This window comes from Oreochromis aureus, linkage group 15 (assembly GCF_013358895.1).
Source record: "Oreochromis aureus strain Israel breed Guangdong linkage group 15, ZZ_aureus, whole genome shotgun sequence".
NCBI classification, from domain to species: Eukaryota; Metazoa; Chordata; class Actinopteri; order Cichliformes; family Cichlidae; genus Oreochromis; species Oreochromis aureus.
This window is the reverse complement of record NC_052956.1, coordinates 33,031,590-33,174,599: the sequence shown is the minus strand read 5'-3', so window position 1 is coordinate 33,174,599 and position 143,010 is coordinate 33,031,590. Positions and strand designations below refer to the sequence as shown.

General features: G+C 39.9%; 8 protein-coding genes, 3 long non-coding RNA genes and 1 other non-coding gene across 16 annotated transcripts in view; 6 read left to right on the top strand and 6 right to left on the bottom strand.

The window, feature by feature from the left end:
• The window catches only part of LOC120432986, a 2,144-nt gene extending 1,868 nt beyond the window's left edge, over positions 1-276 (top strand). Inside the window, exon 4 of the long non-coding RNA XR_005608244.1 lies at positions 1-276. This exon is cut by the window's left edge and continues 355 nt beyond it. This is a non-coding gene — a long non-coding RNA (uncharacterized LOC120432986).
• A 3,493-nt stretch (positions 277-3,769) lies between these two features.
• Positions 3,770-5,489, bottom strand: LOC120432987. Its single transcript, XR_005608245.1, has 2 exons — positions 5,171-5,489; positions 3,770-4,734 (listed from the first exon to the last, which is right to left on the bottom strand). It is a non-coding gene; the product is annotated as an uncharacterized LOC120432987 (long non-coding RNA).
• A 20,519-nt stretch (positions 5,490-26,008) lies between these two features.
• On the bottom strand, positions 26,009-27,252 carry LOC120433185. Its single transcript, XR_005608393.1, has 2 exons — positions 27,148-27,252; positions 26,009-26,308 (listed from the first exon to the last, which is right to left on the bottom strand). It is a non-coding gene; the product is annotated as an uncharacterized LOC120433185 (long non-coding RNA).
• On the top strand, positions 27,198-32,460 carry slc25a3a (solute carrier family 25 member 3a). 2 transcript variants are annotated; one of them, XM_039599053.1, is made up of 8 exons: positions 27,198-27,313; positions 27,750-27,912; positions 28,661-28,785; positions 30,154-30,333; positions 30,623-30,804; positions 31,300-31,472; positions 31,642-31,752; positions 32,009-32,460. In XM_039599053.1, exons 2-8 carry the CDS (start codon positions 27,771-27,773, stop codon positions 32,167-32,169), a joined length of 1,074 nt encoding a protein of 357 aa, XP_039454987.1. In that variant the 5' UTR covers positions 27,198-27,313; positions 27,750-27,770; the 3' UTR covers positions 32,170-32,460. The 2 variants fall into 2 exon arrangements, with proteins under 2 accessions (XP_039454987.1, XP_039454986.1); XM_039599052.1 differs by lacking the exon at positions 28,661-28,785 and adding an exon at positions 29,649-29,773 and having other exon boundaries at positions 27,201-27,313.
• LOC116321761 lies at positions 30,874-31,073 on the top strand. The gene has a single exon (XR_004199568.1). It is a non-coding gene; the product is annotated as a small nucleolar RNA SNORA53 (small nucleolar RNA).
• Positions 32,461-41,282: 8,822 nt separating the features above from the next.
• Positions 41,283-49,153, top strand: ldhba (lactate dehydrogenase Ba). The gene is made up of 8 exons (XM_031741624.2): positions 41,283-41,438; positions 45,329-45,465; positions 46,318-46,435; positions 46,532-46,705; positions 46,823-46,996; positions 47,085-47,202; positions 48,105-48,228; positions 48,532-49,153. The coding sequence occupies exons 2-8, from the start codon at positions 45,337-45,339 to the stop codon at positions 48,697-48,699; spliced, it is 1,005 nt and encodes a 334-aa protein (XP_031597484.1). The 5' UTR covers positions 41,283-41,438; positions 45,329-45,336; the 3' UTR covers positions 48,700-49,153.
• Positions 49,154-51,944: 2,791 nt separating this feature from the next.
• On the bottom strand, positions 51,945-53,905 carry kiss2 (kisspeptin 2). Its single transcript, XM_039599109.1, has 2 exons — positions 53,609-53,905; positions 51,945-52,383 (listed from the first exon to the last, which is right to left on the bottom strand). Exons 1-2 carry the CDS (start codon positions 53,718-53,720, stop codon positions 52,121-52,123), a joined length of 375 nt encoding a protein of 124 aa, XP_039455043.1. The 5' UTR covers positions 53,721-53,905; the 3' UTR covers positions 51,945-52,120.
• Positions 53,906-55,579: 1,674 nt separating this feature from the next.
• gys2 (glycogen synthase 2) lies at positions 55,580-69,737 on the top strand. 2 transcript variants are annotated; one of them, XR_004199566.2, is made up of 17 exons: positions 55,580-56,359; positions 59,154-59,335; positions 60,091-60,282; positions 60,409-60,594; positions 62,224-62,368; positions 62,863-62,980; positions 63,078-63,198; positions 63,282-63,388; positions 64,279-64,338; positions 64,434-64,512; positions 65,786-65,899; positions 66,129-66,255; positions 66,733-66,828; positions 66,916-67,079; positions 67,677-67,757; positions 68,552-68,649; positions 69,188-69,328. XR_004199566.2 is itself a non-coding variant. In XM_031741646.2 (16 exons), exons 1-16 carry the CDS (start codon positions 56,236-56,238, stop codon positions 69,404-69,406), a joined length of 2,115 nt encoding a protein of 704 aa, XP_031597506.1. In that variant the 5' UTR covers positions 55,581-56,235; the 3' UTR covers positions 69,407-69,737. The 2 variants fall into 2 exon arrangements, 1 of the variants encoding a protein (XP_031597506.1); XM_031741646.2 differs by lacking the exon at positions 68,552-68,649 and having other exon boundaries at positions 55,581-56,359; positions 69,188-69,737.
• Positions 69,738-71,385: 1,648 nt separating this feature from the next.
• On the bottom strand, positions 71,386-73,411 carry spx (spexin hormone). The gene is made up of 6 exons (XM_031741674.1): positions 73,406-73,411; positions 72,831-72,914; positions 72,644-72,701; positions 72,455-72,517; positions 72,024-72,110; positions 71,386-71,450 (listed from the first exon to the last, which is right to left on the bottom strand). The coding sequence occupies exons 1-6, from the start codon at positions 73,409-73,411 to the stop codon at positions 71,386-71,388; spliced, it is 363 nt and encodes a 120-aa protein (XP_031597534.1).
• Positions 73,412-81,402: 7,991 nt separating this feature from the next.
• golt1ba (golgi transport 1Ba) lies at positions 81,403-90,514 on the bottom strand. The gene is made up of 5 exons (XM_031741642.2): positions 90,347-90,514; positions 89,718-89,809; positions 85,475-85,653; positions 84,077-84,158; positions 81,403-82,046 (listed from the first exon to the last, which is right to left on the bottom strand). Exons 1-5 carry the CDS (start codon positions 90,369-90,371, stop codon positions 82,008-82,010), a joined length of 417 nt encoding a protein of 138 aa, XP_031597502.1. The 5' UTR covers positions 90,372-90,514; the 3' UTR covers positions 81,403-82,007.
• Positions 90,515-90,935: 421 nt separating this feature from the next.
• Positions 90,936-108,234, top strand: recql (RecQ helicase-like). Of its 3 annotated transcripts, XM_031741659.2 has the most exons (16): positions 90,956-91,105; positions 91,949-92,000; positions 95,453-95,680; positions 95,769-95,948; positions 96,053-96,159; positions 97,053-97,251; positions 97,342-97,508; positions 99,085-99,166; positions 99,800-99,948; positions 102,208-102,325; positions 102,425-102,563; positions 102,642-102,733; positions 102,826-103,042; positions 104,238-104,367; positions 105,807-105,946; positions 107,498-108,234. In XM_031741659.2, the coding sequence occupies exons 2-15, from the start codon at positions 91,991-91,993 to the stop codon at positions 105,909-105,911; spliced, it is 1,923 nt and encodes a 640-aa protein (XP_031597519.1). In that variant the 5' UTR covers positions 90,956-91,105; positions 91,949-91,990; the 3' UTR covers positions 105,912-105,946; positions 107,498-108,234. The 3 variants fall into 3 exon arrangements, with proteins under 3 accessions (XP_031597517.1, XP_031597516.1, XP_031597519.1); XM_031741657.2 differs by having other exon boundaries at positions 90,936-91,017; positions 97,053-97,508; XM_031741656.2 differs by having other exon boundaries at positions 90,954-91,105; positions 97,053-97,508.
• A 12,634-nt stretch (positions 108,235-120,868) lies between these two features.
• Positions 120,869-142,750, bottom strand: LOC116321754 (gamma-aminobutyric acid receptor subunit rho-2-like). Its single transcript, XM_039599277.1, has 10 exons — positions 142,548-142,750; positions 140,388-140,456; positions 139,184-139,290; positions 132,596-132,663; positions 127,434-127,657; positions 127,267-127,349; positions 124,395-124,535; positions 122,062-122,214; positions 121,679-121,887; positions 120,869-121,593 (listed from the first exon to the last, which is right to left on the bottom strand). Exons 1-10 carry the CDS (start codon positions 142,667-142,669, stop codon positions 121,279-121,281), a joined length of 1,491 nt encoding a protein of 496 aa, XP_039455211.1. The 5' UTR covers positions 142,670-142,750; the 3' UTR covers positions 120,869-121,278.
• Between the last annotated feature and the right edge of the window lie 260 nt (positions 142,751-143,010).

Here is a 143,010-nt window from a genome sequence, read left to right as displayed (position 1 = left end):
TTTGTATCATCAAGTGTTTGTCAAATGAAAATGATATGTTTTTCTACACTTAGGATAATTTTCTATGTTGCAGTGCAGTAAAGTGCATGTTTCTTCTGTGTTCAATCATACATGTTCTAATTGTTATAAACAGAAAAAATCTTTTCTTACTTAACTGCTTGATTCTTAACTTGTTTAACTGAAACATGATGAAATGTCATAGTATTATTTTTTTTAAATGTCCTTGGCAGTGCATGTGTCCGCATTGTAACTTACTAATAAAAAGTCCTGTGTGTACTTTGGTGTGTGTTTTATGTTATTTTATTGCAAATAAATAATAGTCATTTGATTTTACAGTTACACACAATCTTATATCTCTGGCATGGCATGGCAAGGCAATATCGGGTACATGCAATTTGAAACCTGACATTCCAGAGCAAAGCATGAAGCACACAGCACGTGGTCAACGTGACTCATATGGAGACTGACAACATTACAAGGAATAAAGGAAAATTGAGGACTTAGCCACAGAAAAGACTTTTTTCCTTTTTTTGTTACAATAACTCGAAAAGGTCAACTATGATTTTTAAATTAATATCATAGGTGTGAGTTTAGAGTTCAGATTTTTTCTGCACATTCTTTCTTTTTGTATTTAATTATGATGGTAAATACATTTTGCAACATATCTGCCTGCACTTGCACTTGCACTTGCTCTTAAAGTAGGAACAGTTCACCTTTCCAGCTGTATTTTTAATACTGATGAGTTTACTTTAATTGTTAGCCTATTGGTCAAAATGTATTGTTCTTCTGATTCATGTGTAATGCTTTTCTCAAATAATACATCCACATTTCAGCACGTAAGCAGCTGTTTGTCTCAGTATTACCTGATAACATACTGAGGCCTGCTGATCACGAAGTATGTGGGAAATAAAAGCATGTTAGGAAGAGACTAGGGCCATTTTCAGTTCGCGCCTGCTTTCTCTCCAACGCCTTGGCTCAAAGAATGTGCTGATGCTGAAGTTGACCTCGACCTTGTGAGCCAATTTTTGTTTCATGTCCCACTTCACATGCTGCAGATGCTCCTGCAGCTCAGTCTTCTCATTGTTTGCAGGGATAACCATTTCATTTGAGGAAGAGGAGCAGGAATGTAGTCCAAAGACAAATGGATGTGGAGAGGAACACTGGGACTTTCTCTCTTTCTGTTTTTTTCAGTTGCTAGTTTCCCCTCAAGAGGAATGAGCTCATGTTTGTGGGCTCTGTTGCCACGTGTTGTGGTTCACTTTCTAGAATAAGGATGAGTTAGTTTCTGGTCAGACCACAGAGAAGCAGCCAGAAAGAAAACGTGCTTCCCTGTCAAGAACAAACACAAAACATTTGCATGACTTAGTGTAATTACTTGAGTACAGAGATTAGACTTAAAGTAGGATCATAATAATTTGTGATTTTTAAAAAAAAATTATTGTCAAAGGGAACTTATTATGCTCATTTCCCTTTTTTAAAACAATTCCTGCATTTTACCAGAGCGGTTTTGCATGATTCACAGTTTTAAAAAAAATCCTTAGCTTTTTGGCTGAGATGAGCATTTAGAGACATTCCATTCACCTGAAGTAATTTGCAGCCAATAGTATAGCAAAACTGCCTGAACGAGGCATGACGGAGACACACTTTCGTGTTTTTTATGCAAAATTCTGACCCTACCTCTGAATGTTGCTCATATTGGGACCTGATGTAGTCTTCTGCTGTTATAGACCATCTGCTACAGGATTCAATGTGTTATTCAGAGATGTCTTTCTACACACCTTGGTTGATATGAGTAGTTATTTGAGTTATTTCTGCTTTCCTATTATCTTGAAGCAGTCTCGCCATTCTCCTCTGACCTCTGACATCAACAAGGCATTTTTACTCAAAGGACTGCTGCTCACTGCATATGTTCTCTCTTTTAATCCCCAGAGATGGTTGTGTGGGAAAATCCTAGCAGATCAACAGTTTCTGAAATACTCAGACCAGCCTGTCTTACACCAACAAATATGCAAAGTTTAAAGTTACCTAACTCACTTTTCTTCCCCAAAAAAGTATGTGGATCCTTTAATATAACTGGAAGAATTTCTATCCTGCTTGTTCAGAATCATTATTGCTTAGGAAAAGAAATGCACAGAGAATACTTTTGCTAAATGTAGTCTTTTCGGTGAGGTTAGGATAGCACTTCAAGTGCAGCATCATCCTGGATTTAGGTGTCAAGACTGATATGCATCTTTCTCTCCTGTGGCTTTTTACATCTGGAATCAAACAGAATTGCAACTCATGAAAGAATTGTTTCCATACAAACATGCAGACTGCCTTCCAGTTTAACTCCACTCCTCAGCTTGTATAAAACCCTTTATAGTTCACTCTGTCTCCCTGCCCCAAAAAGCCACAGTACAACCAGAGATTATATATGCCAAGTAATGAGATGAAGAATAGGGACGATGGCATGTGGAGTTGATGCTGAGGAGAATTTACAACATCTGCCTTCTTTGTTGTGGCAAATGCATGCATGAGTTGGACCAATGTTTTGGTTAATTTCATGTCTGAACCAGACATGAAGAACCCTCGGTTTCTTGTTATGAAACTGAGTGCTCTTATGGGATGAACAAGAAAATAATCTCATATATTGTAATTCAGAAAAAAATGAGAAAAATATATATATAAAAAAAAAAAAAAAGCCAAAAGAAAACACCGGTCATATCTTTAGAAAGCAACATTATGCCACAGACTGTCACTGTTGTGAGTCCATCCATTAGTTTGCAAAAACTTGTTATGAAGCCTCAAGCTGTGCACTTTTGCCGTGACAGTCTAGACATGTTGAATCTGGGATGTGACAAGTGAGTGTGGATTTCACTGTTTAATTGAGGCACACGCTCAAAGGCTTGCAAGTCGTCAGTTACACAAAGGAGAACATAATTTATACAATGAAAGTCACATTGTATTAAATAAGACTTGAAACTAGTGACTCTGGCCACGAATTCATCAGGAAAGTGTTTCCTGAGGTTGTGGATCAAAGTCTTTGTTTTCCAGACTTCCATAGAAGAAGAATTATTTTCGAAACCAAATGAGTTCCCTCCTCACGGCCATCAGGAATACTGAAAGCTGAATTACTGGCTTCACTTTCCAAACGCCAAAGCTACATTCATGTTTTATATGCAGTCTATGGTTCTGGCATTTATTGTTACTGTGACTGTGAAGTGTCCCTTGTGTTAACGGCACAAACTGCTGACAACAATCCATGAACGCTCCAACCTCCTGAAAGAATTCACCGTCAAAGTCTTGTGTTCATCTATGGTAGGTCAGCTACACAGTATTACACAGGTGGTTCTAATGTTAAAATCTTTCTCCTGAGATACAAAGTTTTGAATTATCATGTGCCATGATAACTTACAGATCTCACTGTGCCATATTATCCCAGTAGAGCACTTTGATCAACGACTACAGGCTTGCTTGTCGTTCCTAGAGCCTCTAAAAGTAGAATGCGAGGCAGAGCCTTCAAGTCTCAGGTTCCTTTGTAGAACCATTTACACTTTGGATTCAGGAGACAGACGTCCCCTGTGTTTTTAAGGTTAGCCTTAAAGTGTTCCTTTTGAAACATCACTTAGTTATGCATCTTACATCAGTCTGTTGGAGGCCTTCCCATGATGGACACAGCATTTCTTCTCCACGTGTCTATGTGCCACTGCTGAACGTCATTAACAATGCCCCTCTCTCCTGTAGTCTGTGTTTTGTTGATTGTTCTTCCTCTCTTTATGTTTTTCTTTAACCTAAGAGCTTGGTTCTGCTGAATGGTTCTTCCTATTAAATGGGAGTGATTTTTGGACTTCTCTCTGGTATTGTATGGCCTAGCTGATGATATAAAGCACTTTGAGGTGGGTGGTGTTATGCATTGGCTCTGTAACTGAACTAGCTAATTATTCTGTATGTAAAAAATAAAAAAAAATATAAGAGAACCAATTATTTATCTTGTATTTTTAAAGGTTTTTTTTTTCAGAATCATTTACAAAATGACTGCATCCATACTCAATAGTTTTTCGGGTACAAAATGTTAGTTTTCATCCTTTGATTAAACTCATTGGCACAATGGGGGTGTGATATCACACCAGAGAGAAATGTGAACAGGCAAAGGTCTCCCCATGATTTTCCAGCCTATTCCATGGACTAAAATTGACTAAAATTATTATTTTAGTTTCATCAGATCTCTCCATTGTGAACTAAAATGGCTCAAAAATGATCAATATATTAAAAACATTTGCTGTCTCTGGAAAAAAACCCTCACTCACTATCAGAAAACATCTGATCTTGTGGTTAGAGACAAAAAAAATATACTTGAAACATCAGTACAATAGTCTACATGTGTGTAAAAGTAGTCCCTCTTGCATACCTTCACGCTTTGATGTATCAAATAAAAAGTTAAAGTCTTACTTTCCTGCAGGATAACTGAAACCATGTTGACACGACTTCACAGCCTTTATTCAGACTGCCGGCCACGGGGGGGATTTTTCATCCAATCATTTTTACATCCGTTTCACATGTGGAAACAATCATACACGTGATTACAGCTAGAAGCTGTCAGTCAAAACACCTATGTGCTGTACACCTCCACATGCCTCAGCTGTGTGATCTCTGTGACACACACACACACACACGTCCAACTTAACTTCCTCCCTCTCTTTTCTTTTCACCTGCTGACGTGCAGCGATTTCCTGCTTCCAATTCCCCTCCACAAATCTGCAGAAATAATTATTGATATTATTTTAGGATGAGCAGGGATGTTTTTCAGTTTTTGTGAGACATTAAAAGGGAGAAGAGCTGTTAGAAAGTCTTTTCAGAGTGATTGGATCAATCTTTTCAACCTGCAAAATCAAACTTTTCTGATTTGTTGTTTAGAGATGCTAATTCCCCACTGGTGTATTTTTTGATCACATGAATGCTACTCCCGCTAACAACTGACTGTGACCGTGGAGTGCTGGAGGGAGGAACTATCCCAGTATAATTTCCAGAAGCAAAGATGCCACCAAAGACGATTGTGTTAACCCTTTAAAGCCGGTCGGAGCGGGCACGCTCTGTTGTGCGTAACTGTTTTTAAATCCTGGTAGCACTGCAACCATGTAAGCTAGCGCAATATTTTTTTTTTTGCATATGAAACCGGAGGAGTTGTACTTACATTTTATGCCATCAGCTTGTCCTAGGTCACGGTTTCCTTCCACATATAGCTTTGCAAAAACTGCATAAAAAGCGCTTGCAGCAACAAAAACAAAATATTCCAGAAACACGCTTTGCCGATCCGATCAGCTGTTTGTAACACTTCCTACTCCATCAGCGTAACTATCGCATGTCCACCGTGATCTGCCCGAAACCGGACGTGACGTCATTTTGCGGAAATGTAGTTTCTTTTACCATCAGGGGCTTATGAGCCTATACTTGTGTTTTTAAAAGTTATGTTTGACTTTATGACTTTCTGTGTCGTTTCTGGGATGCTTAGGACTCATATTGCACTGCTGGAAATAGTTTATTTTGATGCATATGCTGTTTTTTCGCAAATTTGCATTATAATATTTATTTTCGATTTTCCTGCAGTATATGAAAATTGGTGTATTTCAAAAATAAAACTATGAAGACACTTAAAATAAATTTCCTGTGGTGGGAAACTAGTTTGTGCAACTTTTTTGTATTTACAGTTTTGAGGGATAAGCCTCTTAAATTTCTCTAACTAGAAATATATGTTAAAAAAAAAAACAAAAACGATTTTCAATTTTTTGTAGTTTATTGCACTTTTTTGCAATTTATGTACTTACTATGCACTTAATGCATACATATTATTAAAATTTGGGTTATAATGCTTGTATTGATGTATATCAACTTGAAATGCTCCCAAAAATGGCACTACAGCATGTAAAAATATAATATAAGCTCTGGCGGACTTGGTTCTATGGTAGGTCTTAAAGGTAATCCAGGTATCCAGGTAAGGAAATCCTATAACGTTTGTTCTCTTAAATTCAAGCCACAGAGATGTGGTGTTTAGAAACAATGCATCTCAAATGTTCTGATACTCCTGATGCATACGGGATCCCTACAGGCTTTCGAGAAGGCAGCTGTCCTTCTCTCCTGGATCGGCTGGAGCTTTCTTTAGGTGCCTTCCCAGCTTTGACAAAAGTCCAGCTGGAGTAACCACATTTACTCAGGGCATTCTTGATGTGATGTTCTTCTGCTTCTTTGGCCGCTGTGACTGTGGGGATGGTGTTCGCTCTCTGTTGTAGCGTCCTGATGACAACCAGTTTATGCTCCATTGGATGATGAGAGTCAAACCTTAAATACTGATCCGTATGCGTAGGTTTACGGTACACATCAGCTTTTAGATGTCCCCCATTACTGATGGAAATGTCACAATCTAAGAAGGCTAACCTGCTACTTCAGACAGTCTATCACCCTCTTCCTGTAACCATTTCCTGGGTCCTAGGGGCTCATAAGTATTTTCGTCACTGAGCAGTGACGAAATGTTCTCATGATAGTCTGGCTGGTTTAGCAAAACTGTGCACCTACCAGCCAGGGTTTCGGGTGAGCTCATTGTGAAACCTGGCCCCATCTTGTCATGTGAATTCCTGAGGTCAGATGGCCCAGGATGTGAGTGGGCGTTAAGGCGTCTGGGAGGAACTCAAAACTGGATTATAGATGGCAGACAGTTGGTGTCGTAAACCACCGCCTCTGTTCAAAGATGGTCGCTCACAGTGGACATAGATGGCCTCTTTCACTCCTCTTTCAAACCATCTGTCCTCTCTGTCCAAAATGTGAACATTGGCATCCTCGAAAGAGTGACCTTTATCCTTAAGATGCAGATGGACTGCTGAGTCTTGTCCTGTGGAGGTGGCTCTTCTATGTTGTGCCATGCGCTTGTGAAGTGGCTGTTTAGCGGGATTGATGCCCGCATCCTCCAAAAGACTTTTCTTTTAGGCATCGTCACAAAAACATACAAGTTTGCACAGTGAAATCCCTCTCATCACCTACCCAAACAGACATTGTCTTTTTTACTGTACATGTTCAAGCATACAATGGTAGCCCAACATCACAGAACTCTCAAATGACATTAAACAGTGGCTGTCAACTGAGCGGACAATCATAATGAAGCAGTTCATTTTATTTTGTAGAGTCAAGCGGCTCGTGATATTATTGGCCACCAGATGGCACCAAAAACGACGGTGCTAAAAAGCTTTCAGTAATGAACCCTTTTTCTATACAAGCTTCAGTGTTTCAGAAAACTTAATTTGGCCATCACGAGTAACCAACTACCTCATACACATAAAACTTAGAGTGTATTCAAAGTAAATAAAGTTTATTTATTTATTATACAAACTTTAAAGAGCTAATCCCCTGTGTCTCCTGCGGTAGCAAGATCACAATGCAATGACGTGTGCCACTGAAAATATATGAAGACATATGAGTTATTATTTGTCAGACTATATCAATTGCCCATTGATGATGGCTAAAGATTACATTGCTGTTTTCTGTGAAGGATATATTCCTGAGTCTCGTGACGTACTAATGAAAGCCCAGTAACAGTAAGGTCTGGTAGGGGTAGCTAGTCACAGGGATTTAAGGGATTTGTTCACTCTGCAAATTAAATGTTTTCATGATGAGGTTTAAAGTGAAACACCCGTTTGGAGGATGCGGGCGTCGATCCCGCTACCTCTCTCGCATGCAAAGCGAGCGCTCTACCATTTGAGCTAATCCCCCTGTGGTTGCAATGTATACATGTCACATGATCTGTGGTGTTTCAGAGCTGCACATATGCAGTCCTGGGTACAGACACACCAGGGCTTTGCTTATGAACCTAGAACTGGGATTGCTCCTCTTTCCAAAAGTAGTTTAATGACATTTAGCTTCTAGTAGGGGTACCTGGTCACATGAACGTTTCAAATATTGTAAAGGCCATGCCCAGAATATCAAGTCAACACAGCACTTGAAATGATCTGTTACTTAGAAAAATGAATAAACTGCAATTGAAAAGTCTGGCTCATTGTCTTGAAAGGCAGAGTGCTCGTTTTGAATGGACAACTGTTCCTTGTTGCCCAAACTGCCACACTGCAAATTGGTTTTTGTATATTTTTTCTTATCCAGGTAAGGAAATCCTGAAACATTTGTTCTCTTAAATTCTCTATAAGTAATTCTCTATATGATTACTTTGATTTCAGTTATCCAAAACTCCCTATACAGAATATCCAGTGAATGCAGCATTTGAAACGAACTTATACTTAGAAATCCCAAAAGTTGATTCTGTTCATCTGGACGTAACGTTTTCAGTGGGAGAATGTTTCGTCACTCATCCGAGTGACTTCTTCAGTCTCAGCTGACTGCAGGTTCCCCAATCTTATAAACAGCACATTTGCATAATGAATGAAACTAGCACCACTGAACGAACAATGAGCTGGGAGGTCATTTCCTTAAACATGAGTATGCAGATCCTCATGACCACTGATCAATGACCATGAGTACATTCACAGAGAGTGCTGCAATCACAGCATGGTAAGATGGCGAAAGATGTACCCTTAGGCCCCCTCCTCGATTCAGAGATGATCTTTTCCTTTTCACGTAAGTGGCCTCCTTGATTCCTCGCTCAAACCAGCGTTCCTCCCTGTCCAGGATGTGTACATCCTCATCATTAAAAGAGTGTCCACTGGCCTGTAGGTGTAAATAGACTGCGGAGTCCTGGCCTGACGAGGCAGCTCTTCTGTGTTGTGCCATCCGCCGCCAGAGGTTGTTTGGTTTCCCGATGTATAGATCCGGCAATCCTCATGGCACTTAACAGCGTGCAATATATTACTCTGTTTGTGTTGGGGCCCCGGTCCTTGGGGTGGACCAATTTTTTGGCGCAGTGTGATTTGGGGTTTAAAAGCCACAGAGATGCTATGTTTATAAAAATACGTCTCAAATGTTCTGATACTTCTGATGCATACGGGATCACTACAGGTTTTCAAGAAGACAGCTGTCCTTCTCTCCTGGATCAGCTGGAGCTTTCTTTAGGTGCCTTCCAGCTTTGACAAAAGTCCAGCTGGAGTAACCACATTTACTCAGAGCCTTCTTGATGTGATGTTCTTCTGCTTCTCTGTTGGGACAGCGGTCTGTTGGGATGGTGTTCGCTCTCTGTTGTAGCGTCCTGATGACAACCAGTTTACGCTCCTTTGGATGATGATAGTCAAACCGTAAATACTGATCCGTATGCGTAGGTTTACGGTACACATCAGCTTTTAGATGTCCCCCATTACTGATGGAAATGTCACAATCTAAGAAGGCTAACCTGCTACTTCAGACAGTCTATCACCCTCTTCCTGTAACCATTTCCTGGGTCCTAGGGGCTCATAAGTATTTTCGTCACTGAGCAGTGTCAAAGTGTTCTCATGATGGTCTTGCTGGTTTAGCAAAACTGTGCACCTACCTTTGTCTGCCTGAAGGACGATAATGTTGTTGTCATTACTAAGTGATGTGAGTGCCTTCCTCTCCTCCATGCTGATGTTGGATGCTGGGGGCTTTGCTTTGCTGAGACCGGCCGAAACGTCCGTCCGTAGTTGCTCTGCTTCCACGTCTGCAATGTTGTTCTTTCAAATTGCTCTTTCTGTGGCTGTGATCAGTTCCACTAGCGGGATTTGTCTTGGCGTCACAGCAAAATTCAAACCTTTAGCAAGGATGTTTTTCTCTGTTTGGGTGAGCTGTCTGTTAGACAAATTCTCCACCCACTTGTCCACATCCTCGGTATGGCATCCTTCTCTCTTCTGGCCGCTGAGGACACTCTTTGTATTTTGCTGTGGTTTCCGACGTACAACAAGTAATTCAAACTTCCTTTGTTGCCGGTTTTTAGACTTCTCGTGCTGTGCTAGACGAGCCTTCTCGGTGAATTCAAACACCTTTTTAAGAGTATTGTCATCTAGAAGCATTGTAAGTCTCTGTCGGATCACTCCTCTTCAGATTTTAACACATCGATGGTAAAACTTGTTTGCCTCACCCGTTCATTAAGCAGCTTTTAGCAGACTTTTAGGAGTAATCCTGTCTTGTCGGCATCTGAGGCTGAATCTCAGGTGGTTCCTGTAATCAGCCATCTTGCATGCTGTTTGATCATACTGACGTACTGATCTACTTACCTGGATGATTGAGCATGCATCAAGATGTTATACTTAGAAAGTGTTAGTACATTTGTGAACGCTACTCTTCAGTAGCGCTGGATGCTAAAAAAGAAGCAGTTGCCATCTTTCTGATGGTAAATGGCCTGCATTTGTATAGCGCTTTACTCAGTCCCTAAGGACCCCAAAGCGCTTTACACTACATTCAGTCATTCACCCATTCACACACTGGCAATGGCAAGCTACATTGTAGCCACAGCTGCCCTGGGGCGCACTGACAGAGGCGAGGCTGCGGACACTGGCGCCACCGGGCCCTCTGACCACCACCAGTGAAGGTGAACCACATTGAAGTTCACCTGTTTAAACAAATCTACATTTTATTATTTCAGCAGTACATGTGCAGCATTTTAGTGGCACATATAAACAGTACACAAAGTAAAAAGCTCTGTGAGTTTTCAGGTGAAATCCTTTTTTAGTTCCTAAGCTCTTCTGTTATGAGCTGCACAGTGTTATAAAAGATACACAGAACACAGCCAAGACACAACATACCTAAATCTGTGATTTTCTAGCTTTTTGAACCAAAGAAAAGCAATGCATAACAGAACAATCAGATCCTTTCACTATATGGGGTTAAGTGTTTTTAAATTTATTTTGTCACCAATCTGCAGCTCTTTTATTTAGAAATGTCCAAAGAAATTAAGTCTGCTGAAAAATACAGAGAATATGATCTGTAAAATCAACATGCTTTTTTTTTTTCAGTTCAGTCTTACATTCACTGACTTTAAAAAATTGCAATTTTGTCCCTTTATTTCTTGTTTGTTAAGTTGAAATGAAATGGCACAAAATCCAGTTTGAATTTGAGCTGGAAAGAAAAGCTGAAGAAACTGCCACTTGGATGCTATGAAGATATACTGTAACTTTAATTAAAAACATGTTAAAATTACAAATAAAAAACATGTATAAATACTGTAGTATACTACAAACTGCCCTTTATTTTCTAAAAACTAATGCCAGTACAAAATGATTTACTTAAAAAAAATTCAACCTTCTTTTGCTTGTTTTTATGGTTAACTTAACATATCGGTTTTTTAAAAGGAGATGACAAACAAACAGAGAGAAAAAATATGGAAGGAGTCAAGGGTGTTATCTTTGGCTGTTGTTTTATAAAGAAAGTAATAACTCTGGAGCCAAAGTGCTGAATCTGACGCCTCTAGAAGATAAATGAGAGACATCAGGCCCAAGCTCAGAGGCCTGGCCGCCACACAGTCGCATGAAAAGCTACAGATGTTGCTGTGCACAAAAAAGTGCGCAGCTGTGTATTTACTTTCATTTATGGACCTGTGAATGGGATGGAAATTATACAACTAAAATTCTGATTGGTTCCATTAATCTGTGGATAAATATATAACTAGAAATGTAACCATTTTGCATTTCAAATTTCTAACACTCTAAATCGGTTTATTAACTTTACTATGTCAAATTTGATTGGATCCTGTTTTAACTGCAAATTATTGTTGCTATAGGCATTTCCCCACTTTGGCAACTTTCTTTAGCAAATTTAATTTAATATATTTGTGAAATGTGAAGGATTACATAAGGTGGAGTCAGAAAAACAGCTCAGCGAGGCCATTTTTCATGCGTGATGAGGGTGTTGAGGAGGTTCAGTGTCATGGTGAGCTGCAGCATTTCACATTTCATTTGCTTTATCGCTTCCTGTGCTCGAAAAGAATTTCCACATATCCTTCTGCCTGATGTCTAAGAAGAATTTGAATGAGAATGAAATAATCTGCTGTAAAATTCAGCCAGGAGTTTACTCTTCAACGCACAACTATTTATGGAGATTTCTACAATAAAAACATATCTCCATTATATGATATCGATGCAGGCAGTGTTTGTGTGGGAGTGGCTTAGGGCTGCAATCACAGACTGGATTCAGTGACATAGCCTGAAAAAGTGAAACAGTCTCAAACCTGCATTCTTTTTAATGGCCAGCAGGGGTGAAAATATAAGTCTACAAGCCTATTTGCAGATCTTTAACCTCAGTGAACACTTTTACCAGATTCACGGCTTCAGAGTATTTTTTTAATATAATACAATCTTTATTTTCTAAATTGTAGTTTCATTGAGGATAAAATAGTAAAGCAGGGCCTGCCTTTGGATGTGGTTTCTTTCTTCAGCATTGAGTTTCTCAGACAGATCCTCCCATGCTTTTCATGACTAGTTTCAAAACACAAAAACAGTAATGCCACTGGCCACAATGCTCACTTTTATATACAATCCAATGGTCTACTTTCCAGATTAAATTTATACAAATTTAGATTTTATGCAGAGTAAATAGAAAGTCAAAGATGCAAAGTGATGCAAATACAATATTTCAAATATTTTAAGAACAGGTAAAAAACAAAAAACAAAACCCATCATGCTTGGCAGTAAAAGCCTGTGTGCAGTACAAACTTACTGCTGCTTGTACAGACCTGCAGCTGAAAGATTTACCTTTGCTTTAATGTAGAAAACAACAACAAAAGAAGATGTCAGTTATTGGTTGTAACTGTATTTGTGAAAGATACAAAAGGCAAAACTTTGGTCTGAACACTGTATTGTTGAAACATTTATTGGCATTAGTGATTTATCTAATGATTATTTGTTGTTGTTTCTTCTATAAAATATTAAAAATACAAAATCCAGTCACACAGAAAGTTTAAGAAGATAATGTGAAGAGTTTTTGTTAATGTACTGATTAGCTGACAAACTATTTGACCTCTAATGTGTTATATATCATTAAATAGAATGAGCAACAATACAGATGTTTAATCGTTGTTGCATATATTAAAGTGATTATGAAAAAAGCCCAGCAGCCCAGAGTTTTCATTGCCTTTCACTATTATGCAGACACGATGGAGGTATGTAATGTAATGCAGATGTCACATGTGATGATTTAATGTGATCAGCTAGCCAAAGAACACTGATACTGTATGCAGATGTAATCGATGACAGAAGGTATTATGTGGTGCATTCACAAGATTATGAGAAAACTTGACCTCTGACCTTGATCTTGAAGTCAAAGTAACTGTGATTTGAATTTGTGGAAAAATTTTAGTAGACACACCCACAGCATCAAGTTCGACACCATACATCAACTCATTCACAAGTTATCACATTCACAATCTCGGCACTCAAGTTTGTGAATGTGATAACTTGTGAATGTGAATGATACACACAGCATCAGTTTGAAAATTAAAGTAACTTTAAAAGTGGCTGCATGACAAAGGATGACGTGTGCCGTTCCTTTTCTGGTACAATGACAGGTTTTGAGTGGCAGGAAGGATGAAGACTCCCAGTTTGTAATTTGCCTTGTTTCCACCCACTCATTGCCAAATCTTTATTTTCTCCTGCTTTCATCCATGTCATTAAAATTTGTCATCTTTAATTTTCTTGGTGTTTAAATGTTGTTTTATCTCATTTGTTCACCTTTTTTTCTTATTTTCTGCCTTGTCCAATCCCTGTGTTCTCATGTTATTCTCTTTGTTAATTTGTTTTCATTTGGGTCTTTTTAAATGTTGCTTTTGTTTTGTTATAATTTTTTCCACATGCATCTAGTTCTTGTTTCCTCTTCGTATTTCTCATGTTTTTGAGATTTTCTTGTTGTATTTTTTTTTGTTTCATGCTGTTCTTTTGTGCATTTTTTCCTCATTGTGTTTCCCTCACAGAACCAAAACTGATTTCTAAAGAAATACAATTTAAGTATCAGCTTGAACACGAGCCTTTCATCATTTTAAGAAAACTTAACCTGTTAGATTGACCTTGAGGTCCTTTGAGATTACTGAAATTTAAAATCACCTGAGATTGTTAATAGATAAACACGGTATCAGTTCCTACATCACCTCATTCACAAACTTGTTTGTCTATGCCACCATTATAAGCCTTTTAGGACTGAGGGGTAAAAACTTGTTGGTTCTATTAAATTTAGTATGAGCAGCTTTCATATTTAACATTTCATAAGTTGAGTTTGTATTATCATCACAATAATGAGTAGGGCATAAATGTTTTATAAACAATGTGTCCTGTTTCATTTACATTTCACTCTGTTTGCCACTTTATATGGATTAACATGGAATAACCAAATGGAAAAGGTATATTGTTTTATTTCATGTTTATTTATTTTAAAATGAAAGCAAAGATAACATGCAGAGGTCTTCCTCCAGCGAGCTCTAACTCAAGGCGAAAAAGTTAAGTCCACTGGTGATGAAAGCGTCATGAAATCTGGAGGGAACCTCCAGGTTTCCACGCCGGCTGTGATGGATACTTACAAGCGGGTGAGATGGATATCAGAGTGCAGGAGCCCAGGAGCAGATCCAAGACCTGAAACACAAGGAGAGTGGAAAGAAAGCGTTGTGAAATCTGGAGGGAACCTCCAGCTTTCCACGCCAGCTGTGATGGATGCTTACAAGTGGGTGAGATGGATATCAGTGTGCAGGAGCCCAGGAACAGGTCCAAGACCTGAAACACAAGGAGATTGGAAAGAAAGCGTTGTGAAACCCGATGTCAAATAGCAATGCCAAAATAGATTCCCTGATGTGATGTCACATATCAATACCAGACTCACCTCTCTGCTGTGATGTCAAATATCAATGCCAGACTCGCGTCTCTACTGTGATGTCAAATATCAATGCCAGAGTAGATTCCCGGCTGTGATGAGAAATATCAATACCAAACCCGTCTCTCTGCTGTGATGTCAAATATCAATGTCAGATTCGCCTCGCTGCTGTGATGTCAAATATCAATACCAGACTCGCGTCTCTGCTGTGATGTCAAATATCAATACCAGACTTGTCTCTCTACTGTGATGTCAAATATCAATGCCAGATTCGCCTCTCTGCTGTGATGTCAAATATCAATGCCAGATTCGCCTCTCTGCTGTGATGTCAAATATCAAAACCAGAATCATGATTCTGCTGTGATGTCAAATATCAATACCAGACTCATCTCTCTGCTGTGATGTCAAATATCAATACCAGACTCGCGTCTCTGCTGTGATGTCAAATATCAATACCAGAATCATGATTCTGCTGTGATGTCAAATAGCAATTCTAGACTCGTCTCTCTGCTGTGATGTCAACAATTAATTCCAGATTCGCGTCTCTGCTGTGATGTCACATATCAATACCAGACTTCTCTCTCTCCTGTGATGTCAAATAGCAATGCAAGAGAAGATTCCCTGCTGTGATGTCACACATCAATTCCAGGTTCGTTTCTCTACTGTGATGTCAAATATCAACACCAGACTTGTCTCTCTGCTGTTATGTCAAATATCGATGCCAGAGTCGATTCTCTGCTGTGATTTCAAATAGCAATTCTAGACTCGTCTCTCTGCTGTGATGTCAACAATTAATTCCAGACTCGACTCTCTGCTGTGATGTCAAATATCAATGCCAGAGTAGATTCTCTGCTTTGATATCAAATATCAATACCAGACTTGTCTCTCTGCTGTTATGTCAAATATCGATGCCAGAGTCGATTCTCTGCTGTGATTTCAAATAGCAATTCTAGACTTGTCTTTCTGCTGTGACGTCAACAATTAATTCCAGACTCGCGTCTCTGCTGTGATGTCACATATCAATACCAGACTTGTCTCTCTGCTGTGATGTCAAATATCAATGCCAGATTCGACTCTCTGCTGTGATGTCAAATATAAAAACCAGACTCGCGTCTCTGCTGTGATGTCAAATATCAATACCAGACTTGTCTCTCTGCTGTGATGTCAACAATTAATTCCAGACTCGACTCTCTGCTGTGATGTCAAATATCAACACCAGATTCGACTCTCTTCTGTGATGTCAAATATAAAAACCAGACTCGCGTCTCTACTGTGAGGTCAAATATCAATGCCAGATTCGCCTCTACTGCCATTTCAAATATCAATACCATATTGCTCTCACTGCTGTGATATCACATATCAATATCAAACTCGCGTCTCTGCTGTGATTTCAAAAATCAATTCCAGACTCGTCTCTCTCCTGAGATGTCAAATAGCAATACCAAAATAGATTCCCTGCTGTGATGTCACATATCAATACCAGACTCGTCACTCTGCTGTGATGTCAAAAATCAATTCCAGACTCGTCTCTGTCCTGTGATGTCAAATAGCAATGCCAAAATAGATTCCATGCTGTGATGTCACATATCAATACCAGACTCACCTCTCTGCTGTGATGTCAAATATCAATGCCAGATTCGCCTCTCTGCTGTGATGTCAAATATCAATACCAGACTCGTGTTTCTACTGTTATTTCAAATAGCAATTCTAGACTCGTCTCTCTGCTGTGATGTCAACAATTAATTCCAGACTTGACTCTCTACTGTGATGTCAAATATCAATGCCAGACTTGCGTCTCTACTGTGATGTCAAATATCAATGCCAGACTCGCATCTCTATTGTGGTGTCACATATCAATGCCAGAGTAGATTCCCGGCTGTGATGTCAAATATCAATACCAAACCCGTCTCTCTGCTGTGATGTCAAATAGCTCACACGAGGTGTGTCTGACGTGAAGTATGAGTGATCGCCGATCACAGGGCGTGTCTCTGACGTGACTTATCAGCAATCGCCACTCGCAGGCCGTGCTTGTTATGTGACGTATGAGCAATCGCCAGTAGTTGGGCGTGTCTGTGACAAAACTTATCAGCAATCGCTGCTCACACGGTGTGTGTCCGACGTGAAGTATGAGTGATCGCCGATCACAGGGCGTGTCTCTGTCGTGACTTATCAGTAATCGCCGCTCGCCGGGCGTGTCTGTGACGTGACGTATTAGCAATTGCCAATAATTGGGCGTGTCTGTGACATAACTTATCAGCAATCGCCGCTCGCCGGGCGTGTCTGTGACGTGACGTATTAGCGATCGCCAGTGTCAGGGCGTGACTGTTTTGTGACTTATCAGCAATCGCAGCTCGCCCGGCGTGTCTATGACGTGACGTATTAGCGATCGCCAGTGTCAGGGCGTGACTGTTTTGTGACTTATCAGCAATCGCCACTCGCAGGCCGTGCTTGTTATGTGACGTATGAGCAATCGCCAATAGTTGGGCGTGTCTGTGACATAACTTATCAGCAATCGCCACTCACACGGGGTGTGTCTGACGTGAAGTATGAGTGATCGCCGATCACAGGGCGTGTCTTTGACGTGACTTATCAGCAATCGCCGCTCGCCAGGCGTGTCTGTGACGCGACTTATTAGAGATCGCCAATGTCAGGGCGTGACTGTGATGTGACTTATCAGTAATCGCCGCTCGCAGGCCGTGTTTGTTATGTGACGTATGAGCAATCGCCCATAGTTGGGCGTGTCTGTGACATAACTTATCAGCAATCCCCGCTCGCCGGGCGTGTCTGTGACGTGACGTATTAGCGATTGCCAATGTCAGGGCGTGACTGTTTTGTGACTTATCAGCAATCGCGGCTCGCCCGGCGTGTCTATGACGTGACGTATTAGCGATCGCCAATGTCAGGGCGTGACTGTTTTTTGACTTAGCAATCGGCGCTCACCGGGCGTGTCTGTGACGTGACGTATGAGCGATCGCCAATGTCAGGGCGTGACTGTTTTGTGACTTATCAGCAATCGCCACTCACACGGGGTGTGTCTGACGTGAAGTATGAGCTATCGCCGAGCACAGGGCGTGTCTCTGACGTGATGTCAAATATCAATACAAGACTTGACTCTCTGCTTTGATGTCAAATATCAATACCAGATTCGCCTCGCTGCTGTGATGTCAAATATCAATGCCAGATTCGCCTCGCTGCTGTGATGTCAAATATCAATACCAGACTCGTGTTTCTACTGTTATTTCAAATGTCAATACCAGACTTGACTCTCTGCTGTGATGTCAAATATCAATGCCAGACTCGCGTCTCTGCTGTGATGTCACATATCAATGCCACACGTGACTTATTAGAGATCGCCAATGTTACGGCGTGACTGTGATGTGACTTATCAGTAATCGCCACTCGCAGGCCGTGTTTGTTATGTGACGTATGAGCAATCGCCCATAGTTGGGCGTGTCTGTGACATAACTTATCAGCAATCGCCGCTCGCCGGGCGTGTCTCTAACGTGACGTATTAACGATCGCCAATGTCAAGGCGTGGCTGTTTTGTGACTTATCAGCAAGCGCCACTCGCAGGCCGTGCTTGTTATGTGACGTACGAGCAATCGCCAGTAGTTGGGCGTGTCTGTGACATAACTTATCAGCAATCGCCACTCACACGGGGTGTGTCTGACGTGAAGTATGAGTGATCGCCGATCACAGGGCGTGTCTCTGACGTGACTTATCAGCAATCGCCGCTCGCCGGGCGTGTCTGTGACGTGACTTATTAGAGATCGCCAATGTCAGGGCGTGACAGTGATGTGATTTATCCGTAATCGCCACTCGCAGGCCGTGTTTGTTATGTGACGTATGAGCAATCGCCAATATTTGGGCGTGTCTGTGACATAACTTATCAGCAATCGCCACTCACACGGGGTGTGTCTGATGTGAAGCATGAGCTATCGCCGAGCACAGGGTGTGTCTCTGACGTGATGTCAAATATCAATACCAGACTCGTCACTCTGCTGTGATGTCATACCAGACTCACCTCTCTGCTGTGATGTTAAATATCAATACCAGACTTGACTCTCTGCTGTGATGTGAAATAGCAATTCTAGACTCGCGTCTCCGCTGTGATGTCACATATCAATACCAGACTTGTCAGTAGAGGCAAATCTGGCATTGATATTTGACCTCACAGTAGAGACGTGAGTCTGGTTTTTATATTTGACATCACAGCAGAGAGTCGAGTCTGGAATTGCTATTTGAAATCACAGCAGAATCATGATTCTGGTTTTGATATTTGACATCACAGCAGAGATGCGAGTCTGGCATTGATATTTGACATCACAGCAGAGAGGTGAGTCTGGTATTGATATTTGACATCACAGCAGAGAATCTACTCTGGCATTGATATGTGACATCACAGCAGAGACGCGAGTCTAGAATTGCTATTTGAAATCACAGCAGAATCATGATTCTGGTTTTGATATTTGACATCACAGCAGAGACGCGAGTCTGGTATTGATATTTGACATCACAGCAGAGAGACAAGTCTGGTATTGATATTTGACATCACAGCAGAGACGCGAGTCTGGTATTGATATTTGACATCAAAGCAGAGACGCGAGTCTTGTATTGACATTTGACATCACGTCAGAGACACGCCCTGTGCTCGGCGATAGCTCATACTTCACGTCAGACACACCCCGTGTGAGTGGCGATTGCTGATAAATTATGTCACAGACACGCCCAAATATTGCCGATTGCTCATACGTCACATAACAAGCACGGCCTGCGAGTGGCGATTGCTGATAAGTCACAAAACAGTCACGCCCTGACATTGGCGATCGTTAATACGTCACGTCACAGACACGCCCGGCGAGCGGCGATTGCTGATAAGTCACGTCAGAGACACACCCTGTGATCGGCGATCACTCATACTTCACATCAGACACACCCCGTGTGAGCTATTTGACATCACATCAGAGAGACGGGTTTGGTATTGATATTTGACATCACAGCCGGGAATCTACTCTGGCATTGATATGCTTTAGTGATATTAGATCAGGGGTCGGCAACCTGCGGCTCTTTAGTCCTTATACTGCGGCTCCGCGTGGTTTGGGCAAATAAATTAGAAGTATTTAGCTGAAGTGTATTTTATTTATGTTAGTTCTTTTTAACTCGTAGTTCTAAATTGGAAGATTATTGTGATATTGAAATATAAAAATAAAATTATATTCTATTATTTTTTCATCACTCAAAATAAGAGTCACACTCGCGGAAGCCGTGTACCCCTTGAAACGCCGTGCATTTATCGAGACTTTCAACCCCAGGTACGCCAATTATGGATCTTCGGATCCACATTATGTCAGCAGCTGTTCTCCACCGTGAACTATGTTAAAGACAAACACCGCTCACGCCTGACAGATGACAGCTTACAGTCCTGCGTAAACTGACTTCGTATAGCCCCTATTTGCGGACTCTGTGCGCAGAGGTTCAGGAGCAGAAGTCCTATTGTAAACAAATCACGGCAGACCCGACGATGTTTCCATGAGCATGCTTTTGAGAATCTCTTTATTGAGCACTTTTCACACACGGTTGCTGTACGCATACAGCCGGCTAGCTTTTCAGCTCACAGCCCGACATACACCACCAACAACACAACAGAACAGATAGCGCAGACGTTGAGGCGTGATTGCGGGTGTCGCTCAGGTGCGTCCGAGGGGAGGCTGCAAACCACGCCCCGCCGCACGCATTAACCAGGTAAAATACATATTTAGGCAGAATTTTGCAAATATCTATTTTTCATTTTTCAGCAGCATAGAGCTTTTTTCCAATTATTTTTTAAGAGTCAGGTCAAGGCTCCAACAGCCCAAAGGCGATATAAGGGTGGCGGCTCACAACAGTTTTTGTTTGCTACATGGATCATTTTAGTTCAGGTTGGTGTCTTTCCTTTTGTTATATTTCTTTAAGAGTTCAAAATGTGTTGATTACATAAACATAATTTAATTTTCTCTGTAGCACTTCATGGATTTCATAAGCAGCACACCTTAGTTGTTCACACAAAGCATAAAGATAAAAAACAATATATACAGTGTTATCTTCATTTTAGATGTCAAAAAGTATTTGCGGCTCCCAGTGTTTTCTTTTGCGTGGAAACCGGGTCCAAATGGCTCTTTGGGTGTAAAAGGTTGCAGACCCCTGTACTAGAGGCTTGTGTCGAGTAAAAAGGGCGTGTCCAAATGAACCTGTGTTGAGGCCTGTACCTGCTTCAGAATATCACATGACTAGATCCCCCATTTCTCTGAAATGACCTCTCTGCTTTGTTATGTGATTCAAGCTGTTGAAAAGCTGCAGGAACTAGATTTTTTGCGTGAACTGGATCTGAGGTGATTCTGAGGATTGTCATCAGTTTACTCTATATCTATAGATATATTTACATTATACAGGTGACAGGGGATTTCTTTAAATCACCCTGCCGTTCTTTCTTTAGCCAAGACTCCTGAGTTTAGAAAACAAAAACACTGCAGTTCTTTCGCTCGCGAGGGCAGCCATGAACACAGGATCTGTGTCTATTGACTGTCCGCGTCCTTTATTTATACAAGATGTTCCTGTGTGTGTGTGTGTGTGTGTGTGTGTGTGTGTGTGTGTGTGTGTGTGTGTGTGTGTATACAAAGGTAACAACGTCATTCAGAGCAGCGGGTTTTTCCCCTTCTCTACATTTGCATGTTCTCGTAAAAGAGCTGAGCTTGGTCTTCTCTACATCTAAATGTTCAGAACGACAGGATGCGGTTAGTATCTGCATAAGTTCATCACACAAGTCACTAGGTGAAAAGTCATGTAGAAATATGCTTAATCACAAATAATGAAAGGATACATTTCATGTAGCTGATCACATATATACAATTTTCTCTTGACATTCCGCCCTGTTTATCAGAGAAATGAAATGTACAATAAGTAACTACTTGTCTTTCACATTCTCAGTTACTACATCATAAGTTACACTTCATCTTCATGAAACAAACAGGAAAAGAATTCTTCATGATCTTCATAGATTTCAGTACATCTGCGTATGCTGTGAATGATAAACTTATCATCTGTGAAATTACAGCTTTAAACAAGTAATAACTCAAATAAAGAAAACAAAATAAAATCAGGAAAAGTCCAACGACGATCAACAGTCTCTTTAAAACTTGAAGTCATGTCTGAAGGATCAAGTGCAGTGCTACACGATGTTGCATTACAGCAATTCTGAGAGCGTCTATTTCTTTGTTTTGTCCCTCGTTGACCTCGCAGGATGCTTTGAGAAACAATCCGAATCTATAGTCCATTATCTCACTTCTGAGAGCATGCTTTCCAACTCCTGCCTACAGGAGGAGTGAGTTGAGTACCTTTTGTCCAATTGTCCAAAGTTTGAATTCTTCAGGTACGTTGGTTTCCCAGGTTGAGTCATGTAGTCTGACTGTTGAAGTTGAGCGTTTCTTCCTGGATTAGGATGACGATGTTGTTGTTGTTGTTCACTTTGCAAAAGTCACTCTCAAGGTGGTCAGAGATCAGAATTAGTGCACCTGTCCCAGGGTGTTTCCCATATATGGTTGTGTTAATATGCTCGGCATGTGCGAGCAGACGTAACAGTCTTTCTCTGTGGTCTTGCTAAACACATCTCTGTATCAGGCATTTTTCATCCAAGAATGGATGTGATCTTGTGTCATGTCCATTAGGTGTAAGTTGTCATACGTCCATCTTCTCTGTCTGCCTCGTGGCTCAGCTGCTGTAGGCATCGGCTGGGGTCCTGTAAGGGTGAGCTTTGTAGTCAAGGTAACCATCAGGGTCCCCCTTCACACCTACACCTGGCTGCCTAAAGTTGATCGGATAGAGATTGGAGTGCGGGCTTACCCTACGGGGGCCCCAAGAACGCACTTACCACCCTCACCCCCGAAACAACCAAGCGTAGGCGCTTCCTCCTCGATGTCGGGGCTTCCCGGGACCTCAACCTTTTTGCAGTGGCTCTGATGTGTCCAAGATGGTCTCTCTGCAATTTTACAGGCTGTGGGTGTTGTCAATAACACTTGGTTTCAACCTGCAAGAGACTGGAGAGTCTTACGGCAGTTTATTGTTCAAAACAATATCCTTATTTTCTAGTAGTTTTACCATCCATTCTGCCAGAGTTGTTTCTCTGACGGATTTTTCTAAGAGTTCACTTGTCACTGGGAGTGGAAAAGGTCTCCCATGAACAACCTCAAATGATGTCAGTTTTTGAGAGCCTTGTATTAATTTCATCCACATTTTTACTAGGCCTATGCACTCAGGCCATTCATGCCAGAATGACTGCATAAACATTTTGCAACTGAAATTGCATCTGCTTTTTTCACTGGATAAATATCTGGCCATTTTGAGAATACATCTATAATCACTAGAGTATAAAAGTGTGTATTAAGGACCTGGACTACCCCCCCCTGAGGACACATGTGTCACTAATGCTGCTGTTCTGCACAGGGACTTGGGGAGTATCGGTTTACCTTCACAAGTCATCAAATCATATATAGTTGTGCTCCACACTTTAACCATTTCTCCTGTTCTGTGGTTGGCGCTGCTCTTTGTTCATATTTGCATAATGGATGCAGACATTAATGTGTCTACAGTTTGTTGTTCGGCTAACGTTGCTGCTTGATCTGCAAGGTTATTGCCTTTAATTATTTCCGATTTATCTTTCTGATGTGCAGCACATTTACACAATGCTAGCTGTTTTGGCAATATAATTACTTCTAATAGTGTCTTTAGAAGATCTCAAAGTGTTGCACAGCTGAAAAAACATACTGTCTGTCAGTGTATATATTTATATCTTGGCCTGCGTGTGTGAGGATGTCAACGGTTTCGCTTCTACAACTCTGTCTGCTTCCTTTTATGGGCATGTAGTTCCTGTTACACTCACAATTTTCTGTCCCAGACACACACATTTCCTGCTTCTGCAGACTAATCGAACTCTTTGTCGAACTTTCCATATAGCGACAATAAGTGTCCAGCATTTGAGAGTTGTCTCACATGTGTGAGAGAAGACAAATTAGCTTATTATTATTTTTTTCTTTTTTCTTTTACTTGAAGTCACTGCGTGGGGTACTTGGATGATCAAAATGTGGCCTAAAACAATGTCAGCTGACTTTTTTACTGCCTCTGCTGCAACTGCACAGGCCTACAAACAACAGAGTCTAATTTGCAGGAGTAAAATGCAAGCGGACGTTGTTTTTCACCAAATGCCTGTGTTAAAACTGCACCTCATGTAACCTGCACCTCCATCTACATGTAAGTAGAAAGGCTATTTTCAAGTTACTGAATGCTTCTGATTTCTTTTCTATGCAGATGCAAGACTTCATTTTGACTTAAGGCATTTTAGGTCATTTCCTATTTCTCAAAGAATTCATACATCTTACATATTTCAAACTTTTAAGTTAGGAAAAAAGCTTTGCATTGCTTACAGCTCATAGCTCACAGCTCTAAAACGAGGCATTAAATCATATGCCTAATCATTATTTGTCATTGTGATCCACAAGTATGATCACAAATTTATTTTTCAAACCAACAAAACAAACAAACAAAAACAAATTGCCTATGGCATCAAGGCTTTGCGTTCATATTAATTGAGTGTAAGCTGCTTTCTTCATTGCAAGTGTTTGTTACAATAAGGTTTAATTCATGCATCTTATCACTGAGTTCTAAATTCAAACTACCAATTTAAATGACAGGGGATTTCTTTAAATCACCCTGCCGTTTTTCAGCTGAGCCGTCTGAGTTAGAAAACACACAAACAAACAAAAACAAATCGCCGATGGCATGAACGCTTTACCACATGAGTCAGGACACAAAAAGAAAAAAGGTTGCTGCCAGGAACAAAGCAGAAATGTGAGGAAAAAAACTGAGCTCACAGCTGCATGTGTGAGCTTTTAATAAGCAGCTTCTGCTCTAAAAGACAAATGAAATAAAAATAAAAAGTGTGTAACTTGCTCATCAGCTTGGTAGTGTTCACATATTTAATTCTGCTTCTCAAACCTGTAGCTTTAGCTGTTGTATACAGGGTTTGGCTTATTAGTTGTTAGTATAAGCTTGTCCTTCGTCTGATTCAAGTATAAGCTTGAATCAGACTACTTTTAACAATCATCCACCTCACATCATAACTGACTGAGGTGCCTCATATTATTTAATATTATGTCATTATTAATATTATTATTGTTTTATTTTTCCTTTTTTATAACAGCAATAGTATATTACAATACACTACTTTACTACTAATATACAATAGATTATTATTTTATATTTTATTATGTATCCATCTTGGGCCTGTGTGACCTGCAGTTTCACACCTTCCCAAGCTGGAGACATTTGCATTTTCACACTCTTTCTTTGGCTGAACAATGACACAGCCTTAATATACCTTATGCATCTCTCTTTTTTTTTTATTTAATATGGTTTCGTGTGAATTACATGCATTCATTCATTCTATTCATTCTGGGTATGGTTGTCTACCCAATTTTGTTTCATTTGGTAATACCAATTTACAGGTTGCTATGCTTCCTATTATTAGTTTGAATATAGTAGAGATAAACTCTAATTTGATTTAACCTTTTGTTTATTCCACTTTATTCCTAAGAGTATTTATATATATTCAGTTGGGTCTGTATCCAACTCTTTTTAAACCCCTACTTTGATCTCTAATTTTTCACTTGATAAGGGATTATTATGTTCCTCCTGATATGGGTGAATGTATAGTGGGACATTTTTTTCGTAGGACTTCTTCATCTACAACCACTGATTTGTCCGGCGCCTGGACATTTCCTTTCTAGCCACTGCTCGTCAGCAATGAGTTTTGTGGGCTGATTCCCCATTATCACAGAACTGCAAAGCTTTCTCTGGTACTAAACTCGGGGGTGGTTGCTGACACGCCCTTCTACCTTTCCCCTTTATCACCAGTACTTGAGCTTTTGCAGGATAGACAAAGAAAACAATAAAAAACAAACAAACAATGGAAGTAGTTCAGCAGCGTATTGTGCTGTAAAATCAACTTACTTTCAAAACACATATACATAAAACACATATACATACACACAGATAGACATTTGCGCGCCAATTTGTCACGAAGTATTTCACGGCCACTTCTAAAACCACTCTAAACACAGTTCCTTGTGGCGAACTTAAACCTTATTTGTCACGAGGTATTTGACGGCTACCTCTAGAACCAATCTAAACTTAGTTCCTTCCGGCGAACTCAACCTATTTCACGTGTTTTTTCGAAGTAATTCCGGCTACTTCTAACCTATTTTACGCGTATCCCGAAGTAATTCCGGCTACTTCCAACCTTTGCGCATTTCCTGAAGTAATTCCGGCTACTTCTAACCTATTTTGCGCATTCTTCTAAACCCTTCCGGCGGTTTAAGACCAAAAAGTGTTTTCTCACCCTCAATTGTCTTTTGCTGGTTGTTCAGGTCATCTGGATCCCAACGTCGTGGACCAGTACTAAACCACCGGCCTGGACCCGAATTCAACGTTCCAGGACTCTCACCTCTACCTGGAGAGGGCTGTGGACAGACTTCGGTGCTGGTTTACCCACGGCATCAGGATGCAGAAGTCAGACCTTATTGGAGTCACAGAAATGTGTCTGTTGTTTCCATCGCTAGGTTCGAAGGACCAATTTAAATGACAGGGGATTTCTTTAAATCACCCTGCTGTTCTTTCTTTAGCCAAGACTCCTGAGTTTAGAAAACAAAAACACTGCAGTTCTTTCGCTCGCGAGGGCAGCCATGAACACAGGATCTGCGTCTATTGACTGTCCGCGTCCTTTATTTATACAAGATGTTCCTGTGTGTGTGTGTGTGTGTGTGTGTGTGTGTGTGTGTGTGTGTGTATACAAAGGTAACAACGTCATTCAGAGCAGCGGGTTTTTCCCCTTCTCTACATTTGCATGTTCTCGTAAAAGAGCTGAGCTTGGTCTTCTCTACATCTAAATGGTCAGAACGACAGGATGCGGGTAGTATCTGCATAAGTTCATCACACAAGTCACTAGGTGAAAAGTCATGTAGAAATATGCTTAATCACAAATAATGAAAGGATACATTTCATGTAGCTGATCACATATATACAATTTTCTCTTGACAACAGGACTTCATGGGTATTGTGCAACTGATACATAATTAAGTGAACATATCCACTGTGTTTGTAGCCCATATGTATTATCACAGCAGGGCTGCTGTACATCGAATGACCAGCAGATGTCAGTACTTCCAAAGGGCCTTCATCACACCTTTAGAGCTAAGCGTCACCCAGCCGGAACTTTGAGAACTAATTAGAACTATGAGAGGTGTTCCTCTCATAGTTCTAATTAGAAGTCACTCTATAGAACACAAACACCTGAATGTTGAATATAATATGACAAACTGTCCAGTGTCTTTCAATTATCCACTCTTATGCTCTTACCTCTCGACAAGAACCGCCTTGATGACGACTGAAGACTCACTTGTTCTGCCCCACCTTCCACTCTTGGTGACGTCACGAAAGGACAAATCATTTTAGCGCGAGGTCATTCGGCCTCTTCGAGCAGCCGGTTACAGCGAAGCGGAGGCGCCATCTTAGGACACTGCAAGTGAGTCGTGCTTTTCTTCTTCAGAGAGAACAGAGGAAAGAATTAATGGCGATTAGTTTGTTATGGACGTGTGACTGTCAAACCGCGATTCATGTTGAAAGCCTAGTTTATTCTATTTCTGTCTCTAATGTGAAGCGCAGACACTCCACCTTTAGGTTGAGTTAGCTTAATGTAGCATAGCATTTTACCGTGTAATGCTAGCCTGCCGTGCATTTTTAGCTCATGTACAGCTGGTTGGTAACCTTTCGGCGACTTTTCTTAGCGTTAGATAACTGTTGTAGTTTAGGTATTTGCGTTGAGGTCATTAAACCAAGACTTTCCTGCTGACGGTCAAACTAAGCTGAGCAGCACGTGACCCACTCTCGCGAGTGGGTTGGTTGTGTTAGCAGTTAGCTCAGCTCAGCTCACGCTAACCTTGTTTCTCATTGCACTGCAGCTCCGCCGGCAGGACGCCACCATGTATCCCACTACACTGACGCAGATCGCCCGGGCCAACCCGTTCAGCGCCCCCCTCTTCACTCTGCAGAAAGTGGAAGAACCCCTCCAGAGCCATAAGGGCCAGAGGAGCCGAAGATTGGCAGCAGCTGCCACCGTAGACGGTAAAGTCGGCCGAGACTCCGAAAGGTCGCTGCAAGGCTAGCGTTAGCTTAGCTGAGCAGATGTACCAAGTTGCGGCTAACTACTTTCGCACATTATTTGTAGTCGGACTTATTATTTGAACAGGCCCGTGTACTCGATTTGTCTTATGTAGGGGTTAGGTGGTCCTGAGTACTGTTGGATGATGATGTTGGAGCAGTCAGGCCTTCCCTGCATACAGGCCGCCCGTGGAGGACACGGAAGGACACAGCAGCGCTTAGCCTTTGCACAGCAATGCACTGTTTGACACACTTAAAGGATTTGCTGAACTGTAATTATAACAAAAATGAATGTGACCCTGACTCTGAGCTGCTCAGGGGTCACCTCTGAAGGCAGATGGCGCAATGGCTGTGGTACACAGTACAACAGTGTTCTTATCTGGGGCCTTGCAGTCTGCAAACAGGTTTTCAGAGAACCAAGTCTCAGCACAAGATTTGAACTTCCTTCCCTGCTCAAGTCTAGACCCAGCCATTTGACATTAAGCTTGGATCATATGTTTTTGAAACAGAAACAGCAGTTTTTAAGTTTGTAGTGTTGGTTTAAGTTTGGAAGACAAAATATCTAATTTCCTAGTTAAATGATAAGAGCAGTAAAAAGCTCTTTGGGTAAGAGGAAAATGGATGACAAATTTTCCTTAAGCTCACTGCTCCAGACTCAGTCATGCTGAGTTCATATTGCCCTGTTCTTAAAGTCTGTCCTGTGTTTCTTCAGAGGGAGACAGTTGTGAGTTCGGCTCACAGAAGTATTTCATCCTGTGTGGCTTTGGTGGGATTCTGAGCTGTGGCACCACACACACAGCTGTCGTTCCCCTCGATCTGGTCAAATGCCGAATGCAGGTCTGTCGCTGCGGCTTGCTGCCATCGTCTTTGGCCCACTTACCCATAATTCTGTTTGTCCTTTTTAAATTTTTTTTTTAATGCACCTTTCCATGGGAAAAATGTCACCAGCATAGTTGTGGTGAATCTGTTTTTGCCATTAGTTCCCATTAATCGGACATGTTGGAGTGATCATAACATGCCTGCATGATTTTTCACGGTATTGTTAAATGAATGCCACCCACAGAAGAGGACCAGTGTCTGAAGGTCAGCAGGACCGACCTGAGGGAGAACATAGTTTCTCTTTTGGCAGTTTTATTACACACAGCTGAGTCTGGCTTGGGCAACACACTGATTGTTCATTAACAGGACTGCAAAGACAGCCATACGTTTGATAAGACAGTTTCTCTGCTGTGTGTAATCATTCCAATGAAATGAATATTGTTTTATTTCAGTTTAATCAGACCATGTTTTTAATCAGAGTTGGGGATCCTGCTAATGTTTTGCATTTGTTTTAGACTTACTGACATATTGACAGTCTGTTTGAAGTGTGTTAAGAAAAGCAGGAGCTGGTAAATGAGGAAAGAGAGAACGTTGTAACTGCAAAACATTACTGTGGTCCCTGACTGTTCATGCTGAATTTGTACAGTGATTTGATCATACTGTCCTAATGATTGGTGGCATGTTGGTGACAGAGGCATCCATAATGGAAGCGTGTTGGCACTGAATTGAAACAGTTGCCAGATGTGACCTGGACCAAAACACACTTATTTGGTGTTTCAGTGGTGACTCCTTCCATTACTTGCCCCTGTGTTTGTTGATTTTTGTCCTGTTGCATGTGACCTTGCATGCTGCATGTCTTTGTCCCCTCCCTTCTACCACAGAGGAAGTCAGCTGCGAGTTTGGCTCCTCAAAGTACTATGCTCTGTGTGGCTTTGGGGGTATCCTGAGTTGCGGCCTAACACACACAGCAGTGGTGCCCCTCGACCTTGTCAAGTGCCGTCTGCAGGTTTGTATGGAAGCTGAACCTCCCAGTAGCCAGCATCTACGCCAGCCTCTCAAACCTTCAACTAATGAGTATGTTAGCAAAGAGCCTTCAAATTATTGTATATTTTAAAATAAATATCAGTCATTGACTTGAAGTGACTTGTTAAACCAAGCAAAGCAGAAATAGACGAGTTTAATTAACAGTAAATGACTCTATTTGCCCTCACACAGCATTATTATAAGTGTTATTAACAGTAACCTGACATGAAAACAGACTTCTCCAGTCCAAGTATGTTCTTAGTGTCAGCCTTTTGGTGCTGGTTACCTGCAGACAACGCTGCCCCTAAAACCCCCCGTGTTCAGAGGTGATACGGTGATCACGCCAGTGTTTCTGTTCCTTAGGTGAATCCTGATAAATACAAGAGCATCGGCAATGGATTTGCAGTAACGGTGAGAGAAGATGGTGTCAGAGGTCTGGCAAAGGGCTGGGCTCCTACCTTCATTGGCTACTCCATGCAGGGACTCTGCAAGTTTGGTTTCTATGAGGTGTTCAAGATCCTCTACAGTGACCTGCTAGGAGAGGTGAGTGGAACTTTTTGACCCTTGACTGGGAACACCTACCAAAGCAGGGTGGGCATGAGTCGTGCTTCTGGTCTACAGAAGAATGATGGGATGAGTTTAAAGGAGTCCTTTGAGTGTTTATTGATCATGAAGCTGCTCTGAGTTGTCACATTATTTTTGGAGAAGACTGAACGGCCTTTTTCATGTGTGCAAATAGAGTGTAGGCTGTGTGTGTCTTGCTTGGGACTACTCTTATTTTCTCCCACTGTGTGTGTGTGTGTGTGTGTGTGTGTGTGTGTGTGTCCAACAGGAGAATACATACCTGTGGAGAACCTCCCTGTACCTGGCTGCCTCAGCTAGCGCAGAGTTCTTCGCTGACATCGCTCTGGCTCCAATGGAGGCTGCCAAAGTCCGTATCCAGACCCAGCCAGGCTATGCCAACACCCTCAGAGAGTGTGCCCCCAAGATGTATGCAGAGGAGGGCCTCTGGGCGTAAGTTTGTTCCATAACGTGTGGCAGCACGGGATTGAATGATTGAACAGAGAATACGTTTGTGACGCTAACACGCTCCTTAGATCCACCTCTGGAGGGCACTGTTCTTTGAGCAGAGCTCCTCAGCAGCTTTCTGGCTGTACAGTTGGAGGTGCTTGAGTCATTGGCGTGTGAGAACAGTCTACCTGTCCCCCAGCCCATCTGCTGCACTGGCAGCCCTGTCACTGGGCAGGGATCTCCCAGTGCAGCGAGCCTGGGGGACGGACACATTCAACATGGTCTCTGCATAGAGCTGGAAAACAGTCTGCAGTGATTTTTTTTTTTCTTCTTTTTTTTCTTTTTCTTTTTTTTTTTACATTTAACCAGCAAAATGTGTAAGCTACACAGGTACCTGAGCCTAAAACTTACTTTAAAATGAGGGGATATTTATCTCTATATGAAGTTCTAGTGCTAAGTGTCTCTGAGCTCATTCCTTGTTTTTGTCTGTAATCCCAGTTTCTATAAGGGAGTGGCTCCCTTGTGGATGAGGCAGATCCCCTACACCATGATGAAGTTTGCCTGCTTTGAGCGTACTGTGGAGATGCTCTACAAGTATGTTGTTCCTAAGCCCCGCAGTGAGTGCAGCAAACCTGAGCAGTTGGTCGTGACCTTTGTGGCTGGTTACATTGGTGAGTTTGGGGATGTTTGCCCTGCTGATGTTGATTAAATGCTGCTATGTATTTTGAGAAACTATTAGACCTTTAGTTGTAGCATGCAAAGTAAACTCCAACCGTTTTTGCTGTTTAAGGATAGAAAATCAAGGTTGAGGTTTCTGATGTCTCTTTGTTTTGTGTGCAGCTGGTGTGTTCTGTGCCATCGTGTCCCACCCTGCTGACTCGGTCGTGTCTGTGCTGAACAAAGAGAAGGGCAGCACTGCTATGCAGGTCCTCAAGAGGCTGGGACCCAAAGGTTTGTATCAACATTATTTCAGTTGTTTCAGCAGCAGCAGTATGAAACAAGGTTTAAGACCATCCACTGCTGGAGGAGCAGAGCTTCTCAACAGCTCTTATGTTGTTGGAGGAGCTTGAGTCATGGCATACCTGCAATCAGGCCTCGGTTGTGTTCAGTGATAGCAAAGTAGCTTTTGTGTTTACTGAAGTAGCACTTGAGTGACCTGAACCACTGTTTTGTGAGGTGAGGAATAACTGACTGTCTCTTGTCTCAGGTGTGTGGAAGGGTCTTTTTGCCCGTATCATCATGATTGGTACTCTGACAGCCCTGCAGTGGTTCATCTACGATTCTGTGAAGGTGTACTTCCGCCTGCCACGCCCCCCTCCACCTGAGATGCCCGAGTCTCTGAAGAAGAAGCTCGGTCTTACAGAGTAACACATCCTGTCACTGAGCTGCATTCTCCAGATGCGACACATTTAAACCCCCAAATTCCTACAGCACACAGCAGCCACTGTATTTATGTCCTCAGCTCCTGCTGCTCTTCAGGGCCCAGGGGTGCTACTTCTCATGTATATTTAAAAGCAAAACGGGCGAGAAGATGGAGCCGTCACTCTTGGCTGATCAAGGGTCTGACATAATATTTCTCTGTAGAAACATCAGTCTGGTTTTATCAGTTCCTGTCCTTAGAATATTTGGAAATTCTAATTAAATATTTCCTGGAAAACACCTGCTGCCTGTTGTCTGTTTCTGCTTTGAATTCAAACGTTTGTTTTTAAGCTTATGCAGCATCTATCACTGTGCAAGAATATCAATTTTAAATGAGCGCTACTGCTATAACTGGGAAGGTTCTGTATATTACAGTGAAATTTGCAGTGGTTAAGGGTGGTTTTGTTGTGATGCATCATATGCTGGTAGTTTGAATTGCCTGAGGTTATCAGCATGGAGAACCAGATTTTTGTCAACTGTTTGCATAGTGTAATACACCCACAGGAAGATCAGTGCAGTTTAATTGGAGATAACTGTATGGCGGCCAAAACACGATAGGTGTTTTATCATGATTCATATAATACGGATGACTGATTTTTAGGCTAATAGTTAGGTTAACACTTACCTCTCATCTTTCTTTCCTCACAAAACCAATCCTCCACTTCTTTTAAGTGTGTCCCAGCACAATTCTTAGCAATATTTTGGTTCCTGCAAGTGGTCCGTCGGGTTATTGTCTCCCCAAAAACACTTCCCTTGTGCTTTTGGAAATCTGTGTTGTTTTGTTTTTGTTTGTTTGTTTGTTTGTTTGTTTTTGTCCCCCTCCTATTTCCGTTTTCCCCATTTCTGTTGTGTTTTGTGTGCGTTTGCAACGTTTTTTTGCTGGTGTTTTCTTAAGTTGCAGTCCGTTTGGCCTCTCAGGGCCACCGTATAACTGACTAGTCACTGAATTTGGACACAGCATTTGTTCACTGTTCAAGGTGTTCTTGGTGCGCCTGTGTTTTAGAGTACCACCAGAGGGAGATCTTGCTCCACCTTCAGGCTAAAGAAGTTGAGAGGGATGTTTCTCCCACTGAAAATGCTATGGAATTATATTTGGGTATGAAGGGAGGAAAAAATATAATCTGAGCAAATAACTTCATTTAATGGCCACATTTGTTGTCACTCATACAATCAACCTACGCATGCAGAAATCTGCAGCGATGCACACAAAGAAACCATTCAATATGCTGCGCAAGCACTGCTGCAGTTTGATGCTCTCACTCTCTGAATCAAGTGACTGGAGGGCAGAGCCCAAAGGAAGAGAACCCCCAATGCAATTGGCCACACATAAGCAGTGTTTTAAACAGTGTTCAGAATGAAGTTTCCCCAATTATCAACAGTTGCTGTCCAGAAGTAGAAAGATTGACCATTGTCACTTTAATGCTGAAGAACAAATTTTTTTCTCTTTTTTTTTTCTTCCAAAAATTATAGTGAGGATCAGGAGAGATCCTTATTTAGCAATTATAACTTTGGCCAAAATACTGACATTTTTACTAGCTTACTGACCTCTTTATTAGCTCCATTGTCATTCCAACCATGTGCAGTGGTACAGTACACAGTGAAACGAGACCATGGTGCTACATATGACATATAACAGACAATCAACACAGGACTACAAAGTGCAATGTGCAAAAAAACAGAGTGCAACACCAGACAGAGGAATGATATAGACACAACAGTGGAAACTGAGCATTGTACAAAAAGTAACTTGGTGTGTGTGTGTCAGTCTAGTTAGTGTTCAGGAGTCTGACGGCCTGGGGGAAGAAACAGTCTGACAGTGAGGGCCCGGATGCCCTGGTACCTCTCGCCAGAACGCACCAGGGTGAAGAGTGTGTGTGAGGGGTGCGTGGAGTCCTCCACAATGCTGGTGGCTTTGCGGATGCAGTGGGTGTGATAGGTGTCTATGATGGAGGGAAGAGAGGCTCCAATGATCTTCTCAGCTGTTCTCACTATCCGTTGTAAAGGGTATTGTGATCCGATACAGTGCAGTTACTATAGCAGACAGTGATCCAGCTGCTCAGGACGCTCTCGATAGTCCCTCTGCAGAAGGTGGTTGGACCTTCTTAGTTATGGAGCTGGTGTTGAGGGACCAGGAGAGGTTCTCCACCAGGAATTTGGTGCTCTTGACAACCTCCACAGATCCTTCATCAATATTAAGTGGACAGTGATCTCTCTGTGCTCTCCTGAAATCTTTTGTTTTGTCCACATTCAGAGATGGGTTGTTGACTCTACACCAGTCCGTTAGCTGTTGCACCTCCTCTCTGCATGCTGGTGTGAGTTTATAGCATATCATGTGATAAATTATTCCTTTGTCCTCACCTCAGACTGTGGTTGATGGCTAATGTAGAAGTCAAAAGTTAGAATGGTGCAATAGATATCGTTCATTATTGATAGATCCTATTTTCTAGTACAAATGACACAGTTTGTGTGTGTGTGGGAGAGAGAAAGACAATTTAGAATTTTATTTTTATATTTTTTCCTCTATAAAAGTGATTGATTGTACTATTAATATCCAAGGAACCAAAAGTAAGCTGTCTGACAGCATAGTGTGTACTGGGGTGATATGGTACTGTGAGGTCTGAGGAATATAAGATGGGGCTTGATTATTCCAGACCTTCTATGTGAGGAGGAGGATTTTAAATTTGTTCTGGATTACCAGGGAGCCAATGCTTCCTATTAAATTTTGCAGATATATTTGCATGCATCCACTATAGTACGCTCATATTGTGCCTCATGATCCTAGTAGTGCATTTGCTAAAATGATGTAGTAGAGCTATGGAACATAAAAATCAGACACTGCATTTCAAACTGAGTTAAAAGGAACTACTGTGTCTCACACGAAATTATAGCGCCTAGCAGATTTACCTGATGCTCATCTAATGGGCCTGAGCCTGGCCTGGGTCACAGAAACTCCCCCTTACACACACACACACACACACACACACACACACACACACACACACACACACACACACACAGTGTGCTGTTGTACTGATGGTGTCATTACAATCCATTTGTTGCCCACAAAATAGGCAGCTTCTACACCGGCAGCAATAGTGTTGTCTTCTATTGAGAAAAGGTTGCATCTCAGTGGGTACAACAGGGCTGGCTGGCAGGATAAGGTTGCAGGGGGTCATGGGAAATGGAGTCTATTTATGTGTTCCCTGTTTGTGAGGCAACATTGTCATCTGTGAATGATTGAATAAAACATCAACACTATGGGGGATAAAAAGGTTTGTCAGACGCTCAGTTTACTCAGCTCCTCTTTTTGGGTGGATCGCTCCAGTAATTTCCACGTTTAGGTAGAATACGAAGAATCCATTGATTTGATAAGCTAACAGGGTTATTGCACATGCTGCTTGAACAGTATGTGTGGCCTATTTTAGCACTCCATCTCCAGCACGTCCCACTGTTGATGGAAATAGCAGTGGGCTCCATCAGGGACAGTCAGGGTTTAGCCTTCATTATCAGGTCCACTTTCAACTATGTTTCCATTGCACTGCGCCAAGTCCACACAGACAGGCAGATCATGCACCGAGGACCCCGTAAACTTGCTTTTTCCTTTCTTTCTCTCTTTCTGTTTTGAGGTTTAAAAAAGTGTTTGTGCATTTTGGAGTCCAAAAGATTTCAGTTTTTAAAATATTACAAACTTTATCATTTAGTGTTATTTTACATTAACAGTATTTTTGCCAACGTGAATAGTTGAACTTGGGTATTGGGTATTTCTGTTGCACCCTGTCCAAAGATTAAACCAAAGTTAAGCTCTGTAGCATTAACTTGACTCACCTTGTCTGAAGGAAGAGAAAACCTTCTAATTAGCTGATGATCTGCTCTACCTCCTTAACTACAGGCACCTCATGACAACAAAGGAGTGATTTTGGAACCATTCTGAATGCCCTTGAGTTGCTCAACCTGGGGGTCCAGACTTAAAGCTGATTACTCCAGAACAGGGGTGTCAAACTCATTTTACATAGTGGGCCACATATCACTTTGATCTTAAGCAGGCTGGACCAGTGAAACTCGCCTTTCTGTCAGTGTAAAGAAGTTACATATTTAACGTTTTTTCCTACATAATGAAGAAAATGCTGTTGTGACAAAGAGAGAAATCTGTCAGCACAACTCTTTGGACTTAAATTGTAAGAAATAAAATTCTGGTAGCTCATTCTGGTAGACTGGCTTGTAAAAAGCAGACATATCTTTAGCAGTGCACATTCAGGCCTGTGAGACTCATTTAGACACTCAGACACTGAGCCATGGCTGTGTGCTACATGCAGACATTTCTGCATCTCTGCCATTCAAAGACACTTTGTATATAGTTTAAGTAATATTCAATACTAAACTGTCACTTTAAGCTATTTTTTTATTCAGTGTTTTCAGACACCCCCAACTATTTTTATGGATTTGCTACTACTAGGGAGACACACACGAGGTTTAAGGCCTGGACAAATTTGAATCCTGCACAATGGAAAATAGCTGAAAAGAAAAACGGGTATGACTTTATCCAGCTCCTAGTTTTATAAAGTCTGCACTCAGCTTTGCGGTTTCCTATAAATGAAATGCAGCCAGATGCTGCTCATTTTATGTTTTCGTTCGCTTCTTTACTTTTTCCCGAGATGCTTGCATTTAAATCCGGTGTTATGCCAAAAATGATCGCCTGCCAAAAACTGATTTCCGGTATTTGCCAAAAACTGATTGCTCGTATTTAAACTGCTATAAATAACTTGTTGGTCTATAATACTTGAAACATATGTCAAATGTATCCCTCATGAACGATATCAGATAATCTTGAGCTATAATTGGTTATAATCTAAGTACAATAACACAGAGCTATAAAGATACTTGAAAAACAGGTAATTTTTAAATTTTATATATAAACCCTGTTCACCGAAGTCTATTTACCAACATACGTAAAGATATTACACATAAAAAACATACGGAAACATTGGAAATCAATTTTGGGCCGCAACACCGGCTCCCGGCTGTCCCCTATCTTCTTTTACATAGTGGTATGGTCCCAGTCTGTCTTCGCATGTGATTGGCCGCATGCTGTGCCCATCAAAATAAAGTCCTACCCCTGCCAGCATGGATTCTCAGCAGGGCTCAATACAGGACTGAAGATACGACTATTAATAACGGACATATGAAATTATATAATTGTTAAGCTGTGTCCCAAAACCTGGGCCGCATCCTTCGAGGACCGATCGCGGTCTGCGTGGACCGGGTCCTAGTTTAATTATCACATGGAGAGGAATAACATTCCAAGTGGAGTTTGGATATTTTTGTACATTTTTTATCCAATTAATGATAAATGTGTTGTTTAATGTGCTAAAAATCCAGAAAATTTAGACCACCTTTGTCATATGTGTTCATGAGAACAAGTTTCCTTAAATACTGAGTCTTATTTCTCCACACAAAGGTAAAGAGCATCTTGTCAGTTCATTTAAGAGTTTTTTTCTCCACATGGAGAGACAGAGCTGAATATATTAATCGTAAAATTCGCTCCGCTTTGGTGATCAGAACTCTTCCTCTTAAGAAGAGATCTCTAGGAGCCACTGGTTTAGTCTACTTTGAGTTTTCTGGAAGATGAATTTCATATTTAAGGATGTTCCTCTTTGTTGATCCTTAGTAATTATTATTCCCAAGTATGTGCATATTAGTATTGTACAGCACTTTGATCTACCAGGTGTGTTTTTAAAGTGCTATATAAATAAATGATGATGATGATGATGAAGTATCTCACTTCATTTTAAACTTGTATAGTACAAATAAATGTACTGAAATATTCCTTAACAGCCATAAGTTCAAACTTGTTAATATTTAGATCTAAGCCAGAAGCTCTAGAGAACGCTTTTCATGCTTCCAGAGCTGCAGACGTGTTTTTGGTTCATCAGAAAAACAGCAGTATCATCAGCCATTTGAGTGATTATCAGATTTCTGTCCAGCAGTAAGATACCTGTGAAATATATATATGTATATATATATATATATATATATATATATATATATATATATATATATATATATATATATATATATATATATATATATATATATTTCACAGGTATCTTACTATATATGTATATATATGTATATGTATATGAAGTCACTTGTTGATAAATATCTGAATAAGAAAGAAGAGCATGTGCAAAAAGGGTGTAGCTATTGCAGTATACAGTGTGTTAAGTGTCGTTCAGTGGTGCTTTTTGGTAATCTCAGTCTCTCACTGAATGTGCTCCTGTGGCTGACCAGCATGTCATGGAGTGGGTGGGAGGAATTATCCTGGTCAATGGATTTTGATGAATCTATTGTCATCAAAAAGTTGACAGTAATCTAAATGTCCAGCACTAATCGTATATTGTTGGTTATATGTCTGTTAGCCATAAAACCTGATTGTGTTCATCTGTGAGGGAATTCAGGACCATTTTAAGCCTCTTTGTTAAAATTAGAGTGAAAGTCTTATAATCATTACTAAACAGACAAATAGGGCGCCTATTATCTCGAGGTAAACAGTCATAGTGGGTGGAAGACTTTCTTCATTGAGACTTTGCTTCACACAAAAACGAGCGAGCTCAGTAGCAAAAACCTCATAAAGGTTTTTGCAGTTAGACCCTCCATTTCTGGGGATTTGTTATTTTTGAGAAGATTAATAGCACTCTGCACCTCTTGCTGTGACTGCATATCTTTTAAGGTCCTAGTAGAAATGGAACTCAGTAAGTAGTCTGCTGAGGCCTGTGAGAAATTGGATCTTTAAAGTTTTTTATAGAAGATAAAGATCTCTCCTGGTCAAAAAACACAGCATCATGGTCAGTAAAGCCCTACAGCGACTCTACTTCCTCCACAAACTGAGGAGAGCAAGAACTTCGACCCCCATTATGAGCACCTTCTACAGAAGCATTGTTGAGAGTATCCTCGCCAGCTGTATCACTGTGTGGTATTGCTCCTGCACTGGGTCCTGTCGGAAAAAGCTACAAAGAGTAGCGAGAGCAGTGGAGAGGATTGTGGGTACTTCTTTTCCCTCCCTCCAGGACATCTGCACCTGCCTCACCTTAAAAGCCCCCTGCATTACAGGTGACTCCACTCATCCGTCCAACAGTCTTTTCAGTTTGCTGCCATCGGGATGGCAAACTGTTGTGTATATAAGATTGTATTGTACTGTATTGCGCATATGATTTTTATCTTTTTTATCTTTTATTTTGTTTAAGTTTAACACTGAGGACCTTTGGAGCAATGCAAATTCAAACTCCTGTATTTGATCTGTACATACAGTTTTTGACAATAAAGCTGAATTTGACTTGGACTTAAATGTAACATACTGCTGAAAATGCAATGTCCAGATGAACAGAATCACCTTTCTGAGATTTTCTTACCCAGGTGATTGAGCATGCATCAAGATATGCAATTTTGTTTGTTCCAAACTAGGACCTGAATAGGCAAGAAAGCAGCTACTTTGATGGGGGCGGGGTGTTTTGTGACAGACTTTTGACTCTGCATGTCTTCTTGCACTTTCCCCAATATTCCCTTTCTTACTTCCCTCTCTGTTCACATACTGATTTTCAGTGTGTCTGACTGGGTGCCTTAAGGTATCAATGTGTTACTGGATGAAGAGGGCAAGGCTGCAACATTCTATTGTTTTCGAGTTCCTCTCTCAGTCCTTTGTATTTCGTCACCTTTTCATGTTCCTGATGTTGCTATTATTTGGCATAGCTACATCTATCACTACGCCCATCTTTCTCTGCATCTCTGCAAACCAAATGGACACCATGTCCAGTTGGTCAGCCATCACCAGTTTATCTGTTTGTATCGGGAAGTTCCAGAGGATCTTAGCTCAGTCATTCTCAGTCACCCTCGGGGGTGTGTCCTATTTTGACCTTGGGACTTCCAGGCCATATTCGGCACAGATGTAAACTATGCCAGCCACTTGGTTATGGCATTCCATGTATGCACTGCCTGCTAGCATCTTGCACCCTGCTGGTATGTGCTGGATTGTCTCAGGGGCATCTTTGCACAGCCTGCACCTGGGGTCTTCCTGTTAAAAGAGAGTTTTATCATAGAGGGTCATTTGATTGTTGGGGTTTTCTCTGTTTTCTCAGTATTATCCACACCTTAAAGCTCCTTCAGGCAACTGTTGTTGTGATTTGGCATTATATAAATAGAAATGAATTAAATTTAAGTTGAACTTTGTGCACTCGTCCAAACTACTGTTAACAGTCCTGAACACATCTCAGCTGGCACAGACCAAGCAGCCCAAAGATATTATTTTACCTCACTGGACCACTTTTTTGATTTCCTCAGGACAGGTTCAGAGATTTTTAGTTTCTGCCTGTATGCAGGAATAAACTGAGTCATGACATGGCCAGAATGAGGAAGTGAAGGTGGGAATTGTAGATACATTGCTAACTGTAGTGTAATGATTTTCCAGAGTCGTTTACTCTTTGGTCAGGCATTAATGAATAGTCTGCATTGGGGGAACTCGTGCTTGATACTTTATTTGTTACAATCACCAAGGAACAATACAAAGACAGTCTAGGCTGGTATGGTCCATAGTGGGAAAACAAAGATGCCAGTTTAAATAATGCATTTGCCTTATGCATTGTTGTATTTACCAAAAATGAGCAGTTTCCATAATCATTTTTATTAAAAGCAGTCCACATGTAGTTTACCAGTCTTTAATGGCAGCAAGTGGAGAACGAAACTTGGAACCAGGGGAAAATAACAATTTCATAGCACACTGATGTGGAAATTAAAAGTCATGCACTTTGAATATCGTTTGACGTTCATATATTTAAATGATCCAAAGTAAAGTGCTTGTGAGTACAGTGATGTTTATGACTGGATCATTAGTGATGTCTTTATTGCTGCAGATGGCAAAACTGCAGCTGATCTGAATCACTGAACGAAAGCCTTCATCTTCACCTATAAACAGCTCACTGACCACCATTAATGCTATAAAGGAGTCTGATTAAACAGGTGTGAATGCAGGCAAGCAGGCGGACCCGCATCCTGCACCACCTCTTTTCATAGCCAGCCTATTCACATCCACCTCCCCCTACACCCTCCCCTTCCTCACAGCAGCCCTTTCAGCTCCACACCACGTTTCTGTTCATCCTTCACCAGCCACCGAACATCACCTCGTTCCTCCTCCGGGACCAGATAACGAATATCGGGCTTTCTTTAAACCTGTAAGTCCATGTTCTTGTTGTTGTGGGTGTTTTCTGAAGCGGCGTCGTGTTCGCATCAGAAATGGATGCTCCGAGTTCAAACGGCCGCTGAAGGAAACCATTTTCAGTGAATAGGAAGTTCCACTACTGTCTGCGCAATCTTTGCAGTGTCGTTAAAATTTGGGCGATTTCACGCTTGTTTTGCACAGCTTTAAAACACTATTTAATATTATCTTTTTAAAATGATATCTAAAATTATATTCATATCAATTGGAGAGGCCCACTCAGGAAGCTAGAGCCGTGATGCAACGCGAATGTCGTCGTCCTTCCCTTTATTTGCATTCCACCACCTCAGTGTCGACTTATCGTTATCTGCAAGTAATCATTTTTCCCGCTGTGTGCGTGACTTTGAAATAGTTTTCACTGCGTGAAAGCCAACGGCAGGACTCGGGCCTGGACTCTTACGTAACTAAATTACAATGCAGGACCCTTGAGGCATAGCACAAACTGGAAAAACGAACTCGGGGCGTGTTGAAGACGTGAGGTTTGGTCATGTACGTGGCTGACGGCTGGATTGTGCAATAGTAATTTTTAGGAGGGTAGAAAAAGACGTGCTGTTCAGCAGCTACATCCTGTATAAGTGTGCACAGAAGGTGATCCTTTATGGCGACAAAGGACCCCTCCCCCACGGCCTGTTCACAGATTTCTTTGACCTTGGTATAACTGAGAGGTTGGAGCTTGTTGGCAGGCTGAATATGACACAAGGTGACCTCGCAGGCTTTGTTCTTTCCACTGACTGGCGGCTAAGGTCAGTGGCTTCCAAAAACAGGCCCTGTGAGCTTCAGAGATCTCGTTTGGATTCTCGCCTAGCAGTTTTCGTTCAAATCATGTGCTGTATAAGGCCATCTACACGTCACTCAGTCATTTTATTACATTAGTCATTTTGTTGCACTGAAACATAACAAGTTACACTGTTAATACATCAGATTTGGCAGTCTCTGCAGATTGGACAAAATATTTTGGTAAGGTCTGGTTTTATTTTATCTTCATCTTCCTTTGACTTTTTTGACCTTGATGTGTGAGCCACCATATTTACAGCTGCACAGGTCAGGACTAAGGCCTTAGCCCCGAAATGCAACAAACTGTCATTTAACCGTTATTATGAAAGAATAACTTCCTGTTCTTATTGAGGCTTACTGGCTGTTAAGATAGTAAGCAGTGTAGTATTTGGAAAAAGGAAATACTTTTATGGCTTTTATGTAAGATAAGAGATAAGATAAACCTTTATTAGTCCCACACGTGGGAAATTTTTTGGTGATGGCACAGAAAGTACAAGTTAAAAGCAGTAAAAAATTAAGAAAACCCCCCGAATAGAATAGAATAACATACTTTGTTATATTGGGAAATTGCACTCGGTACTATTGCACATCAGAGAAACATGGCGAAAGTTAAAGTTGTGTATTGGATGTGTGTGTCTGTCTGCACGTGTGTAGTCATCTACAGAGACCATGTTGTAGAGTCTGACAGCAGTTGGAAGGAAAGACCTGCGACATCTCTCCGTCCGAACCAATTTCTGTCATCAACTACATTTTTACTTCCCCTGATATCTTTTGTCTTTTCAGGCAGAAACTTGTGCTCCAAAGTGAAAATGAAAGAAAAGAGAACGGAAATAACACAGCGGTTGACTCGTGGAGATTATCTTATTTGATTATTCAGCTTAAAAAACAAAAGAATATTTATTACAATGACAGAATGATGTCACATAATTTGGGAAAAAATGAAAATGTTAGTTGATATAAAGAAAATACTTGTAATAAAAATTATTTTATTGTTTAGTGGTAAAATGGGGTGTAGGCCTGAGCCACATTACTTTGGGGACTAATACCCTGTCCCATGATGATGTTCATCAGTCAAAGTAATGTGCTTTATGGAGTAACCTTTGCAGCTGGCTGACACTGTTGCCAAAATTTATACCTGTGTGGTCTGTGTCAACAGTAGCACATAGTTCTATTTCTGGGGAGGAGCAGATTATATGTTACAGTGTAAGGTTTCAGAAGAGTTTGCAGTTACAATGTAGCAGATTTAACTCCATCACAGTCATGCTGTTTCCTCAAAGCTGTCTTTGACCTCCAATACTCCAAAACCCAAATACTTACAAACATCTTTTGTGTTTATGGTGGGGTTTGTTTGTTTTTTGTTTTTTTTTAAATGGTGATGTCACATCATTTGCGATCAAACATATTAGCCAAAGTCAACCTCGAGTGTGGTAGTGTTTAATTATTATAACTTAATACTAATGAAATGATGAACAGCTTGTCCAAAACTCACTTTGTTTGACTTTTTGTTGGTGTTTATAAAACCATGTTGGGCCCAAGGTAGGTCATTTCACAGCAGACGCTCTGCAGGTTACTGAGACATTTCAGCCCCAAATCACATTTACATATGTTATTATGGCCTGTAAGTGTTTCATACCGATTTAGATGTTTGTTTTTTTTAAGTTTACAACTCGTACCAAACAAACAAAACAACAAAAAATCTTCTTTTGTACATACAATGGACTTTTTGGTTCTCACTTGTAGAAAATGGCTAATATTTGCATAGAAATGGTCTTACCCAGTTTAAAAATTACAATCATTATAATTATTATAATAATTGAATATACAAAAGACAAGATTATTTTGTTTTAACCTCCAGTGAATCAGAATCATTCTAAGACCACTGGCTCCTTCTTACTGCCTGCAGTCTGAATATTGCCACACCCCCGTTTATAAGGAAACATTTTACCTCCAGGTGAAGTGGAGAGAACAGTATCAGTGTTGAAAGAATAAATCCTACACAAGTAGCAAAAGAGCAGGAGAAAGTCTGACTGAAGAAACTGAAACCGTTGTGTCTGAGGAGAAAGCCAGAACCTTCCAAACCGTTTCCACTGGTGTTTGTGGTTTAAAACAGTGTTAGAACAAGGAGCACCTGGGGCCCTGTACCAGGAAGCATGGTCAACAAACACAGTTTAAAATAAAACTCTGAGGTGTTCCTGAACAGCTGATCACAGGTGGTTCAGTCAACTCCGAGTTTAGCACATGCATAAAAGGAGCTCCAGCACCACTGTGCCCAAGGACCACCCTCCTTTCATTGTGTAGCTGGTTCCCTTGGTTGTTGTTATGAATGTGCCAGAGTATGTGTGTTTATGAGGCTTTGCAGGGTTTTTCCTACAAAGACAGTTTGACTGGTAAAATATAAGAACCCTCACCCAGTAATAGGCCCAGAATGTTTAAAGAGGACTGGGAGGAAATAAACTGGAAATGGGACAGTTTTAGCTCAGGTGAACATTTGAGCAAACCCACAAACCTGAGCTTTTGTATTCTATCTGGAAGTTTTTGGCTGAGATTTGGAATTAAGACTGGAGCTAACTGGAATAGGAGCACTTTTTTTCTCTTCTGGTGCTGCTGCTTGAAACACTTGAGAAGAACTTTTCACAGATGGTTTTGGTCGGTAATATTTGCAGTTCAAATTGTGCTTTTCTAGTCACACTTACCACTTACAAGTCACATTCATGAAGGGGTTTTTTTGTTTTGTTTTGTTTTTTATCTCTGTACGCATCAAATAATTTTTCTGCACATGCCCAATTTAGAATCAGCATTTAACCCAAAGTTCATGTCTTTGAGACGTAGTTTGAGCCAGGAGCCTTCGTTGCCATCTACTCTACCACCATGCTGGCCCATCTTCATCAGCAGCAGCAGTCAATGCCATCTGTTTTTAGTTACTATCCTATCATGTCTGTGATGTTGTAACAGGCTGAGACACTGCTATTGTGTATGTAATAAATGTCTTTAGAGGAACTTTTTTTCACTTTGTTGTTATTTTGTCATTTGACAAGTTGACTAAATTTCCTGTTTCTCTCTGTCTCCCTGCAGGTGCAATCATGTCCTCAGTGCTCCAAAAGCTTATCAGCCCTCAGGCCAGCAGCGCCGCTGAGCCTCCCAGGAACAAGGTGACGGTGGTTGGGGTGGGCCAAGTGGGCATGGCCTGTGCTGTCAGCATCCTGCTGCGGGTAAGACAAACTCCACCTTCAGCCACTGTGTGAGAGAAAAGGTGAAGAAAAATGTATTGCTGTGATGAAATTTAATTATTGGTCTGAATATAAAATGACCTCCTGTTTCCAGCATTTGATCTAAAAAAGTGAGCGCTCCCTGGGAGGCTGCTGTTTCTAGAAAAAGAGATGAGTTGTCACCACCAAAACATTTTCTCATAGTTTAAACCTGAGATGTGGTAACACAAAGTACCGTTCAGTGTGTCTCGTCTCTGTTGCAGACCCATGCTCTACTGTCATGTCTTTGAAGTTTGGAGTCAGTTTCTCTGACAGTCTTAACTCATCCTCTGTGATGTATGGAAATTCTGCCCGTTTGACAGTTTTTCACTGATTTTTTCAGACCTAATTTTATTTTCACCAAACAAGTGCAGAAACTTCCAAAAACTCACTGCTGTCTGACTGAAAAAATTTCTGGAACCAGCCATATTTCTGTAATAACCAGAAATTTGTGTTCCATTGATGATCAGTCCCATCTGAGAGTTTCATGTTTTGCGTGAAACTATATATATGTTTTCATATGTTTCCTGCTGGAGGTTTCTCCCTGTTAAAAGGAAGTTTTTCCTACCCAATGTTGCCAAAGCGCTTGCTTATAGGGGGTCAAATGATGGTTGAGGTTTTCTCTGTATTATTGTAGGGTCTTTACCTTCCAATACTCCAGCCTTGAAGTAACTGTTGTTGTGAGTTGGCTCTAAATAAATAAAACTGAATTGAATTAACAAATTGACACCAAATTTTTAATCTTGGGAGTCTCCTGGAGCTTCCGGAATATGGCTATGTGTAGAAATACATTAGTGAATTTTCTCCTGTGGTCAGGACCTGTGTGATGAGCTGGCTCTGGTCGATGTGATGGAGGACCGTCTTAAAGGAGAGATGATGGACCTCCAGCACGGCAGCCTTTTCCTCAAAACCTCCAAGATAGTCGCAGACAAAGGTCAGGAGCTGGAGCTGCACTGACCCCCATGCTACAGAAAGATGTCTGCATACATGCCTGAGCAGATCATGTGATACTCTTTCATTCCTCCTTCAGACTACGCAGTGACAGCCAACTCTCGCCTAGTCGTGGTGACTGCTGGTGTTCGTCAGCAGGAGGGAGAGAGCCGCCTCAACCTGGTGCAGAGGAACGTTAATGTCTTCAAGTCCATCATCCCTCAGATTGTCAAGTACAGCCCCAACTGCACAATCGTTGTGGTCTCCAACCCTGGTAAGTGCAAGAGTTTCATAAAGAGTTTCATAAAGGAATACTATTTACTTTTATTCATTTGGTCTTCACAATAGCTTAGTTTCCTCTTCGGCATTGTGTGTTTGTATTTAAATGCAGTTGATGTGCTGACATATGTGACCTGGAAGCTGAGCGGTCTGCCGAAGCACCGCGTCCTTGGCAGCGGCACCAATCTGGATTCAGCCCGCTTCCGTTACCTGATGGCTGAACGACTCGGCATCCATGCCAGCTCTTTCAACGGCTGGGTGCTGGGTGAGCACGGAGACACCAGCGGTGAGTCCACACCAGAAGTAGCTTCTGTCTAATAACAGCGTTATAAAATCATATTTGCATGTAAAATCTCCATGCATTCCTGCTTTAGTGCCCGTGTGGAGCGGTGCAAATGTGGCCGGAGTCAACCTGCAGAAACTGAACCCTGATATCGGCACTGATGCCGATAAGGAGCAGTGGAAGGCCACACACAAGGCAGTGGTGGACAGGTTGTACTTTGAACTCTATACCTTTTTATTTTAAAGTCACACTTTTTCAAATCTAACCTTACTAACTAATACAAATATGTGTGTGCCATCAGTATATAAGTAAATGAAATCTCTCCAGCATCAGTAATCAGTAATTATCTGCATCACAAGCATACCATCAGAAAAATGCTGCTGGGACACTTAATCATCTGGTTATTAAATTGACCTCTAGAAGTTAAAACAGAAAATGTTTGGTAAAGGGAGGTGCACGGGGAGGTGCACAATCAAACTAACAGATGTTCTGTTTTTGAAGCCAGTATCCTTCCATAATTAAATATGTGTGCCATTCTGGGAATGTCTGCAGTTATTCAAGGCCACAAGTAATTACAGTTATACAGAAAGTGGCTCCAGTGGGAATAGAACCTCTAACCTCGGTCGTTGTATTTAGTTAGTTTCAGAGCTGAAGCTAGTGTAAGTGTGCAACGACTCGCTTCAAGGTGTGGGTTCTGTCATTATTGTGCATTTAAGACCAGAGAGGTGTTATCAAATTATACATGGAGCTGTTACTGTTTATCAAAAGCAGCAGCTGTTACTGTGTACTATAATGTGATTTATTACAAGAGACAAATAATATCATTCATTTAAACTACTTTTTTTTTTTTTTTTTTTATATATGCATCCAGTATGATATCGCTTCAAAAATGAAAAGTTACATATTTTTTGAAAATAAACATATTCTCGACTTGTTATGGGAAGATCTAAGACTTTATATATGTTGCTCAGAATGATTTACAATCCTGTAACTTTTTTCCCATAATGAAAAGCCTTCCTCTCAGTGTGCCTGGGTACACTGATTTAGGTTCCTGAAACGGATTTAATATCTAATCGCAGACAGACATTAATAATGCCGTTTTGTATCTCAGTGCCTACGAGGTGATCAGGCTGAAGGGATACACCAACTGGGCCATCGGCCTGAGCGTGGCTGACCTCACCGAGAGCATTGTCAAGAATCTGAGCCGTGTCCATCCCGTCTCCACCATGGTCAAGGTCAGACACACACACAGACACTCTGTCTTGTACAATTGGGGTTCAATGTCTTACTTTGGTACGCAGAGTGCATCGAATCACCAACCTTCCAACCTGCTCTGCCTCTTGAGCCACAGTCACCCCATGAAAACCAATTTTCACGTGGTGGCTGTTACACAGAACAGCATTTTGGCTCTTTAGGCCAAAGTTAATTCTATAGTTAATCCTCAACATTAGTCATATGATTTGTGAATCCTGTTTAAGGTTTCGAATCAGAAAGGGCATCTGGTGTGTCTCTTCATTTTGTGTTTGTGTCTTTTCCAGGACATGTACGGTATCAGTGAGGAGGTCTTCCTGTCCCTGCCCTGCATTCTGAACAGCAATGGTGTGAACAGTGTGGTCAACATGACCCTCACTGATGACGAGGTTGCCCAGCTGAAGAAGAGCGCTGACACACTGTGGGGCATCCAGAAAGACCTCAAGGACCTGTGAACACACCACGTACCACTCCCATGATGCACTGAGGCCTGTCCTCGCTCACGCAGTCCTTTCGTAATCTTGCTCATTCTTCTAGCTTTGTGTTGCCTTATTTTGAAGAACGGTACCAGTGTTTTTAAGACCGTCAGGGAACTTTTCAGTTTTACATCATGTTTCTGCTCACTCCATGCCAATCACCGGATTATTTGTAGGTCTAAAAAAATACTGGTATGCTTTTTTAAAAAAGGCACATTTGCTTTCTGTCGTGCACTAGGCTTAAGTTACTGTCGGGGTGATTGTGTTAGCACATCTATGCTCACCTTTGTTCCTGTACTGTCTTTGGATTCCAGAGTGTCAACCAACACATGCACTTACAAGTCCACACAAAACCCTCAAGGAACAACACACAAAGTGTCACTGCCTGCTTCAACTGCATTTTCACATGTTGTTTTAATTTAGAGCAGGGAGTCATTGAGCAAAATAATCGACAAAGCCAAAGGACAGCCTTCCCCTGAAGTTGCTTCTCTGCAGCAGACAAATCATCGCATACTTGGGTCTAGATGGGAAATCTTTCTTTTTCTGGCCTGTCAAAATGAGGTGCAGTAGCAGTGGAAGCATGTAGGTATCCAACTGGGACTGATTTTTAGATACGAGTTGTGATTTTTCTGGCCTTGTGTTGTAAACAGCAGTGTGTGACTTAATAAAACTAAACCTCCTGAATGTGTGTCTTTGATCTTTGTAAAATGTATACATTTTCATTCATGTTAATGTTGCAGCCTGTAGCAAAACGAGGAATCTGCTCTCCTATCATCTGGTGGAAAAGTACAAATAACTTTTGATTGTGTATGATCTAAAAGACAAAACACAATAATTTAGAAGTCATTTGAAGGCTTTATTGGCAAATTTTGAAGGAGACAACATATGAAATGTTAAAAGTGAAATATTCTTCACTTTCTGAAGTATTCATTCTAAATCTTGTGTCAGAAGCACATTTCAAAAAAAAGTTGGCAGTTTTGCAATACCTGTTCATTTAGCAATACTCCAAGAAGACCCGGAAAGTTTACTATGAACAAAGTTCAACACAGCCAGCTTTCTTTGTCTTAGCTGGCTCAGAAAAAAAATTCCCTAAATCTCCTTTTGGAGATGACGGACATCACAACAACTTTCTCTGTTAAGCATGGCTCTCTACTTTAGACTCTGTGTGCGCTGATTTAAAAATAGGTGTTTCACAGGTCATGTGATTCTTCTGCACTGCAGAGATGTCATCAGATAATGAGAAAATCTATAAATCTATAAAGAAAATACAGCAGAACAATACTATGGCAAGTAAGAGACATGCTGCAGAAATGGGTTCATCTGATGATTTGTCAAACGGGGGGAAAAGAAACATCTTAATTCAAGCTAATTTTTTGTAATTACTGGGTGTCCTCTCAGTGTTGCTGTACTTTAGTTAATGTGATTTCTTGTACATTTCTTTTTGGTGTGTTCTGTTTTATTAGCTGCAGTTCCAGCAGAGTAAGATATTTGATATGTATTCCTTCTTCAAAATAGGTTATCATTTGGAATGATAACCTAAAAATAATACTGCAATATTTCAAATCGAGCTGATCAACATGTAGATAGATCTATAAAATCTTAGGCATTTCTAATGACTTGCTTGCCCGTACTGATAAAACTTTACTTTAAAGACTTGGAAAGGTACCCTAAATTTATTAAGTTAAATCTGAAATATTTAATATGACTGAAAGTTTCAGTGTGTAAAATTGTACCACTAAATATGAGTAGATTGCAGATTGCATTCCCCCTGAGTTCTGCTGTTTTACCCCTCCCAGTTCAAGAGCATTACTGTCACTGTGGGTCAAAACCCCCAAAAGGTTGATTCTGTTCATCTGGACGTAGCGTTTTTCTGTGGGAGAAATGTTTCGTCACTCATCCAGGTGACTTCTTCAGTCTCAGCTAACTGCAGGTTTCCCCAACATTATAAACAGTACATTTGCATAATAACTGAAACTAGCACCACTCAATGAACAAGTACTACACATGGGTGTGCCATGGGTTCTCCAGTTTCACCCACTGTGGCCAACTTGTACATGGAAGAAATGAAAAAGAGGGCCATGTTATCTTACCCTGGAACACAACCACACCATCTGTGAATTGTGGTACGTCCTGAGATTTGATTTTCACCCAGGTGTCATCCACATACCTGAACCAATGACTTTGTGGGGATGTGTTTTTTATAGTTATTAAGTACGTTTTAAGCACATGTAGAGAATCCCTTTAACAATGTGTTTTATTTACATTGCTAAATAGTGTAAGGTATTGTAAGGATAACTGTTTTGAAGCAAAAAAGGAAATAAGCTGTAATAATAATAACCAGTATTCTGCCAAAAAAACGGTCTCATGTTCTGTAGTGCTATAGTGGACAATTAAAACATTACAAAATTTTATTATTATTGTTATTAGTAAGAGGAAATAATTAATAAAAACAAACTACCACTGAAGCTAACAGAAACTAAACTAAAACTGCTCAAACATTAAAAAAAAAAGACTAAACTGAAACAATTAAACTCCCTCTGGAAAGTAAATGAAACCAAACTGAATAATTTTTTTTTTTAAAGGAACTAAAAATAAAAAGTAATTTGAAACTAGAAAACTAGAATAACTCAAACCGTCAATTATTGACTTGAAATGCAGAAGAGAAAAAACAAGTACAACAAGTATATAACTATGGAACAAATGATAAGAGGGTTACCTCAATGTCAACTTTTTTTGTATCTTTTTTTTAATAGCTTTTTTTTTTTTTTTTTTTTTTTTTTAAATATATGGTATAATTTAATTTTGGTACCTTGCCATGTTTGTTATTGTTCTTAGTGTCTTGGAGTGACTGTGACCACCTAATTTGCTCTGGTGTTAATAAAATATTCTGATTCTGATTACCTAAAACCGTAGTCATAGAGAATCTCAAGGGTCAAAGATAGATGTTTTCAAAGGTTATTTCTACTTATGATCCAGTAATAAGAATATATTGAATAGAGTCACAGAAGCGCTTTGACCTGGCTTGATTCATTCAGCATTTTTTTTTTTACAATTCTACTAAACACATGTGACTATTTTCCCTGTCATTATTTAGTTTGCAGTGCCCTCTTGTGACTGCAGTCAATTAAATCGCTTCATTTTTACACTACTACTAAGGATCTCCTCATATAACTCATCAGATTATTAAGACGAGACACAGGACAAAAGGTGCTCTCTAAAAGTATTTTATTTACATAGTTCTCTCCATTGTAGCATCTGAAAATTATTTTACATTAAAGATAGGTGCAAAAGTTTTAATCAGGGAAACCTTTTTTTCTGAAATAAAGAGTTTTAAGAACACTGCTGTCACAGTTTGACTTTCCAAACAAATAACATAATTCCCCAGAGGAAGTCTTCTGTTTCAGGTGGGTACCTCCAGTTCTCGCAAGAACAGAGAGAAGGGTGAAAACTTTTTTGTTCTGGCTCTTTTAACAGCTCTTCTGTAAATGTAGCCGTTGTAGCGTTTCCCAAAGCGAAGGCTGAGAGGGTTGTAGTTGAAATTACTTCTGCGATCATTGCAAAGGAGCTGCCTCTGGTCCTCATTCTCTCTCAGGGAAAAGCAGAGGCTGGGATCCTCTGCCAGGAAGTCGCCTGCTGTTCTCCTGAATGCAGAGGACACTGCTCCTGAAGGCAAACCCCAGATACATCAGTCCACAACTGGAAATACACAAACACTGCAGAGTACGGGCAGCTGCAGCCTGCTACATGATCTACTGAATCATTCATCACCACTCTGCATTTTAGGAGAAACACCCACCCACACACACACACACACACACACACAGTGTTTTTTTCGTTTATTTTAGTTTGACATGTATTTTTGTCAAAAAAAAGAGGATTTTATGCCCATGAAATATCTATGTGTCAATTATTTTTATACCAAATTATGGGTTTATTACATTTTTAGTTTCATATGAGAATTAATACAGTGAATTATAACATCATAATTTTCACTTTCACATTAAAGGAGCCACAGGAGTCAACAAAGCCTTGAAAGTTGATTCAGATATTTCATATGGATACCCTGACTATTACTGATTATGTCCAAATCCTCTGCAAATCCATGCATCACAAGGAAAATACAGTCCTAATGATAGAAAGACTGTATATTGCTTTCATAATGATGAGAGAACAGGAAGGAGGCTCAGCGCTCCATCCTACAGCTACAGTTTCTCAAACTTTCCTGCCCCACTTCAGAAGATAGAAACTGTTCAGATCTCACAATTTTTAATATCAGCATTTTGAACAAGCCTTAACATGTTCCTTTGAGTTTATTTTGTCTGCAAAAGTCATATTCATTTGATTTAGTTTTACTCCGCATTGTTCTCCTGGTCATCGGTGCAGTGGGGCCTGCAACACTGTTTGAGAAGAACTGCATTACAGCAAGATAGTGTGCCGAAGTATTACGAGAAAGGAACAGGCACAAGCTGCAGACATAAACCCATCAAGCTGCTTTGGCATGAAGTAGAAAGAAGGCTAAAAGCAAAACAACCTAAAAGTGCAGCAGATTAGTGGGAACAAAAAGTATTTACATTAGAATCAGTATATCTATAGCAGGCTCAGCTTCTGATTGATTGAAAAATTTTGATTCAATTTAGGGCTGAGAATTTCACGATTTTTTTTGCACCCCTCTAGCCTGTATTCTGAGACATGAAACTATAAATTTTTTATAGTTTTTTTTTATATACTCTTTATTTTTAGTGTAAATTCCAAATTCACAAAGCCTATAAAAACCTAACTGGCTGCAACTGTGTTGCTGACACGTTTCCTGTCTGTATTAATAGTGCTAAATGAATAGCATAATTCTGTAATAAATAAAAAATAAAAAATATGAGACTTCAGTAGCCACCTGTTGCATGTGTTCTCTGTGCAGGGTCGACTCCTGGCAGAGCTGCTCCCACACTCCCTCCATCCTGGATAGCAATGAGAGCGCAAACCACAGCCAAAGCCAGTAGTCTCATCTTTCAGCACCAGATCCAAAAATTGTTTGTCTACTCAGCCTTCCCTCCATTGAAAGCTGTTTTATCTCTCCACCAGGTGACCGCCTGCGCCGCTTGGCTGACAGCCAATCACAGTGCGTGTATCTGTCCTGTAAATTGTAGAGCTGACTGACGGTGCTCAAGTCATTTATCAGCTCTTCGACGAAATGCTGAGAACATCATTGAATACAAAAAAAACTATGCTGCATAAAAAAACAGAGTCAATCAAAAACCTGGAGCGGCAATGCGGAATGAGTCGTCGCTATAAAAATATTCTAGTTTTATCATTCTTTTTTCTGGGACAACTAGTACAGTGCAAAAGTCTTTAGCCACCCCTCATTTCTCTATGTTTTGCTTCCAGTGAATCTTTTGTAAATTTTTAAAGTGGTCTTGATCACTAGTTCTGCAGCTTCGTGAAGGGTTTTCAAAGTCTGTATTTGCTACTTTTTCACTCATTTTTTGTACAGCTCTTGTATGTGATCCTTTTTTCTTTCTTTTTTTTTCTTTTCTTGTTAAACACTTAACACGGACCCGAGTCATTTAAGCATAAAAAAACCACACATAACTGTATGGATCAATGACTGTAGAAAACATGGACGACCTAACAGCTCCCCAAAATGAAGCCAGAACGTCTCTATCGCCCCCTGGTGTCTGGCTGCAGTATAGGTCACCCCCCCAAGTCGGATGGGACAGTGTTTCTGACTACACCCACACATCCTCCTGGGTTTATCCAGTCCTTGGCCACCATCCTTCCGCTTAGCATACAGTCTGAGGGTGCTGGATTTGAGGTAAAACCCTCCATGCATACTCCAAGAAATACTGACTTTATCATCACCCACCTACTTTCTTTTAAATAAATAAATAAATGTTCCATTATTTACTATACCAGAAAAGAGAGGGGGGACCCCCCCTCCAAAAAAATAAAATAAATAAAAATAAATAAATAAAATAAAATGTATAAGGGACATTTGCAACACTCGGGTCAGAAAAAGCACACGTAACATCATCAAGGACCACACCCACCCACAGCACACACTGTTCACACTCCTGTCATCTGCTACAGGTGTGTGAAAGCGAGGACAATCCACAGGCCATCGGGCTACTGACCCTAACCCTAACAGTTTTTTTTTCCATAGAAGAGGCACCTAAAAGCTGAAGGGTCTGCTTACCATTGTATATGAAAGAGGAAAGAAGTTGCACAGAGGTGTGTAAGACTGCAGCTCTGCTTCATGGGCCCAACTATGGATAGGTACACATTGGGTGGAAATGAAAGTACTCCATTCAAAGTGGGATGGATGCTGTCTCACCTAACAACACCAGTTTTTTCCCAGACAGTTTCCCAGTTATTTGTAAAGCCCACATTGTTTTTTGCAGTGCAGTGATTAGCAGTGTTCCCTCATAGGAAGAATATTCCACGCTCTAATCAAAACCAAGGAGTATGTTCTCCTGGTGCTATGTGGATTTCCACATAGCACCAGGAGAACATACTCCACATAGAGGTATGGTTAAATATGGCTTGTAGAGAAGAGGACTACATAAACCAGTCAGCCAGTGTAAGAGCTCATTGAGGTCTGCAAAGAGTCTCAATTAGATACAAATTATTTTGCAGATTTAGATTTTTGCATTTATTGGTTTTAGAAATTCAGATTACAAAATTATTCCTTATTACAAACTATAACAAAAAAAATAGTCTTAATTAGGTAAGAATAGTTATCTAATTAACTACAGGTAGGTTTGTGGTAGTGGGCTGAGGTTTCTGGTTTAAGGAGAGAAGTGTCAGATTGGCACAAGCTGCTGCACCTTTGCTAATCAGCTCTGCCTTGTTAAGCAGCAGCAGGGTGGTTCCTCATGGAGCTCTCCCACAGGCTGTTCAGGACATGTGCATGCTAGCTAATATAGTTGACTCTGGAGTGAAAAGCTTCCATTGATATAATCTGTGACTTCTCTGGAGCTTGACAGTACTAAGGGGAGAAAACAGGCTTTATGCTGGGTTTTTTGGGTTTTTTTTTTTTTTTTTTTTGCGTGAGCACAGAAATTTCTCTGTACATGACCAGCAATTTGTAGAATCCTTATTTGGTTGTATTAAGTGGAATGTAAAGGTGTTTTTCAGTATCTGCTCTAAAAACAACACTTTTAATCTAACATGCAGTCAGCCTAAAGCAGTGATCAGTTTAGGCCTTTACTCCTCAGAGAGATAAATAAAATAAATGAATAGTAAGACTGCCCACACAGCTGCAGTTTGTTTTATCACACGCAACCCCAAAACCAAACCTTTCACCCTGACATGATTATGGAAGGTAGGCGGGGTGGAAGTGCTTTGCCCTCGTGACTTTTTTTTTTTTTTTTTTTTTTTTTTTTTAAACTAAGTGTTGTCTTTGCCTTCGGAGAGGAAAGTTCTTTCTGGCCTCCAGCCACAACAGGTTCGAAGGTCTTCCATTCAGACTAAGCGGAGCTTCTTCCCAACAGTGACGTTTGTTGGACCCCCAGAAACTGTAAGATGCCGCTGTCCCGTTCGCTTTCCATGACATCCCTGACCGGGGTGCTGCCGCCCTGGGAGGAGGACGAGCTGCCTGTGGAGGACCTGCTGCTCTTCGAAGTATCCTGGGAGGTCACCAACAAAGGTCAGTTTCATCAGAACTGTATTACTTATATTTCCAGTTCGTACAGTGAAACACTGGATGTATCTTTGCAGTATGTATTTCATTTGAATCAGTTAGGTCATATTAATGTGTTTGAGTCAACACATTTCAGTGTGCGTGTGTATATATTTGTTTTTTTTAAAGACTCTTGTAGCTAGAAAAACAATATACAGAATGTATAAATATCTATGAATCAAAGGAATTTAAAAAAAACTTCTAAAACCACAATGAACAGTAACAAATGTGTATCTTTAAAGTATCAGTATTTCAGTTTAAACATCACTTTAATTTGTGTCTGTAATAGCATACATGACAAGTTTGTTTTAAAAAAATCTTCTGTCTGTTAATATTAGTAATATTTTATGAAAGAGTGACTCTTTGCCCTTTGAAGAGCAAATATTGAAATACACTGAGTGTGCTCCCTCTGAAGAGTTAAACATTAAGCTGCAGATAAATTCTTGATGCTCATGTAGTGTCCTAAACACAAAAAAGATGAAATGACTGAATAGTGAATTGGTTTGCATGTGGACAGCAGGTGTCATGTTACAGTACTAATTGTGGCTTTAGCCTCGAATCACTGAGAACATTTTATGCATATTAAAGATGTGGAAATTTCTGCTGCCTGGATACGGAAACTGCCAGCTTTTTTTTATTTTTATTTTTTTTTTAAATGTGACACTTGCAGATTTTTATGTTGTTCAATTACCTTTTTAATTTCAAGTTAATGAATCTAAAAATAAATAATAATTTGAACATTAAGGTTCAGAGGTTATCACGCACTCTGCTGTTTTCGCTCGCTTTACTGTTTATATAATCCCTGCTCTCTGATGCAGCTCAGACGTCATTCTCCACTAAATGTTTTGGTGATAATATCAGTATTTGTCTTTATGCTGTCTAGTGAGACTGAAAAACATTACCACATGTGCTTTGACCCCTACAAAGCAGAAATTTTGTGTCTGCTACAAATGGCATCAGCTCCTGGTCAAAATGGATTTGTATAAAAGATCTGTTAAAGCATTTGATAGCCCCTGACTATTTTCAGTGATTTAGTGTTTGACTAAATGACTTAACAGCTGATGATAATATATGTAGGTATATTTTCTCTTTTGTGAAAATCTGGATTTTTGTCTCAGCACATAATAAAACGTTATTCAACAAAAGTAAACCAAAAGGCAAAAACACTGTATAGAAAAACTAGGAACATCTTTCTTCCATAGGAATTAGGAGACTAAAAAGCAGCCAGTTGCTGCTACTGCATTTGATTAACTGATCAGGAAATGTGAACAGCTATAGAAGTAGCAGTTGTTTAATTATCATTCAGGTGTCTATTAACCTAATGCCAATGAAGATGGAAATCAAAATTATGAGGAAGCAATTTTTGTTGCCCTTCAGCCTGGAAAGGGTTATAAGGCTGCTCCTTGAGCAATTTGAAACGAGTCATTCTGCAGAGAGAGCATTCACAAGTCAAAGCATTCAAAACAGTTTTCAGTCTTAACCAGAAGTTGACATTCCAGCAAATTCACCCCAATGATACTCAGAAACTTAACCCTCTGGGGTTTAATTGGCTGTTTTTCAATACTTTTGATTTTACCTTGTATATTTCACATTTTAAAACTGTTTACCTTGCCTTGTTTAAAATAATTCTTGTCAGCACTCCCTGTTTGATTTGTTTTGTTTTTTTTCTTTTCATTTTGACGTACTGTATTACCACAAAAATCTAAAATCACACAAATAATATAATCAGGTTAGGAAAAGTTACTTTTTTTTTTTTTTTTTTTTTTTAAACTGCGAAACCTACAAACATGTTTAACAAATCATTTTCATAACTTGAAATGCAGATATAAATTGTAAATTGAACAACAATTATGCACAAGTTTTGCAAACGTTATATGGAACTACTTTCCTAACAAATCTAGCCAAGGCTTCAGGCGTTTTTCTTTTTTTTTTCTTCTTTTTTTTTAATACAAGCATTTAAAGCTATTTACAGAATAATCAGGTGTTCTGCATCAAATAGTTAAACGGCGATTTTTAACGCCTTTTTTTAACCAGACGTGTTAGGAAAAGTGGCGATTTACGGCACTATTGGCTTACCACAGTTTAAAAAAAACAACTTTTTAACCGTTTCTTTCGGGACTAAACGTGTCGATAGCTTTCAGAAAACTTATAACTCTGGTTTTACGTGACCTATCACACAATTTAAAAACTGGTATATAGTTTGAAGTCCGCACTTTCAAAAGAAGTTGCTGAAGACTCGTGGCTGCATCTTCTTGCTATGCTGTCTTAAATCGATCATGTGATTTGGACCCCAGAGGGTTAACCCCCCACCAGGCCTCAGCATGTTAAAATTCATGACAGTCCAATTATAGAAAAAGTCATCAGGTATGGCTTGTTTGGAAGGGCTGTATGATCAAACTGTTTCTACTGTTACCACTACTATTGTTGTTTCCTTGTGGACATCTAGTTTTCCAAAACACCATAATACTGAGTATTATCTTGTGAGCAATCAAAATACTCAGACTTTAATAACGTCAAGCTGTGACAGAAGTCATTCTTTACGTGCATTTAAAAAAAAAAAAAAAATTCAATTGTAATTCTAATTTGTTGGAATGTGGAGACCATGATGCCACCAAACACTGACAATCTTTATTTTTATTTTTTTCCCAGTCTGGTTCCTATTGGACTTCTTACAAGAATTTTAAAAGAAAAGTCAAGTCAAAAGTTTGAAACACTTTGCAGTGACTTCAGGTCTTTTCACTTGCCCTGTGTGTCACTATAGTTGGGGGAATCTACACAGTTATCCAGACCAAGGCTAAGATCACTGTGGATGAATGGGGAGACAACTACTACATGATGGGGCCCTACTTCGAGCACAACTTCAAGACTCAGGTGGAGAGCTGTGAGCCACCAAATCCCGCCATCAGGAAGGCCATGGATGCGCTCATCCACAACGGCTGCCAGGTGAGGGATAGGAGAGGAAAAAGATTATCTGTGTAGCAGTTGACACACCAAAACCTACTGAGTTGACAGGCGTGCAATTTGCTTAACCATAAAGGGGGACTGGTGCGTCTGGGGATTTTCACCCATGAAATTAGTTATTCATCATTGTGAAATGATGAATATCACTGTCATACAGTTTGGGCTGCCCTGGATGTATGGTGTGTATGATGGGAATGATGTGATTGCATTGTGATTGCTGGATGAGGATGGTCACTGAATGGTATTTACACAGGAGGCTCAGATGCCAAATGCATGTTTTGCCACTAGAGGGTGCACATATGCTGATGAGGTAGTTGCAGATCATACTGTCAGAATACATTTCTTAAGGAGATAACAATTAGCATGACTTTAGTAAAAAGCTACACTAAAGCTGTGAGGCTCCTTGGAGATGTTTAAAAATGATGCCTAAGTCATATTGTCCAACTTTAAGAGCAGATAGAAAATGTGTTTGTAAGAACACAACTTGGCTGTATATTGCTATCATTCAAAAAAAACAACACAATATAGTGATCGCTTTATACTTCAAATGCATGCGTCCAAAATTTCTCTTAGCAAAGTGGATATAACCAGAACCTTCATAACGCCTACGCCCCAAGTGGGGTTAGGGTTAGGCTAACCTCAGGCTAAAACTGTTTCCACAAAACTGAATGCATATCCTGGGATAGCACTTAATTCTGAAAGTGTCCCTAATAAAACTGAACTTGTTCTTAATGCAGGTTCATTTTGGTCGCTGGCTGATTGAGGGCAGCCCCTATGTAATCCTGTTTGACATAGGCTCAGCAGCCTGGAACCTGGACCGCTGGAAAGGGGACCTTTGGGACACCTGCAACATCGGTCTGCCCTACCATGACCGAGAAGCCAATGACTCGCTCATTTTGGGCTCCCTTATTGCATGGTTCTTCAAAGAGGTGCATTATTAGTGAACCTAATTGTCTTGTTAGCTCCTATGCCGAGTTTTGGATTTAAAAACAACTCAATATGCATCGCTGAGATGGTTAGCATAAGTAAACATGGCAGCTTTCTTTTGTTTTTAGTTGACAGACCACCTTGGAGACAAACCTAATGTCATCAGTCACTTCCATGAATGGCAGGCAGGTCCTGGACTTATTCTCTCTCGCTCACGCAAAATTCCCATGGCGACAGTATTCACAACACATGCCACCCTGCTGGGAAGATACCTTTGTGCTGGGAACACTGACTTTTACAACAACCTGGACAAGGTGAGAGAACAAGAGAACTCCCCTATCAGGAAACGGATACCTGCACACATAGTAACAGTGTTTGTAGTTGGCCTATAACGGTCATGGATGCCAAGCCATTCCCTTCTTATGACTCTAGGTAAAATTACAGGCAGGACAATTTGTCAATGTTTTATTGTGAATCAGAGCTCAATCTTTACAGCTGATATGTTGTCTATAATGTACAAATTAAATTCATTACAAATCTATATCACATCGTTGAATTGGGTAGTAGTTTAATCCTTTTGACCCTAACAGAAGAAAAAAAATCAGTGTTTGTAAACCATATGGGCACTACAATAGGCATGAGATTTCAATAAACAAAAAAATCTGAGCATTTTTCTATATTGGTGCTGAGCAGAGTTGATTTAAATTCAATTTTATTTATATTATCAAATCACAATAGCAATCACTTTTATATTTCATATTGTAGGGCCTTTACCCTACAATATGAAATGCAAAAACTGAGTGAAGAAAAGAAGCCCACAGCATGCCGAGGCCTATTGCAGTGTAACTATGAAAACAAAAAGTTCTCATCTTAAGAGAGGATCTGTCTCCTGACATCCCACCTCCATCACAAACTATGCGTGCACGCACACACGCATGCCTATCTGCCTACAAAGATCAGCCATAAGATTTATGCTCATATTTAAAGGTTTAACTCTTTTAGGGCTACTTAGAGCATCATTAGTAATGTCGAGCTACATTTGGAGATGTCAATGCAATGTTTGTAATTGGCCACACAAGCTAAAGGTCAATGTGGAGCTAAAGGTTACTCCTTGACCGAATGGATAATTGACAGATGATTCTTAGGACCATCACTTATTCTGTCGATGGAATCTCGTTAACTGAGAGTCAGAAAATGCAGCCAATATGGTAAAACAAAGCAGGATCATTTTCAGACTTGCAGACTGTAAATGAACTTTAAAAGAGATTTTTTTTTAATTCATTTAATTGAATAAATGAGTTGTAGTATTTTGTTATGCTCTTGTTTATGCTCACAACTATGCCCCAAAGTCATAATTATACATACTGTTATAACTAAAACTTTTTTGGTCCCAAGAGGGAAGTTGAGATCTTGCTTTGTAGAATTAATGAGGATGCGGTGAACTAAAATGGTGCAGTCTCATCCTCATTTTTCAAGTATGAACCTTAATGTTTCAAGAGTCACACTTGCATCCACGCACAGCATAATTGTATATTTGTTTGTGTACCTCCCTCTGTTTTGTCTTATGTGTCGTATCGTTAGAGTACTTTGTTACAGATGAAGACCCAGCATGTCTGTCGGGGTCATCCTCACTTTTTTTTTTTTTTTTGGGGTCCCTTCTATTCTTCCACTTCTTCTGTCTTTTGCCACTCTACTCTCCACCCCCATCAACCCAAGCATTTTATCCACAAACAATAATGTGAATAATTAAAAAAAATTGTAACAAACAAAAGGAGCCCAGAGTCTACTTTTCTCATGGGAAAGCAAATATATTTGGTAAAACAAAGCATTTAGACAATTATTCTGCTGCTCTGGACAGGTTTAGAAAAATGCTTGATAATTAAAAATTGTTTTGTCTCCTAAAGTAAAATGAATGTTTTTCTTGGTGTGTGTGTGTGTGGTAGTTTAACATTGACAAGGAGGCTGGTGAGAGGCAGATCTACCACCGATACTGCCTAGAGAGAGCAGCAGTTCACTGTGCTCACGTCTTCACGACAGTCTCTCAGATCACTGCTGTGGAGGCCAACCACATGCTGCACAGGAAACCAGGTGGAAATTTTTCACTATACTGTTTCCACAAGAATGTAGTTTTGTTTAAGTTGTCCATTTGTTTTCTGACCAGCCATGCAAGGTTTTCACAAATCACACTACAGTCCTGTAGCTAAATACACATCATGATTGATTAATTTGTAGCGATAACTAGCAACAGTAACTTGAAGTAATCAGTTCCTGTATGATGTTCAGACAGTCAAACAATTTGCTCAAAGTGAAAAACTGGGTAATCCATCACATCTGTCTCTAAAATACTTGGACATACAACTGCAAGGTGCCCAGGACTTGGCTATAAAACAAGCCCTTCATCACCATACTGACATTTGGTATAAGATGGGGGGACTCTGAAATGGGAACATGACTGTATTCCATGGATTGATGGCAAAAATACCTTCTAGTTCGAAATAAAATTTTGAAGCTAAACGCAAAGTAATTTCTATATCACTGTCAACAGAAAATGGATAAAACCATCTTTTCCTATGTTGGTACAGATGTGGTCACCCCAAATGGGCTGAATGTGAAGAAGTTCTCAGCCATGCACGAGTTTCAAAACCTGCACTCCACCAACAAGTCCCAAATCCAAGAGTTTATCAGGGGACACTTCTATGGGTTTGTACCAAAAGTAGTTCTAGCATCTCTCAAAGTTTGTTGTACTCCATAAAATGAAATGACAATTTCATTTTATTAATCTTTATTATCTTGGTAGTCACCTGGACTTCAACTTGGATAAAACCCTCATCTTCTTCATTGCTGGGCGCTATGAGTTCTCAAACAAGGGAGCAGATATTTTCCTTGAATCACTGTCCAGACTGAACTACCTGCTGCGGGTAAGGCTATGTTTGTTTTGTGCCTTTTTGGTAGTGTTGTGTTGTACACATCAAATGGAAACCCATCCTCACCGTCTCTGCAGGTCCACCGAAATGATGTGACTGTCGTAGTTTTCTTCATCATGCCAGCGAAAACTAACAACTTCAATGTGGAATCACTGAAGGGGCAAGCAGTACGTAAACAGCTCTGGTACGTCCTGCTTTGCTTATTACTTATTAAATTTATTTATTTATACAGTGTTAAAGGAAGGCAAATTGAGATAATTGTCAGTTTATGCTCTGTCCCTTCTGCTGTAAAGTTTTAAAATTACATTTTAAGATATTTAACATGACACTTTAATGTGGAAATCTGTTGGGATTTTCTCCCTCACTGATCACTTGAGGAACTGCAGTTTTTGGCAGAATTGTAAATCCCAGAGGTTGTAGTGCATCTGCCCCCCAATTTAAAAGAATGCTATAAAGAACGGCACATGGATGGAGTCTGAAATAGAGCCTGGGAATTGCAGTACCTTCTAAGTCGTCTCTGCCATGTTGTTGCTCACGCACAAACGGAGGATGGATGCCAACAGGTAATGAGGAAGAAAATGCACTGAGGAATGAGACAAAGGAGTGTTGTTTGGAGAATTTATTTTTAGGAGCTACTGATGCTCAAGTTCCCTGAACTTTTCGTGTAGCTCTTCACCACCTGTTTGTGGTGATCACCTACACAACATTTATTGCTTCAAACTTGGGCTTATCGACCCTTCTGGGCAGCTACGACACATCAGACAAATCCAATCTTCACTTGTAGACAGCCTGGTATTGATCTGATTTGAAACACAAACCTGATTTAACTGCAGCCTGAACAAAGTGTTTACCTCCATTAGGAAGCTGTACTGAAAGACTCGTCATTATCCAACATTGATTTAAAAAAAATGTGTACTTTGCCAAGGTGGGCATGTTTCAGCAAAAATGCAACTTAGGAACTTTGCTCCTTCCCTGCTTTAACTCTTTAACTCTACATAATGATTTTCTGTTACTGTTGGTGCTTCAAACTAAGCAACAACTGCAGTGGTGATAGATTTCCTTTGCTTTTAACAGGGATACAGCTCATGCTGTTAAGGAGAAATTTGGTAGAAAGCTGTATGATGCTCTGTTAAAGTAAGTATTTCTACTTGCTAAGGTATTTGATGTTGATATCAAAGTGTTGTGTAAACTTGCAGATCAATGATGATCTGTACGTCTTCTATCATTAGAGGGCAGATCCCTGATCTCAACAACATTCTGGACCGAGATGACTTCACCATTATGAAGAGAGCCATCTACGCCACACAGGTGTGTAGGTGTGTGGGGTGTGTGTGGTTGGGGTGTGTGGGGTGTGTGTGGTTGGGGGGTGTGTGTGTGTGTGTGTGGGGTTGTGGGGAGACATGATTTAAAATCCCTGGAGATCAGAAAAAGGGCTCCTTTTGTAGTCTGCTGTTAACAGTATGGATAACATCGCAGGCTGTTGCCGTATTAGCAGAGAGTGCAGCACATACAGTTATTCAATTTTCAATTGAAATTTATTCATACAGCACCGAATCACAACAAGTCGCTTTAAGGTAGACCATACAATAATACATGCAGAGAAAAACCCAACAATCATATGACCCTCTATGAGCGAGCACTTTGGCGACAGTGGGAAGGAAAAACTCCCTTTTAACAGGAAGAAACCTCCAGCAGAACTAGGCTCGGGGAGGGGCGGGGCCATCTGCTGCAACTGGTTGGGGAGAGAGAAGGAAGACATGTTATCACGATAACATATGTACACTCCCACAGTAGATAATACGGCCTCATTCTACTAGCTTACCAGCTCAATGTCCTTGCTGCAGAGTGTCTTTTTGATAGTTGGATGATGTAACTCTGGACACTCATCATTTACAAACACAGCCAGACCCCCTCCCATCTTATTTCTGCTCTCCTTGGTTCTGTCAGCCTAGATTAGATGCAGATAAACATGGACTGTCTTACTTTCTGGTGTTAGTGTGGTTAATTGGATGGATAAGATGCCCTCTCTATAAGCCCACTGATGCCAGGGCCACGTTACTGTGAAGAATCTCACATTCCACATGATGATGGGTCTGTATCTTCTCTGGCTTCGATGCCCGATTCCAGATTCCTCCTAAGATCTGAGGGCAGCTCTGGACTAGAACAGAGTCCAGCTCCTGCCAAGGATTGTACCAGATCCAGACTATATCTAGTTGATATCTCTCAACCTCTCACAAGCTCAGGCTTCTATTCCACCAGAGGCGTGATGTTCCATTTCCCAATAGCCAGCCCTGATATCTGGAGACTGGACCACCGCCCGCCTGTAGGGCCTTTGAACGTTGCCTGCCACCCAATGTACCCAATGCCTATAGCGCCTTCTAACCCTAACCCGCAGGTGATGGGCCTACTGGAGGGAAACCAGTGTAGCTTCTTTGGGCTGCATCTGGCTGGGTCCCATTGCCTAAGGGCCAGGTCACCAGGCACTCCAAGATTTTTCTTTTTTAAATCACTCAGGGGTCAATTGAATTCCTCACTTTTGTTTATCTATCCTAATCACATACTTTAACCTCCTGGCTTGCAGAGGCACAGCCTCCCTCCAGTAACCACTCACAACATGCTGGACGACTCAACAGATCCCATCCTGTCCAACATCAGACGTGTTGGCCTCTTCAACTCCAGGAACGACCGTGTCAAGGTAGACAAAACATTGTCAACCATGTCAGGTGTGATAAGATCTCTCTCGATGGCGATATATATTAAAAAAGTAAAATAAAATGGAGAGATCTACTGTGACTACACAGTTGGTCTTTAATCTATTGACTTGTAGTTATTAAACAAACAAACTGGCTTAACTTTGATGTTTTAATGTGTGCTATGCTGCCAAATAAGGACATGGGCAACTCTTATCTGTGTCACCCTCTCAGGTTGTCTTCCACCCCGAGTTCCTGTCCTCGACTAGTCCTCTGCTGCCAATGGACTACGAGGATTTTGTCCGTGGTTGTAACCTTGGAGTGTTCCCTTCCTACTATGAACCATGGGGCTACACACCTGGTAGATTGACCATCCTCATATTGTAGCCAGGCATACATGTTTCTACACAAGTGCTTTATACTTCACCTGTGCATATTGTTTGGGGCTCAAATTTATTTCCATGGTTCAAAGACATGCTCCATAGGTTAATTTATGATTCTAAATTTCCTGAGGGTGTGAATGTTTGTCTGCCTCTAATATTAGCTAGGGTAATGCCCTTTACAACCTGTCCAGGGTGCACCCAAAGCACCCCTTGAATGAGGCAAGTGCCACAGGTTCACGCCAATGACTGCTGGGATAGGCTTAAAATATATATGGCTCTCTAAAATATAAAGACCCTTAAGTAAACCAACGATGCAAATTCAAAAAGTACATGTCCTATTTTAGGATCCTCAGAAGTAGTTAATTTCTTAAACTGATCAGTTCTCTGTCCAACCACTGCAGCTCCAATTCGTTGCTACTGTAATCATCTGAATGGTATTGTCTTCTGTTCTCCAGGTGAGTGTACTGTAATGGGCATTCCTAGCGTGACCACCAATTTGTCAGGTTTTGGTTGCTTCATGGAGGAGCATGTCTCGGACCCTGCTGCATATGGTGCGTGAGTGCATGCACACCCATGGGCACACAAACACTGTGAATTATGTGCGTTCATCCTTATGGATTATGTTTTGTCTCTGTCAGGTATCTATATAGTGGACCGACGCTTCCGTTCTGCTGAGGAGTCCTGCAACCAGCTAACTCAGTTCATGTTCAGTTTCTGCCAGCAGTCTCGGCGGCAGCGTATCATCCAGCGCAACCGAACTGAGAGGCTGTCTGACCTTCTGGACTGGAGATACCTGGGACGGGTCTGTTTCTGATTCTGAAGCCCTGAATAGTTATTTGATTAAAGTCAGAACAGGACATGAACAGAGAAAACGGGACTGTACTACTGAACTATGTTCTGGTTCAGCCAACAAATAATCAGATTTTATTAGTGCCTTTGCTGTTTACCAGATACAGGTATACAACAGTGAACAGCCATCTGCCAACTTTGGTTGCACTAGGCTATTCCACTTACACAAGTCAAATATAGGGCTACCATGCTGTGGTTCATGTGAACTGTGGTACAATGATTTTCCATTCTCCTTTTATACTGTGCCATGTATTGATCTCCTATATAGTTCACCCTCTCCTTGAACAGGATAACTTGTTGACCTCCAAGATGATTGCAAAACAAGCATACAAGATTTCATAATTGGTCCATATGTAAAACAAAGCATGCACCAACTTTAAGACTACTTTTGTCATTACTGAAGGATGTATTCTTAGCATGGTCAAGATTAACTAGAAGTGGTAGTTCAGACGGCCACATCGCAATCAGTGGAATACACTTTAAAAGTAACATTTCACATTTCATTGAAGTGTTTGTTCAGTTCTTGATGTATTTCTGACTTGTTTGACAGTTCTACATACATGCACGTCACCTGGCCCTTAGCAGAGCTTTCCCAGACAAGTTCAAGATGGATCCCATGGCCCCTCTGAAGGTAAGGAATCCTTTACAAGGGATTTGGATTATAATTGTGCACACAACTTTATGTCGAGGAAGTGTTGAGGAGAAAATAGAGCTTTGAAGTGATTTAAAGAGTTTACCGCCATTGGGGATTATTTTGCTACCTAGCTGTGATCCTGCGTTACTAAATTCTGTGTGGTTCTTGTACCAAACAAGTTGATGCCATCAGATCCTAATGATCAGCTGCCCTCATATCACATGTGAGAGAGTCTGACAGACTTGTTATGGTCCATGGAAACATCACTTGACCCTCTTCAGATTGTGGCATGTAGATTGATTGCGTCGTCGACTCTCATATTTGGTCTCTACATAAGCCTTGCTCCCATCTAGATGGTAACGGGTGCTTGCTGAGGGTCATCTTTTTTTATTTCTCAAGTTTAACACGATTCGGTCAGATTAAGAGACCTACAGGAAATGTTAGTAAACATCTCAGTTTGTCTAGTTAGGATCTCATGTATTACAGTCTGACAAACTGCAGTATGTGAGATAATGTTCAATACAGCAACTCCAAGGGGAACTTTGCTGCGTCCATTCTTGTTGACCTTGCACACATCACACTTAAAATTAGATGTAAAAATCCAGATCATGACATCGACAGAAATACTGATTTTTGTAGTGATTGGATATGTTGGTAACAAGAGGAGTACAGAGGACTGGTGGATCATTTTGTGGAGCAGAGAAATCCTCTGCTTCTGAATGTGAAAAAGACCAGAAAGGTGATGGATTTCTAAACGAAGATGGTGGCTACACGTCCCGTGTCTATCGTAGGACAAGATGCCGCTGTGGTGCAGGAGTTGACATCCAGATACTTCTACATTAAAAGGCTGAATTGGAAGACCAACACAGAGGCTGTATACAAGAAGGGGGTGAGCATCCTCTATTTCCTAAGGGAGCTGAGATACTTCAGTATGTGCAGCAAAGTGCTGGAGAATTTCTGTCAGTTTCTTATGGAGAGCAGAGTGGAGCTGGTGATGCCAACAGACTGAATAAACAGATTAGGAAGGCTAGTTCTGTGATTGGCTGCAAACTGGGAGTCTGAAATACTACAACTATATACTACTTGTTGTTGTTGTTGTTGTTGTTGTTGTTGTTCTTCTTCTTCTTCTTCTTGTTTCATCTCTTGATGAAGTCAACTGCTGTAACAAGAATTTCCTAAGTATTTAAAAGTGCTTTTTAAGTCTAATGTTTCTAAGGGATTATAAGATAAAAATGAGCATTTCATGGTTGTAGGCCAGCCTGCCAGCTTCCTCTTTACTTTTACCAGGTGAGCAGAGGAGCCTAATAGAGTTCACACACTAATCATAATTATACTATCCATTTCAACTTTAGATTAGTTTAGCAAATTCACAGATCTCTGTTTAGGAATTACTGACTTGCAGTAAGTGGGCTCATTTGTTTCCACAGACGGAGGGTTTCCGGTATCCACGGCCCTACTCAGTTCCACCCTCTCCTTCTGCCTCTATCCATTCCACGCCCCACCACAGTGATGTTGAGGATGAAGATGATGAACCCTATGATGAAGATAAGGAGGCCGAGAGGGACCGGATGAATATAAAATCTCCATTTGTGCTCAATGCTGTGCCAGAGGGCAAGAAGCAGCAACCAGGAGAGTCAAGAAACTGAAATGCTCCAGAATAGCTATGGCCTTTACAGATGGACGGACTTGACAGACAAATGTGTGCAGGGGGAAAAAAAAATCACTGCCTGGTTAGCACCTGCAGTCTACACCAGTAATGAAGACACCCCCCCCACATCGTCACCTTTTGTTAACAATTGCTACCCTTATTCTGCTGCCAGGCAATAAAGTCCACCCTGCATAACAAACTTTATATAAAGTTTGTAGAAAGTTCATCTGTCTTCAAATGTTAGCTTGCCAAAATAACTTTAGTCAAGCTGAGTCTGAAAATGCTAACTGAACATTACAGTTATTTAAAATAAACTTGAGTAGAATAAAGTGTGTGTCACAGGCTTTCCATTCATTTGTTTGCGCTTTGCATAAAGCGATAGAGGGTTGCTCTTTAGGAGCACTTTAGAATAAGCAATGCATTTGACACTGTAGCCTTCATTGGCACGGTGGTTAGCACTGTTGCCACACAGCAAGAAGGTCCTGAGTTCAATTCCACCATCAGGCCGGGGTCTTTCTGTGTGGAGTTTGCATGTTCTCCCCGTGTCTGCGTGGGTTCTCTCCGGGTACTCCGGCTTCCTCCCACCGTCCAAAGACATGCAGCTTGTGGGGATAGGTTAATTGGATAGTCCAAATTGCCACTAGGTGTGAATGTGTGAGTGAATGTGAGTGCGAATGCTTGTCTGTCTCTGTGTGTTGGCCCTGCGACAGATTGGCGACCTGTCTAGGGTGTACCCTGCCTCTCGCCCTATGATAGCTGGGATAGGCTCCAGCGCCCCCCGCGACCCTGAAAAGGATAAGCGGAAGTGAATGGATGGATAGATTACAGAATACATGCCCCAAATTATAGTTTGAGTAATATAACGAAATGCGTTACAATGTGAGTAACATATTCTGAATACTTAGGATTACTTAATATATTGTCATGCTTTTTACAACTACATCAAACAAATTCTGCAAATTTTTATTTTTTCTCTACCAATTGGCTGTTAATCCCAAATCTCCCTGAATAGACAGTAAATGGATTGTCTTAACAGTTTGCATTGCATGGTCAGATTTCGCCCATCACTTTCTTCTTTAAATGTGAAGTGGTAGTTGCATCATCCTATTGATTCCAATAGGATGTCACTTGTGCAGCAAGTCCAATCACAAAAATCACAGTCAGTGGATACTGAGACACATAGTTTACAGACGTAACCAACTTTCTGCAGAGTCAAATGCTGCAGACCTTCCAACTTCAACTCGGCCTTCAGATTGGGGAAAGCAAAACCCAAAAACAATGACATGAGACAAGGGACTGTCAAAGTAAAACAGGAAGTATAACACAGAAACGTGGACTTTACACTGAACAAAGGGAACACTGAAGCTCTCTATGCACTGTTCTTGAGCTAATCTGAAGGCCAAAAAGTTGAAGTTGGAAGGTCTGCAGCATTTGACTGCAAAAAATTGGTTACATCTGTAAACTGTGTGTCTCAGTATCCACTGACTCTTTCTGATTTTTATGATTGCACAAGTGACATCCTATTGGAATTAATAGGATGATGCAACTACCACTTCACATTTTCTCAAAGATGCTTTGCTTCACTCTGGACTGAAATGGTTGATTGTATGTTTTGAGTTTTTCCAAGGTAATCTTGTGGTCTAATATCGCAAGAATTCTGATATACTCTATTTTATTATTTATCATCACGTTTACACTTATATCTTTCCTTGAATTTCCAAGTAACCTAATTTCAGTTTTGCTTAAATTCTTGATTTATATTTTTGAAATCTCGAGCTTCTTGATTTTTGTTTTACAGTGACTGATTATATACCCGAAAAATAACACTGACCATAAAAGTAGAAAATATGCCCCAAACACACTTTCAATTAAACTCTTTTTATTAAAACATCACATTTCATATTTAGAGAATTTATATTTACAGCTTCCTTTTTCCACACAGAACAAATCAGAGGTTGTCTGGCAATGATACAAACATTAGAAATATTCTCTCTTCCACACTGGTAGCTCCTGGATATACACCTCATCTGCGTTTTCATCAGCTAGAAGAGAGGAACGGTAAATGAAAGTTTGAAATTGAGCAAAAAGAAGAACAAAACGCACACATTTTGAACTAAATATCACAAGATTTGAAATCCCTTGGTTTTTTTTTTTTTTTTTTTTTTCTTTCAATTGCCTTTTCACTACAATCTGAAGTTGATTCGAACGGGAACAAATTAGTTGCCTTTCAACCTCTTTTCTTAAGGCATAAAAGCAAATTTGTGTTGCAAAAACCCCTTCATAAAACTGCCATGAGACAGCCATGCTTCAACTCAAAGTCACTGGAAATAGACGGCACCATAGTTCCATAACTGGAACTCTAACACCTAACTCATCTGTTTTCTCACAGAGATATTAAAGGGCATCATTTTTTTTGTATATTTGGTGGGAGTACCCTATGACAGTGTACCGTATATGAGTTACCCAGTTTTAGAGATATCAGCTCTAGAAATATCTACCTTCTCTCAAAAACAGTTGAACCAGAGATTGGCCATAATGGCATCTTGTGATGCTCAAAGCATGAAAAACATAGATTTGGAAAACTTATAGCCCATAGGTCCAGATTCTGCTCTCACCTCCCTCTCTAGCCTGCTGTAGGAAATTAAGCAGAACAGTAGCAGCCTGGTCCACAGTCAGCTTCTCTGTGTTCTGACTACGAGTCTCTGACAATCGAGAAAACACAACACACAGTCCTAAAGGTGATTGCAGGTCAAGGTCCGCTGTGAAAACCACTTACTGTGTATAAACATAGAAAGTTTTTTTTCTTTTTAAATAATGAAAGTTAACCCTGTGAGTTCTAAGTCACCATCAGTGTTAACCATAAACTCTGTGCAATCAATGTTTTTTTTCCCCACACATATCAAAAACCATTTCCATTTTTTTCAAGAGGCTATTTTGCTTTCAAATTAGAGTTATGGTTATCACCAATGATGACTAAAGGTTCTTTACATTTTTTTAAAAAAAATTATTCATTTGTTATTACATTTTACAGGATACTTTATTGTACCTAGGTGAAGAGTGTCGTAGACATCTCCTTCTTTTCGGTCCTCTGAGATGAACCTTCTTCCCTCTGGAAAAATTTTTTTTAAAAAGAACTTTATTGGTTTATTTACATAACTAACTAAATAGATAAATTGTGACAGTAAATGTTTATCGTCACCCTGCTCCTATTATATGTCAGTAGCTAGATACATACGGGTGCCCTTGAGGTACAGCATAGCCTGCGGGGTCCAGTTTCTTCGCTGGAATGAGCCCTTTATAGAAGAAATAGTATTTGAAGCTCAAAGCTGGAGATATTTTTCCGACTTTAGCACACTGTCAGAATATGAATAATTGTTTTGGTAATCACAGGAAAAAAAAAATAAAAATCAAACCAGCCGTACCTTTGGCGTGCTCCATGACTGGGAGATAAATGTTGCCAGTAATAAAAGGGTGAGTACATACGCTATTGTGACGGTCTTCAAACCCTGCCAGCAAAAAAAGAAGATGATCAAATCATAATGTCATTAGCATCCTTCATCTTCCTCACAGACCGACTCACTCAGATATGTGCCTTTACGTTCACTTGAAGAAATCTTTAACAAATTAACTCAGTAACTGTGAAACCTCAGTGAAAAATGTGTATATAGAATATATCTGTGAATACAAAGAAAAAAGTGAACTGTTAATGAGGACATCTCCAAAATTACTTTAATATTTGCTGATTGATTCATCTTTTAGAAAGTGAAATATTAAAATGTTTCATTAAGATAACATTTTCCTAAATGATATTTTCGAGAAAGAATGCATTTCACTTTTTTGAGGATGCAAAAAGTCCAGATATTTAAAAAAAAAAAAAAAAAAAAAAAATTCCAATGAAATCTTTTTTTTCTTTTTGTTTTTTAAAGGAAAAGAGAGAAAAAAAGAAAAGAAATTTCTTCCATCAAAATACTGCAAACTTTTCATGCCTTCCACCTACCTTCATGGTATCACAGGTCCTGTAAGCCTGGCGCCTGCAGAGACAATGAGAGAGTAGAAGGTTCAGGGTAGCTGCTCGTGGTGTTTCCTCTGCCTCTACTTATATCCTCTGTGAACCTTCTGTGCTCTGTCAAGATGCTGCCAGCAATAGGTCATGCAAGTTTGATGGAAAGGGGGCGGTTAGGAGAGTGAATGAATTGTGCCACTAATCAATCCAGTTCCTTTCACAGACAGCTGAAGTCTATTGTAAAATACCTGTGAATTGAATCAAGCTTCTTTAAACACTTCCTGCTCCCCAGGGTGGTTTTTCAAAATTAGTTGGAGCTGCAGGCCATTAATATGAAATGTGGAGCACCCTGGATGTTCATAACAACAGCAATATTCTCCTCTGTGGTAATTTTTAATATGTTTGCAGCTTGCTTACTGGAGCAGTATACGGAGAGATGTGACTTCATTTCATGAATCAAACTGCAACATATCCACTAATGAAAGGAGCAATCCACAGCCTACAGGACTGAGTGAGTGACGTTCACTGTCAGTAATAGAAGAATATCACTAACTGCTTCCCACATTGTAGCTGGTTACTCAAAGATGCCACCACGCATTTTTGTGCATTTTTAAATATGGTTACACTCATGGGGTGGCTGTAGCTCAGCAGGTCATCTGCTGATCAGAAGGTTGGTGGTTCAATCCATGGCTCCCACAGTCGGCATGCCAAATATCCTCGGGAAAGATACTAACCCCAAATTGCTCTCCGGTGCATCCATCCACGTATGAATGTGTGTGAATGTTAGTTAGAAAGCACTTAAAAGCATAGAAAAAAGTGCCTGTGGATGAATGTGGCATGTTGTATAAAATGCTTTGAGTGCTCTGGGAGAGTAGAAAGGGCTATATAAGAATCAGTTCATTTACCATTTACTCAAGGAAAACTATCTGAACCATTCTCTGTAATGGCGGTGCAGCCTGTGTTCAGCCACAGATTCTGCAGTTGCTACCTCGTGGCCCTCCTGAACAAAACTATAAATGGCAAACATAAATGGACTGGTACTTGTATAGCACCATTCCACTCAGTTAAGTACTTCTAAGACTTTCCGGTGCAATTCCCATTGACCCAATCTCTCTCACACACACAAACACACTTTATCTATCTATAAGATAAGATAAGATAACTCTTTATTGTCATTGCACAGTCACACCTAGTACAATAGTACAATGAAATTGGAAACTGTCCCATGTTGGCACTACACACAACTAAACACAACACAATACAGTAACTTAAAGTGGATTTTTTAAGGTGCAAGAAAAGGAATGACTTAATAAATGAATGTCTATTGCACATTATTATTATTGCATCCCATAGGATGCTGCGTGCCCTCTTGAGACAGCAAGTGCTGAATGGGTCCTTCAGGGAAGGAAGAGGATGTCCAATGATTTTTTTGGGCCATATTATTAATGACCCTCTAAAGTGCCTTTTTTGTGTCCCATGGTGCAGCTGGAGAACCATACACAGATGCAGTATGTCAGCACACTTTTGGTGGAGCGACGGTAGAAGACGATGAGCAGCTCCATCTACAGGCCCATTTTCTGAGGATTCTCAGAAAATGGGCCTTCTTTACAACTGCCGAGGTGTTTGAGCTCCACTGGAGGTCTGTGTCTAACAACTTGAAACTGGACATCCTTTCCACGCACTCCCTGTTGATGCTGATGGGCTGCAACACAGACTTCCTCCTTCTGAAGTTGACTACCAGCTATTTTGTCTTGGTGGTGTTGAGGTTCAAGTTGTTGTCTGGACAACAATTCGATAGCCAGGGCTTGTAGTGCTGACCTCTGGCAGAGCAGAACCAGGACTAGATGGTGCAAAGACCTCTGGTGGGGCAGAAGTAGGACCAGACGGTACGGAGACCTCTGGTGGAGATGGAGTTAGCTGGGGCTGCGAAGGGCACACAGCATGCTTAGGATGTTTCTCAGACTCGGGCAAACGGGAACCTTCCAGCTCGAGATCATGCTCAGGTGATGGCTCAGACAGTGGTGTGGAGTCCCTGGCTGGTAGGTCAGCTGACACAGGAGGCTGGGTTGGTTTAATAGTCTCCGGGGTTCCAGAGTTGGCTGAGCCCAAAAGCTTAGTCTCTGGGTAGGCCCTGGGCAGAGTTTCAGTTTCTGGGTAAGTCCTGGATTCCGACCATGGTGAGGAGTGCCGGTGGCGCTTACGCCCCTTCCTCTTGGAAAAGGGAGCTGGGACTGCGGGGCTACTGATGATGATGGTGACAGGGCGGCATCCACATTCCTGTCTGGAAGGGGGCTGGATTAGAGTGGTTGGGCCGAGAACTGCAGGAGGTGAGATTTAGCTGTGGTGGTGATGTGAACGAGGAGGGACTCAAGGAGTTGGGTCACTGCTGCTGCGGCAATGTGGAAATGCTCACCCGCTGCTGCTGCAACGTGGGAAGGCTTGTCCACTGCTACTGTTACGTGGAAAGGATTTCCTGCTGTTACTGCGGCGAGGTGGAGGAATTGGGAATGTGGAGGTGATGAACAGGGCCAGCTCCCAGGCTTGGAGTGTCTCCTTTGCCTGTTCTCTGACCCAGGCTAACTCCAAAGCCACAGAGAGTTAGTGCAGGTGATGATTTTCCCAAAAAATGGCCTCTACGTCGTTCAGCCCTGGATGACTCATCTTTCAGTGGGATATCAGCAGAGTTAAGGATGATACTGCAGAAACTCAATACAAGCTTCAGGCCCTGATGGGATTCCTGGTCCGGTCAGAAAGGACTGCGCATACCAGCTCTCAGTGGTCAGAAGTAACATATTTAACACCTCATTGTCTCAGGATACTGGTCCAATGTGCCTCAAGACGTCCACTGTGGTACCTGTGCCAAAAGCCCCAACAGTTTCCTGTCTCAATGACTAACATTCAGTCACAGCTACTCCAACAATAATGAAATACTTTGAGAGGCTGGTAATGACACACATAAAAAGGTCCATTGATACAACAGCTGAACCTCACCAATATTCCTACAGACAGAACTTCTGCACAGATGATGCCATCTCTGCTATGAGCCATCAGTTCCTCACACATCTGGAGAACAAGGACTTTTATGTGAGGCTGGTCTTTTTGGATTTTAGTTCTGCCTTCAACACAGCCATCCTGCAGACACTGGTGAAGAAACTGTCATGACTTGCGTTATCCACATCACATTGTTCAGAGTTTGGGATTTTTTGACTAACACACCTCAATCTGTTAAGATCAACATCATCACATGTTTATCCATCCTTTATCCACAACACTGGCTTTCCCCAGGGCTGTGTCCTCAGCTCATTTTCCTACACCCTGATCACACACATGACTGCAAAGCCAATTTCAGCAATAACCTCATAGTGAAGTTTGCAGATGACACAGCAGTGGTGTGGTCGGCTCCTCAAGTCAGTCAGACTCACAAACAGCTTCTTCCTCTGGTCCATTCAACAACACTACCCCCCTCTCCACCCACCTCACCAATCTGAGCCATGGTTTGAGTAGCCCCCATCACTCAGGCCACTCGCACACAGGCCACTCTATTCAGTCTTCTCTTTGCACCACTTCCAATCACCATTTAACCTAACCCCAGTCTTCTAAGTATTTATTAAAATGGAAATCTCATATTGAACATGTTAGAAAAAAGATATTTAAAAATATTTATATTCTGGGTAATGTCAGAGATGTACTAGATTATAAGGCAATGCGTATTTTATATTTCTCACTAATTTTCCCCAATCTCAGTTATTGTGCTGAAGTGTGGGGGAATACATATGTGACTTATATAAATCCTCTATACTTGTTACAGAAGAAAGTGGTATGAATGGTTCATAATGTTAAATATAGAGAACATACAAATAATCTGTTTATAAAATCAAAATTGTTGAAATTTGAAGACTTAGTGAAATTACAGACATTATTATTCATGTTCAAGGCAAGAAATAATACATTACCTCTTAAGTTACAAAGTTTGTTTGTATTGTGTTCAGGAAGTGGGGACAGTAGAAGGAAGTTTGACTTTAAGCATCAGGTTGCTAGGACCACACAAAGGCAAATGTGTCCGACAGTTAAGGGTGTAAGAATATGGAATTCTCTTCAAGATAATCTCAAGAGTTGTACAAACATGCACTGTTTTAAAATGTGTTATATACTTAAAAGGATAAATCAATATGAAGAACATGAAAGTAATTTGGGCTAAATGTGGAAGGAAAAATTTTCATTGCCATTTAGTGCTGTATATTGCTGATTATACTGATTTGTTGTTTAGTTTTGCATTGTTACATAAAGATACATGTTAGAGGGTTTTTTTTGGCGCCCTCTTGTAAGAATAATTGGATTGCAGATAGGGAGCAGGTGCTAATAAGAATTTATTCTTCTTCCTGCTCCTTTTCACCCATGGGTGCAGTGTTATATTAATGGGAAGGAGGATCTGTATGTAGGAAATGAAATACTGTTGAACCATGTGTGAAATAAATAAAGAAATGAAATGAATTTACTGCAATTTGAATCAAGAAATACAAGAACTTGACTGATGCAGAGTGGGAATAGATATCTAAACCTTGTTTAGCAAAGCTGCATTACAACAAGGACTTTTTAACCAAACTTTACACATGCAGGGATGAAACAATCAATACCAGCTTTTTCATTTAGTTAGAACATTTTTATTTATATAATTCTTTACAAGATAAATATCACAAAGAGCTTCATAACAAAAACAGTAAAAAGACAAAAGGTTACCCCCCAAAGTTTTTTTTTTTTTTTTTTTAGGTGCTTTGAAAAAGACAGCACAGATGAGTCCACAGGTCACAGGCTCAGTGGGAGAGTTTCAGAGTCACTGCGGTAAAAGTTCTCACTCTGATCACATGACCACAGGGATCTGCTCGGGCTGCATCGGTGTCAAAGTTAAATGGATTGGTTTTTATATAGCACTTTTTTTTCTAGACTGGAGCACTCTGAGAATTTTATACAGCATTTACCGATTCAGCATCTCCAGCTTAGAAACATCTGGAGGCTTCATAATATCAGTGATAAAAAAAAATGTTCTTAAAGGTGCTCAAAATGTGCTGAAAAGGGAGAAGATTTAACAAATACAATAAAAGCCCCCAGGGGGTTATGGCACATTATAGGCAAGAGAGGTGGAAGAGGACCTGTACTTGGAAACAACACAGGAAAGGACCGTTCAGACAGATATGAGGAGAACCAATCCAAAGCAGACCCAGATACATGCACCATGCATGCAGTAGTCAGCAGTTTGAAAGGCAGAGGTCAGGTCAAACAAAACAGAACATTCTTCTTCATCATTGGATCAAAGGAGGAAGACCTGTTCCAGTTAAATGAGCTTGATGAAAGACAGACTGAAAATGATCCAGAAAGCTGTATTTGTCCAAAAACAGCTGTAAGCTTTAGCCACACCCTTCTCTAACATTCAATTCAATTCAATTTTATTTATATAGCGCCAAATCACAACAGCAGTCGCCTCAAGGCGCTAACATCTTTGCAATAAAACATCTTTGCAATAAAAATAATTTTGAGATTGGCTTGTAAATGAGAGACACTTGTTAAGCTTGTTTTTCTGTTTGGTTTTTAAGTGGTTGAATTCTTAAAATGAGTAGGCACTGAGCCGATGAAGTGCTAACTATACAATTAAACAGGTCAAAATCGTTCTATAATGCAGCATCCTTTAATTGAAGCAGGTGAATGTATAAATGAGTTGAGCTCCACAAATACTCAACTTTTTGACAAGAACGCTCTAAACTGCAAATCCTGTCATTTGTCTAAAGTAAAGATTTTGAAACAGGAGCTGACCTCACTTTAACACGATATATGTTATCTAAAATAGAAAGGCTGATCGTAAAACCATTGTTGGTCATTGTGAAGGAATAAAACTGTTCAAAAGCAGGGAATTTCACAGCCGCAAAGGAATGTAAGACGCGAGCGCTAACCACACAGTTAACAGTCTTTTCATGCACATGAAAAGACTGGTTAAAAACAATATCATGATGATCACAAATAAAAATGTCCTCAGAAGAAATACAGTCTTTATTAAATGTAAATAATTAAAGTAAAAACCAGCTCCAGTGTGTTTCCTTTGGTATATGTGAGGCCAGACAAATGTTGGGTGAAATAAAAACTACAGGTTCCTACAAAATTGCAAAAAAAATATATCTGATGGGGAATTTATCAGAGTACTTGATGGACCACACAAATATACCCTGAGAAAAACAGAAGCATATTAGCAGGTGCCCTTTCCAGGAGTTGAGGTGTTGTAACTAAAATAGTTACCATCATCAGGCCAGAATGCTGAATCAAGATATTTTGATTTTTGATTTATTAGTGACAAAACAATCTTCCATTTAGTCTGAGTGCTGGATTTCTATTTTTCTCTCAGAGGCAAGAACTTTCCACATGTAGGGAACCTTGCTCAGAAGATGCTGGCTCTCTCTGGATCAACCTTTTTATGTAAACAAACATTTTTCAGAGATAAAGTTTAACAAATCCATACACTGAGATACCGAAGACATTCAATCTGACTTTAATACACATTTTCAAGCCCAAAATAGCCTAGATTGCTCTCACTCATTTTGTTCACAATTATTTTGGAAATATTGAATAAATACTGATTAAATTTTGGCATTTTTACTTGTGAAATCTAAATTAAACAATTAGAAATTTATAATGAAATAAAATAAATATTGAGCAGGCTTGAGTTTAGCTTATTGGTGTGGCCCGCTTATGTCTTGTGTGTTCTTATACCTGTATAAAATGAATTGCCCACCCGGGTCTATGGTGTATTATGCTGACAAAGACATTGAACATACGCTACATTTTAGTCTAAGTTAAGCTTTAGAGGTGTTAGTTAGTTATCTAAGGTGTTACCTTAGATAAATCAGTATACTGACTGCAGGCATGGGCTGTCGATCGATTCTTATGTGCACATCTAATAAACATGAGAATAAGTTTTTGTGCACACCTATTTCAGCTAAGAATATTTGTTCACACATATTAGTGAATTAGGCCCAAAAACCTTGGGAGAGATTCAAGTGTTGCTGTTTTTGATCATTGTCATGTCAACACTGAAAACAATGTGAGCAGTGGATTCAAAACACTGAAAAAGCCACACGGGCGAAAGAATTTTACAAACCTACTCGCTTATCCGACTCAGTGTTTTGGGGGGATTGAGCCTATTCCACAACCCAAACTACACATTTCAGAGAAAACTTCCTCTCGACAGGGACTTCTGTGAATAAAAAGAAAAATTACCCAGAACATATTTAGATGCTGTCTCCTTTGGTGGAAGCAAACAGGAAAAGGTTATAAAAAGTAATACGGGGATGGGCCTTAAGCAAAAATACTATTCAATATTTACTGCAAACTGTTCTACTACTCTTTGAAGATTACACTCCACAACACTGTCAAAAAAAATGCACATAGTTGTGCCACACTTGTGGTGCCTTAGCTTTATCTGGCCCAGTTGGAGAAAGTTCTTTCCTTTTTTATTTTGTAATAGTATTTTTTAAGTTCCACACAGACGTTTTTATTGATAATAATCATGTTTGGCTTTGTAGCTTTCTATTATTTATTTAGCAACATCCAATATCACAAGTCTGATGCCTTGTAGTTAGTAGCATGTTATCTTCTGTTTAAATGTCTAATAGCAGTCACCCAACAACATTTCCTACTGATTAAAACAAAACAAGTAAAACATAAATGTACTGATAGAAACAAGCAGAAAATAATTTAAACTTGTTGTATTTTTAAATTCTAGCTCTCAAAGAGTATATGATTTTGGTATAAAACTATTTTGTGCATCAGTAAGGATTTTCAGCTTGGATCTTGATGAATTAAATATTCAATGTGTCCTTAACTTTTGTGTTGCATGAACATTGTTTTTGAACACTTAATGTCTAATAAAATACTCGAGAACTGTGCCCAATAGTAGTAATAGCCCAATAGTAGACAGACTGCCACTCATAACAGATGAATTCAAGCGATCATATTTAAAAAATAATTTATACAGAAGCACTTCTAGCCAGCACTGAACACAATCACAAAGAAATGGACAAAGTAAATATTACAACAGCCATACTTGGTATTCCAACAGCTGAAACGTGGGGGGTAACTGTAAACAAAATCCTGGATTTAAAAGCTTTTGTGCAAATTAAGTTAAAGCACAGGCACAAACGTGGCAAACATGGCAGGATGTACTTCCACTTCTTGTCCTTGTACTGAGTAGTTTTATCTGATAGTTCCACAGATTAAGAACATCATGTAGACAAAGTTGGGCCTTGAGGGAGTCTTCTATCCTCCTTTTAAACGCAAGATGCAGTCAATGGCGAAGGGATCGATGGCATTTGAAACATTTATTGTAGAGACTTTAGTGTCGACAGTAAGAAACTGATGGTGTGAAAAGACGATGAATCCATGATTGGTAGTGGTGACCACTGAAGTTACAGACAAAAACAGTCCTTGTCTGCTTGAATGGGGAAATCTGAATCTGATCTGTATATTTAGGTGCTTTTACTCAGCACCATGGGAGATTGTGATGCTTTATAAAACCTATAATCAAACAATTTTCTCTGGTTACAAAAAGTCACTGTTATACCATAGTGTTGCTCTCGCCCACTTTGTCCGCATACTGAAAGAAAAGAAAGAAACCGTGTTAAGTGACATCTTGTTGACATTCAGGACTCATGTGGAGAATGTTTGGCACAGATAAATGTAGGAGTGGCTGAACCGCAGTGTTTGCTGCTATCCTGAAACACTTTAAAGTGAAGCATGCATGACCTAAAGGGACACACCACAGCTGACAAGGCGCAGTCTTAAAATTTCTGGTCATTTTTATAACCTTTTTGCAACGAGGTTGTGTGCACTACTTTCTGTTTAAAACAAACAAAAAAGATGAGTCTAACAAGTCTGAATACTCTGAACTATTCTTTCAGTACATGAGGGGCCGGTGTCCTGAAACTTGTGTCCACGTGTCCCTGTTGCAACACACCTGAATAAAATTAGTAGGGCATCAGCAAGAGTATAGAACTTGACTGCATGTTGAAGTGGCAACCCCTAACCCACATGTGTCGAACTCCAGGCCTCGAGGGCCGGTGTCCTGCAAGTTTTAGATGTGTCCTTGATCCAACACAGCTGATTTAAATGGCTAAATTACCTCCTCAACATGTCTTGAGGTTCTCCAGAGGCCTGGTAATGAACTAATTATTTGAGTAGTTCATTACCAGGCCTCTGGAGAACTTATGTTGAGGAGAAGATAAGAAGAGAAGACATGTTGAGGAGGTAATGTAACCATTTGAATCAGCTGTGTTGGATCAAGGACACATCTAAAACCTGCAGGACACCGGCCCTCGAGGCCTGGAGCTGCCCACCCCTGTTCTATAGAGTCTTGCTAATGACCTACTAATTGTATACAGGTGTGTTGCAACAGGGACACATGGAAAAGTTTTAGGACACCGGCCCTCGAGGACTGGAGTTCGAGACCCCTTCCCTAGAGCCAACTGGGTATGAGACCAACGGGACCTCTGCCTTTGACCGCTGCCCAGTCCTTATTGCACTGAACCCCTACAATACCAATGGAAAGACAGCAGGTTAATGTCATTTAAGGAACTGACTTCCTTTTTTAGATCTGAAGGCTATATCCACTTCTTTTATACATGATACTGTTAAAAAAGAAGAAAATGTATGCACATATGCCCATAACTACAAGATTTTGTCAGGTTAGCCAACATGCTAGTGGGACATTGTGACAGCTAATCTTACATAGAAGCTGGCCGTTTAGCTTGTTAAAATATTCGAAGTGGCTCATTGCACATGCAATGACCAACTTTTTAAATCCTTTTGTCTGCAGTTTGTACAGTTCATATTTCGCTGCATTTTGCATGGTGCAGCCTTACTGTTAAAATCCAACTCAAGCTTCCTATCACAGTCCAAAGACAAGCAGGTAAACTTCCCTGGTGATTCTCAACTGGCTACAGGTGACTGTCAATGTCTCTCTGTGCTATCCCTGCAATAGGCTGGTGACCTGTCCAGGGTGCATCCCGACTCTTGCCCTATGACTAAAAGAGGCTACTGCAACCCTGAACTGGAGAAGTAAAAGACGATGGATGGATGACTTGGCTCACTGGATGTACAGCATGTCATCTTAAGATATATCAGTCTTCAGATGACATGCCTGTGGTGTGTGCCTTAAAGGTTAAAAAAACAAAAGACAATTACCTGCTCCAAAAAGATGAGACTCAAAGCGTGTTACATAAGTTAACATGCAAAGGAAAATCGGCAGTGACTGACCACGACTGCTGATTGTCCTCAGAGCCTTACGAAGGCTTAAGAAAAAAAAAAAAAAAAGACTGATGCTCACCTCAAAACAAAGCTTCCAACACAACAGCATGGTAGGAGTATGTTTATTAGCCACAAAGCAATGTGTGAGACAAGCTAAACACACAAAACTACATTTAATTTTCCAAACTGCTTCCATCCTAGCTGTGTATATTGAGATCGTGTGTCTATTAAATTGATTTTCAATTAAATAACCATGGCATTTATTTGGGCAGTCTGGTTAATCTGTTGTGCTTGAGGTGTTTGAGTAGGATGATTAATGAACAAACCATGCTGTGTTTAAACAAAAGCTGCACAGCAGGTGTAGAGCTGGTTAATACTCACTGCACTGATAAAGGGCAGGTTTAGGATGGAGCCAAGGACTGGTATTCTCCTGATAAAGCCTACAGCCACTGGAAAGAAGCCCCTGGATATGATTAAAGAGGGGAGAGTAAGACAGAGGGGAGAAGCCAAAGACAATTAATGAAAAAAAAACCCAACGTGTTTTTTGATCATTATATTATTTGAACCAGACTAGATGACAGATTATAAAATCTACTACCTTTGAACCATCTTTTATGCGTAAATGTTTTTATAATGAAGATGAACAGGATCATCCCACACGTTGATTATTAAAACCAAGTTGTTGCTAGCTTTCAAGGCTCCTCAGAACTGGGCTTGGTCTTCGTCTTTAAGCATTACCGACATCTCCTGGTTCAAATTAAATTATCCTGTGATATTTTTGGAATTGACAGAGTGTCCTTTGTTAAGTGTATTTTGAAAACATTTTCTGAACAACACTGGCTAAAATGATATCTACCACATATCAGCACTATCCTAAAAACTCCTCAACTGAAAAGCTTCAGTTGAACCAAAATGCTACAGTGAAAATACTGACAGGGACTAGAAAGAGAGAGCAAATTTCTCCTATATTAGCTTCTTAATATTGGATATTGGATATTTAATTCAATTTCATGTATATAGCGCCAAATTGCAACAACAGTTTGGTGCATCCGTTAATGCTCCCTCATGTCTCCTCGTTCTCTCGATATTTCCAAAGTGTCTCCAGGTATTCCCAGTGTTCCAGGTTTTCAGTTTGTTAGGAATTTAGCTTTTACAGTCTAGTTTTTTTTATGATCAAATCCTTGATTATTTTGGCTTACTTGTTTTGTTCATGCTTTGTTCTCAGCCATAATAAATGGCTCGCCTTTTGTTGAAATCTAGTTTGCCTCTTGTGGTCTGCATTTAGGACCTCATAATGCCTCAGGAGGAGGAACGTAACAATAACACACAATCTGAAGCCACTGATCGTGACAGTAAGTCTATAGACCACAATCAATCAACCCAACCTGGTGACGTTATGTTCTGTGCAGATTCAGGATGATGCTAAACTTGTTTTAAAAACTTTAAGCAGTTATTTCCTAAATCCAGTTTCACAGACAGTGCGAAATCTATGGCAGTTTTTTAAAGCATAGTGGTCCATGTAGTGTTTCATGTCCACTTTAACTCTTTAAACGCACTGCAACTTTGATGAAAACAGTGCTTTCCAAAGTGCTATATTATATTTAATGTAGGGCTCTTCAGGACTGAGCCCAAGTTTCAATCAGATCTCTCAAGTCATCCTGCTTCTTTCATGTAAAGAATAAGTTTACTGTATCTCAGGTTTCAGTGTTTTGTGGGCTCTTTAAACAAGAGAACTGTCAGTCTACTGAACCTGTTGTGTGCCTTTTGTATTCATCTTACCTGAACAAGAGAAAAAAACCATAGATCTCGAGCAAAACTCCAATAATGGGCCAGCCAATCAACACCACAAACACTCCTCCCAGGAAGAAACTGGTGGCCTTCATCTTGTGCTTCTGGAAAAAGAAGCGGAAGGTCCTCTCAAGCCCAATGACAAAGGAGAGTCCAGCAACAAAGAGAATCTGCAGAGACAAAACAGAGAGTGGAAAAATATTAGAGAAGGGTTCGAAACTGCAAGCACACGCAATCAAGTATCCAGTGTTGTCATCGGCATCATATAAATACCATCCAAACAGACTGAAAGAAAGGGAATTATTTGCACTAGTATGAATGAAAGAAAAAACAACTTGGAGTTTAATTTTATTGGTTTTAAATGATAATTGTGTAGCCAGTAGAGATGCCACAAACCAAATGCAGCTGACTAGTCACTAATCAACCTGCTTATTCAAATCAATCCATTCACTTCCACTTATCCTTGTCAGAGTGACAGGGGGGTGCAGCCTAGTCCAACTATTATAAGGCAATAGGCAGGGTACAGCCTAACCCTTGCTTGTCTGTCGCAGGGCTAACATAGAGGCACACAACTATTCACACTCACATTCACACCTATGGGAACCCCATTAACTGCATGTCTTTGGACTGTGGGAGGAAGCTGGACTACCCCGAGAGAATCCACGCAAACACAGAAAGGCCTTGTTGGATTCAAACCAAGGATCTTCTTGCTATGAGGCGACAGTGCTAACCACTGTTCCACACTACTCTATTATAATTATTCTCATATTCATCCATCCATCCATCCTCATCCGCTTTATCCGAGATCGGGTCGCGGGGGCAGCAGCCTAAGCAGAGAAGCCCAGACCTCCCTCTCCCCAGCCACCTCCTCCAGCTCATCCGGGGGAACACCAAGGCGTTCCCAGGCCAGCCGAGAGATATAATCTCCAGCGCGTCCTGGGTCTGCCCTGGGCCTCCTCCCGGTGGGACATGCCCGAACACCTCACCCAGGAGGCGCCCAGGGGGCATCCTTATCAGATGCCCGAACCACCTCAACTGGCTCCTTTCGATGTGGAGGAGCAGCGGCTCTACTCTGAGCCCCTCCCGGATGGCCGAACTTCTCACCCTATCTCTAAGGGAGAGGCCAGCCACCCTTCGGAGGAAGCTCATTTCCGCCGCTTGTATCCGCGATCTCGTTCTTTCGGTCACTACCCACAGCTCGTGGCCATAGGTGAGGGTCGGGACGTAGATCGACCGGTAAATTGAGAGCGCTTTTACACTCAGCCCTCTTCACCACGACGGACCGGTGCAGCGTCCGCATCACTGCAGCCGCAGCACCAATCCGTCTGTCGATCTCCGGCTCCCTTCTCCCATCACTCGCGAACAAGACCCCGATCATATTCATATTCATATTCATATTCTCAGCCAACGTGGCAGGACCTTCTGTCACAAACACTGCTCAACTGGACAGTGTATCAATACACTGCCTAACTGCCATTTACATTCAGATCTATGGGAAATATGTCATTCAATAGATTAGAAAGTATGAATTGCAGTCTGGCACATAACTGATTTAGTTTGGTAGCAAAGGCAAAGAGCAGCTCTTCCAATAATGGTCCATCATTAGTTCCATGAAGACAGATATTGATATTAGGGTTACAATGGATATTCAGAGCACTATAAAGATGTAAGCAAATAGAGGCCGTCAGTGTTGCAAAAAGTAAGACACGCAGATGTGAATACATTTTCAACAGCTAACAAAAACAAGAGATCATGCTTGAACCTTTGACGCCTACAGTGAGGTGATTGGGTATTTCTCTTATGTTTAGCAGTAATGGTCAACACATATCAGAGCAATCCTGTGACATGAAACATTATTGTCCAAATGGGAATGGTCTTTTTCATGGGACGATTGGGCTCACTGAATGGTTTAATATGCACTAAAATCACGTGAATCATAATTGCAGTCAGCTAAATATCTATGGGGGATTTTGGATTCAATTCAATTTAATTTTATGTATATAGTGCCATATCACCCAACAGTTACTTCAGGGTGCTCTATATCATAAGGTTAAGACCAATGTTCCCTCTAATTTTTCACGTGTCTGAGCGAACACACAAACTCCCCGAGCGATCCCTTGGACCACTGTGAGCGACATCAGACGTGTGCACTGTGGTCGTGCCGGCATCTAATCCATCCAAGTTACACGGTTTATTAAAATAATCAAATTACAGCATTTACATTTATGTTAGACTACTTTTAATTAACTGCTTTAGCCCACTTACAATGAAAATGTAAAAAAGAATCTAGTCATTGACCTGTGTAGTATGTTAACACTATTGGAAGTAAAAATAACTTGAACTCCAATTTTGAAAACACAACTTTCTTTCTTTTTAAAAAAAAGCTCTGACTTGTATTATGAGTCTGTGGTCTGGGAGAGAGTCCTGTAACTCTCTGTCTGCAAAATACAGTATATAATGACCAATGCTGGGCAATTAATTATATAGTTACTACTTCAAAAAAGTACCTCAGTTTGGCAAACAAAGATTTTTGCAGCTATTTTTTTTTTTAAATGCAGCCAAGGCATTTTTAAATAAACATTTCAAACTATTTACAGAACAATCAGCTGTTCTGCATCAAATCTGATGCCACACAAATTATTTGTGCCACTCCAAAAAATAATTTCTGTCCACTATGAGATAAAGGAGAACAACAGCCTGATACCTGCAGGCCTGACAACAGGAGATGTATCACTCCTGTAACACCTGTAACATTCAGCAGCCGCCTCATTGTTCTGACACACACAACAAAACTATTGACTACACTACACAAGATTTGCGCTAAAAGTCGCAAATCTCTCACATATCAAAGCACCGCCGTCACTCCTAAAACTTCCCCCCGTTTCTTAACAACTAGATGCCGCGTTGCCATATCATTTTTTGATTGGTCGACATGGTATTTTTTTGGACGAATAGGAAAGGGAGAGGGGGGTGGAGTTTGTTTTTGCTCACAGGCGGAGAGTGCTTTCGAGCGTTTTCCTTATAAAATGCCGTTTTTACCGTTTCTTCCCGCAGTAAATATAAACAACGACAGTATTCAGGAAGAAAACCAAACATTGCATATATTTTTATCATAACTCTGGTTTTACGTGGCCTATCAACACAATTTAAAAACTGGTATAAAGTCCACACTTTTTCCGTCAATTGTTCCGTCTGTCCTGCTCACATCTCCAATGGTTGTACACGTTGTCATTAACGTGGCTTCACTCCACGTCAGCCACGCTGCTTTGCCAGCTAAAAGACCGGTGTCGGCACATAAGGACGCTGTGATAGCCTGTCAACGACGTAGATTACCTGCCTATATACGAATGTAAATCGCATTATTGGCTGGACTATGGGATAAGGTGGCATCGTTCTAATACAATATGGGAGCAGCCAGTCACTCACTGACTAACACTGCAAAACAGAATTGTTAAAGTATTAATTTTAATTTCAATTCAGTTTAATTTTTTTTGTGCGCAACACAGATTTTCTGTGCCCAGAGACCGTGCCAGCAGTGCGCAATTGCGCAGCTTAGAGAGAACATTGGTTAAGACCCTACAGTGATACAGACAAACCCCAACAATCAGATGACCCCCTATGAGCAAGCACTGGTGACAGTGGGAAGGAAAAATTCCCTGGGAACTGGAAGAAACCCCCAGCAGGGAGGGGCGGCCATCTGCTGCAACTGTTTGAGGATGAGAGGAGGAAGACATGCTGTGGAAGACAGTCAGATTTTAATAACTAATAATTAAATGGACCTAAAAAAAAAGGCAAGTGAAGAAGAAGCACTCGGTGCATCATGGGGAGCCTCAAAGATTCATGGTCACCTGATCCAGCCCTAACTATGCTGTTTATCAGAGACTAAAGTTTTCAGCCTAATCTACGTAGAGAGGTTGTCTGTCTCCCAAATCCAAACTAGGAGCTGGTTCCACAGAAGAGTGACCTGCAAGTTCATAACTGAGACATTTTATGTTAGTTTTATTTCCTGTGTAACTGAAATAATGCAAACGTGGCACTGCTGAGAAAGTGAAGCACTTTAAGACTTGAAGCTATTAATGATGTTGTTGCTATGTGAAACTAAACACAGCTGGATCACACTAACAGATTATAATTAATAATAATTGTCCCGTGTCACACAGTAATGCATCTGTGTAACCAGAAGTTGCACTTTTAGACATCCTAACATCATTTGGAACAACAACAGGTTACTCACATTTCCAATAGCCAGAAGTGCTTTGTCAAAGAACAGGATCATCCCGAAGAAGAGGAAAAACACGCCGAAGCCTGTTAATCCCATTCCAATCTCTGAAGGGCACACACAAACCATCAGAGTCTGACACTTAAATCTTAGGATAACATGAAGAGATAATATATTGTAATTAAATTAAATTAAGAAGTAAATTGTCTGCTTTAGAAATTACAATATGAACGTTTCCCCGAATCCTGTAATCCTGCATATAGTCATAATTCTAACAGACTTATTTCAGTTAAAGCACACTGAAGTACTCCAATAACACATATACAAACAAGGATGGCAGAAATATCCACAATAAGAATCACAACAGTGCTTCCAAAGGAGCCCCGCTGCTCACTCTGAATACTAAAGTTGTCAGAGCGCTTAAAAATGAACTAGCACGTAACTCTGGTCGTTCTAGTGGCTACAGCGGATATTATTGGGGGGTAAGCTGCTGGCTATTCGTGCCACTGAATGTCATGAGAGAAAAATGAAAGGTAACTTTCTTGTACTGACAGTGCTAGTTAGCACTTTGAGCACTGCAGCTCAAACTAGGGTTAACTGAGATGGCAGGAACCTACGGATACACTCAAAAACACAGCTCTTACTTTGGGAGTCCGTTAGAGAAATCATCTTGAAAATGTAGTTGGATGAGACAGAAGCAGAACAAAAAAGCTCTTCTCAGAATAATTTTGGATGACAGCTGCCACTGCAGCAACAGCCACGTCTTCCGGAAACACACCTTCTCTCGTTGACATCTTCCGGAACAGCGTCCATGACGCATTCATCTTGGCAACTCTTTTATTGAGATTATAGTTAATAATATAACCTTCACTAGGACACATATACCACGTAGCTACCCTGCTCTATTATAACACAACATCTGGACAACAACACATTTGCTCATCTTGAACGTACCACATTGTGCGCACTTGTTTTAACGCCTGCGTTTGGTCTGTCAGGCAAACAATGTAGAAATCTATAACTGCCTGATTGCTTTGATTTAACCCAGACTTTCCAGTTTACCTATTAAACGCCGACTTTATATATTCAAAATGTGTAATACATTAAAATCGGTTATAGTTGATAAAGGATGTAAACCCTCCAGCAGGAGAAGGTATTTGCAGACAGCCTAGTGGATTAAGCTCGGGGAGAAAATGTCCCGAGTCTTGTCTGCCGCATATGCTTCCGAGTTTCTTTTTGTTCCGTCTGTCTGTTGTAGCAACTGAGTAGCTGCTCCAACGGGAAGACGTGGTCGTGGATAAAGTGTTTTTCAATGGTTAGTCGATTGAAATTTGTGCTTTTCAAAGTTTTGTCGCAGAGGCTAAATTCACCAAGAAGACCAGTTTGAAAGTGAATGAATGACGGTGGGTCCTTTTAGCTAGAGGAGACTGAGTTACTGAACACCACTCTCCAGGCTCCTGATGCTGATTACCGTAACAAACTAGCAGCTAGCTACTGTGCGATCAAACAGGTGCACCGCTTTAGAGTCTAATATATGTTACCTTCATTAATATTCATTATATGCACTTTATGTGCTTATAAAAAATCTGTGACATAGTGTCTTTTACTGTATATAGTAATCATTAGTCTTTTGGCGTTTTGTTTTCACAATTTTTCTGATTTATTTATTTACCTATTTAATTTAATTTTACGTCCAGACCTTTGTGCTGCTGTAAGAAGTTTGTGGAATTAATATTGATCTATGTCCATAAAGCCTGGCAGGCGTAATGAATTTCACGTGGCTGGCTAAGTCTCAGTAATATGGAGTAACTTTTTCTAAAGTTCTGATTCTGAATTTTTAATTAAATTAAGAAGTAAACTGTCTGCTTTAGAAATTACAATATGAACGTTTCCCCGAATTTTAACACGAGTAATAAATTAGCAAAAAAACAAAAAAAAAAAACAAAAAACAAAAAAAAAGAAACAAAATAAAATGGCTTTAAGTTTGTTTGTACAATGCACAGAACAGGATCTATCTATTTATTTAGAAACACAATGTTCTAAACACCACTGATAAAAATGCAGTCAGCTTTACATTCAGATAGCTCACTGGCAAAAAAAAAAAAAAAAGAAACTTATAAATGTATAAACACGACCTTTTCTGTCGACTTTATACTATTGTTTTCGGTCATACATATGATCATAGAAAATCGTGAACTTGACTGTTTTTTAAAGTTAATTTTTTATATGGTTTATGTCTGTGACAGGCTGACAACTGATTTCCTCCTGAGCACATCAGACTGGGAAATATGAATACAGGTAAGTATTTCTGTTTATACTTTTTAATATTTTTCCAATTAATTGTTTGCTCATTTTTTTGTGGAAGAGTGAACATTGAACAGCACTGATATGTAAACATGTGATAAGATAGCTGTGATAGCTTTTGTATTGGAGACAATGTTGTCAACATGGCGACTGGAGACGATAACACTGCCACAACTCCAGAGGGAGGTGAAGGAATAAGATCATTAACTGCGGGGGTGTGATTCTCAGGGCACTTGTTACTGTGTAGGTGTGAGACCTGGCTGTCTTCTCTGTTCACTCTAACAACACCAGTCCACTGAGAGAACATGCTGCACATTTCTGTCACTATGAAAGGAGCTGACGGTACATAACGTATCACAGATATAGCCAACGCACTAATGAAAGTGCTCCTTTGGTTTTCATGACGTCACTGTCAGTCACACTATCATAAAGATGTTTCTTTATTTAGATTCTATTTTGGTTGAATTCACAGAAAATCCTTTATGACCTTTATTTCTAATTTAGATGACTATCTTTTAACAAAGACTCTCTACCCATCTTATTGGGTCAGCTAAAGGGTGAATGAATTAAATCAGGTAGGACCAAAAAGTGCACCGCGAAAGATAACATTAGACCCTGGCAGAACCAGGGTCTGGGAGAGGCGGCCATCTGCCGTGACCAGTTGGGGTGAGAGAAGGAAGACAGGATAAAAGACTTGCTGTGGAAGAGAGAGATTAATAACAAGTATGATTCAGTGCAGAGAGGTCTGTTAACACATAGTGAGTGAGAAAGGTGACTGAAGAAGACTGAAAGAAGTAAATGCAAAAAAAGTAAAAATAAATCATTGTTACTGGTACTGACCTGTAACGCTGACTGAAAAAATATGAGGTTTCAACAATTATATGGTGACAAAATGAGAATGTTATCCTCTTTTTTTTTTTTTTTTTCTAAAAAAAAAAAAAGTTACTGGTAGTATACAACCTAACTAACATTTAGAAGGTAAAAAAAATCTGAATTGGAATAAAATTTTGGTTTTCATGACAAGGACTGATGCCAATTTGAAAAATCGAGTGGAAACTGTTTTAATATATATTCATTTTATAACATTTTGTGAGCGTAAACAGGTGGTGGCCACATTTGTCCACTAACATGCTGAGTGGCAGTTTTTTTTGTTTGTTTTTTTTCAAAAAAGTAATGATGCATATTAAATCATATAAGGTTAATTATTGATATACATTTAACTGTATGGTTAGAAAATAAATCAGATTGCTTGTATTATTTGGTAAAAAATAATTATTTTATCCTTTTATCTCTTTGTAAATCATCAGAATTATGTGATTTAACTGGTTTTGAAAGGGTCAAAATTCTGAATTTTATGACTAGGACTGGTGCTAATTTAAAAAGTCAAGTCAGACAAAGTTTCCATATATATCTTTATTTTATTGTATTTTATGAATGTAAACAGGAGGTGGCCACTTCTGGCCATGAATAAGCTGAGTGGGAGTTTTATCTACTTTTGCTTTACGTGCACAAAAATAATAATAATATATGTTGTTGTTTATCGAGGACATGTCTTAAACTCTACTATTAACAGTATAAGAAATCCAGTAGCACTGCAAATATAGGAAATGGTCATTTTTGAGGTTGTCTTCCAACAAGGGCATTGTACAAATAAACTGGTGTTTTAAGGGTTAAAAGTTAAAAAAGGAATTAGTGTTTTATATTCATGAAAAGAACTGATGTTAGTTAAAAACTTTATGTAATACGAATAGCATCTTAGCATCTTTATTTATAATGCACTTTACATCCAACAATGTTGGCCAAAGTGCTACAAATATAAAACAGAGAAAAAACAGTTTAAATTACATATAAAATATTTTAAAATTAAAAATAATATAATTAATAAGAAATCATATTAAGAGATATCAACAAGTCCTGCTGTGCTGAAAGCCAAGGTAAATAAATATGTTTTAAGACGTGATTTAAAAACAGATAAGGAAGGTGCCTGTCTAACATGTAAAGGCAACTCATTCCACAATTTTGGTGCTGCCACAGCAAACGCCCGATTCCCTCTGAGCTTACGATTAGTCCTAGGCACACTCAGGAGGAGCTGGTCTGCCGGCCTGAGGGACCAGGAAGGTATGAATGGATGAAGAAGCTCAGAGAGGTACAGAGGGGCAGCATTGGACAAACATTTAAAAACAAATAAAAGCAGCTTAAAATGGATCCTGAAATGCACGGGCAGCCAATGAAGTGAATATAAAACTGGGGTGATATGCTCGCATCTACGAGTGCCAGTTAAAAGGTGTGCAGCAGCATTCTGAACTAGCTGCAGTCGAAAAACAGAAGATCGACTCACCCCAAAATAAAGAGAATTACAGTAATCCAGCCGAACGGTTACAAAGGCATGGATTACTGTTTCAAATTGCTGTCGCGCAAGAAAGTGCTTAATTTTGGCCAGCTGCCTCAGATGAAAGAAACTAAACCTTACAACCGACCCAATCTGGCTTTCAAGCTTAAGTTCAGGATCCATTTTAAAACCCAGATTTACAATCTCTGGTTTACAAAATGATTTCAGGGATTGCAAATCAACACATGGAACACCAGTGGAGGCAGGTCTAAACACCATTACTTCAGTTTTAGAATCATTAAAACAAAGAAAGTTTAGTGCCAACCACGACTTGACGTCCTCCAGACATGTTTGCAAACGATTTACAGACAACCCATCTTTCTTTTTAAGAGGAACATAAATCTGGCAGTCATCTGCATAAAAGTGAAAAGAGAGTCTGTGTTTCCTAAAAATTGAGCCCAATGGAAGTAAATAAAGCGAAAACAGGATAGGGTCCAGAATGGAACCCTGTGGTACTCCATGAGACAATGGAGCACGGGATAGCAAAAAACATACAAATAAAAAATTTTTTACCGACTTAATTTGTCGGTGGCCACTTCTGGACATGAGCAAGCCCAATGGATGAGTGATTTTGAACAAATCCAGAGGGATAAGGTACGTTTTTGAGAATTATACCAGGGAGTCAAATACTTCTGATCTGAGGCCTTTCACAGGAGCTACAGTATCCAGAGTCATACGTAGTGAGGAGGCAAAATTATTAATAAGATAATCGACCTCTGTTGGAGTAGTGTTCAGTTAGCTGCTCTGTTCTGTGTTGGTACAGGGCATTAATGATGCTAACTGTGCGTGGATTATATTCTTAAACTCAGTTACAGCACTTTCAGAAAGACATCTACTGTGATGAAGTCTACTCCCCACTGCTGTGTAATCAATTATTGTAAATTTAAATGTTATCAGGAAATGATCAGACAAGAAAGGGTTTATAAATTAAAAAAAAGAAACAATTGATTGCCCAAGACTAGTTATTATCCAGGCATTGCTGAACTGTTTGGGGTACAAGGACACAGCAAATAAGTGCTTGGAGCCTGCTACCAATGTTTCTGTTGTTGCTGTTCAGATATGCAGGTCGAGCTGGACTCGGTCGAGGCCGAGCTGGACACGGTGGAACTGCAGCTCGCAGAGATCCTGCAGAAAAAGGCTGAGCTCACTTCTCGGAAGAATGCCCTGCTGCAGCAGCTGGAGGAGGCCTGTGACACTGCACAGCCTTTGTCTTCTTCTGCCTCAAAGGCATCTGAAGCCAAGCCAGCGATGAGCAAGCAGGAAATGCAACGATATGATGGCACAGGTACTCGACAGACACACTAGACAACTAGTTGTAGAAATATGCCACGTCTGTGCACTGTGTTGACCTACATTAACATCATGCTTTATAGATTTTCCATGGTCCAGCAAGGTGGAGCAGCACCTGAAGGCCACATTCCATCTCTCTAACTTCAGACCTTTGCAGCTGAAAGCCATCAACCTGACCATGTCAGGCAAGGACCTGTTCCTGGTCATGCCCACAGGAAGAGGGAAGAGTCTCTGCTATCAGCTTCCTGCAATCTGTTCTAATGGTACAGTGAGACACACATGCAGAGTTTTAGAACAAAACATCTGTCCTTCCAGTTTTATGCTCTTCTTCTTAGGACTTATTTCTTTTACTTTTATCATTTATCAGGTTTTACACTGGTAATCACTCCCCTTGTATCCCTGATGGAGGACCAGTTGATGTACCTGAAGACGATTGACGTGTCAGCAGTCATGCTCAATGCATCCAGTAGCAGGGTAAGAACTGCCTGCCATGTAGAAAAAGATTATTTGAGGATTATGCATGTGTGCGGAAAGAAAAGAATTGCCTTTTGTAATCCACATTTTGGTTACAAGTTATAAATATGTGTTTGTTTTGTAGACAGGCTGCAGATTTTTGGAAAGGAAAAAAAAATCTGCTTGCTAACTGTGTTATGTGTTGTGATTCCAAAGATATAGACTGGAAAAAAACTAGAGCTTGTACCCACTCTCCCTCCAGCTAGCCTTCTTTTGTGACAGCCTGTGCCATAGCGTTACCATCTGCTATGTATACATCTGTCAGAAATTCACACATACATGTGTTGATAGTTTAATAGTATGTCTCATGAAAGTGAACTTGCAAACGTGTGTCTGATTGCACAGACTAGCAAAACAGAGTTTTAAAATAAAACTAAAATAAAACTACATGTACAGGTACTATCTTCTATTCAATTCAGTAAAATTTTATTTGTACAGCCACAATCACAACAATAGTTGCCTCAAGGTGCTGTAATCTTGTTTTTACAGGTTTACAAAACTAGTGTGAGAGCTCACCCAAAATCATTCATTTTGCATATTCCATGACTGATGTTCATATCTGATGAATAAACTGACTTTCTTGACAACTGCAATTAATTTTGTAACCATGTCTTCATTTTGCTTTAAGCAACAATGAATATCCATGGCAACTGCACTCACTGTTCACCAGTCTGTCCAAGAATCGTTTAGTAACATTATACACACTTCTGCTGTAGACAAGAAATGAAAACTGAGATCGCTTTAGGGCATCTAAACAACATGGATGGATCATCTGTAATGATTCACAACAACTGCAGAGCTTTATGTTTCTGGCACTAAACAGCAGCTTGTTTTTTTGTTTCCATCGTTCGCAGGAGCATGCTAAGACGGTCATGGCTGGAATGACGGATCCAAAGGCCCCCTTCAAGCTGGTGTACGTGACTCCAGAGAAAATCGCTAAGAGCAAGCTCCTAATGTCTCGTCTGGAAAAAGCCTACAAAGCAAACCTGCTGAGTCGTATTGCTGTTGATGAGGTGCACTGTTGCAGCCAATGGGGTCATGACTTCAGACCAGGTGAGTATTCTGACCTCAGATCATATTTGGTAAAAAAAACTGTCACTATGATGCGCTGCATACTGGTTCATCTGTGTGCTTCTCATTCAGATTATAAGCTGCTGGGCATCCTGAAGAGGCAGTTCCCCAAAGTGCCCCTCCTTGGCCTCACAGCCACAGCAACCAGTAGTGTCCTGAAAGACTGCGAGAAGATCCTGTGTGTGCCACAGGCAATCACGCTCACTGCTTCCTTCAATCGAACTAATCTCTACTATGAGGTAAGCACTGTCACTGCACTCAAAACACCTCTTAGCCAGTCAAATGTTTTAATATAAAAAGATGTGTTTAGAAATATACATTAAGGTGGGAAATAATTGACCCCAGCAACAGGGAATACTGTTGTCTGATTGGCTGGTAGGTTGCAAAGCCGCAGCAGCTATGAGCTCTGTGAAGAAATCGTTCATTTCTGTATATTATATTGAAATCAGAATCCCCCACCTTTATACCTTAATACGTCTTTAACTCGGTGTATATCAGTATGTTCCAAACATTCAGTATAGTCCATCATAAGATAATCAGAAACTGTTTTTCTTACCTGTTGGCTAATGCCGACGGGATCCCTTAAAGGAGTGGTGGCCATCTTCAACCAAAATGCTAGCTGGTAGTGAACGTGACACACCAGCTGTCAATCAATAGTATACAACCCGCCCATCCCTTCCTGATCAATGCCCATAACACAAAATCAGGGTCAAAAGTCTGAAAGTTAAAAAAAAAAAATGACCTGAAACACAAAAAATTATAATTTAAAACCAAAAACAATTGAATCTTTTTATTTTTAAATTAAAATAACTATTATAAATGACATTGACTTTATTTTAACAGGTGACAAAAGAAACGGAGGACATTTCTGTCTATTATGCTGTCAAAGACATGTCAAGACAAACCAATGGGTGACAGCCAATATTGTATTTCTGAGTTATTCACTTTATGCTATAATGAAACATTTCTACCCTGAAATGTTTATTTATGATTTTTCCTAAAAATCTCATTAAAAAAAAAAAAAAATCCAGTTTTGTAATCACTTTACAGAACAGGATTTGTGAGATGTCTGAAAAGCTATTTGATCTCATACAGACTGACATGCCAAGAGGTTTATGCTATATCAAATGAATAGTTATTACAAACATGAAAATACATCAGTTTAAAATAAACAAGTGATTAATGACAATCAATACAGTGTCATTGTCACAGACTTCACAGGACAGACACCAGCATCACCGGGTGGGGATGTCACAGTACTAGAATTTCAGTAGTCTGTACCAAAAACCGTACACTTACATGAATCTCGATATCCAGTTTGAAACCAACACAAAATGATTATCCCTCATACTCAAACATAAACTGATTTATTTATGGTGGTAGCAGGACTTATGTTAAACTGTTGGGAAAATATGCTGAGTAGACCACTATTGTTACTCCAAGGTATAACGTCAATATGTACATTACATTAGCCACTGCAAACACTTTAGTCCACAGGTGTCGAACTCCAGGCCTCGAGGGCCGGTGTCCTGCAGGTTTTAGGTGTCGCCCTGTTTCAACATGCCTGAATCAAATGATTAGTTCATTACCAGGCCTCTGGAGAACTTCAAGACATGTTGAGGAGGTAATTTAGCCATTTAAATCAGATCAGCTGTGTTGGATCAAGCTCACATCTAAAACCTGCAGGACACCGACCCTCGAGGCCTGGATTTCGACACCTGTGCTCTAGAAGTTAAGAGTTAGGGTTCATAAACTTCTTTTTACTATGCTCCCCATCTTCATACACACTTAACACACGTCTCATTTCCTTGTCAGGTTCGTATAAAGGATTCTGACAGTGAAGCATCAGTAAATGACATAGCTGCTCTGATCAAGAGTAAATACAAGGACCAATCAGGTACTATGACAAACAAGACTGCTGCATATATAAAACATTACTAATGCCATTTTTCCACTAGTGCTGACTTGATTTGATTCTCTTCTATTTTGGTGATTTTTCCATTAAAATTGAGTACATGCATGGGTTGTTATAGCAATGCGGTTGTCATTTGTATACTACACAAACAAAACAGTGAAGGACGCTGAGGCGATGGTATACCGTCTGCTCAGCCTACGGCTTTGTGTTAAACTTGCGGACCATGGTATTGTTTTTTGTCTAGCCATTTCCCTCAATGCTGGGTTTCAAAAATAGTGGTTTTGATTTTTGAGATGGAGTCACTCTCATGACCCGAGTGACGCCACTGACTGACCAATTGGCATCATGCAGCTTGTTCCATTTTCTGATTGTCTCAGATTGCTTGGAACCCTGACCAAATAGGTACTAAAAAAAGTACCTGGCTACCAGTTCGTACCACCTAATGGAAAATCCTTAAAACTGAGTTGGCACTAGTGGAAAAGGGCTAAAAAAGGTTAATATCCTCAATTCTGCAAAGTATTTTTAGTCATGCCAGAATAGACAATTTTAATGTTAATATTTCTATACATAATAATCATATATGCATATTTTCTGCTTTGTTCATGCATGCCACAGGAATTGTGTATGTACTCTCTCAGAAGGATGCAGAGTTGGTGTCAGCAGAACTCCAGAAGAGAGACATCTTGGCATATCCTTACCATGCAAACATGGACTCTGAGGACAAGTCCCGGGTTCACCGCAAATGGACCTCCAACAAAATTCAGGTCAGTAAAGAAACATATGCACAGCTGCATTTCTGGTGAGATTTTCTATAAGAATTGGGTCAAGATTTTCTCCTCACGGTTAATATTGCCTGGAGTGATTACCCAAAAATTCTTTTTTAACATTTTTTTATTTAATTGCAATAAATGGTTTAGCACATAGTTTTAATATCTAAAAACTAACTTCTTGGACTAAAAATATTCTTCTAAAAACGGTTTCAGTGGATTTCTGGACTTCTGTAGTGTTGTAGATGGCAGCAACTTAAACTACAGTCAGCACTCCCCAAAGTAAATAATTAAGTCATAGCTTAAAATGTAGATTTAAATAGCATAAAAGGGGATAATATGAAGGTAAAGGGAGAAATCAACATGGCAAAGTCAGAAAATGAACTATAAATTACAAAGGAGCTCAAGGGGGATGTTAGCATAGCTTATTTTCTGGAATACGCAACTAAAGAGGTGGTTTGCATGGAAAAAAGGGAGATCAAGTAGAGTGGAAGGAGTGTTCTTTGAACAGCACTTTGTGATTTAGATTGCACTCAAAAGAAAAGCATATAATGCAATCAGAATGACACTCAAGGAAAAATTAGTTCATCATCAGACACTATCCAGGAAAACTCAGGTGTTTTATGACTCCAGCTCCGTGACCTACAGCAGCGCATCCGAAGCCACAAACAACCTGGAAAAATGGGAATTACAAAGTCCAGAGCCAGCTCCCGCTTAGCAGTCACTTTAAAAGGGAGATCCTACCATTGTAGGTGGTAAACAGCTGGAAGTAATCCACGCGATGATCAGCTTGAAACACGTTGAAACTGGGAGGAGTTCATCATAATAACCAATGTACGGAAGAGGATTAGGGCCACTGAAAACAAAAAGTGGGCACATCTTTTTTTTTTTTTTTTTCTTCTTTTCCAGAATTATTTTTTCTCAGAATTCTGGAAAAGAAGAAGAAAAAAAAAAGACGTGCCCACTTTTTTTTTTTCCAGCCGCCCTAATCCTCTTCAGTACCAATGAGAGCTGCTGCTATGTGTGTTTGAAAAACATATCAGGACTGTATCAGGAATACAAAATAGTACTTCTTAATGTGACAGCTATAGCTATAACAAAAAGAGAAAAATTAGGATATAATCCTTTAGCGTCCTCTAACACTGAGCATGGGAAACTGAAGAAAATAGTGTTTAGAAATACATTTTACTGTTTATAAAAATAAAAAATTGGAATTAAGGTGGCAGTTTTAATTAGAAATTAGTTTTGAAGATATTGGCTAACAAAGGACATTTGTGTTAGCCAATGGTGTCGCTGACCAATGAGACTTTACTGTATTTAATCATTACTTTGTATATATACATATTGACACCAATTTCCTAAACAATTAATGAGTTGAATAGCTTGATATCAGCCTCTATCCAGGTCAAGATAATATGGGGTGACCTTGCTTCAGGGGGTTGGGAAGCTCATCTTGTAACCGGAAGGTTGCCGGTTCGATCCCCAGCTCTGTCTGTCTTGGTCGTTGTGTCCTTGGGCAAGACACTTCACCTACTGCCTTCTGGTGATGGCCAGAGGGGCCGATGGTGCGATATGGCAGCCTCGCGTCTGTCAGCTGTAGCTTGCCTCCACCAGTGTGTGAATGTGAGAGTGAATGAATAGTGGAATTGTAAAGCCCTTTGAGGGTCTCGAAAAGCGCTATATAAATGCAATCCATTATTATCATTATTATTATTATGTAGGCTTAGGTCACAAACTCTAGAGCTAATGAAAGAGGAGGGAGGCATAACTCTGGCTTGCTTAAAAAATAATTAAAAGATAGCTCATTACTCTACTGAATACAGCAGGACTAAAATCCTTATAAGAAATATTTATTTACATGTCAGCACCTCTAAAGATCTGGGACATGCCAGAGAACGAGCAGTAATAAATCTGCAGGGATTGTCCAAAGCTGTCCTACTGTACAGAGGTGGTAGCAAACTTAATTTAACAATTTGTCCACAATTGGCCTTTTCACTTTAATTTATCTACTTAACCTTCCATCTGGACTTGATTAAAAAAGATAAATGCCTATTGTAAATATTATATAAATAATGTGATCTGAACTAAAAGTCATATCAATTTTGTTCAAAATCAGCACTGATGTTCCCCCATACATAGAGAGGGGCAATGCCTCTGATTGAAAATTATTCCATTCCATGCTTGTAAACAGCTCACTGAATAATGCATCTGTAAAACACATGAGTTGTTTTTTTTTCTTTGCTTTTGTTTGTTTAGGTCGTGGTAGCCACTGTGGCATTTGGCATGGGCATTGACAAGCCTGACGTCAGGTTTGTCATCCACCACACCATCAGCAAGTCCATTGAGAACTACTACCAAGAGAGTGGACGGGCAGGTAAACGGCCTATAATTTCTATTGGTAGCATGAGCAATACCGTTCTAGCATTACTCGCGGTTATTATTCCGATGTTAAGTGTTTCCGTTGTGTCTCCAGGTCGAGATGACTCTCCGGCCGACTGCATTGTCTTTTTCGGCTTTGCTGATATCTTCAGGATCAGCACCATGGTGGTGATGGAGAATGTTGGTCAGCAGAAATTGCTGCAGATGGTAGATTACTGCCAGAATGTTGACAGGTAGCACAGGATGTCAGTGCGGGCTGCTTAATTTGCACAGTCTCTCTGATTCTTAAATGTAATATCTGCTTTGTGAAGGTGTCGGCGCTCTCTCATGGCAGTTCACTTTGATGAAGTGTGGGATGATGAAGGATGCAACCAGATGTGTGATACTTGCAGTCAAGCAAAAGGTGTGGGCGGTGATGAAATGTATTGCTTTATGTGTCAGCCATATAGATCATATGCCCTAAATCCATCACCTCACTTTTAACACCCCCTCCAGATTACCCCACTGTGGACATTACCCAACATGCCAGGCAAGTGGTGCAGATTGTGGAGCTTGCAGCCTCCATGGATGAGAAACTGACCCCACTGAAATTGGTGGATGCATGGATGGGGAAAGGCCCTGCAAAGCACAGGAAGATGATTCAGACCACCACGCTGTCTCGGCGACAGGCTGAAGTTGTGATTGTTCACCTGCTCCTGCAGGGATACCTCAGGTGATTCATGCTTGGTTTCTTTCTGTGGATTTTGCTTAATTCAATTTTATTTATTAAGTATTAATTCACTACAGTTTTTTCAAGATGACTTTGTTTATTGTTCTGTTTTTGTTCATTAATTGACTAGTGTGTTCATGTCTGTGTGTCAGCCTGTCTGTAGAGACGATAGCTGGAAAAGTTTTGAATGAATTCTGATAAAACCTTGGATGGGGTTTAGAGAAGGCTTGGGTTAACAATCCATTAAAATTTGGCTTCCTCTGATTGTATTGGCAACATTTAGGAAATGATACTGGTATATAAGGTTTCTAAATATCGCATTACAGTTAGATCCAAACATGTCACATTTGATCACTGACATCGCTTTTACATTTCACATGTGCACTTCTTTAAAGTTAACCCCCAAATGCATTATTGTTACTGCACTGCAAACTTCTTAAAATACATTTAAAAAGAACAAAAACAACAAAATGCAATAATGTACCCCTAAAAGTAAATACTGAGGAGAAGAGAGCGAGCTGCCTGGGCAGAGGTTGGTGCTCTTGGAGTGCTTCTTGGTCTGAAAGAGATCATGTTTATGTGACACATCTCTCTTTTCTGACACGTCAGAAAAAGATGTTGATTTCATGCAAAGAAATGCAAAGAAAACCCACTGGTGTCAATGAAATGCCTCCAAACTGCTAACCAAGTTTGGATACCATTTTCTTCCTCTACACTAGGTTAACCTTCAAGCTAACAACCGGTGCACTGTTGCAGATGTGGGGCAGGATAACATAAAATTGAACTCAAAACATCAGGTCCTTTTCAGACTATCCATTCTAGCTTTTCTAATTAGGATCAGACGGATGACCAATCCAAAAATGAGATTGTTTATTCTGGTACAAACCTGTCATAATGTAAACAACAAAAACGCATTGAGAAGTTCCCCTCAAATCACACAGCCTCTGCAAATACATTGTGTTGGAAACCAGACCATATTTAGTCCATAGAGAGGAGCAGCTGAAGTTAAAGGCCAGACATGCTTTTCACTTTTACTTTCTTTGAATAAAGCTTTAAACTCACCTTAGTTTGACCTGACTGACTGTGGCAAACCATCAGGCTGTGTAAGTCTCTAGTTCATGGGATTAAAGATAAAGCTCTGATGCTGTGACCATTTAGTCTGTCTGACACAGAGTTCTTCCCAATGTGTTGACCTCAGAGAGGATTTCAGCTTCACACCTTACACCACCTACTTCTACATGAAGCTGGGCCGCAAAGCTTCTCTGCTGAAGAACCCGACACACACACTAAGCGTGAAGATGAGGGATGCAGGGGCCGGAGCTGCTTTGGTAAGTTTGAAAAAAACAAACAAACAAATATATTCTTCTGTTACCAGTATAGTCTGCATCATCATTTAGGAGAGTTTTTTAGTATAACACCTAACCCTAACTACAAAGCAAGTTACAAATCACAGCTGTTTTCATGTCACTGTTGGGTGTAGTTAGGCCTGAATTTAAAACACTCACTTTAGTTAGTACATCACACTGTCTTTGTTGGCAACAGGTTTGAACAAACATTTCCGTTTTGTAAGATATTACAGCTACAATCAGACTGAGTGCCAGCACAAACAGATCAGATTAAATGTTCTGGAGTGAGCAGACTGCACTGTACTGTTTGGAATATTGTTTTTTATTAGTAACTAATCCAAAAGAGCCTAATAAACCATTTATGTTCTATTTAAAAGCTCTACGTGAATAAAAATGTTATAAGGACACTCTAGTCAAAATAAACAGTTTTAGATCCCTGTCTTCCTTCCCTCACGCTAACCTATCGCGGCAGATGGCCCCGCCCCTCACTGAGCCTGGTTCTGCTGGAGGTTTCTTCCTGTTAAAAGGGAGTTTTTCTATCCCACTGTTGCCAAAGTGCTTGCTCATAGGGGGTCATCTGATTGTTGGGTTTTTCTCTGTATGTGTTATTGTAGGGTCTACCTTACAATATAAAGTGCACTGTTGTTGTGATTTGCCGCTGTATAAATAAAACTGAATTGAATTGGAAATAAAGCTATTTAATATAAATGGGTTATAAAAGGGTTACACAGGTAAATGGTATGGGTACAGGGTACACAGAAAAATGCATGACTTTCATTACTTCTGTTCGGGACATGTAAACCTCTGCATGTATTATTTATGCCACATATAAATAGTCCTAAAAATTGGCTGCAGTAAAAATGTTCAGCTGCTTCTCTTCCTGGAGTTTCCAAGCACTATATAAAAAAAATTTAGCAATAATTTCCATTTTTTATGAATAAACTAAGTAAAACTACTTGTCAATGTACTCTTCAATTCAACAGCTACACTCACAGAGCTAGCCAACTAAAATATGCTCTCCTCTGCACAGTCCTCTTTTATAAAGTACTTTACAAACCCGAACATTAAAGCTAACAAGTGGATTTTCCCGTTTAAGGGGAGGAGGGATCTGCGTATATATAAATAATGACTGGTGGACAAACCACACTGATATAGAAAGCTACAGCTCCTCAGACTTGAAATACTTAATACTTGAATGCAGAGGATCTTTTCTAACTTTTTTGGAAATGGGGTTGTAAATTAGATCTTTACAGCAGTACCGTTCTGAGATCTCACGGTTTCCTGTTTTGGCACTGAATCAGATTCTGTCCTGTATACAGCTGTCCTGGATTGTTGCATGTCCTCCCCTTCTAGTGTCGACTCATACATTCCACTTCGGTGTGAACCTATTCGGATAAAGCACTTTTGTTAATGACCTGCAGGTAAAAGTCTCCAGTGGCAAGGGCAAATCCAAAGAGGGAAAGAGATCAGTTCAGAGCTGTGGAGATGCCACTGTGTCCAAGAAAATCAAGACAGATCTCCCATAGCCCTCTCTCACCTGCCCAGAAGACAAGTTTACAAAGTACAGTTCATCATTCCCTACTCTGTTCACAGTTGCTTGTGTATGCATGGTGCTATCCACACTGTTACTTGTTACTACATTTTTAAAATCCTGATTTTCAGCCTGTTGCTTTGACTTCCATGGTGATGAAAACTTTTGAGAAGCTTGTAAAACATGAGCTTTTGCATGCTACTCGGGATAAATTAGACCCTCTCAAGTTTGCCTATAGAACAGGTAATAGGTAAGGTAGAGGATGCTGTGTGCACCTTGCTCTATATGGTTTTGAAGCACATGGTTGGTGTAGCAAACTTTTATTGCCTGCTTTTTGTATTCAGCCCATATTTTAGCAAGACATCTCACGAGTACATTTAATCTTGATTCTGGACTGATTTCTTGGCTTATTGACTTTTTAACAGATAGACCTCAGAAAGTGAGAGTCAACAATATTTTATCAGATGTGCTTTTATCTTCCACTGTTTCCCCCCAAGCGTGTGTCCTTTCCCCACTTTGGTTCTTTATACAAATGAGTGTCAGAGCCTCTACCAGGACGGACATAATCAAGTTTGCAGATGACTCAGTCATCATCTCTCTGCTCTGTGACACAGATCGTGACCGTGGCCCAGTTGTAGATGACTTTGTAAGCATGGTGTGGACAGTCTTTTCTTGACATTAATGTGTTTAAAATAAAGGAAATGGTTGTTGATTTTTGTAAACAAAAAATTTCATCCCTGCCCCCTGTTTGTATTCATGGGCAAGAAATTGAGGGGGGAGGAGAAATATAAATATCTGGGCACCATACTTGATGAAAAGTTACAGACACCATATGTGCAAAGACTCACCAGTGTGTGTATTTGTATGGGAAACTAAGTGGTTTTAATGTGGATAATATTTTTATGAAAATGTTCTTGTTTTATTGAGTCTGTTTTAACGTTTTCTTTAATCTGCTGGTTTGGGTCTCTTAGCCTGAAAAATAAAAAGAGACTGGAGCTCATTTTTAAATTGTGTAGCAAAGTGGCAGCTAAATGATCTTGCCCTCCTGTGTAGAGGGAGGGCGACCCTGAAGTCACAAAAGATTCAGGGTGCTATGACACCCTCTGTTTTTTAGAGTATCAGCTGTTGCCTTCAGGGAGGAGGTATTCCTTGCCTCGTTGCAGAACAAACAGATTTAAATTCTCATTCGTCCCTACCACTATTCATTTTTGAAATTCTGTTATGTGATTTTGGTGGATGTGTTATTTATGCAGCTGGCTACAAAGCAAATTGCCCCTTGGACATAAAGGTTATCTTGATTATATTTTCTTGCCCAAGCCTGTTGGGGTTAGTGTAAAATCTTAAATATTCAGATTTTACACTAAGAAGCATGTTTCACCAAGCTCTTGCTAACATTTCATCAAACTAACACATTCCATTTAACCTGGTTACTTGTAGGTTTAATATTCTGTTGCTGTATACACTTTATAAACATGATACTTTAAAGGTTTCTCTATTTTGACACATTTGCCTCTTTATGTGTACATTCAGTGTCTTATTCCAGAATGAAGATTTCACTAACATTGAATTTCATGTTTACAGGACACCTCAGCTGTTAAAGTGAATGAAGAGGATGTCAATATGACCTTAGACTCCACTGTTGTGGAGGACAGCTGTCCCCCACAACCTAAACAGATAATATTTAAAGAAAAGAAGAATGTATCAAGAAGACAAGACCTGAAGCCAGTCAGCCAGACAAACAAGCAGATGGCGAGACCAGACAGATGTGGAAAGGCAGAGGAAAAGAAGAATAAACCTATCGCATTTCAACATATAATTGAGGTGGATGTTGAAATGAACAGAGTACATAATGTAGGAATCAGTGATTGTCAGAAAACAGTGTCACATTCAGATAAACCTTGTTCCAGTTGCAAATCCAGCACACCTCAGAGAAAGCGAAGGAAAGCTTGTGCTCACACAGCAGCAGCCACACGGCATGTTCCCTGTCCATCCACCCATATCACTGTGTCTAGCTCTCCTTCCCAGACATCCATCATCTCTGACACAGCAGCCGAGGAGCTCTGCGACCTCAGGAATTATTATGGCGAACAGCTGAGGAGAATAAACAACATTTCCCACGAGTACTTGGGGCAGCCCACACATCCAGGAGTGCTGGCCTGTATCAGGGAGCCTTTGAAGAGCCTCCGCCTGCCCCGTGGACTGATCATCGCCCAGACAGCTCGAACCCTGTGGACCCGCATCAGTGGCAGGAGAAAGCTGGTCCGCTGCTGACTTTTGTTACTGTTTAAATATAAAAAATAAAATGAACTTTGTTTGGATGTCTTGCATATTTTTATATTTATTTTTATATAGACAGAAGAGAGAGAAATTACCTACTTCGTGTCAAACCAATGATTTATGGCCCCCGTGTCAAATGATTTATGCCTCAGGAAATTGTAAAGGAAGTAATAAAAGTTAATGGCAGTCACTACTTTTATGAATATCATGAAATTATGATATTGCATAACTCGGTAATAATCAATCATATGCCCAAAAATTATGATCATGAAAATGTAGACTAGGATGATGAGTAGGATGTTTGAGATTGTCTGAGTTTGTTACTTTAAGTCAAAAAGTTTAAGACAAAGACAAAATTAAGACAAAAAATACCACCTCTTTTAGACAACTGATTTTGGGGACCTGTGAGTGTGTGTGTGTGTGTTACTCTATGGACAGATGAGAGCAAGATTATTCTTATTGGGTTTAAAGGTCGCAGAGAGTTTGTGACCCCCAAACACTGAATACAAGCCACAGTACACTGTGAAGACTGTAAAACATGGAGGTGCAAGCATAATAGTTTGGGGATGTTTCTCATACTTTGAAGTGGGGTCCATTTATTGCATAACAGGCACCATGGACCATCAGTTTCATGACCTCTTCCAAAAACTGGAAGAGGTCATGTTGCCTTATGTTGAAGAAGAAATGCCCTTAAAATGGGTGTTTCAGCAGCAGGACAATGACCCCAAACACACCAGCAAGTGGGTAACATCCTGGCTGCAGACCAAAAGGTTTGATGTCATGTAGTGGAGTGACCTCTAAAATTCTGTTTTTGATGCAAAACCCCAAAATGCAGAAGATCTGTGGAGTGTAGTCCAGTCAGCCTGGGCTGCAATTTCTGTTTGCAGGTGTCAAATGTCAAATGCCACACAGATGTAAAGCAGTGACCAGAAATAATGGTTATACAACTAAATATTAATTCAGTGCTTAAAGGAAAAGCAAAATCCTCATTTCATTTTCAGTTTATACTGTAAATATTCCAGTTTGTAAATGAAAATGCAGACACTGCTATTTTTTTGAATAGCCCATTGTCAGTAAAAAAAAAAAAAAGAAGAAAAGGCAAAATTGTTCATGTTTTCATTTGGGATTGAATGTGCACGGCTCCCAGTGCCTTTTTATATATGGAAATAAATACTGTTGGAATGCTGAATGCTATGGAAATAACGTGGAACTTTTCCCCTGTTGTTTTAAATACATTGCTATTATTTTGCACATAACTGTACATGCTATATGGTCCAGTGGTTCTGGACATACAACATATCACTCACACAAGTAGGGTCTTGAAGGGGAGGTCATGGACTGCGTAGGTTACAGTGTGTAAGGCCATTCATGTGGCTCTGCTTGTTCCTCATGACCCTCCTCCCTCCTTAATAACTGGTAATAGTGACAGAGGGAATGTGCCAAGTATAGTATGAAGGAGGGGGTTGATGGATATGTTGACACCGATTTGAAGAGTAGGGACACTTTCTTAATATGTCTATATTAATATTACTGTTACTTTATTACGACTTCATTTAAATGACAGAATAACACTGTTAAAAATGTGTTCCATTCATATGTTCATATTCACTGTCATAGGGCAAGAGGCAGGGTACACCCTGGGTAGGTCGCCAGTCTATCGCAGGGCTAACACAGAGACAGACAACCAGTCGCACTAGCATTCACACCAATGGGCAATTTAGAATCATTAGTTAATGTAACCCCACTAATTGCATGTCTCAGGTCTGTGGAAGGAAGCCAGAGTACCCGGGCAGAACCCACGCAAACACGGGGAGAACATGCAAACTCCACAGCAAAAAAGTCTTGGCCAGATGGTGGAATCGAACTCAGGACCTTCTTGCTGTGAGGCAAAGTGTCGTGTATGCCATATCAGGATGATGAGAAGATCATAGTGGCTTTACTGTCTGGGGCGCCCCTTAAGGGGTTTATTCCAGCACAGAGCTAAAGCTGCTTTTGTTTCTGCTTGTTTAGGTCCTCATTAACGTTTATTATCTCATCCATTCAAAGAAAGACTTCACTTGTTTAAATGTTTATCACCTAGTTTTCCTAAGTTTCAGCTCAATAAATGGATCTAGTAAAATAGTTTCTATGAGGATCTTCCTTCTTTATGTCCTGTATAACAGTTTGAGGGCTTGTGCATTGCTAAATTTGCAATTTAAAAAACCCCCCAGAATTTTGCTGACTTTTTGCCGGATATGCTGTATTAGCATTGAATGGCTCGTAGCAATGGGCCAGACATCCCATACTCCTGAAGCATCTCCCACAGGACACTATGAGGAACACAGTCGAATGCCTTCTCCAAGTCCACAAAACGCATGTAGACTGGATGGGCAAACTACCATGCAGCTTCAAATATCATCGGGAATGTAAAGAGCTGGTCCATCCAGTGTTTCGCTACTGGGACAAAAACCGCATTGTTCCTCCTGTATCAGAGGTTCGACTAACAGACGGACTCTCCTTTCCAGCACCCTGGCATAGAGTTTCCCAGGGAGGCTGAGGAGTGTGATCCCCCTATAGTTGGAGCACACTCCTTCTTAAACATTGGAACCACCACCCTGGTCTGCCAATCCAAAGGTACTACCCCTGATCTCCATGCAACATTGTAAAGACATGTCAACCAAGACAGCTCAACAACATCCAGCGCCTTCAGGAACTCAGGGTGAACCTCATCCACCCCAGTGGCCCTGCCACCAACCAGTTGTTTAACTACCACAGTGACCTCACTCTCATTGATGGACGACTCGTCCCCAGACTCTGACACAACTATGGAAGACATGTCTGTGGTATTAAGGAGTTCTTCAAAGTATTCTTTCCAGTACCCAACAATATCCTCAGTTGATGTCAGCAGCACAGTGCAGGTAGATCACCACTTTCCCCTCCTGAGTCGCCCGGCAGTTTGCTAGAAACTTTTCTAGGCAGTCCAAAAGTCTTTCCCTTGGCCTCTCTGAACTACACTAGAGTTTTTGCTTCAGGCGCTGCTCAAGCCGCTATTCACTTGTCTTGTCAGTACCTATTAGCTGCAGTCTCACAGGCTAACCAAGCCTATGATACCCACCGCCAGTATACTCATGAAGACTAGGATGCAGTTATTCAGTTTTGGGCTAGGTAGAATGGGGAACTGGCTGCACACTCCATCATCCTGCTCTGTGGTTGTGTACTGTTCCTCACATTGCCTGGTTAACTGGTAAATATGCATAGTAATCATAGTAATGCATTTCTGAGTTTCTTAAAAGACCTTCTCATGCCACTTTGTCTCAGTTTATAAAAACTGATTTGGTTTATTTAGTAGTACACTTAGGCTGGTCAAAAACTGAAAAGATTCCCGCTCAATTCAATTCAAGATCTTTATTGTCAACAGTATACACATCATACAGCGTATCAAAATGTTGTTTCACCTCAAGTCCCCCATGGCGCATTTATAAGAATATCAAAACACAAGGGATATAAAACTAGAAATTATAACTCACAAAATTTTAATGAAATTAAAGATAAAAAGGTACTAATACTGACTATATATATGTACAATAAACAAGGACAGGACAGAGATAATACAAAGTGATCATGTGCAATTACAATAAAGTGAAATGTTGTGCAGTAGGCATTGAATACCAGGTTCAAGTTATGGTCAAGATATTGTGGACAAGACAGGATGAAGACATGTGCAAGATGTAAAATGTGCAAATATAGAATAATGTAGATGTGGTCCATAACCATGTGAAAGAGGTGTGCAAATAAGCATATTGTTCCAAGGTCCAGTTTATAGTGCATTTGTGAAAGTTTGTGTTGTTATTATTGAGTCTACAGGCGAGTATTGTAAAAGTGTTGTAGAGGTCTGTATGTTTGTATGTGTTTATGTTTATCAGTCCTTTGGTGGTAGTGAATTGAGGGCTCTGACTGCTTGGGGGGAAAAACCTCTTGCAGTGTCTGGCCGTTACGGTTTTGATGCTGCGAAACCATCTGCCAGATGGAAGAAGGCAGAACAGTGCGTGTGAGGGGTGGAAAGTGTCCTTCACTTTGCTGTTTGTACAAATTGAGAAGTACTGCTGAAGGACTGGCAATATCAAGTAAACTTACTTGATAGGCAGTTTACAGATAGGCAGTTTAAGCTCTAGTAACATCGGATTCAGAAGTGTTTGGTGGTTCATTTTCATTTGAGCAATTCATGCATCTAGGGAAGGAAAAAACAATAACTCAAGCGCTAGCAGGTTGATACGGAACTTGAAAGGTTAAGGGTTGAAGCGGGATTGCAGAGGGAGGAAGTAAAATTGGAAGAGTTAAAGCTGGAATTGATAAAGGAATTATTGGGAAGAGAACTCAGTGTAATTGTTATTACACAGGGGTGCCACCTGGGATTTGGGGGAAAAAATCACTTTGGGCCCCACCACCTTGACACCATGCACACCCTAAAAAGATAACACTGTGCAGAGATGGATCTGGAGATAAATTTGTCTATCTTTTGTACAAAATTGATAAAATATGTATAACCCCTTTAAAAAAAAACATATTTAGTAATATTTTCGATGATTCATTCTTGGTACCTGACACCAAATACAAATAAATATATGTTAACTTTTTTTGAATGGAACTGAATTTCATTTCTTATCTATAAAGTATTTACCGCTTAAACACACATAATTGCCAATATTTTATATTATAAGTAAACTTAAACCCTAATAATCCTTTTGAATATACATTTTCAATGTATAGCCAACTAAAATATGTTTCTGTCCTGAGACCTAGTAGAACTCAAACAGGTTTTAATCTAGTTTAGCCCACTGAAAGCTCTCACCACCTGCAACAGTCACAGTGTGCAAAATATATCCTGAGCAATACACACTTCAAAAATGGTGTGTACAATAAAATTAGACACATTTTTCCGTTTTCTTTTTTTTTTTTTTTTAAAAAAACATAAAAAAACTCACCTCCTCCTTCAGAGATCAATAAGGCTGGTTCAGGGTCAGGGTATGAGTATGGGGAGATGGGAATGGGACAGCTAAGCCTGAGCCATAGGTCTGGCAGATGCAAGTAAAAGTTAGTATACATTTGTGCAAAGGGTCTGCCTGCACCAATTACATATTGCCTAAAAATCATAAACACTTTCTTTTCTGTTAGCTTACTTCATTTCTAACTAACACTGGGAAAGTCAAGCAATTTCTTTCATATGGCATTCACTATGAATTTAATTTCAAACTGTCTCTTTTTTCTGTTTTGAAACACAGACTTTACCTTTAAACAAAGCCATCCTACCACGTTTCTCCTACAGAGATACAGCTATAGCACTCAGTTACAGCTAGGAGTGTTGGTACATGGACCAAACCAAATCATGAAATAAGGATTGAGGGGTGGTATCAGGTCATGCAGATACTTTTAGTGACATGACACATCACTAGAGTCCGAAACGGCAATCATGTTATTCATAACAATTTTGTTTCCCAGTTTCCAGATAAGGGTATCAAATAAAGATTGTTAGTCATTTCTACTGTGCAATGTTTTTATTAAAAACAAAACAAAACAAACAAAAACATCTACGTCATGCTTAGTTAAAATCATATCTTTTCTTGCTCAAATCTGAACAAACAACCCAAACCCAGTGCCTTTGTGCATACAGGAATTTGTAAAACTATATCATGTTTGCTTTTTCTTTTTTTTCTAAATATTTGCAAATGTACCCTACGTACAGCACAGATGTCCTCTTAGGACAATAAGTCCTTAAGGCTGGTGGGTATAAATTATGGCCAGACATTGTGGAGCGTGAGTCAGTATTAACCCCAAGCAGCAGCTACATTAATAAACAACACAGACGAGAGTGTGCAATCAATTGTCACCTTGAGGCGACTGCTTCTGTGCTTTGGTTCTGTATAAATAAAACTGAACTGAACAGAAGTTGCCCTACTACGGGGATGTGATTTAAGTAGTGGTAGCAAGGGTAAATCTGATGTGATTTGTTTATTGGAGGATTAGATGAGCACAGAGCACTCTCTGAAACCTGGATTAAAGTTCAAAGTGGGTCACACAGGAAGATTGCATCTAATACAGTATTCTTGTGAGCTATGCTTTTGTTTTTTTTTTAAATAAACCTGCCTTTTAGGCTTCTCAGGTAACGATGAATTAACAGATCCTGAGACTGAATTTTATGGTAAGACTGATTCTCCATAGCTGTAAATTAGGCATCAGTATAACGTGTGAAAGAAAGACTTTCAAGTTTATCTTTCACACAATTTGAAAAAAAAAATGCTGCAAAAGCATTACATTCTAAATAATTTTCCAAAGATCAAGGAATAAGTGCCATCAGTTTGGAAACTGACTGTAAGGGTGCTTGCCTTTTTCATTAAAAACATTCTTGTGTGTTATTGCAAAAAAAAAAAAAAAAAAAAAAGAAAAAAAAAAGAAAAGAAAAGAAATTCTAAAAAAGTTGATAAGTATTGATAAAAAAAATATTCAGAAATGATAATTAAAAAAAGAAAACAGTTTTGACCAAAAAAATAAATAAATTATGCAACTGAGCTCAAACAAAGCAGTGTTAGAGTCTGGAAAGAATATAAATGTTAATGTCTATGTTTTGATGTGATCAGTCTCTCAATGGGATCAGTGATGCATTGTGTATCAGTAATTTATTCAAGCTCTGTATTCAAGTACAGTTCTCAGATACTTATACTTTTTTCTCCCTGCTACTTCATTCTTTCATGTCACATTTTATTAAAAATATTGATTCCAACATTGTTTTCATTACAATCACCTGAAAATTGATATTACCTCTGTACTGCTACTTCACAGAACTTCTTCCAAGACAAAACAAAAACACTGAGAAGTTAACAGTGTATTAGAAAGAAATGCCACTCTCTACAGACTGGTAAAGCAAAACTAAGTAAATCCATTCACAAACAGACAACGCTCATTATCATAATGTTAAGTTGAACAAAAGAAGACAAAATGAACAGACTACAGCAAATGTAGTTTTTACAGTTTGAGTACTAATCAAAGGGGACCTAGATGTATCTCCCTATCCTAGATAGGTTCAAATTATGTATGACCAATGTTTCAAGTTCTGAGGTAACAATGTAAGCATATATATATATGTAAAAGTATATGTTTACCTTATTATTTCTGGCTCACATTTTCAGGTTTCAAGGAACAGAAACTGAAATGTGTTATAAACAGTGTACATACAATTCTCTGACATAATATACAGGGGGGGAAATAATGTTTTCATTACCTGCTGTATTTTTAGGTTCACTCACTTACAAACAAATAAACAGTCTCTAATTTTTATGGAAGTTTTATTTTAATGGAGAGAGAATATCAACCAAAATTCCACAAATTACAACCAATCAATCAATTAAAGATATTCCTGATGTCAACTATGTATAAAGTACACCTGTCTACAAAATCAGGTTCCTTCAATTTCCATTCTAACTGCTCCACCAAAGAGCTGTCAAAGGGCACCATGAACAGGACTATAGACTTGCAAAATACTAGAACAGGCTACAAGACCATCAACAAGAAGTTTGGTGAGAAGGTGACAACTGTTGATGCCATTATTGAGGAATAGAACAATATAAAATGACCGTCAACTGCACTCATTCGTGTTCTCTATGCAAAGTCTTTGCTCGTGGGTTGAGGGTGATCATGAGAAAGTGGTTATAGGAGCCATTTTTTGTGTTGGTACATTATGTATGCCATTAGGGGTCACCACATTTAAGGTAGACACACGTAATTAGCGGCAGGTGTGTTGTTGTTTGGAAGGAGCAAACAGTTTATGATAAATGGTGTTGGATAAAGAGAATTGTTGACAACAAATGCAACTGATGGAAGTGTAATAAAGATTCTAAACGAACAAGATAAGTACGGCTGGAGTTATTGGACTGTGATAAGTTTCATTCATAACTGTGGCATCGCGTCACCCCCGCCAACGAAGACTTCAGTGGCTTCAAGCGTAGGCTCAGCCTCTACAGTGGTGGATCAGCCCCAAACTACACAGGAGAAGCTTGTTGATTATCTGAAGGCAGTTGGAACCACAGTTACCAAGAACACAACTGGTAACACACTATGCTATAATGGATTGAAATTTTGCAGTGCTCACAAGGTGCCCCTGCTCAAAAATGCAAATGTGTAGGCCCATCTTAAGTTTGTAAGACACCATTTAAAGGATTTAGAGAAGGCTTGGGAGAATGTGCTGTGGTCAGAATAAAACCAAAATCTAATTTTTTTTGGCTTCAACTCAACCCACCATCTTTGAAGAAAGAAAATTGTATGATGCAACTACCATGATCCCTCCCAGTCAGGCATAAAAGTAGAAACACTATACTTTTGGGCTGTTTTTCTGCTAAGGGTAAAGGACGATTTCATTGAGGGGCTGATGGATGGGGCAATGTACCACAAAATATTGGATGAGAACCACCCTCCCTCTACCAGAACAATGAAGATGGGAAGTGGATCGGTCTTCCAACATGACAATGACCCAAAACATACCACCAAAGCAAAAGGGGAAGAGCTGGCACATAGCACTTCTCTACAGAAACACTCATAATGCTTTATTAAACACACCTCATTTACCCATATATATTCATACAAGTACTATGCGCTTTTTATGGAATATTAAAAGTCTTTTAACCGCATTGGATGACTCTTGGTTCAGAATCTTACCCAAGGGTACTTTGGCATATAGACTGGAGTAACAAGGGATCGAACCACCATGCTTGCAACTAGTACCTCTTGTGCCACAGTCACCCTTGTTTAGAGAGTTTCTGTAAAGGGGAGTGGCCAAAATCCTGAGATATGTGCAAACCTAGTCACCAACTACAAGCAACATCTTAACACTGTACTTGCCAACAAGGGTTTTTCCACCAATTAATGAGTCATGTTTTGCTTGAGAATCAGATACTTATTTCACTCAATGACGTGCACATCAGCTGATAAAATTAAACTACCATAAATTTTAGAGCCTGTTGTAAATGAGCAAACTTACATTTTTTACCCCACTATAAATGAGGATTTTTCTTAATGTGTGAATCATGCAAAAGTACCCCAGAATAAAAATGTACAAACACCAACTTGAACTAGGCTTGCTATTTTACATACCTTTGCTTTATGCTAAGCTAAACCAATTATGTAAATAAATAAAAGAAGTCCTTAAACTGTCAAACTGTATATCTGTCAGAAATGGATAAAATAACTATTGAACAAGTCATCAGTTTACTAAGTAAATATATCTCTGAAAGTGCTATTGACATGAAATTTTCACCAGATGCTAGTAATAACACATTCCAAACCACACAAGGTAGACAATAATAAAGTAGACCCTATTATTGTAGGGTCTACCTTATTATTGTAGGGTCTACCTTATTATTGTAGGGCCTACCTTACAATATAAAGCGCCTTGAGGCAACTGTTGTTGTGATTTGGCGCTATATAAATAAAATTGAATTGAATTGAGCTAAAGAAATCAAACCACAGATGTCATAAATTATGTGTAAAATGAAAAATGACACAGGGAAAAAGTATTGAACATGGTTACTGAAATGTATTTATAAAAGCTGTTGGTGGTGATGACAGCTTCAATGCGCCTCCTGTATGGAGAAACAGGAGGTGAAAAGTTGCATGTATTGCTCAGGTGAGTTTCTTTCACACAAACAGTCTTCAAATCCTGAAGGTTCTGCGGGCCCTTTATGTGAACTCTGAGCTTTAGTTCTCTCCATAGGTTTTCAGTTGGATTCAGGTCAGGTGATTGACTGGACCATTCTAGCAGCTTTATTTTCTTTTTCTGAAACCAGCTGAGTTTCCTTGACTGTGTGTTTGGGATCATTGTCTTCCTGAGATATCCAACTTCCATTCATCCTTCCTTCAGTTATGTCCGTTACATATCGTTTCTTTGAAACAATTCTACATCTTTCTGCTGCTCTCCACAAATGGTCCTTGGCTCCTGGACAACTCTTCTGATAATTTCTTTTACTCCTCTGTCTGAAATCTTGAAGGGAACACCTGGTAGTGGCTGCTTTATGCTCTTGGGAACCTTCAGTAGTTTAGAAATTCTTTTATAACCAATGCAACAATAAGGTTGCAAAGATCTCAAGATCGTTTTACCCGTCATGAGATGTTTATTGTGCGACTCCTTGATAATAAGACACCTTTTTATAAGGCCTTCAGTTGGGACTGAACCCGCTGATATTAATTTACACTAAGTGGCAGGATTGCTTTCTAATAACTGATAGATTTCAGCTGCTGTCATCACTTTACATGGCTTTCTTGCACATGTTGTTCATGTGTTCAATACTTTTCCCATGTGTCATTTCTCATGATCATACATAACTTAATTTATGGACATCTATTATTGGATTTCTTTGCATGTGGGGATTGGATGGGTTGTTACAGGCATCTGGTGAGAATTTCATGTCAGTAGCACCTTAGAGATATATTTACTTAAAAAATTGGTAAAGTGTTCAATAATTTACTCACTGTATCTTTGTAGGAACTATCTGCTTAAAATACAGTAGTCTTGTGATGGATGAAATCACACACATCATAGCATAATCAGTCTACTGTTAACTTCTAGTTACCTACATGATTATTGTCAATCATGGCTCTGAAATTAATTAAAAACAAAACATATATCTTGTCAAAATATGTATATGAAAACAATGTTCACTTAAGGCGGTTCAAGTTGATTACATCACTGGTAAAGCTTTCTATGTTTTAAAGTTCTTTCTAAGAAAAATACATCTAGGAAGATATTATATTCCATGTCTTGCAGCATTCACCAACCAGTTTCTGTATAAGCCCTGTTTCCTGCAACTTGCCTGCAATGCCACATGGATCCAGTACTGGTGCAAATAAATAATAAAACATTAAACAAATAAAACGTGGTGAATTTAAAAATCCTATAAATACATAATCAAAAAACTTTGTTCAGCAACGTTAATGAATTGTACTTTAAATCCCACACAGTTGCAACATCTTGTCATTTAATGGATTGTTTTACTATAGAAATGCCAACAGTAGTCGATGGGGAACATAGGCCAGCTAGATTTACTTCAGTCACTTTGACTTAAAAGCTATCGCTGAAGTCAGTGTGCTGTTAAAGGAAGGGTGGTATTAAGTTCACTTAGTGCTTCAGTATCCAACTGCTTTGGACAAATTCAGATACATGACTCAGTCAAATCCAGTGACTACAGAGGCAATAGCAGCCAAATTATATTCTCATTTTAGTCATGACGATTGAGAGGTTAACACACTTCAGTGTTATTCCAGGACGCCTGGACAGGGGCTGGTTGCATAGAGACAGGCTAGATTTAACTGTCCAAAAGTACTTTTGTTGTGCGAAATCTGCAGGTTAAACTTCCATCTAAATGAAGAGCAACTCCAACAAATCACAAGAAAATCAATGCCTGTTTCTGTCCACAAATGATATTTAAATATTGGGACCTAGCTGCTCACTGATTCACTAGTCAGTAATACTAAACCATTGCAGAAAATGTGTTTATATGTTTTACAGATCAAACTGAAAAATAATGTGGAAAACCATGACAAATTGAAAAAAATAGAAAACAGATTTTTGCAGGGTCTATACCCTACAACATAACATGCCTTGGGGCAACTATTTTTGTAATTTGGGATTATATAAATACAATAGAATTGAATTTAATAGAAACAGAAAACAACCATATTATTAACCACAAAGTATATTGCAAGAGTTCTTAGCAAGAGTTACCCCAGTTATCATGTTGACTTGGAAACAAAGGGATAGGCCGTTGCTACTAATAGAAAACAACTAAGATACACATGTTTGACTGAATGAACAAAATAAAATTGAATAGAATATCAGTCCATCAAACTTCACTCATGTCAGACAATCTGACATATCTGATAATCACAAGTGAAAGTACATTAACTGCAGATAGTGCAGTTCCATCAGGTAGTTGAGTTAAGGTTTATATGTGAGCCAGCATGAATGGCAGAGGTCTGAAATTTGCTCACCTAAATGGAATGAAAATTGTTTTTCATAGTATGTTTTACACCTGTGCTTGATCTATGACAAGCCAAAATATTTGCTGTGAAAATGGTCTGTTTTAAAAAGTCCAAAAATCTCCAAATGAACATTTGAGGTGGAATAAACCACTTAGATTATTTGTAAACTTGTAAACTGAGCTAAGTTCTATTTATTAAGCTGAAAATCTATATTACTGAAAGACCATCAAGGACAAAATTCAGTGGTGAGAGATTGTAGATGAAACTTTCTGCTGAAGTTACCATAAAACACAGAACAAGATGCAAACAAGACTGTATCCAGCAAACTGACATCTTTGTGAAAGAGCCAAAAGTATCACCACTGTTACCCTTGGGGTGCTGTAGCAAACTTTTTAGGCTCAAGATTAACCTGTTTATTAGAGCAGCGGTCCCCGACCTCTTTTGCGCCACGGAGCGGTTTATGTCTGACAATATTTTCACGGACTGGCCTTTAAGGTGTTGCGGATAAATACAACAAAATAAAACCAGTACCGGTACCAGAAAAAAGATTTATTCATATCGAACAGGAAAAGACCCAGGGAAACCGAGTTAACGATAAAAAATAACAATAAAAACCAATAAAATCCCTGAAAACCATAAATTTCACACCCAAGCCTCAACTCTTGCGGCCCGGTACCAAACGGCTCACGGAACCAGTCTGTGGTTCGGGGGTTGGGGACCGCTGTATTAGAGTGAATGTGCAACCAGCCCCATGAGTTTTCTCTCAGCATGACTTGGGTACATATTAGCTTATGAGGCAGGAACAGAAGGTCTTTTGCTGCCATGATGCCAGGTCTCTCTTGGAAATGAGTTTTGAATCTCAGTGAGATTTTTACCCGGATAAATAAAGGATTAATTAATAAAAATTAAAAAATAAGCTATATCCAATGTCCAGTCCAACAATGAAATGGGTAGATGTAGTATTCACACCCAGATGTCTTTGATAGGTCATCCTGGTAAACTTGAACAGGTAAACCTCGGGCTTACATCCAACAGAATGGTTTCACAGTAATTTTCTTTCACTACTATAATTTGAGCTAAAATTCTCAACAGTACACACACCAGTAGATCAGGTTGAAGAGGATATATGCGCCTGGGAAAATCATACGAGAGTATGTGTCAATGGCGTGGGTGTTCTGAATGATCCGGAAGCCACGGATGCCCTTCTTCTTGGTGCCAGTGGACTCGTTGTCCAAAGACAGATGCACTACCATCTGTTCCTGTTTATCTGATATGTCCTCGGCAACCATCGAGGCTCTTGTGTATCCCGCCAGACTGTTGGCATCTTCCTCACTGTATGTCCCATCTAGCATCATGGTCTTGGTATGGGGCATGCCACATGTGCAAGGGAGTGTCTGGGACTAGGTGAAATAGACAAAAGGAATCATAATTAAAAAGGTTTGATCACTGTTTGAGATGTGTGAGTTTTGTAAAAGGTGCCTGTACCTGTTCTTTAACTTTTTCTCTGAGTTTGCGGTCTTTCCCATCCCTCAAAGTTGTCAGGTAGTTTACGGCAGCGTATTCTAGCACAGACAGGAAGACGAAGACAAAACTGACCCAGAGGTAAATGTCCACAGCTTTGATGTAGGAGACCCTGGGCATGGAAGCATTCACTCCAGTAATGATGGTGGACATGGTGAGCACCGTAGTTATACCTGAAGAGCATACAAGGTCTTGTTAGCGCAGCAGTCAATGAACTACGACAGAGGGTCATTTTAATGGCCAAAAAGAGCTAACCGATTTACATTTTCACATTTTCACATCTGATGTCCTTAGGAAACATATTCAGTTTTAACAGGCAACAGTTACAATGATGCAGATCCTCTTACCTAATGAGACTCTGGCAGGGACAGCCCTGCGGTCAATCCAGAAGGACACCCAGGACAGCATCACCATTAGAGTAGCAGGGAAGTAGGTCTGCAGTAGAAAAAAGAAGATGTGACGCCGCAGCGTGAAGTTGATGTACAGACGGTTGTACCAACCTGGAGATAGAATAAGTGAGGAATGAGTAAAACACAATATACTTTTTGCTTTATGTGATAGAGGTAAAACAGAAAAAAATAAGGTAAAATGACAGAACATGAGAAAATTAACTTATGAATTAAAAATTAAAAGCTCTTGAAAGCTATTTGGTCTTTCCTTAGGTTGGAATGGAAGAAACTGCTTCTGTTGACAGAAGGAGTTTCTGTAATTAATTGATTGATTGCAGTATTGTGTGGTGGCTTTTACAGAAAGGCAAGCACAGATGATTATTAACAACTTTATTACAGTCCATCTTCTCTACACCGTACATGTTAGCCAAGGTGGTTATTTAGAAGTAGAATGGGAGGCAGAGCCTTCAGTTTTCAGGCTCCTCTTCTATGGAACCAGCTTCTAGTTTGGATTCGGGAGACAGACACTATCTGTACTTTTAAGATTAGGCTTAAAGCTTTCCTTTTTGCTAAATCATATAGTTAGGGCTGGATCAGGTGACCCTGAATCCTCCCTTAGGTATGCTGCCATAGGTGTAGGCTGCTGGGGGATTCCCATGATGCACTGGGTGCTTCTTCTTCACTCACTATGTGTTAATAGACCTCTCAGCATTGAATCATTCTTGTTATTAATCTCTGGCTCTCTTCCACAGCATGTCTTTTATCCTGCCTTCCTTCTCTCACCCCAACGAATCGCAGCAGATGGCCCCGCCCCTCCCTGAGCCTGGTTCTGCCGGAGGTTTCTTCCTGTTAAAAGGGAGTTTTTCATTCCCACTATCGCCAAAGTGCTTGCTCATAGGGGGTCATGTGATTGTTGGGTTTTTCTCTATATGTATTATTGAAGGGTCTACCTTACAATGCAAAGCGCCTTGAGGTGACTGTTGTTGTGATTTGGTGCTGTGTAAATGAAAGTGAATTGAACTGAATTGAATTGAATGAAGGTGGTTAGCAACTGCAAACTTATCTGTTCTGCTGCTAAATCACTGAATCTTATTTACTTGCTAATGCTAACTGAGTTTCCATAACACATTGAAATTGATCTAAGAGCAGCAAAAGTCTTAAGTGCCTTTAGGCAACTGTTGTTGGGATTTTGGACTATAGAAATAAAACTTAATTGAACTAAAAGCTGAGCCAACGGCAGCTTGCCTCCCGTGCTCCTCTCTCATCAGTTTACACTCAAAGACCAGAGATTTATTCACAATTGACACATGCAAACCACCAGAATAAAGCTGCTGGCCTCTCAGCCTGCCCAGCTCCAGTCATTGTTACTGGGAGATGGACATGCTCTAAGAGACAGAGACACACTTTACTACGAGATGAAATAAGCACAGCTTTCAGCGGGAATATCTGACTGTGGCCACAAGATGGCAGTAATGTAAGGGCCAGATGTACATATTAATTGACAGACTAGGACTTTTTGACAGCACTGTCTGAGATGAAAATTGCTCTAGTTTGGTAAGTTTAAACGTATAAATTTCTACTTTTAGGTTTGACAAGGCAAATGCACTTGTACTAATGTACTGATGGATAGCCAATGCGGAACTCTAATCTGTTTGCCACATGGGCACAGCCTACCTGTGGGAACCAGAAATCTGGCTGGGTTATAGGGGATCTACTTATTACTAACCTATGTATTTTACTCAGAGACATCCAAATTAGTTTATAACTTTGTTATGTTTGCATTGTGTTTTCTAATTATTTATTTTTTCATTGATATTGTGGCTCTTCATTAAATTAAACTAGAGAGATTGTTTACTTTTTTTGTTGTGTTCAAACTGACAAATTTAGCAGGAAATCAAAGAGTTTTTTTCCTCCACTCTATGAACATGTTTTGGGATTTTTTAACTTGCCCCACTGAGGTTCAGCTCAGTCAGCAGGATGACTTCTGACTGTAATAGCTGGATCTGGCTGAGCCATCAGCAGACATCAGAGGAAATATGTAAACCCCTCCCAACTTAGTTTGGCTTAGTTTACTGATTAAACATGAAATTAACTCTAGAATCTCTCCCAGATAATCATAATGTTGATGCTAAAACAGGATTTTCATATATGGCCCCTCAACAATATACAGGGACTTAAGATTATGTCCCCTAAATCTTCGGTTTTTGTGGAGCAGTTGTAAGAGTGACCAATCTAGTCTTACACAAAATATGTATGTATAAGTGAAATTTGGGTTTGTTTTCCTTCTCAACCTGTGCTGCTGTAGAAAGCCAGCCTGGAGGTAGTGTGAAACTTCTGAATCAGGAACTGAGACAGAGAAATCCTGTCATCTGTGCTCAGGGACTCATCGCCACTTTTCCAATAAAGCATCAGGTCCTCATCTGTGTAAGCATCTGCAGGACAGAAAGTAGGAATGGAAACAGCAGTCATTTGAATGGACATAGCTGGACCTGTGATAAGCAAATAGAGCAAATTCATAAATTCAATAAAAGCTTGTATTCTGCTGATGGCTGAGTTTCAAATAAAAACTAAACTAATACTACTAATAATAATCAATTCACAATTTATTAACCACCGCCCCTCTTTGTTGTAGGTTTGCTCATTTACACAAAAATAAACAGTCTCTAATTTTTATGGTTGTCTTTTCAATGAAGAAAGACAGAATATCAACCAAAAAGCTGAAATTGATTTGCATATTATTAAGGGAAAAGTACACAAATAATAAATAGATCTCCTACAGTCCAGCCAGAATTCTGGCTTCCATAGATGGGTTCTGTGCCAATGTGGCATACATTTAACCAGTTACAGACAGTCCTGATCTCAACTAAGTTTGTGTATAAAGTAGAGATGGACCGATCCGATATTACGTATCGGTATCGGTCCGATACTGACCTAAATTACTGGATCGGATATCGGCGAAAAATAAAAAATGTAATCCGATCCATTAAGTATCAAAAAAAGCATCTCACAAAACTTGCAACACGGCGTAACTCGGCTCATAACCGTAGCACGTCGGAGCAGTGTGCTCACGTGATAGAGCGGCTGTGTGTATTTGTAGCCGCTACCAAACCAGCATTTCATCTCCGAGGAAGTTATCCCAGAGAGAAGTAAAGCAAGTGTGTAAGTTCATCTCTGAATGTTTGTAAAGCGTTCCCGTGTTAAGCTTAACAACCGATATATGGAGCGACTGCTTCTCTCTCTCCCTCACCTTCCTGCCGCTACTTCAATCGTGAAACTGCTTAACGATCAGCTGATCGGCTTTTCTGTCGCGAGTCCGTCTCTCTTCTTTGTTTTTGGCCCACTTTGCACCAGAAAGAGGAAACCAGCGGCGGAACAACAGCAGCACCTTTAAGCTTGATAAGCTGTTGTTAGAATTTATTTAATATTACTTTCTACACCAGGATCCTTTTCTACGTAGCTGACGGCTGGTAACTGTGCAGGGGCGGATCTAGCAAAGTGCAGCCAGGGGGGCCGATAGGGAATGAACAGGGAAAAGGGGGCACAAAGACATACTTTTCTTTCTTATTCTCATTTAAAATATGTAGCTTTTAATAAATAATTATCTGAATCTTACACCCAAAGTTTTAATCTGATGTAAAATGTATAGAAGTCCATTACTATATATAGTAACTCTTAAGTCTATATACCCTAGTAAGCTATAGTACTTTTTCCTTTGGGAAGGTACCGTCTGTGAATTCTGCAATTCTGTTGAAGAAAGATGTTGAATCTATTTAATTATTCTTGAAAAATAATTTGTTTCTGTGCATTTTTTCCACCCTGCATCAAATTAAAGTTGATTACGTCGATTAAGCATCATGAGGTGGAGGGTGGGTGGTTCCCTTTTTTTTTTTTTTTTGCTGGGAGTTTGCAACCCTATTAGTTAGGTTGCTTAATATTTCTGCTAAGTACTCTTTAAAATACCAGAATAGGGAGGATGGAGTAGGTTTAAGTTAGGTTTTAAGTTAGGTAAGGTTTATTAGATTGATCAGTGTTGCTGAACTATGAAATATTTTGGGTGCAGTGTATTTTTTACACACAGGTATAACAGAATAGCTTTAGTGTTGTTGTTTATTTAAACTTGAGTATGAACTTATACAAAATGCAGCAAGATATTAAAAAAAAACAGTTTTATTGATTAAAAAACACAATATCGGATTCATATCGGTATCGGCAGATTTCCAAATTTATGATATCGGTATCGGTATCGGACATAAAAAAGTGGTATCGTGCCATCTCTAGTATAAAGCACACCTGTCCACAGAATCAATTCCAGCTTCTCCATCACCGCTGGCAAGACCAAAGAGCTGTCAATGGATATCAAGAACAAGGCTGTAGATCTGCATGATGTTATAGAGGGCTACAAGACCATCATTGGTGAGAAGGTGACGCTTGTTGATGCAATTATTCGAAAATGGAAGAGTGGAGCTCAATGCAAGATTTTACTTTATGGGGTGAAGACGATTATGAGAGAGGTGGTGGATCAGCCTAAAACTACACAGGAGGGGTCTGTTAACGATCTGAAGGCAGATGGGATCGCAGTCAGCGAGAATACCATTAGTAAGACACTACACTGTAATGGACTGAAATCTTACAGCACCCAAAAGGTCTCCCCGCTCAAGAAGGCATCTGTGTAGACCCACCTTAAGTTGGCCATGAACATCTAAACGATTCAGAGAAGGCCTGGGAGAAAGCGCTGTGGTCAGATGAAACCAAAATCAAGTTCTTTGGTATCAGCTGTGTTTGCAAAGAGAATTGCTGAGTATGACCCAAAGTCTTCCCACAGTTAAACACAGATGTGCAAACATGATGTTGTGTGACTTTTTCTGCTAAGGTAGATGACGACTTCACCGCATTGACACTGCAAATCTTGGATGACACCGTCCTTCTAGCATGACAGTCACCTAAACCATACCACGAGGCAACAAAGGAGTGGCTAAAGAAGAAGCAAATTAACATTATGGAGTTGCCTAGCAGGTCTCCACTTTTGGTTTGGATTTTTGGTTGACATTCTGAAACTGTTCATTTCTTTGTGAGTGAACTTAGAAATTTAGCAGGGGATAAAATTATTATTTCCCCCACTGCATAGCAGCACAAGATGGAGTCTCGTGGTCTAAGAATACTTACAGCTCTCCAGCTCCAGTGTACATGTCTGTGAGTCCAGAGGGAAACGACTAAAATCCATGTTGCAAGCTGCAGTAACTGTTACTCTGTGGAATTAAAAGCAGAATATAAACCTTAGTAACTCTACACAGTTGGCCCTTTCTTGCAAGGCATTTGTTTCCTGTCTTCACCTCAGGCTGTAAAGAACATGACCATCTGGGAAGACCCTTAACATGATGTTGTCAGTAGTGGTGTCGTGGATGAAGGACCTCTTGGAATGGACAAAGAACACATCAGGTACCCATATTTTCTTCACCAGGCGACCATCAAAGGTCATGCTTTTGTTTGTAGCGCTTGGGAATGCCAGCCTTTCATCTTTCCAGTAGTGCCTCAGGTACAGAGTCATGGTGAAGTCCTGAGATAATGGGAGAAAGAAGACAGCATTGGGATTAAAAGGTCTTGCTATCCCTAATTTATTGAATTTTTCCTGGGATTACATCACTGCAGCCAGTGGCTGCTGGATTATTGAAGTTGTTTACAGATAAATGTACAGTAAGCCAAAATGCTGAACATATGTTAACCAAGTACAGTCCGCAGGCTTCATTTGGTCCTAGAATACCCTTTTTTTTCTCCTTCGTCCTCTACGTTGCTCTGCAGGCAGGAATGGTTACGCCCGTGCATGCCCCCTCCACACCACAGATAATCTTTTGTCCTGTTCTCATAGTATTACAATTATATAACAACAGATTTATAATGACTAATGACTGTAGCAACATGTACTCTTGGCACCAAGTGAACAAGTACCTTTGATGTTGCATAAGACCAGTTTAGGGGCATGTCTGAGTCTTTCACATGATTAATAACTTATGTCTACTAATCAGAGATGATTCCACCTTTAAAGATCTAAAGTATGTGTTCTTGCATATTTCCAGTTCATGGTTTTAATAACCCATATACTGGTATATTGGGTCATGTAAACTTTTGCTTCATGGTTTTTTTTTTTTTATATCACTGTCAAAAGCAAAACTGCTTTGTAAGAATAAATTGAATTTTCTGTCTTTTACTAATTACAAATTGGATTTAACAGAAACAAAATAGCATATTTTCTTGTGTCACTAAATACTGTGCTGAGGGTTTTTGTTGCTACAGTCTGGTATAATTTAGTGTCTAATGCTACCTAATAACAGTGAGTGTTAGACAGCAACCACTGGAGTATTACAGAGCATGTTTTCTGTCTTTATGGCTGTCATTAAAGCATACTGAATGGCTTGCATTAAGCAATGAAAAGTAAACTCTGGCCAGAAATATACAGTATATTATGTTGTCTAACAGTGGGTTTAGTGATATACATGAAATACGACAGACAGTGACTACATCCATGCATTCATTTTCTTCCACTCATCCAGGCTGGGTTGCAAGGACACCCAGACCTCCCTCTCCCCAGTCACCTCCTCCCACTCATCTGGGGGAACACAGAGGCATTCCCAGGCTAGCTGAGAAATTGAATTCCTTCAGCATGTCCTGGGTCTGTCCTGTGCCCTTATTCCAGTAGGACATGCCCAAAACACGTCACCTAGGTAATACCCAGGTATCCTTATGACCACAGCTGAGGGATCAGAGTGCAGACTGACTGGTAAAGCTTTGTTATTATGCTTTTTATCACAATGGACCAATGCAGCATCTGCATCACAGTAGCCATGGCCCCAATCTGTCTGTTAATCTCCCACTTCCTTCTTCCCTGACCCATGAATAAGACTCTGATATACTTAAACTCCTCTTGGAGTAGTAACTTGTCCCTGACAATACTTTCTGCACAGCACTGTAGTTTAAACTCAAACTCACACACCTCCAAAGATACAGGTGAAATCAATCCTGACAAACAGTTTTTGCCTTGTGTACTGCCTCCTCTTCTCTTTACATCCATTCTCACCCTTAAAACTTCAGACTGTTTTCAGTGTGTAGGGCAGACTTGGGCTGGTTGTCACGTTGCTTATTACCGCCACACTAGAAGGCACTGTGACACTTTGTTGATATCACATATTTAACCATCACGAGCTGTCCATTTTACAGTGATCATTTTTTAAAACACAAATAGACTGAGTTGAGGAGGTATTTTATGTCATTTCTATAGGGTCGGAGTAATTTCATATGTTGGCTACCTGGTCTCAGAGCGGCTGCTCATCTCAGTGAGCCAAACCAGTTCTCATCCCAAACAGAGATATGATGAGAGAAAAAACGTGAAGTGTGAATTAGAAGCTGAATAGTCTGCTGAAAAGGGGTGAAGAAATTGAACTGTGTGCTGTAAAGAGGTGAAGAAGCTGAATCGGATATTAGAAAAGTTGCTGAAATCATACAAACTTTGCAGAAATGTAATAAATTAGCAGAAATATTAAACAAGCAACCGGTCAGCTGAAAAAAGCTGCACAATATAAAATTCTCTGAGCTTGAACTGTCTGCTGAAAACATGCTGCCATGGGCAAGATCCGAACCTGCCTGCCCTCAGAACAGCTGCTCATCTCACTGAGCTAAAGCACAGCTCACCCCAGTGAGCTAAATCAACTACTGGAAAGCTCCATCATTAAGGCCTCTGATATTTAATATGACTTTGCACCAACAAAGTTGCAGTGGCACAGAAAGTCACAATCTCAAAGCCCTGGAGTAAAACCACTCAAGCCAATGCAGACTGGTTTAGTCGCTTCCTCAAACACTGTCCTACTCTTGCCATTCGACCGCCACAGACCACAAGCTCGGCACGCACTACAAGTTTCAACAGGGAGAATGCTGGCATGTTCTTTGACAACCAGGAACAGATCATGTTGAAATACAGATTTGTATTGAATAACTTGTGGAACAAAGCATAAGGGGGAGGGTCATCATATCCTTCATATTCATATTCCCTCCAAATTGCTCACGTAAACTCAATCCCCTGGACGGGTCAAATATGGATCTTTTAAAAAGTAAGCCAACTCTGCCCGTGATGCCTGGATACTGCAAAATGATATTCTGAGGATTGTGGCCATTTCGTTCCCAGTAACTGCAACACCTATCAACATCCAGTATTGTTCAGGGTAAGTGGCATCTACCCAGTAAATAGAGATATCTTTCAGGAATTTGAGTTCGCCCAAACTTTATCTTCCAACCTTAACAGGGCCAGTGCCTGGCTCCTCCTACCTCCACTGAACGGAACAGAAATGTGCACACAAATTCTTCCCAGCCCTCCACAAGTGGAGCCCCTATTAAAGTGAAGCAGAACAAGACCAGGAAGAGAGCAGTTCTCTGATGATGAGGAGTGCTTCTGCTTGGTAGGTACGTAGGTCTTGAGCCATAGCTCAAGACCTACGTACCATAGCTGGCCCAAGGAAGAATGGCTTTGATGTTTCAATGTGTGTGCCAAAGCTGGGGTCTCAAAGATTATACCCTGGCAATCCAGCGGTGTGCATTTGAGTGAGGTACATGTTTGCTACATTAAGTCTAGCAACTTTAAAATGGAGATCTTAAAAAATGTCCTTACCTGGATGGTCAAGCATGCATCAAGACTTAATATGGAAATTAAAAATTAATTATTGTTTTTACATGTTTACACTTACTTGGTTACTATATCTTAGCTTACCTGTTGCCTTTTATAATTAGATCAAGGATATATGAGTTCAAAAGACATTTATGAAATGTAAAATCTGTTCTCAGTTGTTGTTGTTGGGTTTTTCTGGCTCAAAAAAGGGCTAAATTGTTAAAGTGCTTTAAATTCCTCAATTTCATTGCTTGGGTTAGGGTTAGGGGTTCACAACAATTATCAATGGTATAACTTCATAGTTTAAATACAAGGGGCATTGGGTGATATTAATTTGTAAACTAAATGATATTATAAAAAAAATTGTACTGTTGCGGACCACTAGAGGGCTCCACTCACACCCAGTGTCGAGGAAGTGTGTTGCTGTGTTTTGTGGCGCGATGTGTTCAGTTGATGTAGGAAGAGGAATAAAGCAGGAGTGAGAACTAATAGCTCCGTGTCGTCTGTTTACCTCCACAGTACATTTTTTATTAAATCATAATTTTTACTGATATCTCATTGAAATCTCTAGAGACAACCAACCCCATAGCGAGGTTGGTTGTCACAACATGTTAGTATTATTGATGCTTAATTAATTTTTATTAAAATTAATTACAAAGATTTAAAACATACCCATTTTGAGCCATTACCTTAAACTTAATGAAGGAGTAGTTATTGAAGGTTGTTTTAATGATCAGCAATTTATGCAAGAGTAAAAAGCCAGCCCTGATCTACCCTACACTTAGCATATTTTAGCCATGGTCTCTCATAAATTGGACTTGGACAATGCTATGGAATATTTTTTCTAACATGTTTATTAAGCACTAGGTTTTAAAAAAATGTAGAAATGAGGCATAATATTTAGATTATAATAAAAAAAAAAACCTATTTTAGTTTGTAAAACTCCCATTCTCTCAATTCAGATAAAATCTACCTCAATTCCAAGGCTTGACACACAAGTCATGTTAATCTTGGACCCTCTGTTTGAATTCCATATTGTAAAAAGCAAGTTGGTGAGACGGGACAGTTTGGTTTGTGTCCTGGGAAATTTGTGCTATGTTGTGTGATTAGTTTCATTTTTAGGTCAGAGGGCCCGGTGGTCAGAGGGCCCGGTGGCGCCAGTGTCCGGCAGCCTCGCCTCTGTCAGTGCGCCCCAGGGTGGCTGTGGCTACAACGTAGCTTGCCATCACCAGTGTGTGAATGTGTGTGTGAATGGGTGAATGACTGGATATGTAAAGCGCTTTGGGGTCCTTAGGGACTAGAAAAGCGCTATATAAATACAGACCATTTACCATTTACCATTTTAGGCACTAAGAACTACTTGGTAAGATTATGGCATGGTTGAAAATTTGCCCCTGGGCTCCACATGATACTTATGCTGTGTGTCTAATTGAGGTACCAAGTGGACTGTTGGGATTATTGGCATAACCTGTTGTGTTTCACACTTCATTCATTGCAGTAATGAAACCACTTATTTATATAGCTCCAGACATCTGGACATTACTACAGCAGTCTCCTACCAGCTCTGGAAATTTTGATGTCCAAGTCATTGGCACTGTTTTGTATTTGTGCCACACATTTAGGTGACGAGATGCTGGGTGCACAACAGAACTAGCACTTCCCATAATCACTATTCCAGTATTCTAATTGAATGGGGTCACATGTCTGATAACACAGTCAATTTTGCATGTCTCTTAAACTTCACTGTCCATTAAACATTCAGCCTTACAGGTACTTTATCCAAATACGTGTTAAGCTACATTTTGTGTAATGCAAATTTACATTTAATGCATTTAAAATACTTACCATGTCTACCTCTGATATGCTGTCCAAACTCTCCACCTGAACGTCCACCCCAACAGGGACAGCTGGACCTTCAGATATAAACAAACAAATCTGAAGTAGTGGCAAAAGTACATACATTCTGTACTTAAGTAGAAGTGCAGATAGTAGTGTTAAAAATACTCCAGTAAAAATTGAAGTACTAATTAAACTTCTTTACTCAAGTATGAAAAACTATCGGCTCTGAAATGTACTCAGAGTAAGAAAGTAAAGTAGCTCCTTGAAGAACATTTTTACCACCTATTTTTATGCAAAACTAACTGAATCCTGTGCTATATTAATGTCATGATAAAATAACATTAGTATATAAGAATATCAACTTTATTTCAGTCTAATTTTAATTCTAATACAGGTCCTCAGCTTGAATCAGTTAAGTGGAGCAAAATAAAAACATAGCTCTATTTTCTGTTGCCTGCGTTGTAGTGGGTGATTTTGCCTCTAAATAGGAAAATGAGCAGGGAAGAGGTTAAAGCAGACTTGGTAAAATCAGTTCAATAAGGACATATCATTAAAGAATGAATTGATTTATTGATGAACAGAAGTTAGACAGATGTATTTAGCGCTTAGACTCCGATGGCCCGTCTCGGCAAAACGGAACCTCAGCTGTGAAAGGGACCCCCCCCCCCCCAGAGCCTAGATGCTGGTGGTGGAGATGAAGGTGGCTTGAGTGGAGCTTGAGTGATGAGAGGTGGAGATGGGAAGGAGGTGGGTTGCACAAATGCATCTGCGAAGGAGAAAGACAGATGCACATTGAAATTTAAATTGCGTAGCCAGGCCAGGAGAAGGTGATTGGACTAGACCAGCGATGACACGACCAGCTTGCCACCATGGGAAAGTGGAAGTGATAAGGCTTAAATTTCGCTAGCAGCACCTGTGACGGACAGATTTGAGGTCACAGATCTTCCTTATTGAACTTATGCATAAGTTTCATTTGTAATGGCTCAGGGTGGGGAAAAGAATCACAGCTCACAATAATTTCTATTGAGAGCTCCGGTGGATTTTCCTAATGCACAAGCTATGATCAGCTGATCTGGGCTACTACTGCCCTGATGTTCAGTGCTCTTTGAGGATTTACACAACTGAACTGAACAAGATATGAGCAGATGTTTCATGAGGTGTCCTGGCTGATTTTCATCCTCTACACTGACAGTAAACTGTTTATGCTGTCTTTATATTATACACTCTACAGCTGGTATGAAGGTTGAATAACAGAACTGCATGAGAGAGGTGTGGAGGGGCATGAAGTCACATGACCATTTGAAATGACCTGCCACTTAAAAAAATATTACTCCCTTTATGTTCACTCTTCTTCTATAGGACTAGTTGGTACTGCAACTGCAGTTTATGGACACACACAGTTGTTCTGGTATTGTGCCAATAAATAAAATAAAATAATAATAATAACAATGATAATAAATAAATAAACACTGGCCCACTTTAACCCCTGACTATGGCACATCCCTTTCACCCTTGGTGATTAATACTCGAACAGGACTGTCTCCTGTGTTACTGTTTAGGCTCAAATCGCTGTGATGTTTAAAGTTAAAATAACACATTAAACCAAAGGTAACAAGTCCGTTTTGAAAATGTAAGGAGTAGAAATTACAGATACTTGTTAAAAAATTCGGGGAGTAAAAGTAAAAATTACAGTACAAATACTTCATTACTTCCCACCTCTGTAAATGGTATATTACAACACTGGAAATAAGACAATGAGAATAAGTAGAACCTAGAGTACTTTCATTATTGTCTTTAGTCTTTATTGCCCAAGGATAGAAAATGTGCAGGCGCTTCCCTGTGCGCAGAGGAATAAGCACACCTAAAAAGCTATTTACAAATTAATATTTACAAATTAATAATAGTGAAGACATCTATTAAAATCACATTGCTTTTGAAACATTATCCAAAAAGCTAGAACACTGTGCAAAGTGTAAATAAAAAGAGGTACAAATGATTTTCTAATAATTAACTGTATATTCAACTGAAATTATAAAATGAAAAAATAACCAGATTGTCACTGACATTTGAAATCCTGCAAACAAATTTTAAATTTGTTGTTAACATATTTTAAAGATGCTAAGACAGTGATTACAAGCCAAGGAAACATGCTACCTTAAAAAAAACCTTATTAAGTTCACCTTGACCTTAATAAGTAAGTAATTAATAGTAATAGTTCATCATAATTCAAAGACTGGACAAGGCCTGTACAAAAAGTTTAACCAGTAAATAATAGTATTTCTCATTGCCAAACTGCAAAAAACTAGATTTCATCATCTATAGTACAAATATTTAGACAATCAAGAAAAGTCTGTGCATAGAGGTCAAGCTGAAATAAATGGCTAGCAGGTAGCACTGCTGTCATGGTCCAGGGTCGCTGATCCAGTGTTTTAAGTTTTTGTTGTAGACTCATTCTTCCTTCTTTTGGATTTAAGAGATGACTTATGGTCAAATTTTGTAATATTTAGTTTCGAGTATAATATTTTGTAGTGCCTCTGAGTTCTGTTTCTATTTCTTGGTTTCTTATTTTATTATGTTATATCCCTGTCGTGTCCAGTCTGTCCCAGCTTTGTCTTTTTGTTTCGTCGTCACTGTCTCCTGTGACATGTCAGTCTTGTCTCCTTTTTTATCTACCTTTCTTGTTCCCCCATAATGTCCCTGTCTCTGTCTTGTCTCCATGGTCCCTGTTTAACTGTGTCCAGTTTGTATGTCTTAGTCTTGGTTGCAGTGTTAGTTTTATTTTGACAGTCCCTCGTCTCGTGTGCATTGTATTTGGTTTTGCTTCCCCTTGTTTAATTAGTCAGATTCAATTCAGCTGTGTTTCCCCGGGTGTTGGCACTCTGACATAATCACCTCTTGTTTATTTAAAGCCTCAGTTTGCTTCTGTTATTTCTCATGTCCTCCCTCAAGCTGTGTCTCTCGCTGTGTGCCTCCAGTTAGGTGCCTCTCGTCAGATTATTTGTTGCTGCCTTATGTTATGTTTACTTTGAAGTTCTCAGCAGTAAAGCTCCTTTCGAATTTTAAATCTTGCTTTGTGAATCCTGCATTTGGGCCCTACTCTCCCCACTACACAGTGGAGCCTTGACAACCGCTTTAAGAAGAGACATAGATCTGTATTGGCTCATAAACTCTTCTATAAACTATTGCTTATGGACACAGTTTGTCACTGCATCCACAAACGCAAGTTTAAACTCCACCAGGAAAACACAAGATCTCAAAGTTGAACACTGTCCTGGAAATTTCTTCCTTTTGGCCAGACTCTGGTCTGACTTAAAGGAAGACATGTTGAAAACGATGGACACCGAATCCTGAGCGGTAAAGTCTGTGGTGCACTAATGCACATTTGGTAACTTGCACATCTGTAAAGGCAACAATAAAACTGAACTATGCGCAGGCATTTTTTTTTCATGCTTATATCAGTAAGATGATGACAAACTTCTGATGTTTCTGTTGTTTCTGATGACATAAACTAGGTATGCTAAGATATTCTTTAATTTCAATAGAAATGTGACATCAGATGTGATGCAGTCACTCTGATGATCTGCAAACTTGCTTTCAGTGCATTCCCTTACGCAATCCTAAAATAACAGGCTGGAGTATCCTGTTAAAGCCATTAGTAATAACTGGTAATTTCACATGAAAGGTTGAGTTAGTCAGAACACGGCATTCTCATGTTTGTTCCTCTGTGTTGTTTAGCTGATGAGATGATTATATTTAAGGCCAGTCTGGGATTTAGAGGGATATGGAAGAGTATCCTAGCAGGCTCATAACCGATAGAAACAAATTCACACAGCAGTCTGTCGTTTCTGTATTAAAGTCACATTGGCTGCTGTGGTGTTGTTAATCTCTGCAGCAGTGAGAGAGTCAGCCTTACATAACTGGTTGCACAGCAAAGCTGCTACCTGGAAGAAGGGATAGTAACTCGTGCCCAGCTCCAGCTGTCAGTGTTCTCCCCTCTCTTACTCACATCATATGTCACATGTCACGTTCCGGACTCACTATAACTCCTCCTGAAGACACGCCCCTTACGCTGACATAACACTAGATGCCTGCAGAGAAAAAGCCTCAGCTAGCAGTGCTTTTGGAGCAGGATTGCCTAATTTCTAGCTACAGCCAAAGTCCATTTTGAGCCAAACAGAGTGACAAGGAAACAGCAGTGGTCTATGCAGAGGAGGAATGCAAGTTTTCATGTTCAATAAATTACTGAGAATGTAATGCAGGTGTCTGTTCTTCTTCCAAACATTTATAGACTGACGAGATAGTTGCATGAAATGTCCTATGTGTGGATTTGCTAACAAATCAAAAGTGCACAATCCGTATGCATTCATCATGCTACATACGTGCTGTGGAAATGTGTTTGATTTCTTATTTTTTGGCATATTTGTCACAAATACATGTTTCAGATCACAAAACAGAGTAAGAACAAAATGTGCCACAGTGTTGGCATGATGGCAGTGGCGTGATAAGTTTTCACCCAAGGAACAACGGTTTGCATTTCCTGTAATTTTAACTTTTGTTTTAAATTTTAAAAATCCATATACATATATATGTTTTTAGCTGCTGTGTCAGTTACATTGGAGTTATACAAAAATGTAATCTTTTTGATAAAGAATAAGGAAAGTCTAGTCAACTAGTAGGTGGCATTTACTCATTCTGGAGCAGATTTATGAAACTCATAGCAACACAGTAGTAATAGCACATTTATGATGCTAATAACATTCCAATGACTTTTAGCATAGTCACCTGGTAGACAACCTCTTTTCAGTGGTAGAGTAAACACTGACATCTATGTTTTTACCTTTTTGATGTTTAATTTGTTTGATGTTTCAGTTTTTCTTTTTGGAACAAAAATGGTTTTTAAAATAGATTTTATTATTATTAGTCACTCATGTGCTTTTACAAGTTTGATTCTTGGGATGAGCCTTTCTTTTCCATTTCTACATTATCAACAGTAGATTTATATACAGAAAAATACTTTTGCTGTATGGCCTGTGGAGCTCTAAGGAGCTTGGAAAGAAAGCTTCTTTGAGTTTCTTGAAGACATTTCACCTCCTATCCGAAAAGCTTCTTCAGATTTAAGGCCAGTTGTTGGAGAGTCCCAGGTATTTAAGCCCTAGTGGGGGCGTCCCACTATCATTGACCCACTATTGACTATTGATCCTGTGCCTCAGCACATGTGCACATGTGGGGCTGCTATTTATCTAGTTCTTTTGTGTGCTAAATTGACCAAACCAAAACCAAAAAACCAAACCACCCATCAATCTTTCCTTTGTTTCTGTCTATTCAAATGGTGCAGTGCGGATTTTAAGGAGTGTCTCCCTACATCCGTAATGTGATTGATTCTGAAGCACGAGTTCATTTTTAAATACTAATCAACTGCTTTTTATAGAGTCACATATCTAAGATTACAGCTGTAATTTTTCCTAGTCAGCCTTAGTTTTGAGGGCTTGAATTATTATCTTGCCCCTTCACCAGAATAGAGGGAGAAAACACTTTGTCCATTCCATGCTGAACTCTGTGTGGATTAACAACTGTAAATCCACTGTTGGTTGACTGTGCTTAGATTAGACAACTAGGCCTGTGCATTAAGCAGTGATTTTACTCTGCTGCGAACATAGACACAGACAGCTGGAGGAATAATCATTCCTGTTATACTTCTTTGAAGTCCTTGCAACACATGCATATTAAGTGCATTGCATTGCTTGTGGAACATAAAGTCCCTGCTGATGGGGTCGCAAATTCCTTAAAAAATTGTCATGCACGTAGATGTCCACTCCAAACCTCATGCTCAGTGTCTAAAGATGACATGTATACATTTATGCAAACCTTGGCAGTTCACAGACAATGAAAATGTAACACAGTAAAACCAGAAAGAAATCCCATTGCAGAGTTCCTCAGAGTGACATTGGTGACATAAAAATCATACGGTCTCAATACTAGAAATAGAACCGATCCATACAAGTGTATCTGCCCTGCTACTGTTCATCTATTAAATGTATCTCACCACAGTCCAATGGGAGCAGTGCAGGTGCTTTAATTATAAGCACAGTAACCCTATTAGCTCTCCTTATACACTGCTGACGATAAACCTTGTGTACTGTCACACTCTAATATACATTTTAGAAGCAGTTCAAACACTGAACAGTTCTTTCATTAGTTACACTCCAGTCGCTACTTTTAAAGCCAGAAGGAACTGCAACAGCTGGTGCACACTCTGACTTCTTCCTCATTTAAACGATTGCACGAGAGTCTCACAGGAATCACGTGTTAAAGAGCACAACTGATCATGGAATGTTCTTTCTTTTTTCTTCTTTAAACTAAGGATTATGAGGGTGTGTTGGTCAAGAAGGAAAGAGTCAGACTGGCGTCAACATTGACTTTAGGTTGAACAAAATTTGGAGCAATAGACTGAGAGACTTTGTTAGTGAAGCGCTGAGGTGACATATCCAGTTGCCTCTGTAGGTTTTCTATATTTCTCAGAAAACAGATGCCTTTAAAGAAATCAAGAACACATTACTCTTATCATGATGGAAATTAGCAGCTATTGGAGCTTACCTGCGAATGCGGGCCTCATGGTGAAATCGTGTTCATCAATGCGCAGGAGGTGGCTGGTCTTTACCTTCCGGGTTTTAGTTCCATCCACAACTTTCTTTGATAGAGGACTGATGACAAGAACCAGAAAGAGAAAAAACTAAGAAGAACTAAAAGATAGAATTAAGAAGTAGTGAACCTTTGTAAAAAGCAAAAACTGTCAGGTGCCCATGACTCAAATCATTCTTACTCCTCATATTCGTCAGTAAATGATCTCTTCATATTGATCTTTCAATTCAGCAGTGGTGGACAACATCCACAATCCTCACTCATTGCAAAACACATACCAGATTTTCTATGAACCCAACAGGCTGATGATCCACAGCTCAACATTTGGGCTAAATTAGAAGGAGACTGCTCTGTGACAAAACAAGTCAATAGTTCAGTTGTGTAATTAGCTTATTATTACTTATTACCTTTATGATTTAAAATTAAATGACCTCTGCCTGCATGTGTGAGCTGAACCTGTCACCCTGGTTGCCTAGAAACCTCGACTTTCTAATGTGATAATTTGTCTATACTAGGCCAAACCATCAGCTTTTCTAACTCTGACTAGAAGGAAAAAGAAAGTAAAGATGAAATCAACAAGTAGTACCACATGAGACTCTAAAAGTAGTGTGCTGTTTACTAATGCGGATGTTGTCACCCTTAAACTAGAAAGACTCCTGTTATTTTATTAACGGTCACAATGATAATTCTGTTATTGGTCAGAGGGCCCGGTGGCGCCAGTGTCCGGCAGCCTCGCCTCTGTCAGTGCGCCCCAGGGTGGCTGTGGCTACAATGTAGCTTGCCATCACCAGTGTGTGAATGTGTGTGTGAATGGGTGGATGACTGGATATGTAAAGTGTTGGGGTCCTTAGGGACTATTAAAGCGCTATATAAATACAGGCCATTTACCATTTACCATGAACAAACAACCATTACACTATCCAAAAAGAAAAAAAAAAATCTTGGCTACTTTCTTTTCAAACTTTGTTTTTGTGACCCATAATTAATTTGCAAACATTTTTTTCTTTAAATTTACAAATGTAATTGTGATTGAGTGTGATGAATACATTTTTAATTATAATTATTATTATGGAAAGATTGTGGTCACAGTTAAAAACAAATGTGAACAATTAATTGCAACATTGGAATGCCGGGCATAAAAGACAAATGTGTTACACACCCGTCCACCATCCTGGTCTCTGAGCCTGGCCTTCCAACAACAACAGTGTCAGGTGTTCCAGCAAGTTCCCTATAAGACATATATTTATATTCAAATGAAAAATCTTTAGGAACTATGTGCATTAATAAAAGTCAACTAAATTAAATCACATAATATTTTGCAAAGTTACAAAATGTAACACAATAAATCTAATACATATAAATAGCTCAATTAATAAAGATGTTTTACTCTTAAATCTTGTGGGAGATGAGTTGTTGCAAGTTAAAGTCACACAGTTAAATGCAATGCAAAGGTTGATGGATGCACATTTCTGAATTTTGGTGACAAAATAACACACTATATTAAGTTGCTGTCACTTGTGGTATGAATGGATCAAAACACTCCTAGAATACCCGTAGCCTCACATTCTTAATAAAGTGGTTGAGTTTTCTTTCTGTCTCTGTAGATAAAAGATACACTGCTTCATTTTAGCTGCAAAATACTCCATTTCAGTGAGTATTTTAGGGCACTCACCCAGAACACCAGGGTGCCTCATTGATAGGTTTTATTAATTTATGAACAACAATGGAGCTCTGCCACACAGAGGAACGAAACGGATTGTGGTATATACACTGCATGTTTGTCAAGACTGACACTGAATTGCTTTAGACATGTGGAGAGGAGCGATGCTAGATATGTGGACTGGAAAAGATTGAATGGATGAGCTATTGTGGTGTCCCTTATGAGTTGCAACCAACTCTATTTACATATAAAATGAAGAAAGAAAAGCAGTTAGCAAGTGTCCAAATAATTATGATCAACAAACACTGTAAGAGCCCAGTTACAGGTGCAGCAAAAATAAAATTAAAAAAACGAGTATTAAAATACTCTTTTTTACATACTCTGTGTGAAAGGCAGGTTAAGGACTGCAGGCTCAGGGATACTCAAGAAAAACTGCATACATACAGACTAGGAACACTGGGAAACTACTGGAAGGGCAAAAGGGACACAGGGGAGACACATAGCATGACGGTTTATGACACGACGAGGAACTGAGGGAAACTGGGGGATTAAGTACACATGTGACATAATTAGCTGGAGCTGGAACACACAAGGAAACACAAGTGAGCTAAATTGGAGAAACAAGGGTGAAACAAAGCTGAGCACAAGGCACACGAGACCAGGGACTGGTAGAAAATTAAGACAGGAAGTGCAGAATGTAGACTTGACATGTTAACAAACAGAGAGAATGTTGATATACAAGAGGGATGCTTGGAAGGAAAAAACACAGAGATGTGACTAAGACAAACTGGACATGAGAAGGAACTAGCTGAGACTAGAAACTAGAAATATCAATAACTCAACTATGGGGAATAATACTAAACACAGGGGAAGACTAAAGAATGACATCATCATCATAACATCATAACTCAGAACTGAATCAAGAACACACAAAAACTGGGAAAAAAACAGGAACCATGACACATGTGAAATCAGGAATAATCAGCAACAGATCAAAAATGAAAAGGAAAAATTATTACAGAAGAAACTAAAGGAAACGCGAGTCTGGAATCAGACGTTACAGTATCAGCATCAGTAACTTGCACAGCTTGTTAGCCAAAGAGATTAAATCCAGAGAGCTGACAATCAGCGAACGATAGCAGCCAAATAACAGGCAGAATGATAATTCCTAAAATTCTTGACCCGCTCCTGCTCCCTTCACAGAACTCCTGATAACTAAAATAACATCTGTATAACACGCTGTATCTCCAAGGATGGTTTTCTTTGCTGTAGATGATTTCACGAAGCTCGAGGACAGCGGATTGCTGTTCTATGACTGTTTTTTACGCACGGTTTGGTTGCATAAACACACAGTTAGTTACCACTCAAAAATGAAGTGGACTGCAAATTGGTAAAATGTATTTAGCCACGGGGAATTTGCACTTGAATGCTGTGATTCTATGTGTTCGTAGAAAGAAATACTTAAATATGCTGTTCAGTGCCACACTAATGTTTTGATATGATGAATGAACCACGAGTGATTTCCCTTGATGTGCTAAAAGATTTACGTCACATTGCTTTTTCATTTCATTTGGGTTTTTTTGTTGTTGTTGTTGTTTTGTTTTGGGTTTTCTTTTTTGTTTTTTGTTTCTCTAAAATAAAACGAAAAAGAGAACTTACTTTGCTGGCTTATGAGTCCCGGCCGGTGCCGACCATCGTTTTTTCCTACTTCTGTGTTTCCGGCATTCCCCGATCAGACTGACACACAAAACTAGAAGCAGGACCCTGGTGTAACGCGGCATGGTGAGTTAGAAGTCCAGCTGAGAGACGATTAGCGACGTTTTCCTTCCACGTGCAGCACCCTCCGTGAGCCGTACCATGTTTCTGTCTAAAGCAGGAAGACGATCGAGCTTGAGAGTCAAGAGACTGTGGTGAAGAGTGCGCCAGTTGCTTCGCAGAGAGAGACTGATGGTGAAGACTGATAAGCGCTGTGATTGGTCATCAAACTCCAGAGGTGCTTTTCGTGGATAGGAGCGCGCAGCTTCAGGACCACATGTAGTGTCACATGAAATGATCAAATATATAAACAAGCACATAAACATAATGAACACCTGACGAGCTGGGAGTGATCGTTGTAGTAATA

Bases quoted from the DNA above. Each gene is read 5' to 3' on its own strand.
- slc25a3a (XM_039599053.1), top strand. From the start codon at position 27,771: ATGTATCCCACTACACTGACGCAGATCGCCCGGGCCAACCCGTTCAGC. The intron at 27,913-28,660 runs GTAAAGTCGGCC...GTGTTTCTTCAG, and splicing joins AGCAGCTGCCACCGTAGACG to AGGGAGACAGTTGTGAGTTC. The intron at 28,786-30,153 runs GTCTGTCGCTGC...TCTGTTCCTTAG, and splicing joins TGGTCAAATGCCGAATGCAG to GTGAATCCTGATAAATACAA.
- ldhba (XM_031741624.2), top strand. From the start codon at position 45,337: ATGTCCTCAGTGCTCCAAAAGCTTATCAGCCCTCAGGCCAGCAGCGCC. The intron at 45,466-46,317 runs GTAAGACAAACT...TCCTGTGGTCAG, and splicing joins CTGTCAGCATCCTGCTGCGG to GACCTGTGTGATGAGCTGGC. The intron at 48,229-48,531 runs GTCAGACACACA...TGTCTTTTCCAG, and splicing joins CCGTCTCCACCATGGTCAAG to GACATGTACGGTATCAGTGA.
- kiss2 (XM_039599109.1), bottom strand. From the start codon at position 53,720: ATGAGACTACTGGCTTTGGCTGTGGTTTGCGCTCTCATTGCTATCCAG. The intron at 52,384-53,608 runs GTGGCTACTGAA...GTTTGCCTTCAG, and splicing joins ACAGAGAACACATGCAACAG to GAGCAGTGTCCTCTGCATTC.
- gys2 (XM_031741646.2), top strand. From the start codon at position 56,236: ATGCCGCTGTCCCGTTCGCTTTCCATGACATCCCTGACCGGGGTGCTG. The intron at 60,595-62,223 runs GTGAGAGAACAA...TGTGTGTGGTAG, and splicing joins TTTACAACAACCTGGACAAG to TTTAACATTGACAAGGAGGC. The intron at 66,256-66,732 runs GTAGATTGACCA...TCTGTTCTCCAG, and splicing joins ACCATGGGGCTACACACCTG to GTGAGTGTACTGTAATGGGC.
- spx (XM_031741674.1), bottom strand. The intron at 72,518-72,643 runs GTATGTATCTAG...AAATTTTTCCAG, and splicing joins GCTGTACCTCAAGGGCACCC to AGGGAAGAAGGTTCATCTCA. The intron at 71,451-72,023 runs GTGAGAGCAGAA...CCTCTCTTCTAG, and splicing joins ACAGCAGGCTAGAGAGGGAG to CTGATGAAAACGCAGATGAG.
- golt1ba (XM_031741642.2), bottom strand. From the start codon at position 90,371: ATGATTTCTCTAACGGACTCCCAAA. The intron at 85,654-89,717 runs GTGAGTAACCTG...TTGTCTCTGCAG, and splicing joins CACTTCTGGCTATTGGAAAT to ATTCTCTTTGTTGCTGGACT. The intron at 82,047-84,076 runs GTGAGTATTAAC...CTTTTCTTTCAG, and splicing joins ACCTGCCCTTTATCAGTGCA to TATGCGGACAAAGTGGGCGA.
- recql (XM_031741657.2), top strand. The intron at 95,681-95,768 runs GTACTCGACAGA...CATGCTTTATAG, and splicing joins GCAACGATATGATGGCACAG to ATTTTCCATGGTCCAGCAAG. The intron at 104,368-105,806 runs GTAAGTTTGAAA...AATGACCTGCAG, and splicing joins CAGGGGCCGGAGCTGCTTTG to GTAAAAGTCTCCAGTGGCAA.
- LOC116321754 (XM_039599277.1), bottom strand. From the start codon at position 142,669: ATGCCGCGTTACACCAGGGTCCTGCTTCTAGTTTTGTGTGTCAGTCTG. The intron at 139,291-140,387 runs GTGTGTAACACA...TCTTGTCATCAG, and splicing joins GAGACCAGGATGGTGGACGG to TCCTCTATCAAAGAAAGTTG. The intron at 132,664-139,183 runs GTAAGCTCCAAT...TTATATCTGAAG, and splicing joins CATGAGGCCCGCATTCGCAG to GTCCAGCTGTCCCTGTTGGG.